The 134,951-nt window shown below is 42.8% G+C and overlaps 25 protein-coding genes and 1 long non-coding RNA gene across 38 annotated transcripts; 16 read left to right on the top strand and 10 right to left on the bottom strand.

Annotated features, from left to right (window-relative positions):
• Positions 1-23,492: 23,492 nt before the first annotated feature.
• Positions 23,493-27,491, bottom strand: krz (beta-arrestin protein kurtz). Its single transcript, XM_017244840.3, has 2 exons — positions 26,673-27,491; positions 23,493-24,989 (listed from the first exon to the last, which is right to left on the bottom strand). Exons 1-2 carry the CDS (start codon positions 27,283-27,285, stop codon positions 24,136-24,138), a joined length of 1,467 nt encoding a protein of 488 aa, XP_017100329.1. The 5' UTR covers positions 27,286-27,491; the 3' UTR covers positions 23,493-24,135.
• Positions 27,492-27,750: 259 nt separating this feature from the next.
• On the top strand, positions 27,751-29,092 carry LOC108127675 (putative transferase CAF17 homolog, mitochondrial). The gene is made up of 2 exons (XM_017244875.3): positions 27,751-27,891; positions 27,949-29,092. The coding sequence occupies exon 2, from the start codon at positions 27,950-27,952 to the stop codon at positions 29,000-29,002; it is 1,053 nt and encodes a 350-aa protein (XP_017100364.2). The 5' UTR covers positions 27,751-27,891; position 27,949; the 3' UTR covers positions 29,003-29,092.
• LOC108127684 (cysteine-rich DPF motif domain-containing protein 1) lies at positions 27,751-30,539 on the top strand. Of its 2 annotated transcripts, none has more exons than XM_017244887.3 (2): positions 27,751-27,891; positions 29,132-30,539. In XM_017244887.3, exon 2 carries the CDS (start codon positions 29,144-29,146, stop codon positions 29,600-29,602), a length of 459 nt encoding a protein of 152 aa, XP_017100376.2. In that variant the 5' UTR covers positions 27,751-27,891; positions 29,132-29,143; the 3' UTR covers positions 29,603-30,539. The 2 variants fall into 2 exon arrangements, with proteins under 2 accessions (XP_017100376.2, XP_070137416.1); XM_070281315.1 differs by lacking the exon at positions 27,751-27,891 and adding an exon at positions 28,936-29,070.
• On the bottom strand, positions 29,631-31,263 carry LOC108127666 (saccharopine dehydrogenase-like oxidoreductase). Of its 4 annotated transcripts, none has more exons than XM_017244861.3 (2): positions 31,116-31,263; positions 29,631-31,066 (listed from the first exon to the last, which is right to left on the bottom strand). In XM_017244861.3, the coding sequence occupies exon 2, from the start codon at positions 31,056-31,058 to the stop codon at positions 29,766-29,768; it is 1,293 nt and encodes a 430-aa protein (XP_017100350.2). In that variant the 5' UTR covers positions 31,059-31,066; positions 31,116-31,263; the 3' UTR covers positions 29,631-29,765. The 4 variants fall into 4 exon arrangements, with proteins under 4 accessions (XP_017100350.2, XP_070137414.1, XP_017100340.2 ...); XM_070281313.1 differs by having other exon boundaries at positions 29,631-31,060; positions 31,116-31,258; XM_017244851.3 differs by having other exon boundaries at positions 31,111-31,245.
• Positions 31,264-31,308: 45 nt separating this feature from the next.
• Positions 31,309-42,540, top strand: Map205 (Microtubule-associated protein 205). The gene is made up of 3 exons (XM_070281312.1): positions 31,309-33,586; positions 39,620-39,974; positions 40,041-42,540. The coding sequence occupies exons 1-3, from the start codon at positions 31,790-31,792 to the stop codon at positions 41,465-41,467; spliced, it is 3,579 nt and encodes a 1,192-aa protein (XP_070137413.1). The 5' UTR covers positions 31,309-31,789; the 3' UTR covers positions 41,468-42,540.
• A 1,251-nt stretch (positions 42,541-43,791) lies between these two features.
• mod (modulo) lies at positions 43,792-45,933 on the bottom strand. Its single transcript, XM_017244109.3, has 4 exons — positions 45,594-45,933; positions 45,153-45,486; positions 44,346-45,071; positions 43,792-44,281 (listed from the first exon to the last, which is right to left on the bottom strand). Exons 1-4 carry the CDS (start codon positions 45,828-45,830, stop codon positions 43,965-43,967), a joined length of 1,614 nt encoding a protein of 537 aa, XP_017099598.2. The 5' UTR covers positions 45,831-45,933; the 3' UTR covers positions 43,792-43,964.
• A 252-nt stretch (positions 45,934-46,185) lies between these two features.
• On the bottom strand, positions 46,186-47,848 carry LOC108128037 (uncharacterized). Its single transcript, XM_043212058.2, has 3 exons — positions 47,556-47,848; positions 47,116-47,499; positions 46,186-47,060 (listed from the first exon to the last, which is right to left on the bottom strand). Exons 1-3 carry the CDS (start codon positions 47,791-47,793, stop codon positions 46,588-46,590), a joined length of 1,095 nt encoding a protein of 364 aa, XP_043067993.2. The 5' UTR covers positions 47,794-47,848; the 3' UTR covers positions 46,186-46,587.
• Positions 47,849-47,929: 81 nt separating this feature from the next.
• LOC122321580 (uncharacterized) lies at positions 47,930-50,212 on the top strand. Its single transcript, XR_011443424.1, has 4 exons — positions 47,930-47,971; positions 48,037-48,106; positions 48,332-49,935; positions 49,987-50,212. It is a non-coding gene; the product is annotated as an uncharacterized lncRNA (long non-coding RNA).
• A 217-nt stretch (positions 50,213-50,429) lies between these two features.
• LOC108128060 (uncharacterized) lies at positions 50,430-52,637 on the top strand. Its single transcript, XM_017245426.3, has 2 exons — positions 50,430-50,722; positions 50,775-52,637. Exons 1-2 carry the CDS (start codon positions 50,507-50,509, stop codon positions 51,228-51,230), a joined length of 672 nt encoding a protein of 223 aa, XP_017100915.2. The 5' UTR covers positions 50,430-50,506; the 3' UTR covers positions 51,231-52,637.
• Positions 52,638-52,639: 2 nt separating this feature from the next.
• wek (weckle) lies at positions 52,640-54,054 on the top strand. The gene is made up of 4 exons (XM_017245414.3): positions 52,640-52,775; positions 52,833-53,447; positions 53,509-53,855; positions 53,915-54,054. Exons 1-4 carry the CDS (start codon positions 52,641-52,643, stop codon positions 53,946-53,948), a joined length of 1,131 nt encoding a protein of 376 aa, XP_017100903.2. The 5' UTR covers position 52,640; the 3' UTR covers positions 53,949-54,054.
• A 118-nt stretch (positions 54,055-54,172) lies between these two features.
• LOC108127220 (zinc finger protein weckle) lies at positions 54,173-56,002 on the top strand. The gene is made up of 4 exons (XM_043211959.2): positions 54,173-54,395; positions 54,459-54,570; positions 54,623-55,895; positions 55,950-56,002. The coding sequence occupies exons 1-4, from the start codon at positions 54,243-54,245 to the stop codon at positions 55,963-55,965; spliced, it is 1,554 nt and encodes a 517-aa protein (XP_043067894.1). The 5' UTR covers positions 54,173-54,242; the 3' UTR covers positions 55,966-56,002.
• Positions 56,003-57,497: 1,495 nt separating this feature from the next.
• LOC108128008 (epidermal growth factor receptor substrate 15-like 1) lies at positions 57,498-63,750 on the bottom strand. Of its 5 annotated transcripts, none has more exons than XM_070282183.1 (13): positions 63,601-63,750; positions 63,350-63,544; positions 63,038-63,274; positions 62,219-62,979; positions 61,835-62,156; positions 61,689-61,778; positions 61,417-61,479; positions 61,046-61,243; positions 60,549-60,989; positions 60,284-60,472; positions 60,165-60,224; positions 58,403-58,844; positions 57,498-58,340 (listed from the first exon to the last, which is right to left on the bottom strand). In XM_070282183.1, the coding sequence occupies exons 2-13, from the start codon at positions 63,413-63,415 to the stop codon at positions 57,694-57,696; spliced, it is 3,516 nt and encodes a 1,171-aa protein (XP_070138284.1). In that variant the 5' UTR covers positions 63,416-63,544; positions 63,601-63,750; the 3' UTR covers positions 57,498-57,693. The 5 variants fall into 5 exon arrangements, with proteins under 5 accessions (XP_070138284.1, XP_070138285.1, XP_070138288.1 ...); XM_070282184.1 differs by having other exon boundaries at positions 63,350-63,539; XM_070282185.1 differs by lacking the exon at positions 61,417-61,479 and having other exon boundaries at positions 57,499-58,340.
• A 1,650-nt stretch (positions 63,751-65,400) lies between these two features.
• LOC122321565 (major heat shock 70 kDa protein Ab) lies at positions 65,401-67,810 on the top strand. The gene has a single exon (XM_043211908.2). It carries the CDS (start codon positions 65,671-65,673, stop codon positions 67,603-67,605), a length of 1,935 nt encoding a protein of 644 aa, XP_043067843.1. The 5' UTR covers positions 65,401-65,670; the 3' UTR covers positions 67,606-67,810.
• Positions 67,811-69,505: 1,695 nt separating this feature from the next.
• On the top strand, positions 69,506-71,907 carry LOC108127858 (major heat shock 70 kDa protein Ba). The gene has a single exon (XM_043212239.2). It carries the CDS (start codon positions 69,777-69,779, stop codon positions 71,700-71,702), a length of 1,926 nt encoding a protein of 641 aa, XP_043068174.2. The 5' UTR covers positions 69,506-69,776; the 3' UTR covers positions 71,703-71,907.
• Positions 71,908-72,677: 770 nt separating this feature from the next.
• Positions 72,678-75,082, top strand: LOC108119810 (major heat shock 70 kDa protein Ba). Its single transcript, XM_017233192.3, has one exon. The coding sequence runs from the start codon at positions 72,951-72,953 to the stop codon at positions 74,874-74,876; it is 1,926 nt and encodes a 641-aa protein (XP_017088681.2). The 5' UTR covers positions 72,678-72,950; the 3' UTR covers positions 74,877-75,082.
• A 2,888-nt stretch (positions 75,083-77,970) lies between these two features.
• LOC108127896 (major heat shock 70 kDa protein Ba) lies at positions 77,971-80,158 on the top strand. The gene has a single exon (XM_017245213.3). The coding sequence runs from the start codon at positions 78,208-78,210 to the stop codon at positions 80,131-80,133; it is 1,926 nt and encodes a 641-aa protein (XP_017100702.3). The 5' UTR covers positions 77,971-78,207; the 3' UTR covers positions 80,134-80,158.
• A 267-nt stretch (positions 80,159-80,425) lies between these two features.
• Positions 80,426-82,113, bottom strand: LOC108127892 (transcription factor Ouib). The gene is made up of 4 exons (XM_017245206.3): positions 81,879-82,113; positions 80,952-81,820; positions 80,770-80,880; positions 80,426-80,710 (listed from the first exon to the last, which is right to left on the bottom strand). Exons 1-4 carry the CDS (start codon positions 81,993-81,995, stop codon positions 80,593-80,595), a joined length of 1,215 nt encoding a protein of 404 aa, XP_017100695.2. The 5' UTR covers positions 81,996-82,113; the 3' UTR covers positions 80,426-80,592.
• Positions 82,114-82,308: 195 nt separating this feature from the next.
• On the top strand, positions 82,309-83,587 carry LOC108127895 (transcription factor Ouib). The gene is made up of 4 exons (XM_017245211.3): positions 82,309-82,505; positions 82,578-83,005; positions 83,064-83,315; positions 83,368-83,587. The coding sequence occupies exons 1-4, from the start codon at positions 82,395-82,397 to the stop codon at positions 83,480-83,482; spliced, it is 906 nt and encodes a 301-aa protein (XP_017100700.2). The 5' UTR covers positions 82,309-82,394; the 3' UTR covers positions 83,483-83,587.
• Positions 83,588-83,620: 33 nt separating this feature from the next.
• Positions 83,621-85,222, bottom strand: LOC108127894 (transcription factor Ouib). Its single transcript, XM_017245210.3, has 6 exons — positions 85,000-85,222; positions 84,819-84,944; positions 84,232-84,749; positions 84,040-84,174; positions 83,871-83,981; positions 83,621-83,814 (listed from the first exon to the last, which is right to left on the bottom strand). Exons 1-6 carry the CDS (start codon positions 85,126-85,128, stop codon positions 83,685-83,687), a joined length of 1,149 nt encoding a protein of 382 aa, XP_017100699.2. The 5' UTR covers positions 85,129-85,222; the 3' UTR covers positions 83,621-83,684.
• Positions 85,223-85,454: 232 nt separating this feature from the next.
• Positions 85,455-87,057, top strand: Zaf1 (ZAD and Architectural Function 1). Its single transcript, XM_017245208.3, has 4 exons — positions 85,455-85,688; positions 85,746-86,413; positions 86,477-86,611; positions 86,670-87,057. The coding sequence occupies exons 1-4, from the start codon at positions 85,569-85,571 to the stop codon at positions 86,908-86,910; spliced, it is 1,164 nt and encodes a 387-aa protein (XP_017100697.3). The 5' UTR covers positions 85,455-85,568; the 3' UTR covers positions 86,911-87,057.
• Positions 86,915-88,543, bottom strand: LOC108127891 (transcription factor Ouib). The gene is made up of 4 exons (XM_017245205.3): positions 88,322-88,543; positions 87,498-88,264; positions 87,194-87,439; positions 86,915-87,139 (listed from the first exon to the last, which is right to left on the bottom strand). Exons 1-4 carry the CDS (start codon positions 88,448-88,450, stop codon positions 87,016-87,018), a joined length of 1,266 nt encoding a protein of 421 aa, XP_017100694.2. The 5' UTR covers positions 88,451-88,543; the 3' UTR covers positions 86,915-87,015.
• Positions 88,544-88,825: 282 nt separating this feature from the next.
• Jupiter (microtubule-associated protein Jupiter) lies at positions 88,826-115,832 on the top strand. Of its 5 annotated transcripts, XM_017245189.3 has the most exons (6): positions 101,898-102,061; positions 102,434-102,587; positions 112,527-112,663; positions 112,849-112,881; positions 113,446-113,703; positions 114,790-115,832. In XM_017245189.3, exons 2-6 carry the CDS (start codon positions 102,526-102,528, stop codon positions 114,927-114,929), a joined length of 630 nt encoding a protein of 209 aa, XP_017100678.1. In that variant the 5' UTR covers positions 101,898-102,061; positions 102,434-102,525; the 3' UTR covers positions 114,930-115,832. The 5 variants fall into 5 exon arrangements, with proteins under 5 accessions (XP_017100679.1, XP_017100678.1, XP_017100680.1 ...); XM_017245190.3 differs by lacking the exons at positions 101,898-102,061; positions 102,434-102,587 and adding an exon at positions 88,826-89,041; XM_017245191.3 differs by lacking the exons at positions 101,898-102,061; positions 112,849-112,881 and having other exon boundaries at positions 102,464-102,587.
• A 259-nt stretch (positions 115,833-116,091) lies between these two features.
• LOC108127883 (zinc finger protein 845) lies at positions 116,092-120,697 on the top strand. Its single transcript, XM_070280824.1, has 3 exons — positions 116,092-117,219; positions 117,501-117,981; positions 118,041-120,697. Exons 1-3 carry the CDS (start codon positions 116,492-116,494, stop codon positions 120,588-120,590), a joined length of 3,759 nt encoding a protein of 1,252 aa, XP_070136925.1. The 5' UTR covers positions 116,092-116,491; the 3' UTR covers positions 120,591-120,697.
• Positions 120,698-121,199: 502 nt separating this feature from the next.
• On the bottom strand, positions 121,200-124,971 carry wkd (TBC1 domain family member whacked). The gene is made up of 4 exons (XM_017245197.3): positions 124,692-124,971; positions 122,804-123,046; positions 122,387-122,751; positions 121,200-122,332 (listed from the first exon to the last, which is right to left on the bottom strand). The coding sequence occupies exons 2-4, from the start codon at positions 123,008-123,010 to the stop codon at positions 121,825-121,827; spliced, it is 1,080 nt and encodes a 359-aa protein (XP_017100686.1). The 5' UTR covers positions 123,011-123,046; positions 124,692-124,971; the 3' UTR covers positions 121,200-121,824.
• Positions 124,972-125,519: 548 nt separating this feature from the next.
• On the bottom strand, positions 125,520-128,256 carry LOC108127901 (GPI ethanolamine phosphate transferase 1). Its single transcript, XM_017245227.3, has 2 exons — positions 127,407-128,256; positions 125,520-127,347 (listed from the first exon to the last, which is right to left on the bottom strand). The coding sequence occupies exons 1-2, from the start codon at positions 128,143-128,145 to the stop codon at positions 125,576-125,578; spliced, it is 2,511 nt and encodes an 836-aa protein (XP_017100716.2). The 5' UTR covers positions 128,146-128,256; the 3' UTR covers positions 125,520-125,575.
• A 133-nt stretch (positions 128,257-128,389) lies between these two features.
• Positions 128,390-131,298, top strand: LOC108127900 (GPI ethanolamine phosphate transferase 1). Its single transcript, XM_017245226.3, has 2 exons — positions 128,390-129,185; positions 129,243-131,298. Exons 1-2 carry the CDS (start codon positions 128,393-128,395, stop codon positions 131,180-131,182), a joined length of 2,733 nt encoding a protein of 910 aa, XP_017100715.2. The 5' UTR covers positions 128,390-128,392; the 3' UTR covers positions 131,183-131,298.
• The last annotated feature ends 3,653 nt before the right edge of the window (positions 131,299-134,951 follow it).

Raw genomic sequence — 134,951 nt, 5'->3', positions numbered from 1 at the left:
TCTCAATTTAGTTTTTTAAACTCCCACAATTTTTGGAAAAATTTAAACCAGATTTAAGGGGATTCGGGGGCCCATACTCATTGCTTGTTTTGAAGTTTGCTTTTGTGAGAGTGTTAAAATAAGGCTCTACAGCACCATAACTAATTTAAACACGCATCCCATAATCAGCATAAGCATTTGCTAAAAAATTGAACGCATTAATCCAAAGCGATGTAATCAAAACCAAAACAACAACAGCACAAAGTAGCGGATTAATTAGAGCTCGGCATACCAAGATGTCAGTTGTAGGGCGGCGGGTGGTGGCGGCAACCACAATGCAAACATAATACCCCCCAATGGAGTTGAGGGCTGCTGCCGGGGGCGACCGGAGCACATTCATTACTCGGCCACATAAGTTGTCAATATCGAGGAAGCTGCGTGGATAGGACGGGTCTGCCGGATCCACGAAACTATGGAATGCATGCAGGTTTCAATAAAGGCTAAGGAAATTCAAGGCAAGACTAGGTACAGGCAATGAGTTTCTGAAACTTAATACAGGCCTCCCCATTTGCAACCTAAATCACACGGCGAGTTTATAGAACGCATCAAAATTGTGTGGATTAATTGAAACGAAGTTTAGCTTCTAAACTGAATAATAACAATTTAATAAGGAACTCGAGCGGACAACTAAATTAAAACATAATTTCTAACCTGAAGCGGAACCACCACCACCTGCTCCGACTCCCCTGATCCTTAGCCATTGCCGGCCATAAACTCCACTTGCCTGAACGAAATAAATCGGAGAAATTTTAAATAAACATACAAACCACTTTCCTTGTTGGCTGCCATGCAAATCAAGCAACATGCGTTTTAATAAAAGAAAAAATGGGGTGCAGAAAGGGGGCTTTGGGCGGGGGTGAGAACCAGGTAGTGAGGAGGACGGTCAGGGGTTGTGCGAACAGAATCAGGATCTGAAAAAACCGAGAACCAAGAACAAGAAAAGCAAACCAAAGCCAGCAGAATGCTGGTAGCTATATTTCTAATCTAATTTCCCCAAAGTTGGGGGCGGGAAAATTAAAAGAAAATACTCGCAAACAGAGCAGGAAAGCCAAATGCAAAATTAAAAATAAAAAAAAACCAGAAACAGAAAGGAAAAAGGTGGCTACACAAGCAAGAATGACGAAAACACAACAATGCAGCAGAGGCACAAGCCAAAGGCGCACCGGGAAAATGTTCAGGAAACTTTTGAAAGAGATGCGGGCCTGCCGAGGCACAGCCGAAGGAGCTGCTTGCGCGGGGGAGTCGCAATGGGGGAATGCCAATGAAAATGTCGAATGTCGCTTAATGAAATTAGAATCGCATAAAAGAATAACTCGAGCTGCCAAGGGGCTCGGCGCAGCTTCCATGAAGGCCCCTGTTAAAACAGTGGAAAAAACACATCTTTCGCTCTGGAGCAGTTGGCTAATAGTCCGGTTTCCCTGCAGAGGAGTAGCAGCCTTGGGAGGATTAATTTCTTTCAGTGCACAGACGCGCTGAGGGAGGCAGATGTTGACAAGAGGCATTTGAATGCCCTGCAGGCTTTGAATCAAATGAACAAACCTGAACACTCCAGCTCCAACCAAGGCACTGGAACAGGTGTAATAAGGAAGCTCCCGCCCGGAAAAACAAAAAAAATGCACAGAAACATAAAATAATAAACATAATTTACCTGCCTTTGTCATCGCATTTTATTATTAACAGGCAAATGCGTTGAATTTCATTAAAAGTTATGTTTGGCTCCGGCACGTTTGCCCTCTCTTGCAGGCACAATCAAAGTTTTAACGTCTTCTGGATACTGGATTGTATATTCCGAATGCTTTCAGGCGACAGCGACTGGAATTAGAAACGGAGATGGAGACTCGGGGGGAGCTGCGGCCTCCGATTCGTACGCCATTTAGTTGCACTGACATCTGCCTCAGGGCCGATGGGACCAATGTTGAAAGCAAATCAAGCCGAACCAAGCCCAGGCGGGAGGCAACAAAGCTAACTAAACTAAATGCTAATCTGGTTGTCCACTCCTCTGCTCCACCACCACCACCCTCCGGCCCACCTCTTCCAACCCTCCTCTCCGATGGTCGCCGCACCTGCTGCTGCGGCTCCACTGACGCCTTTGACGCTTCGCATGGCCACAAAGCGGAGCAACATGTTTGACAAGTGACAGGCGTGCACTGCGACAGGAGGCTGTGTGGGCGGAACAGTGGGCGTGGACTGTGTACCCCATGTTTCAACGTCATCAGGACTACAGGTCCCGGTTAAAATATCAAAACTGATGATAGAGTTTAATTTGAGAGGGGAGGAACTAACCCAAGAGCTGAGACGCAACTAGTGATTCCGATAATGAGACGTATCTTCTAACATAAAGGTATCCTCGTAAATGAAGTGTAAAAGTTCTTAAATAAGCCTTCTTCATGAATGACCATTGATGTAAGCTTAAACTCAACACTTATTATTGAGAATTCATCGACCGAGGTCTTCATAAAAATTGCCAATAGTGGATAAATCCAGACCGTCCCTGCCCTCTGGACAATTGCAAATTAAAATTTAAAATTCAATAAATCCACGGCCCTTTTAGACGCCCCCCACACATGCAGAAAAGCACCTGGCATATTTAACGGCACCCCCACATTAAAATGCAACAATTTGTTTTACTTGTTGGCAGTCACACGGGCCAGCAACTCGAATCGAATCGAAACTGAAGCACATTCAGAGTCCAGTATCCAGTGTTCAGTCCAGCCCCACCACGCACAAGATGGGGTCTGAGGGGAGCAGTGGCAAGGAGCTACAGCGGACCGATTCAGACAACATTTTACGAGCACATTTCAACTGTAACAAATGTCCCTGGGCCATCGACAGAAAGGGAAACGTAACGGAGAAAAATGCAACGGTCCGGACGGGGAGCAGAACGGAGGAGGAGCAAGGAGGCTGAAGGGTGGGGTGGGGCCGAGTTCGAGTGGGGCTGGCCAAATACAAAAGCTGACCTCGTGCACAAAACCCAAAGCCAACGACAATCGAAGGCAAAGACCACGACTGGGAATGAATTCAGTGGATTGGCAGTGCACTGCCAAAAATTTAGTTTAAATGCACTTCGAATTCGATTCTTAATTCGTATAAGACCCAACCCACCTAAAGCCACGGAAATAAGAGAAATTGAACCTTCAGAGTGTCCTTAATGAATCTCGGATGACCACCAATTGTAAAAACAGAATCTGAAGAGGATTAATGGATAAAAAAGCTTGTAGTTAGCGCGCCCGCGATATGCATAATAAAATGTTAGCCATATTATTAGGCACAGCAGTTTTGAAAAATGTCCTTCACCCGTTACCTATTAGCTTTCGATAAACGATTAATAAACCCCCTTATTATACTGTAGAGCCGTTCACCCTAATGCACACTGTACGCAAGAATTTCGCACCCGTTTATCAGTGTATTCAGCATGGCTCTGGGTGCAATTACCAATGAACGAACGTAACAGGTGATCAATTGTTATAAAACTCCCAGGGTGCTTTTGCTTTTCATTATTTTCATTTCACCGTCGCGACGGTCGCAGTGCACAACGTGTGTATGTGGGGGGCACCAATGTTGTGGGTGTGGGTGCGGCTACCTTCAAGCCTTTAGTCTCCATCAAGGTGTGGGCTCCTGGCTGTCTGTCCTGGCTCTCCTAGATGCTCTAGGTGTCCTGGGTGTCCTGTATGTCCCTGCGATTTTCGTGTTGCCGCCAAAGCCAAACTATATGCGCCCTTCGCGTACCCCGGCGTTTCCCACTGGGCTTGTCCATCCAATAGGCGATTAAGCGTGACCAATGGCTCTGCTACTTAGTTAGCCTCGATGTTTATGGTACTGGTACCTTGTGCTCCTGATGGAAAGTAGTTATCACTCCAGTGTGTTCTCTAAACAAAAAGAAGAGCTGCAAAAGTCGGGTAGCCTTTAGTTTTCAAATCCTGGCAGCTTAATAAATTTCTGCCTCAGAGAGCGGATCAGTAAATGCGTGCAAATCCTTTTCCAAAGGGGTCAACAAGTATCCGCGTCGCGGCAGTTAGTTTAACACAAGATAGATTTCTTACAGGAAAGCTGACAGGCCTCGATATTAAGTACTCCAGTTGGCAACTAGATCTTTTCCCCCCTAAAAGCGATGAAAAACGATGAGCTACAAAGATACAAAAAATAAATATGGTATCCTCCGAAGTATACCACAGGAGGCGCAGTAGTCTCGTGCTAGCCAATCCGCTAATTGAATTAAAGCCACTTCGGAGTTGCAAACAGTCAAAGGAGCGGCGACGACGAGCTATGTACTTTCAATGACTGTTCGTCCCTCAGCACAATAAGTTCGCTTTAAAATGCAAATACGCCAGCGCGAGTGTAATTACTCGAAACACGTCGCCACAGGTAAGATGCCCTCAGCACCCATGGCCGCAGCCTAATCCTCATTTCTCTGCCAGGACCCCAACTCATTAGCAGGACGGGTTTCCCAAAAACAACGCTGGCACAAAAATCTGGCAACGGCAGAGTCAAACCAGAAGCTAACTCACTAAAGTTGGCTAAAACCGAAAGTGGATCTCAGGGGAGGGCCGGGCCGAGGAGATGGAGGGTGGAGTCTGTGGGTGGCTCGGTGTGTGTAGCTGCACTAATGTGTCATGTTAAATTAACACTTTAATTTATTCCGCGTTCGCCAAGCTGCAAAGTGCATATTTAATCAGTTTGTATTTGCGTTTCCTTCGCGGCTCGCTTTGGCTGCGGCTGTCGGCGAAGGGGAAGTAGGGTGCGGCATGGGCGTGTGGCAAGGACAGCTAGGTCTGGGGGTGACTGGGGTGTCTGCCCAAAGCTTTATATTTGTATATACATATACATCAGACACCCATACGCCCCGCTGCCGTTGCTACTATGGGCTTTTTTGTAAGCCGGTTTAATTCATGCTTGCATTTTTAATTGCTGCGTTTAACACACAAACGGAATTTTAAATATCCGAAAACACATTTCCAAACAATAGAAAATAATAACCGAACAACCAGATACATGAAGTACTAATTGTGTAAATACCTGATGGTGCAAAGCCTATTTTACCCTACTTTGTGCAACTATGTTGTATTTTTAATTAGGTAACAAACACGTGAAAAGACAAAGAATCAAATCCAATAACAATAAAGAGTACTAACTAAGCTAATATTCCAGTCAAATGGTGTGGAAACAATTACATGAAGTTGTTCAGCAAGAAACACCTTCCAGTTCAAAGAAATAAAATTACTAAAAGGTGGCCTAATTTACGTACTATTAACTGAAAAACTGCGTTCTCCATTTGTAGTGTACTTGTTTTCGGGATGGACGTTAGCTAATTAAAATTTGACCATCCAAACTAGTTTCAAAAGCTCGATTGTTGTCATAATACTCTTACCATGTTGTCCTGGCATGGCTGATTTTATTTTATCAGACTTTTACAGAAAACTGCATGTATGTATAGTGCATGAGGGTCTATTCAAGCAGACAATGCTGTCGACACAAAGACTGTTCCAACTAAAAGGCAATTCACGTGTAGGGTCATAAGTGGCCAAATGTCAGCGTCATTATGATCAAGGGCCAAAGGACCCTAGTTGCGGGACGTCCGTCCTTCTCCGCCCAACCCATCTAAAGCCACGGAAAAAGTTCCCTTTCTGCCTCCCTAGGCAGCATTAAGCCAGGGCAGCATTTAGCACATGTCGACTGTCTTAACTCTTGGAAGCTTTCCTTTAATCCAGCTTTAGAACGTGAAACCAAGAAAGTAAAAGATGAAATGGCTGAGAAGCACACTCGCCCAGACTGATCGGACAGTAAAAGTTAATTGGACCTGTCCCCGGGTTGGGCTTCGTTAATTTGGGACAATGTATTACAATGGCAATGATAACTCGGAATATAATCCTAATCCAGAAAATTTTATTAGTTTTAAAGTTGTAATTGATTGTTTACTTCTAGCTAAACAACTTGATAACATTCTAAGTTAGAGGTTGGAACCTGCTTCCAGAAAAAACTATGGGGAACTCGGAACTTTTCGAAAAAATAGTAAACACCAGCGCCAGCACCAGCACTGTAAGGCCATCAGAAGGGAGTGGAAGACTTCGCAAACCTGTAAAGGATGATGAAGAGATGCGTTAAGGGTTGTGCTGGGGTCGAGCCTACGCCACCAATTTTCAATTAGGTCCTACACACATCCAAAGGGATGCAGTGGCCATCAGCTGAGGTGGGCGCAAACTAATTTACGCACTCAAATTAATTTTCTCAACGAAAAGAGATGCGGTGGAGCCAGAACCTTAACGAGAAAGCTTGCCTTTTCCCACCGTTTCATATCAATCACAAATATCACCGCGAAACCCTTCCACCAACCTTATTTAAAGTACGTAAATGGTGGCAATTAATTAAAATCCAGGAGGAAACTTTTACCTTCGCTTCTCTCTGCATTTCCGAGCTGTTAATCAAAGACAGTCCCAGCTGAGATTCTACTTGGGCCCCTTACCCAAAATTATATAGCCAGATGTTTTAAAGGTGTGAATAAAGGGCATAATTTTCACTCAATCGGCAGTCAGCAGACAATTTAACGCCTGTCAAATTATAGACACCTCATAACTCAATTTCCTGTGCAATTTCATGCACCTGCGGTGTCACGTAAGCGAACACAAAAACCACTTAAAGGCATAGTAACGTGGCCAAAGAAGTAAAGTGCCTCTGCAACTTTCCCTCCAAGCAGCTACAATTTTCTAATCATTGCACTGTCACTTGATCAATCAATACAAACCATCAATGTGTATGGTAACGTATATCCTGCAACCCGGATAGAACAATATTTAATACCATAACGTGTAAATAACACAAAAAATCTGAAAAATATTATATTTCCAATTTTGTTTTGTTTCCTAATAAGTCCTTTTTCTATTTTATTAATTATGACTTTTAAAGTTTCTTCCATGAAATAGGAGTATATCTATATGTTAGTATACAGTAAGACTCATAGCAAGCCTTCAAACTGGCCTTAACTTCAGTTTTTTTTAACCTAGTGTTTATTTCCGGGGTGCAGCTCGAAGCACATTTCATCACAATCAAATCAATTCCATAAAACGGAAATTATTAATTCTTACGCACGAATTCGCTCAGTTTAATTTTCATATGCTTCACATACTTTGCTATCGGAAGTGGCCATTTTTTCTTGTTTCCTGTACGTCAGATAATTGAAATGGACACATTCGATTGCTACCTCAGGGGGACGCTTCCCCCGAGCATGCATCTTTTGAGGTTTATCAATTTGTATGATAAAGCAGAAAATGCTATAATGGAATATTTCATATGCTTAGGAAAGAAAGAAAAGTGTAGGAGTCCTCTCGGAGTCTGAGTCCTCTCCAATTCAACGAAAAAAAATTATTTATTCTATAGTACAAGCACTCGCTAGCAATAATGAGATTATTATTTAAAAACTTTTGTGCTAATTCGCACATTATGAAGCGCCGCAAATTATTTTATTAAAACACGAGCTGCGAAAACTATTCCACAATGTGGTGTCAGTTTCCTAACCTTTTGGCTGCTCCCAAAAATGTTTGCATTCTTAATTGTGGCTGGTAAGGCTTATGATTAAATCATAATGCTTGCTCCATATTCCGCATATATAGTTTATGCGGAATAGCTTTGCTTCCCTGGTTCGGACTCTGCTTTTCCCAGCAGAATCAGAAAAAAGCCACACACGTACGGTAATTAACATAATTGGGGTAATCGAGGCTCGTACGCATCTGCAGGCAATTTATTGGCTCCCGGCCACTTACAAAATTGGTGTTAAAAATAATGCATTTAACTGGTAGCCATTAAACAAACCGTCGGGAGGTAGTGGGGTCGGGAGTGTGTGTAGCTCAAAAAATGAGCATGCGAAAAATTACGATGCTTAAATGCTAACGGGATTGCCGGGACATGGCCAACGGCCATTGGCCATTGCCATTGGCAATGACGACAATTGTGGGCACACAAATGGTGGGCAATTGCACTTGGCCATATGCCAAGCAGGACCCCGACCAAATGGACGGCATTAAAATTTAGAAAATCCCTGCCGCCGCCTCTGCTGCCCAGCCCCAAATCCCCGTCGCTCCTATATGTACGTGTGTATGTGCATATAAATGGCCGTACACGTACCATAGTCAACTGGCCACAGTGTAACAGGTTAAACACTGCGCCACGTTAATTGCGTCGCTTAATTGCACTATAGTTGCAACTGGAGCATGTATGTGTGGCAATTTTTATGCAATAACTATAAGACTGCATACCAATGATAGTAACCTTTTATTCGTTCTCTTACCCTATGCTCCACCTATTTTTTTTTTTTTGAAAAATTACTCCACACAGTCATAGCGTAGGGACTCGCACTGGTTACCGCAAACTGTGGCCATATGAACAGAACACTCGGTACGAGAATACAGTGCATTCCTTCATTCAAAAAAATCAATCGCCCAAAAAAGACACCGTTTAATAATGATTAAAAAAATAACTGTAGTAAAGAAATTTATTGCTGTTAAAAAAAATTAAATTCAATAATTTTACAAAAAATACCAATTAGAAAAATAGGCAAAAACCAATATACCCATTGCCCCATGCTGGCGCAATAACAATAGCTACTCTAATTGCCATACATTTTCGGTTTTTCAATGGCTAAGGCTAGGGACAAAACCGTCCCCATGCCCTAGCTTTGTCGTTTGTTGCCTTGTTGGTGCTCCTCATGGAGTCGCAGAGGAACAGGACAAAAATTTCAAAGCCCACTTACAGGCATTGTTCCTATTTTTCATGCGTTTACGGACCTAGCACAGTGGCGATTTTGGGCAAATGAGGTGAAAAAAGCTTTAACGAAAATTGTCCATTATTCTTAGTGGTAAAAGGAGTTTCGACTAGGGGCGGCTCTAAATATTTTATTTCTGACTAGCCGGGAGGACAATTTTTGGTTTCTTAATTTTTTCCCACATTTTAGATTTTTTATTTGTCTTAAATCTTTTTGAGAAATGTTCAACCAATTTTTGTTATTTTTGAAATCTTATACAGACTTATAACCAAGAACGGTAAAATTGTTCGGAAAATTAATACATTATGCATGTGCTTTTGAATCGATATGCTGCTATCTTTTTGTTTGGATTTTCGAGCCGGACTTTTTAATAATGTTTTCCCTTCAGCTGCTTAGTATCTAAAATGCTCACTCAAGCGAGTGGGGCCACATATGAGCCAGAAATGTGCCACCACCCTCGCGCCACCCTATTACTTGTGCTTCACTGACCCACAGGCCAAATCAGAAGCCCTTGGGTCACTTTTTTTTGCCGGCAAAAGCTTAAAAATTAATAATTCAAAGGTTTACGGTTGAGGACGACGGAGCTTGGCCCTGGGGGCGGATTGTTCTCCAAACTGGAAATCAAATTTCATTGATTTTCCTGAATATTTTGAAATGAATTTAAGAAGTTCGCTGCATTTAATTAAATACACTTTTAGGCAGTTGAATTGGCTCACCAGCTACGCGGTTGCTTCGCAAAAGTCGTTATTCATAAGCTTGGAGGGGATGTGGGATGTTGCCTGTTAACAGCACGCATTACACGGTAATTATAAGTTTTCGACAGGAACTATCTGCAAACCCAAGGTCGACCGACATAATGCAAATTTTGTCGTCATTGGAAGTTCCGCTTCTGCGTTTGGTTGGAGCTTTAATTTATTTATGCAGCCGAGTCACATCAATCTTCGGAAAGCCTGTAAGGAGTCTCATGTGTGCGCGCCCGTGAATGAGAACGCCGGGAGGCATTCGAATCTATAAACGTATTTGTGTGTATGCGATCCGTGGGATTCTGTAACATACGCAGCCATGGTTTGTTGAATCTGAGTTTAATGACGTGTAAAAATGTTTTCACGGCTTTTGATTATATTTTACCTTAAGCGCTGCCAAAGTCCGGAGTCTTTTCATACCTCCAACTCTGCCCCATATGTAGGAATCCTTTCCCTTCCGTTTGCAATAAATAAAGCGAGCGGCGCGGTGCGGCCCGTCTCTCTGTTTTGCATATGAATACCTTTTGGCATCATCGCTGATTAGCACTGGCGACTGACAATGTGCGGTGCTGCTTCAGCTGCTGTCCTGGTGGTTTTTGGGTGGCGGCGGAAACATTTTAATGACAACCCCCTCGCATCCATTACCCCTCCCAAACTGTCAGTTATCGTTTTCAAAATATTGTCATCCAGAGCGTATATTTATGTATATTGGGGGGACGTGTAGAAGGTTTTTCAGCCCGCATTATAACCGCGTTTAGCTTCGTTTAAGTTTGGAGCTGTGCTTTAAAATTAAGTTTGATTGGTACACATGTGTGTAAATGTTAACGAAACCAATATTTATCATGCTACCCCCAAGCTTAACGGGCGGAAACGTAAACTCATTATTACTTTAAATTAGCCGAAGATATGTGCAATACTTGGGTATATTGTGTTACCAATAATTTGTCCTCACAACCCCAAACTTCGTCCCGAAATAATATACTTTTTATATTGGAAAACATTTGAACTCCACAGAGCTACGTCTTAATGTCAACTTACATATATACAAACAATGTTATGCTCCTTCAGAAAAGTAGCTCTTTCGCATTGCTCAGCTGGGTGGGAAAATTATTTTTAATGCTCCTCTAGAAAGTCAAAGTTAAGCACAAAAGTTTCATGTTGTAAACAAAACAATGCGCATTGTTGACAATTGTTCCCAGGCAGCTGGGCATTCTAGCCATTCCTCTAACCTCGTCCCCGGCTCCCCTTTTGTTTCGACTTATTTAATGCTCGGGTAAGCCTTTAAAAAAACCAAGTAGTGGAAAAAACAAGCCACAATGGCACAAAGCCATAGAAAATACTTGGCAAATGGTAAATACGTAAGTTTGGAAATTGTTGCGTTACCGTGCCACTTGCCACTTGGATCGACTCCCCTCGCGCACCGTGTCTTTCCATTTTTTATTTGTTCGTTTTACTGTAACAAGTGTAAATGCAGTTTTGGTTAGTTTCTTGGCCAAAAGGCACAGGTGATAATGTAGCTAAAGTTTAACTGCTAACAGTAACCAGAACAACAGAATCATTTAGTAATGGCTTAGTTCAAAAGTTTTGGTGCTTGCTTGACTTTTTAATACAAAAGATTCTTCGATTATTTATTTTGGATAATCTATGGCCTTCTTGCTAATACAATTTTTGTCTGAGAGAAAATCCAAAAACAATTTTAGATCAAGGTTTTTATGCAGATTCATAGAAAATCAATCCACAAATCGTTTAAGGTATTCCGCTCAAGGATCAAATGAAAACTGGAAAAGATATAGCCATTGCAGTTGGCTATAAAGTCCTTTCCATACATTTCGCCATTTTCATAGGAATCTCGCTGGAAAAAAGACAGAAAATCTAAAACTATTTTTGGCTCAGGGTTTTGATGCAGATTTATCGAAAATCCGTCTACAAATGGATTAAGGTATTCCGCTCAAGGATAGAATGAAAACTGGAAAAAATATAGAGATCGCAGTGGCCAAAAAATCTAAAAAATATTTCGTCTCAGGATTTTGATGCAGAATAATGGAGAATCAATCCACAAATCGTTTAAGGTACTCCGCTTGATAATCGGATGAGAATTGGGGAAGATATAGCCATCGCTGTGGACCATATAGGGGAAAACCCCATTTTCAAGGGATCCCATCTCGAAAAATGGACAAAAAATCTTAAAAATATTTCGTCTCAGGATTTTGATGCAGAATGATGGAGAATTAATCCACAAATCGTTCAAGGTACTCCGCTTGAGAATCGGATGAGATTTGGGGAAAATATAGCCATCGCTGTGGGCCATATAGGGGAAAACCCCATTTTCAAGGGATCCCATCTCGAAAAATGGAAAAAAATCTTTAAAATATTTCGTCTCAGGATTTTGATGCAGAATGATAGAGAATCAATCCACAAATCGTTTAAGGTACTCCGCTTGAGAATCGGATGAGAATTGGGGAAGATATAGCCATCGCTGTGGACCGTATAGGGGAAAACCCCATTTTCAAGGGATCCCATCTCGAAAAATGGACAAAAAATCTTAAAAATATTTCGTCTCAGGATTTTGATGCAGAATGATGGAGAATCAATCCACAAATCGTTCAAGGTACTCCGCTTGAGAATCGGATGAGAATTGGGGAAGATATAGCCATCGCTGTGGACCGTATAGGGGAAAACCCCATTTTCAAGGGATCCCATCTCGAAAAATGGACAAAAAATTTTAAAAATAATTCGTCTCAGGATTTTGATGCAGAATGATGGAGAATTAATCCACAAATCGTTCAAGGTACTCCGCTTGAGAATCGGATGAGATTTGGGGAAAATATAGCCATCGCTGTGGGCCATATAGGGGAAAACCCCATTTTCAAGGGATCCCATCTCGAAAAATGGAAAAAAATCTTAAAAATATTTCGTCTCAGGATTTTGATGCAGAATGATAGAGAATCAATCCACAAATCGTTTAAGGTACTCCGCTTGAGAATCGGATGAGAATTGGGGAAGATATAGCCATCGCTGTGGACCGTATAGGGGAAAACCACATTTTCAAGGGATCCCATCTCGAAAAATGGAAAAAAAATCTTAAAAATATTTCGTCTCAGGATTTTGATGCAGAATGATAGAGAATCAATCCACAAATCGTTTAAGGTACTCCGCTTGAGAATCGGATGAGAATTGGGGAAGATATAGCCATCGCTGTGGACCGTATAGGGGAAAACCCCATTTTCAAGGGATCCCATCTCGAAAAATGGACAAAAAATCTTAAAAATATTTCGTCTCAGGATTTTGATGCAGAATGATGGAGAATCAATCCACAAATCGTTCAAGGTACTCCGCTTGAGAATCGGATGAGAATTGGGGAAGATATAGCCATCGCTGTGGACCGTATAGGGGAAAACTCCATTTTCAAGGGATCCCATCTCGAAAAATGGACAAAAAATCTTAAAAATATTTCGTCTCAGGATTTTGATGCTGAAATCGTTCAAGGTACTCCGCTTGAGAATCGGATGAGAATTGGGGAAGATATAGCCATCGCTGTGGACCGTATATATCACGAAAAATGGACACAAAATATAAATCAAAAATCTTTTCTAAAGTTAGCTCTCCTTGTCCGTTAAAAAAGGACAAAATTTAAACCAATTTTTGGTTCAGGGGTTTGATGCAGATTTATAGAAAATCAATCCGCAAATTGTTTAAGGTATTTCGCTCAAGGATCGAATGAAAACTGGAAAAGATATAGACATTGCAGTGGGCTATAAAGTCCTTCCCATACATAACCCCATTTTCATAGAAATTTCGCTGGAAAAAAGGACAGAAAATCTAAAAATATTTTTGGCTCAGTTCTAAAATGAATTCCACCGGAGAAATGGAAAAGGAATATACTGAGATTTTTTTTTCCAGCTACTGTAATAATCAACAAGCCATTCAACAGATAAAAGTAGCTTAAAATTTCCAATTTCCAGTCGGCATTTACAGCACGCACAGTCCTTTTTTGCAGCTCCAACTGTGACCAGTTAAAACTTATTGTGGTAACACATTGTGGCAGAAGCCATCAATGATATTATCAACAGATGAAGGGGGCACGACGGTCTGATGGTCCGGACTCCGGACGGGTCCAAGCGTACATATGCAAGCCCAATTACATCCGGTTGCAGTTTCAATTTCAATTTGCCTAGGACGTGGAACAATGCCCAATGGCCAGACTTGTCATGAGTGGGGCTAAAATGGACCAGAGGACAAAGCCGAAGGGCGACTGGTAGCCAATGCAGCAATTTGTTGCAGCATAATATTAATTTAAATTAGACAAAATTCCTGGTAAATGAGCAGGCCAGGCGACTGGGCGAACTCTGCAAGGCTCTAGAGGGAGTGCTCGGTGCGGTACTGTGCCCCGTTGCATCGAAATGCAATTTAGGGCTTTGGTTTGAGAGAACTCTAGCTAATAGCATTGTGGGTAGTCCATTACTACCTGGGGACTTATTAAATGAGCTTAGATTCGGGTCTTCTAACTCTAATAAAACTTTTGCCAAACTTTGAAAAGCTTTGACTCTTTTTACAGATTCTAAGCATAATAATTGCAATAATATGTAACCTTTTGAGTTTGAATTAAATTTTTAAATGTTCGGCAAAGAAAAATGATGCGAATAATTAGCTTGCAACCAGTGCAATCTTTGAAAATGAAGTGAGTGATTTTGATTCAGTATCATAATTCATTTCGCGGGAATATGCAAATAACATTTATCAGTGACCGCAGCTGTTCAGCATTATTTCGTCGCATTTATTATATTGGTTTTGATGTTAATTTTTTAGTTTGGCTGCTTAAATTAGCAAGGCAAATTTTGTGCCAATGTCCGTTGAGCATATTTTTTCAAAACAGTGAAGTTTCTGTGGAAATACATGCCAACGGACATACACACCACTCCATCCCGAGACCGCACGCAAACAGGCAGAAGACTAGAACAGATTTCCGTTTCCGTTTTGCATTACCCCGCTTCACGGATCGACTTTGTGTGACGCAGTCCACACCCATAAATAATTGCAAATTGTTTGGATTTAATTGCATGGCTTAGTGCATGATGTTCTTGCCCATTGTTATGCATAATTCATGTGGGCGGGAGGGACAGGACTTGGCCGTACCATGAACTCGCTCTAATTAACTGCAACTCATCACATCGTTTATCAGATAGCTAAGCTAGTGATGTAGAGTTTGAGGAATGGCTCCGCTAATGCCGGGAACGACGATGTCTCACTTCCAGAAATGACATATGTTCGACAGTGAGTAAAGACTTCTGTGTGTGTCTCACATGATATCCATGGCTTCTGACGGTTACTATCTGCCTCACGAATCTATACAATGCTTTTAGAATAGGTTACCTGCTTAACTGATCACCCCCAGATGCTGGAGCTGATCATTAAGCACTCCCCTGTGAACTCGACGATATCAAAAGAAAGCTGTTTGGAAAGCAGAAGAAAAATAAGGGTGAGGCAATTACTAAACATTACAGGACTTTTCATTGTTACTTTTATTTAGTTGCCATTTTTCACGTCTCATTCCAACTTGGGAAAAAAGGAGTTCAGTCAGCAAATCAATTGGCAGCTTTGCGCCTACTTAAGGTCCTTGCAATTTGTCTTACCAACTTTTGTATGTAGCCAGCGACCTCGATGTTTTATTTGGGACCAAACATCAGCATGTAAATTGCATTACCGCGCCCAAAATCTTTTCCCTTTCTGGGATGGTTGTCAGTGGGTTCGAATGGGTTTGCCGAGGGCATCAACTTTGCGTAATGCAATAAACAGCTCGTAAATATTTTGATACCAATTTTCCAGCGTAATTGACTCGACGGTACTTTGAATGTCAAACAATAAATTCAATTACCAATGCATAGCCCAGAGTAGAGCTCCAGCCTTTTCTCTTAACCCCTGCATGAGAATTCACGAATGGCCCCCTTAACCCTAATGTGCACGTGCTAAGGATTCGTATTGACATGGATACACCGAAACCCTGGATGGGGCAAAGGTTTAAGCGGTAAACGGAGCAGCAGTCGGGGTTCTGGTGATGCCGTAAAACCAAAGCATGCGGAAACTGAAGGCATAAGTCGATAAACATTTCTATAAACGGCCAAACCGAACGCGCCCCCCAACAAAACCCATCGAAAAAGCCAAGATACTTGTGAGTAGTTTCAAGGGCGAGAGAAGTGAAGAGGGTTGATCGCTACCATGGCGAAAACCGATTTAATACATATAAAAAATGTGAAACAATGGTGATCATGCAGACTAGTTTGGAGGTAGATATATTATTTAAATATATTTTTACATTTTGTAATTTTCGTTTTGAAAAGCGACTAGATTAAAATGCAACGATGAGGTGGCTTTGGAGTCATACATTAAATTATGTAATATTCATGAAACTTGTGTCATAGTCCCTGGTATTTTATCAAGGGATAAACGTAAAGGGAGAAGCAGGAATAAAACCACCAAGTGATGAGGGCAACAACAATGACAGTCAAACAATGCAAAATCAATTTAAATTTTCATCTCGCACACGACCCGCACACGAATGAGGTAAGAGCCGGGTGGAAGGTGGTAGGTGGAATGGGAAAGCTCGTACACGAAATGGGCTAAAAAAATCAGTAAAGCAACCGCAATCTCCAAATTGTTTCGAGGGTTGCTGACGCCTTTTCCATCCTCCTTCGGGTGTGCCACGCAACTCAATCATAAGTAAATATCTGCCCCACATACGCGCAGGGGGGCATAAATAAAAAAATAAATAGCAGGAGAGGAAAAGCGAGGCTTATTATGCCCTCGGGTGAAATATAAGCGGGGGATCCAAGGGACCGGCTAAGGCGAAAGGAGCAGAAGCAGAAGCAGGAGCTGGAGCAGCATGAGCCGCAGATACAAGTGGCGGGTTAAAAAGCGAGACACGTTCTAATAGATTTTTCCAGCCTTTCGCCTTTTGACGCTTGGCAGGGCGTACAAGTTACACATGTTGCTTTTGTTTGGCTTCCTGTAACATGCACAATCAAAACTCCATATATATTACATACATACTTATGGGATAAGAATACACTTTGCAAAATAATCACTTTAATTCCAGCTATGAATTTTCGACTTTAATCCAGCTAAGAATTAAGGCTTTAAGAACAACAGTAGCCTTTATTTTATCCTAACTCAACTATAATTAAAAACATTCTTTTCAATATTGGCTTAACTGGTCGACTGATGATATTTTTTCGGTGTAGAAAATCGGTTTCATGCGATTGAAAAAGCTAAACACTGTCAGTTGACATGGCTCTGGGTATCCCTCAATTTAGACCCGTAAATCTTTTATTCAATTTTAGTTGCCATAACCGAGTTACCCATGTATTTGCAAAAGATCCAAGAAAAAGCGGGTTGAAGGCCTAAATCGGCATTGATTAGTCGGTCGGATATGGCAGCAGCCGTACGCCCCATAAATCCGCATGGCCTGCACGACCATCAATCTATGCAAATTGCTGGAAAATGCGAAAATTATGTCGTCGGAGCTCAATGGACACAAATAACCTGTGACAGTGCCTCCAACCGGCAATTGAAATCGAAGCGACTGCACCTGACAGGAGCGGAGTCGAGCCTGTGGATGATGGCCAGCGGGTGGTGGGACGTTGCCAAACCCGGAAAAGAGCCAAAGCCGGAAACTGGCACACAACTAATTGCACATCCGTTTGCCTCGGCTATTAGCGACTTGAACAGGGGACGAGGGCGAGGTAAAGGTATCCTAAGTATTCTTTCCGGCTACTGAGACGCTGGGTTTTCGTCCTCCTTTGCAAATGTGGCGCTACGGCATTAACACCGGAGAAGTAAGGGACAGGAAACGGGGGGCAAGAGAAGCTCACTGAAGGTCCCAATGGATGCCTGTTGCAGGTCTGCTTAGCTGCCACGGGGTGGGCAATACAAAAGGACACTCCAATTGCTGGTGTCACTGGCTATATTTAATTGAAGACAGTTTCACGGCTGGAGATGGGAGACCTGTTCCCGCCACCAGCTGGGCAACCTCATTAGAATCGTTTTCTCTGCTAAAATAGCTAATTTCGGTGGAAGCTTGGTGGAGGAGTCTTCAGTCTTAAAATCGACTTAATACAGATCGTTCTCAATATAAGTTTCTTAATTTTTTTTCAAAGTTTTATATATTTCTGCTATTGACGTCAGTTTTTTCAACAAATCCAAATCCAAACAATTATAGCTGTAACTACTGTAAAAGCTAAAGTCAAATGTTTTAATCTTTTAAGTATTCCAAGTCATCCTCCTAAGCCGCTTACTCTCGTATTTGTCGGAGTCCACAACAAAGACATTGCAGAATCAATGGGCTTGCCAGGTTACCGCCTTTCAAGTCAAAAGTTTCACGTCGGCAACCACTTCAAAAGCCGTCTTTCAAGTGGCGCTGGACTTTTTGTTTGTCACCTGGCTCTAAATCATCAGCCCCAGATACTTTCGGGATTCATTAGCCCGCATTGGCCCAGTTCCCCCCTTTCGCTGAGCAGTCCTTGGAAGAATAAGTTTTGATAATTCCTAATAATCTATTCAGGCAAGTTTTCAAAAACGCTTGTTCACTTGACTGTCACCTTGAGTGGTGGGAATGGGGCTCCTGAGAGATTCTTTCGATATGGGTTCGGGCCTTTGGTCATGCGGCTTGGAGCAGAGTATGCCAATGAGGATGGGATGAAGTCTTTTTGTGCTTATTCCATTCGACTGAAAATTGAATTTTGAAATTTTCCTAGATTTGAATTGTTAGATAGCTGGCGACTTATTAGAATGGAACACCAAACACCACACACAAAAGTTTTCTGCAGCCTTGGCGGTTATGAACTGAGAAAAATAATTTTTTTTCCAATCTGCTCATTTCCAACAACTATGATGGATTGTAAGTCATGAAAAATAATATTCAAAATTATGAACTTTGTCACTCCATAACTGCTTACGGGTGAACCAACCAGAGGCCTTACAGCGTTTTCTTAGTGTAATGGCTTTGAAAAACTTTGCTGCCAACAACTATTGTTCGAAAGTTTTCAATTGAGAATATTAATTTAGCCAATACATGCGGGCAAGGGAGCAGCGTGAAAACCAAAACAAACGCTAAAAGTTTTGTGGTTGCGCAGCCCCGATGCCACGTCCGACCACGCCAGGAGCTAGAGAGTGGTGCGCCATGGGAAGTGGAGGCGAGCGAAGTGGTTCATTCAGGTACATTTTGGAGGGTGTTCATCCTCGATTTGAGAGAAAGAAGACGGCGGCATAATGTGGTTTTTGTGGCGCACTTTCTATTAGGAAACGGAAGTATAATCAAGCTCTGCCGTCTTATCTCGGCACACGCACTCCGGAGTCCGGACCAATTAGCCTTATATCCAGCCAAATTGGCTGCGGTCGTACTTTGTTGTGGGCCCTCAGCCAGTGGGGGCTAGCATTCTGCATACAGTAGGTAAATATGGTCAGTTGTCACTTTGATCTGTCCTGGACAAGAAATAGCCCTCCCCTCTGAGAGCCAAAGTGCGTCGTGCACTTAACGAAATCCTAACTCAACATATGAAATCAGAAAATTAGTTATGCATCATGGGCAAGGGCTTCGGAAAATTAAAAGGTGAGCCAATTAAAATTGGCGCACCCAAGAAAATGTTGAAAGTTCCCAGTGTATGTGTACACAAGATGTGGGAAGTACGGGTCTCGTTAGACCCCTAGGCTCACGGCATGGTCTTTGGACCATGTTCACCTGCGGGGAATTAGCATGCAAAGCCCATCCACCCGGCCTGGGTGGAAAACACTTCCACCACTGCCCCGGTGTGGGTGAGGTTGAGGTGGAAGTGGAAGTGGATGAGGAGGAGGAGGGGCAGGTTATGAACATAGCGCTCATCATCGATAGCCGCAGGCCAACCGGCTGATGGCAGACGGCAGCTGTTCCTGTGCTCAGTCTCACTCACGCCTCTGTTCCTGTGTCCGAAAAATGTTTTCCCCGGAATTTGCATGGTAAAACCGTAACGGTACGTTGATCATCGCCATAACGGAATGGTGTTCTACACTCGAAACCAACTCAACCACTCAATCACTGCGGAAAAATACAAAAATATATAAAGGTAAAACCCTTATTTACAGAACCAAAATTCACTTCTTAATTTGGGCTGAAGCCATATTGTTATCCGAGCACTGGAATATAATTTCTCTTTTTTCCCAAGTGTCCGTCCCAGTCCATCCAATCACATCCACATGCAGCGACTAGGGGGTAATTCGAAGGGAATTGGAAGCTCTCGCTCCGAGCCAGTGCCAGCTCCAGCGCCAGAACCAGAAACAAAAACTAAACCAGTCGGCGGACTCCGACCTGAACCCGCCAGTGGACGTCTTTGCCCAGCGGTAACAACTGTCCAGGGCAGAAGCTTGGTCTTGGTTCACATTGCTTTGTTCACTGCCAGGTACACATGTTTGGGAGGTCCGTGCGTGGGAGCGGAAGCTGGGGGCGTGGATCAAGGTTGTATGTAGGTAGTGAGTGGACGCAGTTTGTTTCCGGCGTCCGGAGTCCGAACCATCCCCGGCCAGAGCACGCAACATGAGTAAAGAAAGCAACTGGCGCCTGCAGTAAATTGAACTTTTGCATTTCAAGTGAAACGTCAGAACAAAGCTTCAATGGCGCACTGACAGCTCTCCCCGTGGACAAGAGATGCATTCCTCGTCGGGACCTCCTTCACCGTACGAAACAGTCGCAAAAATCCAATTCAAATAATAGATTTAATTTTTCTTTGAACGTTAATAACTCAAGGTGGAAAAGGAACTGGGCATATAAAGTTTTTCAAAGCTTTAACCCAGCGGTAAATAGAACATATGTCATATTAAAATTTTAAAAAATCTACATAAAAACCATACCCATTTTTGATAGAAATATACACAAAGTATCCTTAAAATAACAAATTAGTTTTATAAATTAAAACAAAACAAGAAAGGAAAGCTAACTTCGGGCGGAGCCGAAGTTTATATACCCTTGCAGTTAAAACCGGATATATATCGCAAACATCGGATATAGTTGGCCGATCCTTATGGGAATAGGAATATATACTCCAATTTATTACAATACAAAATCTAAAAAAAGTCCCAAGCTTCTATCTTCAAAAATACGAAAGTTGATATTTCTACCAAATACCATTTCCGATCGTTCAGTTATATGGCAGCTATAGGATATAGTCGGCCGATCCTAATGAAATTTGGTAGGTTGGATCAACTGACCAAAAATAGAGTCTGTACTAAATTCCAGCTTTCTATCTTCAAAAACACAAAATTTGGGTCATTTCCGATCGTTCAGTTATATGACAGCTATAGGATATAGTCGGCCGATCCTTATGAAATTTGGCATGTCGTATTATTTTGCCAAAATAGCTCTCACCTAAAATTTGAACTTTCTAACTCTAAAAATACCAAAGTTATACCATTTCCGATCAATCAGTTATATGGCAGCTATAGGATATAGTCGGCCGATCCGGGCCGTTCCGACTTATATACTGCGTGCAAAGGAAAGAAGGGTGTGTGCAAAGTTTCAAGACGATAGCTTTAAAACTGAGAGACTAGTTTGCGTAGAAACAGACAGACGGACAGACAGACAGACGGACAGACGGACAGACGGACATGCTCATATCAACTCAGGAGGTGATCCTGATCAAGAATATATATACTTTATAGGGTCGGAGATGTCTCCTTCACTGCGTTGCACACTTTTGGACAAAATTATAATACCCTCTGCAAGGGTATAAACACAGGTGGACCTGAAATTCATCCTTGACTCTATCGTACCGCTCCTGTGAGCAGACCTCTCTGTCGGCTTTGGAAACGCTTTTGTAATCCGCTTAAGTAACTCAACAGCAACGGAAACCGGAAATGAAAACCATACAGTGTGTACAAAGCAAGAGTCGGAGAAGGCGAGGCCGCCGTAAAAGACACAAGGCTTCCCCGGTACGCAGCTGGAGAAAAGGGGGGGTCGGGAAGGAATCACGGCTCTTAAGCTTCACCGGAAATGAAGAACTGCTGCTCGGCTCTGAGCGACAGATCCGATGTGCCCCTCAGGTTGACCAACTGGGATCCACTCAAGATATGACCGCATCGAGTCCCTTGAAAAAGTTGACGGTGCCATGCGCCAGCACACATATCCCGGTGAAACGGGGGTGAGCTAAACGAAAGGCTTTTCCGAATTGCGGTTTTCCGCTTGCCGTTGAACCCATCGTTCTGGCCAACCGTAGCGACATCCGCTCCAGCCTTCTAACCGCAGCCGAGCTCCAAAGCACAGTGGCCGTATTTAATTATTCATACTATCTGAAATAATAATAACGATTTTCCCTAACCTTCTGATGGCGTTTATTTTATAGGCTGTAAATACTGGGTGGGAGATTTCGCTGGATTGCGCTTAACTTGCACTAGTGGTTTAAACTTCAATAAAGTTCCCTATTTTTTATTTCTTTATATTTTCCCCAATAATTTAAATTAGCATCTAAACCTTGGTTTGGTGATAAATGTTGCGTACACATTTTCAGGAGCATTGCATATATTTAATATCCATCTCGACCTTAAAACATTACAAATATTCCGTATTCCATTGATTAAATATTTCCTAAATTGTGCAACAATATGGGCAATGGAACAAAAAATAAATATGTTAGTGTTTATTATTTATAGAGTTTTTCAAAGCATTATTGGTTGGTACAATTTCACAATGCGGATGAAGAACATTAATTATTTGATGGACAAATTGGAGCCAAAGCAATGCATTTGCCTCCATAACATTCCTATAAATATTACTATTTTATAACGAGGCTCAAACATAAGTGTCATGATAGGTACATTCAACATTCGCTCTCGCACATACTCGGCATATGTATCTAATTGTGTGTGGGGTGTGCGTGTGTGGTTTGCATATTCACATTTAAAAACTTATATTTCTGAAGCCTAGTCCGACAAAGATATAAGCTTGTTAGGCATACATTGAACATTTATAAACTTGAATGCTTTTTGTACTAAAAAACATACACATTTAAAAAAATAAAATTCATTTTCAGTTTTTAAGCGGGCTACCAAATGGGTTATGCTGTTTGTCTTTCCAGCCTCTGTTACATATATTTTATATAATTATGTTGTACGTTCTCTATTCATAAAAAGGTATTATAAAAACACTAAAAATATTTTACAAATTATCTTGGTATTTTTAATTCATATTTTTACATACTCACATTCATAATTTGATCGGCTTAAATGCTTTTCTCTCATCTGGAGAGTAAATATTTATTTAAATGTACGATATTCACGTTTCAATGCATATTTCAGTTCAAATTTACATATACATACATTAGGGACAATTTCTCTAATATATTTAATAGCATATCCATTTCGAAAAGCTCCAACCCACTCCAACCCAAGATCGCTGGCAAACCCCTTATTTTTCCAATTGAGTAAAAAAAATTGCAACAAACCTTTAAGTTTGGTGCAGAAGGACACGTATCCCTATGTTATAAAAATTCATATTAAAATGTTCCTTTTTTTTTGATTCTTGTTAATTTTTTCCTATTCATGTACACATATGTTAGGTGGCGGGGTGGGACATAAAACGAATTCGAGCTAAATATCTCGAAATTCCTTAAAATACCATTTTAATTATTCCTGTCATAGTCGCAACTAATTCTTTGTCTGATTAGACGCCAGTAATACAGTAAAGGAACCAATTTTGTTTAATATTTGTTCTTAGTTTTGGTTTTCGGTTTTCAAATTCCGAATTTGTGCCTCTAAAGCAGCTTCACACACTCCCGTATGAGAGTTGGTTTTCGTTGAGGAATTTCGATTTGGACAATACTAGTACATTTTCATACGACCTTGTCATAATTAATCTGCGAAACATTTCAGAACAATATTTGTTGTTTCAAAGGTTCACTTAGACAATTTAATATACATAAAACTTTTAGCAAAAAGAGGCTATAAAATAAAATTATTATTTATTTTTATTAATCGGTTAGACATTTCATTGACAATTATTATTTTGAATTGGAATTAAAAAATCACTTTTACTTGTTTTGGTTGTTACATATTGCCTACATGTTCTTCCACGTGGAAGCATAAAAAAAAAATAAAAACGGTTTAACTCTTATTATTTTTTGCATGGCAACATTTATGCCACAATAACAAAAGTACTAACCAAATCATCGACAGATTTTTTAATTCAAATCATATATGATTTTGAATCAAACCTGTCACAAACCGAAAGATTACATTTAAAGTTTTATTTTACATAATTTTCAATTTTGTGCATCGTTTTAACTGTTGCAGGCCTGACAATAAGCATGACGATAAGCTTGCCAAGTTCGCTTATGTTTACATTTCGTGTAGATTTGGTGTATTTGTTAAACAATTTCACATTTTCAAATTCGTACACTTTCAGCTTAAACCCTATTGATACTAGAACGTATGGCCTACATATATCAAATAGCTTACATAAAACTATTTACTGTGGCTATTTGCTATTGGTATAAAACTTTACATTTAGCGGCTCTGCAAATTTACGACATCTCTTTCGTATGATACCTAGCCCGAAAATGTATTTCAGTGTTTTCAGTATCTTGAAAATCTTTAGGCCTCTGTTTCGGCGCCTTTTAGACGCAGACGCGCAAAGTCCTCAAAAATAATGTCGTCATCCTGTGCCTCGTCGTCATCAAGTTGAATAAGATTGGTTGTAGTAGGCACATCCTGTGTTTGCCCCTGTCCACCAGATGATCCTCCTTTGTCGCTTCCATCGGCCAAACTCACCAATGGCTGACCACCGACCAGACTCGCTCGGGGCGACCTTTCTCCAAGCAATGGGTGATCGTCCTCCTCCGGCTTAGGGTGCATTAGGGTAAAAGGCAGCTCAGCCACGAGGTCGCCATTGAGTAGCGGCGAACTAATCAGTAGCTTCACCTTAACCTTATAGTGTACCATTATTCCGAGACTCTCACGTTGGGCAGGGTTCGTAATGAGCGTGCTGGAAGCCAGGTTTGTATCCTCATGCTTTAGCTGGCCGTCCAAAGCTAGGCCCCACTTGTCCTTATTATTTGCGAGAAGGGGGCACAACTCAAACACCTTGGATAGAGTGAATCCTGGAGCAACTTGACAGCCATCTTCCGACTCGATCTCGGCCACAACAGACTTGTACTGAGCCGTCGAAAAAAGGCAAATATCCGCAAACTGCCTCACACACACCTTTATCTTTTTCACAGTGCGATTAGAGTTATTGGCCACATGAACGTTGACCGAAATTTTCTCGCCGTGGTGGTACAGCTCCTTATCCAAACTTGCCTCCAAATGGATCTTGTTCGGCTTCATCATAAACTCCTTGCTGACCTCGATCGAAGGTTGCTCGCCAGCCTTAGAGGGGGCGTACATAACCTTGCGGATGGTGAGTCGCACAGAATTGCGCTTGTGCGGCTTGTCCTCCACATGTTCGCCTCAAATGAAATTAAAATGGTTAGTAAATGCTTCGAAGAGTTTATAAAATCATCTGACAGGATGTCCTAATGTTTCAGTGGGGGTGTGTCTTGAAAGGGCTAGTGTTCTAAAATGAGCATCGTAACGATACAACCTTGGTCATCTGACAAGGCGCATCTAAATGAAAAGGCTACAGATAGCTTATAATTCCTAATTTCATAACCTTCTAGCAACGAGATGTTTTTGGATGCCAAATTGGACAGCTCAATGCCAACCGACTTGCCTTTTGCCAATCGAATAAAATACATTCCATTGGGAAGATCATAAATCGAGCTGCGTCAAAGGGGCCAAAAGCGAATTGTTTATCCCGAAAACATGGAACGAGGCACATTAAATAAACAAATCGCCAGACGCCAAGTAGAGACGAAAAAGAAGAAATACCGAGAAAGAGTCTATCTGTGGGGAAGAGATATGTATGAGATATCCATTTTAGGAATAGGCGAATTGTTCATAGACACATATGTATATACTTCTACTTGAGGTGTTTACAAAATATTCTATACGTACTTTTTTATAATAACGAAGTGACGAAGTAAACAGAGATATTTGCCTAAAGTGCACATACCTACATACATATGAATGTTGATTCATTAAACAAATTATAATAGGCCTCGTTTGGGTAAAATGAACTGAACCTGGTAACTGAACGACACCAAAACAAAGTGTAGCAATGGCAGCGAATGATCATGATTATGAAAGAACCCACACGATCGCACAATTTTGCAATAATCTTTTTATGATAATCTTTTTATGGATGATAAGAAAGAAAATCATACAATAGGAACGCCAGATAAAAAACGAAAAGCTTACGGCCAAAAGATGCAAATATATGTATTTATGTGCGTACCTCAACGCATAGTCAAATGTATGAAGAAGTTTGTTAAAAGGATATCGAAACCCCAGACTTGTGTCTTAAAATGTATGAGCATTGTGAAATTTTCTTTATTGCTATAATGCGGGGAAATTCCACTGTTTAGCTTCCACCAACATTTAACTTTCAATAGGTTGTCCAGAAAAATTTTTAAAAGCAGTTGGAAACAGAGAACGCTAGCAGTGCCCAGTCCCAGTATCGCCTTATTGCCTCGAACAAACAAGTACGGCCGAATCGGATTCCAATTAGAAGCGTCGAGTTCTATTCAGTTGGGCGCTGCGTCACCAGCCATGACATTTTTGTGCAAGCCAACGTAGCCATTAATTAACCCTCTCTCCGTCGCGTGACACATGGGCTAAATTATACAAACAAACTGCATACACATATAGGTACAAATGTATCACTTATATAAGTAAATAGTATTGAATTTTATACAATACTATATTTCTTGAAAGTCTAAATGCAACAAGTTAAAGTTCTTACGAACAAATACTTTAGGCATCGGTTTCTTTCCGATTCAGATCATAGGAATATCTAGATTCTACGTTTTAGAGAGTTTTCCTCATGGAAATTCCGGGATTTTATAACAAAATACATAAGTATGTGAGTATACATATATACATATATGATTGTATATACATATAAAACTGTAATATTGTATATACTGTAATAAAACAGATGCAAGCATTCATCAATGATTTTGACTTTCTGTGACCGCCGGACAATGAACACACCCCCGACCCACTTAAGACGAGTCCAATCATTGACTCACCCACGAAAGCCTTTAGTTCGTAATCCACTCCGCACGACTTTCCCACATCACCGGGTGCCGGTTGCAAGGACACAGAGGCAGGGCAGTAAGGCGGTACCTCGAAGTAGAAGGGATGGGCGTTTGGACCCAGCTTTTTTATAAGCCGCTCCTGCAGACGGGTCATCGGACGCTCCAACTGCATGGGCGGGTAGATCTGCTCATGCGCCAGATATAGGTCTTTCCGGAATGTCAATCCCAAGACGTCCAGGTCCTCTCGGCCGTATCGAAATGCTGCCAAAACTTGGCCAAACACCTTGCGATCCTTGACGTACTCGGGATCGATGAAGACAACTCCATCAATGGGATCCACATGGGTAACATGATCCACGAAGTCTCGTTTACCAAGATATACAGTGATCTTGCCGTTGGACGAGCTCTTCTTGAAGACGCGTGTCGCCTGTCGTCGGGAGCTGGCATCTCCGCCTGCTTCGTCGCCCGCCGCAACTCCACTGCTGGTATTTGCAACACCTATCACATTGGATCCGTTGCCCGAAGCAGACAAGCTGCTCCCAGGTGCTCCTGCTCCACTACCTCCTCCTCCCCCGCCGTTCGTGCTGGTATTCAGCGTGTTCATTAGAGTTTTTTGTTGTTCCTGTCGGGCGTCTACCCGTTCGCTGCCCCTCCTATGTTTCTTTCCTGTGTGGTACGCTTAACTATTCCTCCTCGCGAACTCCTCTCTTTATTTTTCGGCACTTGCAGACCTTTTAAGAAATATGTGTGTGCTGCAATTTAATTTTTTATGTGTATACTTTGGCGATAAAATACTAGCTTATCGATAGGTGGCAACGCCCCGTGAAGCAGTCTGGTAACCCTAATTGAAACGTCTGGCAGCCTATCGTTAGAAAACTTTATTAAAGAAATACCACCCATTCTAATAATGCCTTCATCCGAGCTAATAAATGGTCAAGTTATGTGGAAAATTAAATTTGCTAGATTGGGTCTAATAATATGATTTTACAGATACAAAAAAATTTGTTTATAGTAAAACCCTGTCTTTGGGATTTTTTTGTATCATTGATGTCCGGTTACACTGCACTGATATATCTGTCAACAATTCCCGGCTGTTTTAAGAACATTTTTCTTACGTTGACAGAAAGCGTTCCAAACGAGAATTGGATAGTACAAATTTAAAGTTCACACTGATAAAGCCGAAATTTCGAATTAAAACATTGCAGCCAAGGTAAGTGTTCGAGTTTGCTCATTTGCACTGCGACCGAAGGGAGACCTCCAATTGCAGCATGAACCTAGGCACAAATTTCAAGTTATTACGCATGGCGCGGCTGCACATACGTAATCTTCGCGAGCTATCTACGCTGATGCGTATTCCGTCCGCCCGATCAGTCACTGGGCGGCAGAATTTCATCCTGGAGCCGTTGTCCGGTCGAGAGCTCATACGCGTCCATGGATCTGAAGTGATCCCATTCCTGCAAGGTCTGGTGACGAACGATGTATCACGATTGGAGTCGTCCAGCGGTCCTTCCTCGATGTATGGCCTTTTTCTCAACAAAAGTGGCCGCGTTCTATACGATACAATTATTTATCGAACAAACAATCCCGACACATTTTTGCTTGAATGTGATCGCGAAGCTTCAGCGGAGTTTCGGCGCCATCTGCGTACTTACCGGGTTCGGAAGAGCATCGACATCGACAGTGTGGATGACGAGTACAGCACTTGGGTAATGTTCAGTCCGAAATCGGAACCGGTGCCCCCCAGTTCTAATCCGGATTTATTTGTGTCCCCCGATGCAAGACTTTCTTCTTTGGGGACCCGCATCCTGGCACCGGCAGACCTAAACTGGAGTCAACTAATCAAAGGCTACTGGTGCAACAACGAATTCTCAGCGTCACCAGCTTCTGAAGATTGCAACTATCAATTGCTTCGGTATGAACAAGGTGTAGGGGAGGGTAGTCTAGAGCTACCTCCCGGCAAGTGCTTTCCCCTAGAGGCTAATGCCGATTATCTGCACGGCGTGAGCTTTCAGAAGGGCTGTTATGTGGGCCAGGAGCTGACCGCCCGCATACATCATTCAGGTGTGATTCGCAAGCGCTACATGCCGATCCGACTTACAGCTCCGATTGGATCCAATAAGGATGTGACTTCCGTGGCGGGAGCAAAACTAGGCCGCGTCTGCGGGGCTGCTCATAACCGTGGAGTGGCCTTACTGCGCATCGAACAGGTGCTCAATGGCCGCCAGGAGCTAATGGTCGACGGTGAGCGCTGTTACGCCGACCGACCGCAGTGGTGGCCACAAGACATGCCAGGAAAGCGTCGTATGGCTTTCGCGGAATGAGTCAAGAGCTGATTGTAACCACCAATTGTTGAATTTTATCGTTGCGTGACTGTAGAATCTTTAGTATAGTAAACCATGTTTCTTATATGACCTGTTACCTGTTTTCTATTGCTCTTTATGATTTTACAGCTATCATGAGATATGGAAGCTGAAAAGAATACCACATCGAACAATAATGCTGTGAATGTACCTCGTTTGGAGCCAACCGAAAAGGACCAAAATTCCCAGAAGCGCGATGATATAGATGCGCGTATAGCCCGAATTGACTTTCGCTGTTCTGGGTGCTATATGCATGAGCTTGTTCACTACTTTGGAAGAGAGCCCCCTTTCGCTTTAGGCATTCGGTATAAAGAGGACAATTATGTGTTGCGGGATCCCTTCCAGCCGCCTCCTCAGGCAGGCAGACCCGTTCCCGAATATTATATATCAATGGGATCGAAATGTTCCAGTTGCTTAAAAATAGTTTGCAAAAGTTCCGGGTGCAGCTTCTATTACACAGCAACCTTTTGTGTACCTTGCGGCAAATCTAAGCTAAAAGATTGGCCTGTGGATGCTCAAACACGCTTCCGAAAACAACTATCAGCAAATCAAAGTGACTAGTAAACCTACAAATAAATTGTTATAATAATATTGGAAAACTATACAATCTTCTTTATTTTCCTTATTTTCAGAATTACCTACGAGATATTGTACATATTAGGCTTTGCCTTATTAACAAGATGATAAGATATACATAAAAAGTAAATAGTTTTAAAAGTAAGCTTTACTTGTTGGCAAGAATTTCAAATTTCATGCCGTGCTCATGCTTCTCAAGTTCACTGATAAGGGTCGTTTTGGAAAAGGCGGCCGCTGGGGTCAGTACTCCACCGTTGTTGGGCATTTTTTCAGACTCACGCAATATGGTCAAAGCGGTACAAAGTAGTGCCACGCATGTAGCTCCATAGCCGGGATTCATTCCAGAGACTCGTACCATAAGCGTTTTAGTTGGAGGCTCCGTGTACTGATCGGATCCTTCTGCTAGACGATCGGTTCTAGGCCAACCAACAGCTTTAAAAGTCATTTTAAAGAAGGTACGCTCCATTGAGTCCTCGCTGGGGCCTTCCCGCGAAGCCAATCCTCCAGAAAATAGTTTGGGATATTTTAGAAGCAATGTTCGGCCAATTTTAAACTTTGATAGAAGTCCAAAGATACTGGCGAAGAAGATTACAACACTGGCAATCATCCAAGAAGAGAATCCCACATAGGCTTGCATCTGCACAGGTCTTTTCATATCCTGGTTGTAGAAAAAGCGCTGTGATCTCATTACCACGGACCGATCTGATCCAGGAAATGGTAAACACACCTTATCCACCTCCGAAGACCGAAACAGCAGAGGTCTCGGTCGAAGAACGGGGTAAAACTTCGGCAATTTTTGTGGATAAAGCTGTTGGCGAATGCCCCGCAACTCATCAGAGTGGGCCAAGCCGTAAATGGCACTCTCCCAGGTGCCGTAGTTCAATCCGGCACTGCTATCGTTGCTTCCTTCTCCTTGTTTGATTCCACTCTCCAAAAAACTTTCCACAGAGTTAACGACACCATCAAAATTTTTTTCCAAAAAGATGACACCCATGTCTGCTGGGATGGAATCAAATCCACAGGCGCTGACCACGTACACACCCTTCTGTCTGGCTAATTGGTCGTACTTTAGTTGGCACGTCTCCATGTACTGGGGCTCTCCACTGACGTCTACATGGTGGGTGCCGGCTTCTATGCAGGCCTTCACCACATTCTCGCCGTAAAAACGGTAGGGCCCAGCCGTGTTTACGACGATTCGGCATTTCTTAGCCATTTCCAAAAGAGCGGCCTCATCGTTGACGTCTGCTATTATTACGGGCACTTGAGAGAGGTCCTTTTTGGCTTTGACGCCAACTTCCTTAAGTGTTGCTCTAAGCTTTTCGGGGTTTCTACCCGCAATTCCCCATCGCAAACCTCCAAGAACAGTGACCGCTTCAAGCACAGTGTACTTTCCGGTAAATCCACTGGCTCCAAAAATAATTACGTCAAGCCGCTCTGCCATACCTAAGACTGTATTATAAAATATGATTTAGCTAAAATATTTTTATTCTTACCTCACCTGAACTTTTTGGAATTCTTTTTACATTGAACTTTTGAACGGGCAAAGTCGAGGCTAGCCGCCGGTGTGACAAGTTACTTTTATATAAAACTTGCTTTGTTACCAAAAAAAAATTCGAGTCAATAATACCAAAAACCCGAGAAAATACTAGTTCGGGGTCGCATTGTACTTTCTGCCTGGTCACACTGTGAATTTTTCTTTCAAAGCTGAACGTTCGTGTTGCGCTAAAACCGCTTGGGTCGCGAATAATTTGAAAAGCTCTGCAAACAGAAACTAATAAGTCGGCAAAGTCAACTGGTAGCTGCCTGTTTGTTTTAAAAGGCGACTTGAAAGGTTAAATACGCGTCGAGCAGTACACTCTAACATTTGAATTCTGTCAAGAAAAAGGACAAAGCAAAGCAAGACGCAGGACAAGCGAAAATTGTTGGTGACTTTACTCTCTTGTGTCTACTTGTGCCTCTTTTTCGCTTTTCGTCGCTCACTGCTGCGTTTGTGTGAGTCCGTGTGGCTGCGTCGGACTTGCTTGTGTGTGTGTTTTTTGCGAGAATCTGCAAGAGGCAACGCCGAAAAAGAAACGAAAAAAACTGAGAAATAAAACGCAGTGGTGAATCACAACTGAATCATCTTTGCAGTACTTGCTTCTGTGTAGTCAGTCAAGTTCAAAAAACACCAAGATGGAGCACCAAGAGGACAACGCTCGTTTCGAAAACTACTTGGAGAATCGGTTGGCAGAAAGCCTGCAGATATCCGGGGTTGCCGGCGAAAACCAGCACCAGGCGAATCTGGCCGCTAGTGAACTCCCGGCGTCGGCCGATATCGCATCATCAAAATCCGATCAGAGGGACGAAGATGACGAGTGGAAGTACATACACGAGGTGCAGCAAAGTGAGAAGCTCCAACAGCAGAAACATCAAACTCTGGATGCTGGCAACGGGTATAGCTCCCATCCTGAAGATATGATTGTTGGCATTGGTAATGGTGCCTCCGCCGGCTTCGTATACGAGGAGGAGGATGTAGAGGTGATCAAGAACGACGGCGACTTTTCAACAAATTCAAACACCACTACTTCCACGGGCGAAGTGGCCCCTAAAGGAGAGCATACTTTCGAGGAGACTGAGGCAGCTCCCGAGCAGCAGCACCAGAAGCCACAATCTCCGGACCTCGGCCAGGAGGAGGAGGATGAGCAGAGCTCGGTTGCCACAACATACGGTACCAGCAGCCTCAGCGAGAACAATCCAACACCTTTGGACGAAGTGGTGCCCGTGGCCCCACTGGAGGCCCAAAATCTGGACAGTTTTGATGGCAAGGAAAATGTGGAGCCTATTGTGGAACAGGAGGATAACTACTCCCAGCTAAATCCCAATGCAGTCATTTTTGTGCCAAGCTTTGGCTCTCAACCGGCGTCCCCTCTCCCTGCTGCTGATGTCCCAGTTTTCGGCCTGAATCATAGACAAATTCTAGGTGGTCCGTTGGACGATCTGGTGGCAGAGAGTCCGCGAAAGGGCTCTGCCAAGGATAATATGGACGCAATCGCTGTGCCCGATGAGCGCGAATTCGACATTGAGGCAGACAAGAGGCCCCACGAACTCGAGCAGGATTCGGATGTTTTCGGGGAGGGAAACTTGGAGGAGCAACTTCTGAATGGCGTCGGTTCTGCAAACCCACCTGAGCCGACCAATGTGATAGACCATGGTCCGGAGACCAGCGTGGACTTGGATTTGTCGCTAGACCAAGTAACCGGTGACGGTGACATCATGAAACACTCGATCTATGGCGAACAAAACACTTCCATTGAAGACATTCTGAACTCCGTTCAGCCGCTCCCAACTCAACCGGGCGATGAATTGGTTGAGAAGGAGTCCCTGAACATTGAAGTAAAGGAACTTGTCTCAAAGTCTCCCTCTACTGAAGAGCTGCAGTTCCAGGAGGAGATTAACCACGGCTTCGACCTTCAACAGCCGCTTTATCAGAAGCCACTCGGCGGATCCGCTGACGAAGATCCCATGCAGGCTTCGTTCTACCTGGAAAACACATCCTCTGAAGCCCAAAACCAAGAGATTGAGCTGCCGGTGGAGAGACGCGACCCCTTTGCCGAGGAGAGTTTCTTGCTGGACACAAGTGCCCCACAGCTGACTCCTCAAACGAACGAGCCAATGGCCAACTTCGAGCTCAACTCCCAACTAGCTGACATCGTAGATATTACACCTTCTCCCCTTTCTCTTACCGAAGAGAAGCACTTGGTCGAGGACACCAAGGAAATGGTAGGAGACGATTTGCAGACCAGACCAGAGGAACCAGAGCATTTGGAGCTGGGTTTCGTACCAGAGGACGAGTTGGAGCTGGAACAGCCAACTGAAATCGTAGCAGGCGTGGATCTGGAGCAGGGCTTTGCCAAGGAGGACGACCCAGAGCCCAAGGTATATCTGGAGTCAAATGTGGTCGAGCCTGTTTCAGCTGGAGCGCCTCCACAGGTAAGCATGGAATGAAGTGGGCGAGGAATTCGTAGGCTGGCAATATGACTCATTCGAAGGTCTCTCTAGCTCCATGCCACGAGCAAGTCATGAATTTAGTGAGTCTTTAGGGTCCAGTTTCCTAGCTGGAGAGCATTTGTTGCAACCCCCTTAACCCTCCGTAGGTATGGCTCTTGCCTCACCTGGTCCCTGGGCGTAAAACGAGAAATCATTAAATTTGTTTGTATACTCTTTTGTCCTTCCACTGGATCCTGTCAGTGCATGTGCAATGTGCTTCTCGCTCTCTCTACTCCATTTCCATCCCCTTTTCTCAGGGTTCTCCCTATCGTATGCGCCGATACCAGCGCCGCTCCTGTGGGTGGAAACGAAGTACAACTAGGATAACGATTTTTTCGCTTCAGGATTGAAGTTTTGGAGGTCCAACCATTGGCCTTAAGAGGATATTACTCATTTAGTTAGTTCTCTGGAAACTAACTGGCCTTTGTCTGGGGTGTGTCCTCGCGTACGTCGCTGACTCTGCTGCGTCCTCGTTCACGGTCTCCCTTGGCTTTTTCGCTGCATTCGGGTGGGGATCGGGTAGTGACTGGTCTGGGCGTGGTGCTGTCGCCTCGCGAGAGAAGCAATAGACATGGCTTGGACGTAAGACTCATCAAGGACCGAAGGAAGCAATCTCATGCCACCTCCTCCTCCCGCTACCTGTTCGATTTATGTACTTTCCAATTGAGATCTCTGGTCACCTGCGGTCAATGTATTTTTCTGTACCCCCATTAAAGCTTTGGAGCTCTCTCATCTTTCTCTTTTCGTCGTCTGCAATCTGCATGACCAGTAGCCACAACTATAACAGTAAATGGCGTTTTCGACTGTTGCAAGAGTTGGAAACCTTTTCGCTTGGTTGCAAATTCCAGCTCCAATGGAAACACAGACACGCTTTCATAATTACAAAAACAATAACACCACCAAGAAGAGAGAGAGACTTGCAAACATCCATACATACATATGTATGTACTGTATGTATGTATGTACATGGCTTTGACTCCGCTTAATTGGGTCATATACGGTTTTTTTCTTGCACATGTATGTACGTCCGTATGTACATATGTACACACCATTTTTTTTATTATTTGTTGCTTAATGCTTTCCTCTCTGGCAAACGCTGTTTTTTTTTTTTGTTTTTTGTTCAAACTCTACTTCCTGTGGGAGTTTTGTCCCGCGAATAGCTTACGCCCTACACCAAACTAGTTTCTAAAAAGCTGTGCCTCGCTGTTGCAAGCTTGGGATCTCTATAGTTCCCTCTTCAAAACAATATTTATAAAAGCGGTCCATTAGTTTCTCATATTTAATTTAAAAAATTAATCAAAATTACATGCGTACTTTTCACTCAAATAACATTCGTTGCACTTTGTCTTGAGCCACATCTATCACGCGAGTCAATGAATATATTAAATCCTTATCTCAGGCATCTTATCAAATTTTTCTAAAAAAAAACAAAATCATTTACATTTCGATTAGAATCAGATTTGTAGAGATATAAGCGCTCATACATACCAGACATGGAAGTCGAGGCTGAGTCATTATTGTGTTTTTTATTTGTAAGGAAAGAGACAACTGACTTTCATATGGACGTACCCAGTCCTAAAAAGCAATCATTTTCCATATATATACTCTTTTTTTTTTTTTGGTTTTTACAATTCTAATCTTAATTCTAGATTGTTCAAATGGAAAGAGAAATTTTCGAGCCACACTTTGCCCACTTTGTGCCTATGAATTTATTTTTTTCCGGTGGTGAGGCAATTGAGCAAATTTGCTGTTTAAGTTCGTTCCATTTGACGAGTACTCGTGACTAAGCAGCCAAAAATAAAAATGCGTAGATAGTAGTTAAACTTTAACATTTCTCATAAGCGCTAATTATACATGTATATGGATCTGATAACCCTGTATGTACATACATTATGCCCGGATCAGTTTTCCTTAGTATAGCAAGGCTGTGTAAGAAGGACCTTGGTCGATTGATAATATTTAGGGTCTGTCTATTATTTATTCATTTCTAGTGTATGGTCAGAATTTTTTTTCTCTGGAAAACTTGTTCGGTGTTGTGGTTTCATAGCTGGTCCAATATGGCTCCCAAAAGCAGAACAATTGCAGACTAGAGACATTGGTATCTAGGTAGAATGTACATAGTTATGTGTAGGTTGCCTTGGAACAAGAAAGAGGCTACACCGTATACCTCACAAAACAGGCGAAAAAAATATGGACTGCCTTTAATCACCATTCTTTGCTAAAATTTGTTTGATAAACATGCCAAATATATACTTTTTTACCCCTTCAGTAAAGACAAGACAAAGAAATTCAATTTAAAAAATAAGTATTTTAGAACCTCACCCAAGACGTCGCTCCGCTTTCGCAGCTGCACCATTTTGGCCCCTGGAGAGCTCAGATAGATGCGAGTCGCGGTAATGGGGGCTCAGTCATGGTTGCTGGAGAATGCTAGCTGATGGCTCCTGTCTCCTCTCCCGGCACAAAAATAGACTTTAAATATAGCTGCTGGTGCAGCTAATTAAATATAGACAGTTGCAGAAAATCTACTCAGAAAATCCTTCTTAAAACAAAAATCCAATATTGTCTTTGGCTTTACTTCAACTAACTTTCCATATAACACCCGGTGCTGCTTCATAATGAATTAAATGTCATTTATTATTATTTTATTAATATTTTTTTTGTTACATTTTTTTAGCCAAAAGAAAGACATCTCCATAAAGCCCCGTCGAGGCCTTCGTTCTGGGTCTGAGAGGCCAATGCTAACGAACCCATTAAATTGTGGAAGTAATGAGAATTGTTGGCCAAACCAACGTTCGTGAGCTGGCCAGTATACATACCTGTGTATGTACGTACTTGGCCAGGTGTTTCATTCACCATTTGTGCCATTAAAAATTTCTTTTGGTCTTCGCCAAGCTTGCTTGCTACTCACTCTTTTCTATCTCATATTTTTTTACTATTATGAATGGTTTTCTTTCTTTTAGTTTTCCTCCATTTTGCTAGCCATAGTCTACAGACTGAGATACAAAAACTTTGCAAAAGTTAAAACGCAGATAGAATGTAACTGGCCCCTTATTTAAAATATAAAAAACTCTTAAAAAGATTATCGAAATTTTGATGGTTTTAGGCGAAACCTTTTCCAAAATGAAAGGGGGTGATCAGTTCTCAGGGAAACGCGGGCAAAAATTGCTTGAATTTTTCTTCGAGATACCTTTCACCAAATCTCAGCTCTGTGGTCTCTCCAGCCAAGAGGCCAAATCCGAAAGAAAACCCAACCAAAACGGAACTTTGGCCTTATTTGAAAATTAATTTTCTTTCTGTTTTTTTTTACACACCCATAACTGAACTCCAACCATCTGGAAAATGTTCGATACCGTTAATCTAAATGGGGAAAAACGTCCAATGTTCCACTGATTTAACTGTTTTCTGTTGACTGATAAGGATTATTTAATCTAATTGGTAACTCCTGAATATTAAAGGTATATTTTAAAAGATCATATAAAGTAAACCAGAGTGAGTCACGATAATTACTCGATGCAGGGGATAAAGAAAAAGCCAAACATATGGCTTAAATACATACATATTTGAAGTATAAATTTTAGACTGTAGTGAGAGCTCTCTTACCCGGCCCCCTATGGCGTGTTTCTGGTGTTGCATGTTAGAGTAGCTTGCCGGCGTGGCGATGGCTCTTCCTTTATTCTTTTCGTCATAATTTTCGTGGCATTTTACAGATTCAGAAACAAGCAACCTCATATGCCCTTTCAGTATTTTCCCCTTCCATTTGTAAAGGATTTGTAAGAGTCTCCATAGAAGCCGTTAAGACTCTCAAGACATTCTTCCCATTTGCTTAAATTTTTCACTAGCTTATAAATAGAAATTACACAGACCCCAACCCAGAAGTACACACACGTTTGCATGCCCAATAAGACACAGGGAGGGGTGTATTCGCTTTATTTGGTATATCTTTTTAAAATTTTCGGGTTTCCATATATAATTTTATATATCTGTGACTGTGTGCAAAACTCATAGCTTTTAGACATTGACGCGAAAAATCAAGGGTAGGACCCACAAACGTCTTTGATTTTTGAAAAGAAGGCAATTAAATAGCATTGAAGCGAATAAGAAATAGAATTTTGCGATAGATTGTAAAGGTCGCTGTTGTTTTCATTGTTTGTCCACAAAGTTATCGAATGACCTAGCATTTGGGGTATTTTATGCCTCACAACTATATTCTTTCAACTTCATAGGCGCTCATTCCATTTTCGAGCCAAAGAGCTTCCTGTGCCGTCTTTCTTTTAGAATTTTAACGAGCTATAGGTTCTTTATGTAAAGGTATAAAATAAAGACTGACATCCATACTAGACTATGATATGCATTTCTTAAATGAAATAAAATAATATAAACGCAGACTTGGAATAAAAAGTGAGTTTCTTGTTAAAAGGTCCCTGGGCTACCTAAAACTTTTCACTCAAAACTGGATGGTAACCTGCTTGTGGATTCTTTTTTTTTGCAACTGTTGAAATAAAACTTTGCACGTCTGTGTTCAGTGGGTAGATAGTTGATGTCACCGGCGTATTTTTTACTGGGTTTTCGACCAGCCAATTCATTCACCGGACCACGCAATCACAACCACATAGGAGAGCCACCGATAGCGACTTGCCGCCTTGCTGGGCACATCAATGGGTGCACTGTCAAATGTCTCTTAAAAGAAATGGGGCTGTAAATACTCATTTGGCAGCGTTCCAACCAGGATGAGAAAGTTCCTACTGAATGCTTAAGATAAAAAATTAATTTTATCGGCACCTCTTGACTTTCTAATCAGTATCTAAAATTTGGCTAAAAGTGTATTAACTTATCTTCTGTTAGTTAGTGTTACTCTTTTGTCATCAAAATTACCTCAGACTTGGTACCTCGTTAATGTACGTATACATATAGAGTCAAAGATGTCACCATCAGAAGGTTGCGCCCTTTTAGACAAAACTGTAATGCCCCAGCTTGGGAAACACATGAAAGCTATATGAAAAACCTATTTTTTGGGTTGGAAAATATGCCTCTGCCCCACCACTTCTAAGACGTCGAAACCGACTTAATAAAGACTACACCGATTTTAGTCTTGGGTCTTTTTACGTGTACGCTTCTTCTCGGCTTATAAAGCTTAAACTTTAAGCCCTACTACGCTTGAGCAACAGTTCCAAAGTACACTGACAACAACAACTGATGCAGTTCAATCGGAAACAAAGATACAAATTTTAGTTGCAAATACACTTTTTATTTGGAAACGATGTTTTCTAGAGCCCATCATTATTTTGTTTTTGCCCCAACTCTTCGCAGAAACTTCGCAAAGGGCTAAAAGTGTAGAATCGGCCAACAAGAATGGGAAATAAGAAAAGGGGAGTCAGTCGACTGGGAGAACCTGAGAGAAAAAAAACTGGGAACGGCCAGCGACTAATGCCAAATGGCCCCGGCCGAAGCATTTACTGGTCACTGACATTTTGAAGGTTTAGAGAACTTTGTTCGTGTTTCCATGCAGTGATTTTCTTAGTAGAGAAAAAGTGAAGGGAAAATCTACCTCGACATTACTCTTCATCTACTCTGCTATCCCCAAAGTCATTTCGAAGCCATTCCAATCTCTAATAGGACCATACTAACTCCGCTTGAGCCGGGTCCCCATCGTTACCTATCGGTTTTCCTTCATTTTATGTGGTTATGCTGCTGAATTTTGTTTATTATCAAACCAATAACCCCATTTGGGTGAAGTAAAAGTTCGTAGTTTAGGAAAGTAAAGTTGACTTTCGTTGAAAGACTTTATGTGAATCGAAATTCGTTAGAGGTTTCCATACAGATTTGTTGGGAATTGTTGAGCCAGGTTGCAGGAACCTGGGGGAACTTAGGAATGAAAAAGCATTTGTGGGTAAAAGACTGCCAAGTTACGTGAATTCCTCAAGCTCATCTTCTAATATTCACTGTTGACTTAATGTAACTAACGCTTTAATTCTTTAGGAGGAGTCGTATGCTGCCCCTAACGCAGCTTCTGGCAATATAGCTCAACACGAAGATGCACTGTCTCCAGCAGCCCAGGGAATCAATCCATTTGCCCAGCCTTTTACGCCTGCGTACGCCCACCTCGCTCATAAGGAATTGGATGAAATCGCGCCCCAAGAGGAGTCAAATATTGTGGAAGAGAGTCAACCATTGAATGCAGAGGCACCAACATATGATGAACTTCAATTGGAGGAGGAGCTTGTGGAAGAAGAATATGCTGTTAATCCTAGTTTGGCACCAACGAACTTAGACCTTGGCGAAAAGATCGTTTCAGAGTCACTAGAAAATAAAGTGGAATTGCCAACAGCCATTGGTGAGCCATTAGCCTCTACTATATCCGTGGCGGATAACTTTTTCAACTCCTCTTCCTTTTTGCCAGCTACTACTGATGCAGAACCGCCTTTAGTTGGTCTCGACCAGGAAAAGCTATTTGATGGAGAGGACCTACAAGGGCTAGATCCAGTTAAGCCAGAGCCCATTGCTTTGGAGGAAAAACTTCCCACTGAGGCTGAAGTTGTTCTACCGCCTAGTGAACCTGGCACAGAAACGAACAAGATTGAGGAGGTAGTTAAAGCAGATATCTCGACCCCCTTAGCTGAAACCATCATCAAGGCCAAAGCCATCTCTGTGGATTCAAAGAAACCAACAACGAAGACGGTTGCCAAGCCAAAGACTTCGGCTAGTCTTCCTACAGCTAAACGAGATACCGCTGCGGTTCCCCCTTCGGGAGCAACAAAAGTAGCTACTGCTCGCCCACGGACAGCACCTGTAGCAGCCAAAACTACTATTGGAGTCACTAAACCATTGTCAGCAGGATTAACCACAGCCACAAGAAAACCACTTAGCAGCAGTGCAGGTCCCAATGCGAAGGGGTTGCCCAAGACGGCTCTGACTAGCACACGGCCCTCCACTGCTCCAATAAGCAAACCAAATGTGGCAGCTAAAACTACAGTGAATAAACAAGGTGCCAATGCATCGACAACTGGAGGATCGGTTTCGGCGCCTGGAGCCAGGGCACCGGCTCGGACTCGCCCATTGACGTCAGCTCCAAAGTCAGCTACCAACGCCACTTCCGCTGAGGATGGAACAAACAGTTTAACTCGAAAAGTGGCATCTGCCAATGCAGCTGGATCCAAACCTCGGGTGATGGTCGTCCCGCCGGCTACTGCCAAGCCAAAGGTGTCACCGCCCCGCAGCGCTACCAGCGCTCTACGTAAAGCTACCCCCTCAAATGGAACTTTATTGTCAGCTCGCAGCCCTACTAAACCGACTTCGAATGGGACGGGAAAAACTAGCACAACAACCATTACCACTAGCACCACTATCACGAAAACTTTCACAGCTCGGCCAGCTCCCAAGTCTACACACTCAACAAGTTCCACCACCACCAGCCAGGGAAGCTCCCTTCGACGACCCCTGGGCGCTGCGACAGCCTCTGCCCCAAGAAAGTTGTCGCCTTTGAAGCCAACTACTGCTACTACAAGGGCATCGCCCCTTAAATCCTCCACAACGCCCCTTAAGTCTAAAGCCAAAGAATCCATCCCGACTAAACCATCACCAGCTGATCAGAAAATTCGCAAGAGTACTTCACTAAAGGGTGCTACATCCAAAAAGGCGGAAGAAGTTCCACCTTTATCCGACGCTACTACTGTTGCCACCAACGGCGGCACAAAGGAGGAAGTCACTGTCGAACAAAATGGAAGCGGTCCCCACCAAGTGGATGGATCACACCAAATTGTCGAACAACAGGATCAGCAAGTTCTTCCAGTTGAAACAACCGTTCAAGCTTCTCTTCTTGAATTTTAAAGAACGACACTCCGACGAACTAAGATTACTTGAAACAAAATAAAACGAAACAAAACGAAACCAACAAAAATAAATTATATTTAGGTCAGAAAAACGATACCCAAACTACTTAAAAAAAAAAAAACATTAAATCTATTGGTATATACATTGGATCTTTTGTGTTACGTTTTAAGAGAAACTAAATGGATATGTAACCTTGTGCTGTTTTTTTTATATTTTTCCCTCATATAAGTTTATTTAATTTTTTTATGGTTCCTTATGCTCCGTTATTTTTGCTTTTTGCAATTGAATTAATTTTTTATTTTGTCGATGACTTCATGAACAAAGCGCGTCTTCAAATTCAGAAGAAGACAGAAAAAATAATTATCATTTCACTATTAAATAAAGTATACCGTAACAGTAAATGACAAAAAAAAATGTACTCATAAAATAAGACAACTTTACGAACAGAAATGAAAAATTGTCATGTCATGAGAACAAACTCAATCCAATTTATCTGTAGTATTAGCCAACGTTTAAAAACGTAACTAAAACCAAACAAAAAATCAAAAAAAAAAAAAATTAAAACTAATTCAATATAAGAGCAACAATTGTGCGCAGCTGAAGAAACAGTAGACTGCTATTTAGACAAGAAACAATGAATTGATTTTTGTATCCTTATTCTTGAGGGCAATTCACTTGGAAATATAATATAATTTATGTTTTTCAATCGCGTTTTCCAAGACTTTGTAATTTGCTTAATTTTAAAATGTATTCATCATAATCAAAAACATCCCAGTGCATCATTATGAATCGAAAAAATATGTTTATGTCCTCCTAACATGTTTTATAGCGCATGTTTATTTAAAGTGTCTTAAACACAAAAGAATCTGCTTGTATTATTGATTAATTTGTTAAAAAATTTCACAGGTATGAAATTCAAATCAACAACTATGGTCAAAAAACTGTTAAAGCAACTCGAAAACCTTAATTTTTTACTGTTTCTTTATAAATATTTATACTAAAAAACGATATTATGTATTAAAAATTAAACAAAAAAAAAAGATAAAAATAACTAAAACATATTTATACAATTATTGTTTGTTTTATTTTGAATTTTTTTTTCATTTTACATCCTGATATAAAGAAGATATATTTTTGTGAAGAGTATTACAAAATCTTCAACAACTCGAATTTATTGTACTGAAAACCCAATTAGGACTGCTGAAAAAGCGCGGGTATTTTAAGTGATTAAGTTTTCCAAAGTTAAAGTTTATCTAACTATATTTACGACCAGAATTTACCCGCGCATTGTAGTTGCCCTACTTAAACGTTAGTTAAAGGTTTTGCCTTCATCCCGCTCTAGTGCCCTACATTTTCTTTTGCCTTATTATAATAATTATTGGTAATTTACAAAATAGCATATTACGAAAAAATATATTAAAAATGAATATCCAAAAACGTTGAGATGTCAAATCCAACCCAAAGATTTAAACAATGTCAACCTTGGGCAGCATTACTTTGGGCTTGGGGCAGTAACACGGATTAATGAATCCTAGACAGACTGATGGATTCATAATCTATTCTCAGTACGGGATGTGGCAGAGAGTTTGTATTTAGGACTTGATTTCCGCCAGTTAAATATGTACCAGTCAATGACTTTTTTAAGTCAATGATTACTTCATTTTTATAAACATTTACTATTACTTTACATTCATATCTGTTTCTTCATTTTAATCAACAACGTAAAATGAAATCAGAAAGGCTTAAAAATATATACAGAATCATATATATATATAAACACAAATGTGCGTGTATCATGGTATATGTGTCTTTTAAGCAGATATATAGAGAATAATGGGAAAAAATCGCAAAGCATAAACCATAAAGGCATTTACTAAAAATATTACCAATAAATGTTAATTATATAAACCGAATCATCTGAAGTTTGGTCTAAATTTGTCGTGCTGTGTTTTTTTAGAGAAATTATCTAATATATATAATAAAATATTAATATATATTATATTTAAGGAAAGAAGTGCTAACTTTGGGCGAAGCGAGTTTATATACCCTTACAAATATGGGATATAGATAGGCGATCCTTATGAAATTTGCTAGGATTTGTAGGATTTCCCAACCTAAAACGGAAGCTGGCTCATTTCCGATCGTTCATTTATATAGCAGCCGATTATAATATTTCAAGAATATAAAAGGGGAAAATCATGCTTTCAAGGGGAAGAGCAGGTATTCTAGGGGAAGTATATTTACGAAACACACAATAATGTTTAAATATCACTGCGTTATGCACCACACCCCCCAAAAACAAAGCCCCGTTTTTATTTAGGGTCGCGCTTTTATTTAAATGAAAATGATAAACTTATCATTAAGTTTTTGCAACTTAATCTTGCATTGTTTGAAAGCACTTGGATATTACAGACTTATATACTAAATTGGAAGTGGGAACACTTATCCAATATGGTACGACAATTTTAAAAATAATGTAGTTTAGTAGAAATCCTTAAAACTTCTTGGGCCTCTTAGCAAACGGCTTAGCGTAATTGTTATTTTGAGGGCGCTTGTTAAAGGGCCTCTTGCCAAACTTATTAGTCTGCGGATTAGTCGAAGGGATGCGTTTTCTCAGGATTGCGTGCTTCAGCAGTGAGTTAGGTTCAATAAAAATGGGTTGTTTTTTGATCCGATGCTCGTTGAGTAGAAATGACCGACAAAAGCCATCTTCGGTAGTGAATTTTACCAATGCCTTGTTTGTAAATATTTGCACACTGTCGATCTCGCCGCTCTTTTGGAACACCTCTCGAATATCACTTTCAGTGGCATCTACATGAATGGGAATAAAATTTAATAAACCATACTTGAAAAGTCCAAAATGGCCAAAACTTACCTGAGGCTAAATTTGTAATCAAAATGCTCTTATTAGAAACCTCGAATCGTGACAATTTCAATACTAAATTATCAACAGTCGTTCCGTTTAGGGTCAAAGCCTTTGTTATAGATTCTGGCTCCTTGTACTTGATAAACGCTAGCACAGAATTGGTGCACACAACTTCGACGAACTCGATATCACCGAACTTCTGAAAGATCTTCTCAATGGTATCGGAGTTATATGACTCGTATTTGCCCGTATTGTCGAGGACCAGGGTGAGTTCTGGAGTCTTAACAGCCGTCTGCCAGTGATAGTGCGATCGCACAGTGATAAATCGGGAGAAAAGCTCAGAGTTGTGCAGCTTAAGCGCCTTGGGAATATCATCAATAGATACAAAACGTACAAAGGCTTTTGGATTGTTACGGTTTGATGTAACTACCACCTCCTCCACTTGACCAACTTTTTCGAAAAAGGTTCTTAAATCCTCCTTGGTAACCTTGGGACCAAACAAGCCAACTACCACTGTACGCTTGTTTACATCTGAGGTATCTCGGCTTAACGTAACGCTTAAAACTTTACCATTCAAAGTCAAAGCCTTGGGTTGGGCTGCCAGGGCAGCATTAGCGCCTTCAGCGGTCTCAAAACTTACAAGAGCATTGTTTCCAAGCTTGCTCTTGAGGCGTTGAATGCTTAAAAGTGGACCGAATTTGGTGAATAAAGCAACCACGTCGCTGTGCTTAAAATCTGTGAAATATTGACATTTTTTTTAAACATTATTGAATCATTATAGTCATTATTGTAATAGTAATTTAAATGAATCCTCACCTGGCGGCAAGTTAACCACGTAAAGGATCTGATTGCTTGGTGTATCTGGAGGTGGACGCCCTGAAGGTATTTTAGGAATGCCTTCCTTTTTTCCAGCTGTTTCAATTTTTTTGCCATCTTTCTTGGCAATGACCTCTTCAGTGGGTGGCTCATCATCGTCTTCGTCTGAATCGTCTTCGCCTGCCACAACAGTGCTTTTAACCTGGCCCGGTTCAATCTCGTCGTCATCGCCTTCTTCATCCTCATCCTCATCATCGTCCTCATCTTCCTCCTCGCTTTCGACTTCATCACCTTCCTCAGCTTCCTCGTCGATTAAATCAGATGCACCTTCAGGCTGAAAAACAAGGAATCCTTAGTACACCCTAACCCATCGGAAAAAATGGACCTTTTTTCCTTTCACACATTTGTACATACATATGTATGTAGCATGAACATACATACCTCCGAGTCGCTCTCATTTTCATTTTGGGCAACAACGTCTTCTTCAGCGCCAGACTCGTCCTCACTTGATTGAAGAATCTCCTTAACAGGCTTTTTCGATTTCTTGTTTGGAATCTGGGAGGCCAGGTTTTCTTCCTCCAACTTAGCCCCGCGCTTCGAAGCTATTTTTTTAACTCCGTTTGCCCCTTTCTTAGCGGCGGCTTTTGCGGTTACAAGTGAGTTCTTTTTCAATGCCATGATATCAATTTTCTTTGCAGTCACAAATTAATTATTGCAAATACAAGCAACGACACTTGAAGAAACGCGTGTTTCGGCCGGGAAAACGCACGTGGAAAGATAGAACAAGATGTTAAAATAAAGTCGATATGGCAACTCATCGAATATTTTTTTATATTTTGTCACTGGTCTCACTAAGTTTTACCAACACTGTTTTACGAGATGGGCAGCACTAATTGAACTGCATCGAACATTGCGCCAAATTTAAATAGCTGTATACCCAAAATAATCCGCTTCATTAAATTTAGTTTATTAAAATTTTTTTATTATCATTGTAAAAAACAGTCTAAACGGACGAAAATTCGAAACTTCAATGAACTGAACTGAATATAGTTTTTTATTCCCTTGCAGAGGGTTTTATGGTCAAAAGTGTGCAACCCAGTGAAGAAGACATCTCCAACCTTATAAAGTATATATATTCTTGATATATTCTTCTGTCTGTCGATTTCTACGCGAACCAGTCTCTCAGTCTTAAAGATATCGGCGAAATGTGTATTATAACCAAATTCTCCAAAGGGTTGGCAAATTATAACTAATATTTCCTATATATTTCCGATCTTAACTGCAAGGGTTTGGTTTCCTTTCTCGTATAAAGTGAGCTCAATATCTTGAAATTTTTAATAAAAGATTTTTTTTTATACATTTTGCCAAAAAGTCATATAAATTAACCATTTTGGTTTTACTTTTTTATTAAAAATAGCTATTAGCTACAATTAGTTTATGTCCTTATTTTTGGAGCAATTTTTTTTGCCAGATTATTTAGGTGATCGTTTCCCTTTTTCTTAGAATGCTTGGCTTTCGTAACTGCGCCTACTTTGACACCTCGGTAATTTGATTTTTTTTGCTGGCCTTCAATAGCCTGCTTAGTATTTTTTCCGTTCTGCTTTTTATCCAAACGCTTCTTTGCTCCCGCTGAATTTCTCCTTTTTTCCTCTGATTTCACAGAAGTGGCAGATGCAGCGTCACGTTTCTGTTTAGCACCCAGTTTTTTATTGGAATAACGCTCCACGTTTATGGGCCTATCATCTAAAAGAGTTTGATTTAGTTCCAAAGCCAGGCCAACAGAGTCCGAATTTTTGAAACAGACATATGCGACGCCTTTGCAGCCCTTGTCACCGTCGCGAAGGCAGCGAATGTAGTCAATAACTCCGCAGCTCGAAAAAATTTCTCGCAACATTTCTTCGTTGGTAGCTAGAATCAATGGAACGATTAGAAGCAGAATATAATAAGTAAAGAACTATCTTACAATATTTAAGGTTGCCAACGAAAACAGTGTTCTTGGAATCTACGTCATTAACTTCTCCGGATCCATCGCCTCCTTTAACTTTTTTTGCAGGTGTTACTCTCAGGTGGTTATCTTTAAATTCGACACCGTTTAAGGCCAATGCACTTTGAGCAATTTGGGGGTTTTGAAGGACCACATATGCGTTTAGGGAGCCCGCTTCCTTACGCTGCTTGTGCTTAAAAAGTTGCTTTCCGCCGGCAGTTCTCAGCCTTATGGATTGGACAATCCCATAGGGTTGAAAAAGTCTCACCAACTGTACTCTTTTAGTGTTAATTGGCAAATTTCCTACAAAAACTGTGGCATCATCTGTGGCAGGGTCCCGTTTGTACTCCTTTTTTATAGCATCTATTAAAATTGTATAATTTATTAGAAATTATAAGTGGTGAGGAATGATTACTTGCCTGGCTTTTCCGGAACAGCGGCTTCAACAGCAACGTTATTTTTGACCTTATTTTGCTGTTTTTTTAATTTTTGTGCTTGTTTTTTTGCTTTCTTTTTGTTTATCTTGGCCAAGTCTTTTGCCGACAAATTTTTTGGGCTCTCCGTAACCACAGATTTTGTACTGTTTTCTTTTTTTTTATCCGATGTTTTGCTAGTCTTTTTCTTTGGCGATTTATTTAAGCTGACCTTTGAATTCATCTTTAGTACGTCGTGTTCCGTTTTTTGATCAATTTTTTGTTTTACGAGTGCTTGGTAGAGGTGGAAAAAACATCGATGTAACATCGATGTTATCGATGTTGCCAAAAATATTTTTAACATCGATTGTTTTCTGGAAACATCGATTATCGTCACTTGCAAGCGAGAAACAGAAAGCGTGGTAAGCAGAGAAAAAATCTTTGCGCAATTTTTACAAAAACTAATCTATTTTACTTGAATTTATAGTGATTTTATAGTGAACTATATTGGTGGTGTTGGTGGCAAAGTGCTTGCGTTATGGACAAGTTCATTAAAAGTAAGTTAACTGAAATATACATAATTTTATGCAAAATGCGTACACATGTATGTATATGTATGTATATGTTAGTGTGCGAATAAACTTGCATGCATGCATGTGTACATGTACATGCGAGTATGTATGTATTCTCCCTTTTTCACATACGTGTACATATGTAGTACACGGATTATATGTACATACATTCTTTAATTAACTAATTAACACTTATTTCTTTTAATACAGGAACCGGAACTGTGTTGGACAACGAGAACGATGAAAACATACCGAGTCCCAAGCGGACAAAAAAGGAAATATCAAAGGTATGGGAATTTTTCAAAAAAGGGTCAAATCAAACAGCGACTTGTTTGAAATGTGGTAAAGTCTATAAGACTTCGGGAAATACTAGCAATTTAATGCAGCACTTAAATACTGCTCATCATTTAGACAGTGTGCAAAACAATCCCAGTTCGCTGTCGCCATGTATGGACAAGTTCTTAAACAAAACGAAGCAATATGAAAATGGCTCTGCACGGAAGGCTGCAATTGACAAAGCTGTTTTAAAAATGATAGCCAAAGATGTGCAACCATTTAGCGTAGTAACGGATCCAGGTTTTATATACCTGGTAAAAACCTTGGATCCGATGTATAAGCTGCCAAGCAAAACGCATATGCGTAATGTTACCCTTAAAAGCGAATACGAGGCCTTAAGGATCAAACTCCAAGACGTTTTAAACCAAGTGGAGCACGTTGGCATTACAACGGATTGCTGGACGTCAAAAGCCAATGAAGGGTATATTACAGTGACTGTTCACTTTATTTCATCCAAATTTGATCTCCAATCGGCAGTTTTATCAACGGATAAGTTGATAACTCCAACAAGCCATTCAGCCGATACAATAGCGGCTTCTTTAAAAAGCGTATTAACCGAGTGGGATTTACTTAGAAAAGTGACAACTATTGTCACTGATAATGACGCGAGCATGGTAAAGGCCTGTAGAAATTTGGAGTTAAAGCACTTGCCATGCTTCGCACATACCATTAACCTGCTGGTCCAGGAAGTGCTGAAGCTCCCAATGGTGTCTCCGTCCATATCAAAATGTAAACGTATAGTGTCTTTTTTTAAAAGCAGCACGATTGCTTATGAAAAGTTTAAGCAGGCCCAAGGTTCTAAAAAAGCATATAGCTTAGTCCAAGAGGTTCCCACCCGCTGGAACTCTGCTCTTTACATGGTGCAGCGCATATTAGCCACAAATGACCACATTTCAACAGTGCTTCTGGTCACACCAAAAGCCCCACAGCCGTTCTCAGCAGAGGACATCTTTTTTTTAGAAGACTTTGCAAACATTTTGGAGCCTTTTGAGCACGCTACAAGGTCAATTTCCCAAGAAAAGAACGCTTCAATATCAATATTAATTCCTGTCATTTGCGAATTAAATAAAAAGATGGTTGATATTAAGCCAAACATTAAAACTACAGAGGGGAAATCAATTTTCGATTTTTTAACGGCTCGTATGCCAGAGCGTTTCGCCCATTATGAAGCAAGAACAGTCCCAAGAGTGGCAACTATTCTGGACTCAAGGTTTAAAAAAGATGGGTTTCTGTCTCAATCAAATGCAGACCAAGCGGCTAAGGCTTTAGAAAACGAGTTGTTCAACACATTGTCCAAAACACAGCACGATCCTCCAACACCACCAAATCCAGAACCGGAAAAGAAAAAATTTACGTTCCTACAGCAAAAAGTAGCTGTTAAATCGAAGTCGACCAGGACAGACGCTATTATAGCTCTGAGGCAGTATTTGGAGGCCCCAAATTCCCCGGAAAACGTCGAGCCCCTAGAGTTCTACAAGGTTTGAAATTGTACAATTTATCCTTTTAAATCTAATGGTTATTTTTTATAGACATGCCCAGATTCCATGGAAGCTTTAAAAAGCATAGCGAAGCAATACTTTTGCGTTCCAGCATCCTCCACGGCGTCCGAGAGGATCTTCAGCAAAGCTGGTCAAGTCATTAGTGAGCGTAGGAGTTCTCTAAAACCAAATATAGTGAATAAGTTGTTATTTTTGAACAAAAACAGTTTCCTTTCTGATCTCAATTAAATAATATTAATTTAAACGGCAAAAAAAATATTTGTTTTTTTTTTTCGATAATCGATTATAATCGATGTTTTCATCCCAAAACATCGACAACATCGATTGTGGCCAACATCGATGTTTTTCCAGCTCTAGTGCTTGGGACTTCATTTATTATCATCTGTTGATTCACGTGTAGGGTTGTTGGGTTGTATCGGAATTTTTTTTATCGAGCGTTGTTAGTATTTTTATATCGATAACTGGTAGTTGGCGTCAGATACGCATTGTTATTGTCATCTCTATTGCGTTTATAGTGAAATTTCCTTAATTTTTTTCTATTTTTTGCAACATGAAAGTTTATAAACAAAAGCTACGAGACGTTTGGCTTCAGATGCCAGAATTTAAACCTTGGTTGCGTCGTGACCCAGATGACTCATATAGAGCGCATTGTAAGTTTTGCAAGTGCGGCGTAAACACAAAAATCTGCGATTTGCGAGCCCATGCGCTGACGAAAAAACACATAAAACGAAGCTTAGAGCTAGGAATAGAAATTAAGCATAACTTGGTATGTACCTTTGCTGCATAGCTACCGAAAGCTAATAGTATATCTTCTTTAGAACGATCCGGACGAGACATCCGAAGGTCTCTCCTATAACTCCAGCCCCCAATATAAGATTAAAACTAAGACTGCGACAATCAAACGTGAGAAGCCAAGAACCTCTGATACTGTCAGCAAATCCCAGACATCCTTGGATTACGAGCAAATTATTGAAAATCTGGCGCTCTACGAGCCCGAGCAGGTAATGTTCTCCAATTGCTCCTTAACTGGGACGGAGCAAATTATCGAAGAAGAGGGCGAGGTACCATCGGGTGCCATTGTTGATGAGGAGATGATCAACAAGGCGGTAGCAACTGCCCTTAGGAACCAAAAGGATTCACCCCAGATTTTCGGCGATTTTGTGGCGGACCGACTGCGACATATGAACAACGATGCCTCCGAGTTCGCCAAAGATAAAATTATGAAAATCTTGCTTGAGGCAGCTTCTATCGATAGGGCTCCTACTTACAATTAAACGGAACTTAGATTAAGATAAATAGCAAACCAAACTTATGATTTTTGGATGCCCGGCAATTATGTATATTCAGACAATTGTAATAATAATTTGTGCTATTAATGAACCCTTTTATTATTTTTGCAGAGGGTATCAAATTTTTGTGCAACGTAGTGAAGCCATCTTCCCAACTATACAGTTTCATTTATTTAAAGTTTAATGCTTTTACCCCCTTTTTATATATAATATTGCGAACGGGATCACCTCCCCAACTATGTAAGGTAACTGGCCTCTTACTATTTTGTTTTTAAGTAAATAAGTATATCCAATTTAAATTTGACTTGAATATTTTTCCCTATATTTAAAAAATTTATGGTTTTCTAAAATATAAGAGGCCAAAAAAAAGCAACTATTTTTAGATTTAAAATGATAAAGTTCGGCGTTTCTATTAGAAAATTTTGCATAGTCTGCTTCTGTTTTAATATAGTTCTAAGGGGTTTCGTGGGTTTGGTGGTATTGAAGCAGACATACATTTATTTTTTTATAATTCCTACAAGATTTTTATAAAATTGTACAAAAATTTTTGAAATGAAGTCAAAACAACCTGTGTTTCTTAGTCTAGCTTCGTTGTCGCTTACAAATTTAAAAGCTTTTTTCTCAAGAATATATTTTAATATTTTTTAAATTGGTTGACGGAATTTCTAATCACTTTACCTATGTTTATAAAATTTTCAAGATGTATTTGAATGGAAAGTAACATGAACGGAAAGTAAGCTTCGAGCGGAGCCAAAGTTGATATACCCTTGCAGTTAAAACCGAATATATATCGAATACATCGGATATAGTTGGTCGACCCTTATAAGAATATCATAACATAACCAATTTATTACAATGAAAAATCTAAAAAAAAGTCCCAAGCTTCTATCATAAAAAAAAGGTCTTACGATACTACTCGGAGGTATTCTGGCAAAAGGCAATAGGCCGTATTTGGCCTGTCAAACCCATGGAAAGCCCTAAATAACTCTTAAAAATACAGAAAAAAACACAATATGGATGGATGGTTTAAAAACTAAGAGACTTTTACGTTGATAGTCAAACGGACATGCTTGTATTGGCTTAAGAGGTGATCCTGATAGGGAATATATGCATATCTTTATAGGGTCGAAGATGTCTCCTTCACTGCCTTGCACACTTTTATCCAAATTATTAATATCCCCTGCAAGATTAAAATAAGATCCCGCCATAAAATTATTGTATTTTTTTAATTTTGATTTTTCAATGATAATTGTAATTTTTATAGAGTCATACTCTGTTCATTGGATTTTTTTTCCGCATAATTCTGGCCACACTTGTAAAATTCGGAAACGGCATTTAATTATTAAAATAAAATTTTATTGAAATCCAAACAATAAATAAACCAAAAATAGAGACATGCGTTTGGGACTTGGGAATGAGTGGCTGTACTGGTGTCGCCTTTGCGCCCGCGACGATCCAGAAGTCGATTTGCACGATGACTCTCAAGACGAGGACTTTGTCAGGACAGTAAGCAAATGCTTTGACGTCGAGGTTTGGACAATGTGACATGATTACGTCTTTTCGATTACGATGCTTATGCTTTTCCAGATGCTTCTTGAAGAGCCAGAACTAGGCAGTATGCTCTGCAAGACATGCCATGCGCTGGTTAGCCAATTAATCAGTTTTTCCGAAAGTGTCAATAAGGTTCAGGCCATCTTCGAGCTCTTGCGTCACACAGAGCCCCATGATTCGATAAACATAGCCGCATTGAGGCAAGAGTATGGCTTACCAGTCAGTTGTAAACTGGAAGATGACTATCTTGAAAACAATTTAAATATACCCCAGGAGGATGGGGAGAGTCAGATTCCTTTAAAATGCTCCATTGGTAGAATTAGGCCAGTGGACAAATTTGGGAATAAGCTATATTCAAAGAAAAAGATTTTAATTGGAATTGATTCTTCAAGCTCATCAGCACAGCAATCAAAAAATCCACAGGGACGACCTAAAGAAAAGACTTTTCCAAAACACTTTGTGGAGCCAGGACCAAAGGAGGAGTTCAAAGACAACATTCACGGTGGTTTGAGGCTGTTTGTATGCGACTGTTGCGGTAAGCAGTTAAAAACGTTCTCATCTTTGGTGGAGCATAAGCTAGTGCATACGGATGAAAAACCTTGCATCTGTACCATTTGTAACGCTGGCTTTAAAAATAAAGCCAGACTTAAAGTAAGAAACTATATTTCTTAACCATACCCTTAGCCCCTATATATTTTTATGTTTTGGAAAGGTACACATCCAAACACATGGAGAACCCAGCTTTGTATGCAACATCTGCGGGAAGAAACTTCAAACTCGAGCTATTCTTAACAAGCATAAATATGTACACATAGAGGAAAGACGCTTTAAGTGCGACATATGTTATACTGGCTGCAAGAATTCCACGGCCATGAAAATTCACCTATTGGGTCACATAGGACTGCGGCCGTATGTTTGTGAATACTGTGGAAAGTCTTTTGCAAGCAATACAAACTGCAGATCACACAAATGGAAGAAGCATTCGGCCGAAGCTGCCTTGGAGGATGAAAATAAATCATCACGTGTTCCAGTTCCAACACTAGAGGAACTGAGAGCAATGTAAGTTAACAGTTTCAAAGAATTTAAATAAGTTATTAAAGTATACCTCTATTTCGCAGAACCCGTGAGATTGCAAAATCGAAAAAGGCATAAAAATGCATTCTATTAATTCTTAAGCGAATTTAAGTCTGTAGCAATGTATTACAAATGCAAGAATATTTATACTTTAGAGATTTATTTATATTAATTTTAAAATATATGTATTTTTGTATTCGATGTACCTTTTAAATTGAATATAATATTTATATCCGCATATTTCGAATGTGTACGGTATTTTTTCTGTAAACAGGCGTTGCCAGACTTCCTTTTTATTCCGCGATATGGTAATTTTAACAAAAATAAATAGGAAGTTCTTGTTGGGAAGAGTCGTAAAATTATTATAAAATTATGAAGATGAACAGCCACTGGTTGAACTGGTGTAGACTGTGCGCCAAAGACGACGCTACGACCAATGTGAAATTGCAAAGAAGCGAGCAGACTTGCCCACAGACTTGGGACAATGTTCTTATTGGGGCTATTAGAAAATTCTTTGAAGTGCATGTATGTACATACATGTACATACATCATATTCTAGATTTAAAATGAACCAAATTTTACTTTTAGATGATACTGGACGATGAGTTGAGTAGCGTTTTGTGCACAGAGTGCTATACTTTAATCAGCGAATTGATCGATTTTGCAGAGCATGTAACCAAGGTGCAAGCAATCTTCGAAGGTAAATGGTTATTATTAAGGGGAATCTATCTAATCTAACCGTGTCAAAGCAGTGCTAAGGCGTAAAGGCGATATGCAACTGGATGTGACTGCCCTCCGACAACAGTATGGACTCTGCGTCGACGACTGGTCGCATATTATCAAGCCTATGCCATCACCTGAATTGCAGCACAAGAATAGATCTAAGGAGGGAAGTCCCAACAAAACAAACTATGGCAAACAGGCAGAAACGGATTTTGAGCTTGGACCTTTATCAAACGATACTCCAAACAAAAATGAATTCGGAAATGCAAGAGTCCCAAAAAAAGAAATGGAGTGTTATCCCAATAATCTGGATTTTGACATTCTCAAGAGGGAATTTATTGATCTCGGCCCAATTTTAATGGAGAACACTCTTGTTAACCATTCCAGTCATGAAGATATGGAAGATGTAATCGTGACATCAAACTATCCTATCGAATCTCGCTTAAATCTTAGTTCCTCTTCAAATTCTATTCAGGATATAAAATTTGAAGTAAGGGCAAGCTCCGGTATGGAGTCTGTAAATATTTCTGAACCAACATCTACGTTAGAAGATGACGGTGTCTTATCAGTATTCCCAGAGGCAGATGTACTAAAATTGAATAAAAAACCCAAACGCGGAAGGATGGACTGTGGAAGATGTGGAAAGGGGTATAGAAATCCGGCCTCCTATCTTAAACACACTGAACGTGAATGCCAAAAAGTCAATCAAGAGGTAAAAACGGCCAAAACAACATTTTGTGATGTTTGCAAAAAAACCCTTTCATCTGTCACAGCTCTTAAGCTCCACAAAGAGGGAATGCATCAAAACGTAAAACCATACATCTGTGATAGTTGCGGCAAGCAGCTGAAGACGATAACAGCCCTAAATGAGCATAAGCTCGTACACACTGATAATCGTCCATTTGTTTGCACAATTTGTAAGGCGGGCTTTAAAAACCGGGCCCGTCTCAAGGCGCATAATCAAATACACGAGGAACCCAGCTTCGTTTGCAACATATGCGGCAAGAAATTGCAAACGCGTCGAACGTGGAATATGCATAAGGTTGTGCATATTGAGGAAAGAAGGTTAAAATGTGATGTTTGCGGTGCGCTTTTTAAGAGATCTAAAACATTAAAGACACATTTGTTGAGTCATACCGGACTAAGACCGTATTTATGCAATTTTTGTGGTAAGTCCTTTGCGTGCAATGCCAACTGCCGATCTCACAAAGAAAAAAAACACGCCGAAGAAATGCAAAAGGATGATGGTATGCTCCAGCCTTCTCGTTTAAGTGTTCCGACACTGGAGGAACTACGCGTTATGTGAGTATTAATTTGTTTCATATTTTAACTTTTTTAAAACTTTTTCGGTTTTAGGACAAAAAAAAAATAGTGGGTTACAATACACTGAGAATACGCTACACTCGGCCCGGAAGGTATATCGAAGCTACTGAATAGTTTGAATGGACTAAGAATGGAATGGATTCCCAATGTATTACCATTTTAGCTCGAGAAAACAATCCAGAGGGAAATCGCAAATTGCGAAGAAATACCGGAGCCATCGGACCTATTTTTAAATTCTTATATAAAATAATGTACAAAAAATGATATGGTTCAAACTATTCCGCTCCAATATCTGATAAGAATTAATTTAGATATTGAGGCCGTTTGAAGACCTCCATACATATGTATATGCATTTCCTTGGTTTTACAGGGGATCCATCAGAAAATTTTTAAAAAATTAATAAAAAATATGTGTTCCATTTTCTTATTCAAAATGATGGGGAACTTAAATAAAAATCCTTTTTTTTAATCAGCTTCAAACCCGAGTAAGAATTGTATTGACTGCTTCAATACCATTTATGCAAAATCAAAGATCAAATAAAAACTGGAAAAGATATAGAAATTGCAGTGGGACATAGTCTCCTTTCCAAACATATCCCCATTTTCAAGGGAGTCTCGTCTGAAAAAGGGACAGAAAATTTGAAAATATTTTGGGTTCAGGGCTTTGATGCAGATTTATGCTAAATAAATCTACAAATCGTTTAAGGAGTTATATACAGTTGTACCGCGCAAAAATATGGATTTTTATCGATTTTTTTTTGACACCATAGAAAATATTTATGAAAAATGTTTTACCGACTTTGTTTAGTACATGTTTCTGGGTACCTAATTAAATTTTTTCATAAAAAAATATTACATAACAAAAATGTTATAGCCGAATTCCCGGATCGTCTTTTTTCGATGGTGTCTTGCGGTGGACATGATTTCTCGAAAACGGTTCATCCTAAATCCAAAATTCAAAAAAGTTTAGTTGGTATATTGTATTGTCTAGTCCGTGAACGAGGGATTTTTAAAAATTTTGATTAAAAAAAAAATGGCGACGTTTTTAACAAAAAATGTACTTTTTCAACGTATAAGATTTTCGTTTTTTGTGCTTTAAAAAAGGAGTTTTCAAAAAAATTGAAAATCCCTCGTTCACGGACTAGCTAATATCATAATAAATAAGTGGTCAAAATTTGGTGTTGATCGGATTAGTAGTTTTTTAGTTTTAGTTTTAGCTAATCGCGTTTAAAGTTTCAAGTTTTATATGCAGATAGTGCGCTATAAATAGCTACAGCTTCGGTTCTAATGCTCCGATCGTTATGAATTTTTGTGAGAGTATTCCCAATAGAATATACTTAAAGAATATGCAATAAAAAAAATCGATTTTTTCATATATCACAACTGATATATACGTATATACGTATCCCCATTTTCAAGAGAGTCTCGTCTGAAAAAGGACAGAAAATCTGAAAATATTTTGGGTTCAGGGTTTTGATACTGAAGTATAAAAAGTCAATTTATAGAGATCTAGGGATCTCAATAGCGAATTGATGGCAAAAAATGTGTTTATGTTTTTTACTCAATCATTTAATTGGTTTTGGAACTGATTAAATCATACGGTCTTAGGGTCTACTAGTATATAATTATGTAATATTAACGAAAAATTTATATAGCTGGAATACTCGTTGGAATTGTCTGTATGGATCCTATGGGGATTCTAAGCCCGCAAAAGAAAAAATGTACAACACCTTCATTTTGCATTTTATAACGCTAGCTTTAACATAAAGGTTAAGATTTAGTTTTCCAGCATACTTCTTTTCAGAGCTTTCTCGAGATCCGTATCAAAACTCTCCGGCTTAGAGTAGTCTGCGTCATATTTTTCCTTAGCTGAAACTTTAGATATGGTCTCCTTATTGGTATGTTGCTTCTCGTTCATACTGCTTCCTAACGACGTGTTGGCGAAATCACTTGAGAAATTATGCTCTACGAATGCTTCAAATTCGGCGAAATTCTGATTGCCTAACTGAATGGAGCTGGGTGTTTTTTCATCCTCAAGCTTCTTAACCGTCGCATTTGTTACAGTTGTGGAGCTTAAGTCCTCTCCAAAATTATCATTAAATGCATCAAAGAATGAGTCGTTTGGTCCTGTGTTTTTAACAGTCGTACACTTTTTAGCGCCTCCTCCATTTCCATTGCAGGCTAAAGTTTCAAAGTCATCAAAATCGGCGAATACGTGGACCGTCGATTCTGAATTCTTACGGGTAGGATTATAATCTGAACTAGAAGAATTAGTGTTCTGCAAGGGAGGCGGATTTGAGTTTAAGTTGAAAGCGTCAAATTGATTCAGCTGATCATTTATGAGTGAGGTAGCCGCCTGAAGTTTACTCCGGTTGTTATTTTGTAGGTTACTATCACTGGTCTTAGGCACGTCTCCAAAGTCATCTAGAAAAAAACGAAATTGGTAACATAAAAGTAACCTTAAATAAACACCAGTCTTTACTGACCCTCAGAACTAAAATCTTCGGAAAAGGTATTCTTGTGACCCAATTTGATATTTTTTTGGAATGCCTCTACTTCATCATCCTCGGCAAAGGGATCCTTAATGCTAAACGGGTCCTCGTAGCGATAATCTTTAAAGGGATCGTCATTAAAGTCGGTAGGTCCAGTAATATGGGTGGATGGTAATTCTTTCTGCATATTAAATGCTCCAAAGGCTACCGAAAAATCAACTTCCTTCTGAACCGGTGTATTGGAATTCGAAAAACGCTTGGAAACTTCGATGCTATTTGACGAGACTTCCCCGATGTTTGCTTCTAATGCCAAAGTTGAAGATGGTGCAAATAACGAAGTTGGTGCTGGTGATATGGCTAAAGATGACGATTCCATCGGAGGTTGAGACTGCCCAATAGATTTTTCTGGCGCCGGACTTGACGCCTGACTGTGTGTCTGGTGGGTTTGGTCATAATGCGGCGTCAGAATGGAATTAAAATTAAACGCAATCAAATCATAAATAAATTATAATCGGAATCAATAAATAATAATATAAATGAAACGACAAAAGAAGTATCCTAAATATCACATACATTTAACGAAAAAAAAACAGTTCAAAAGTGTCTTGAAAATGTAAAAATAGATCTTAAATATTAAGATTTTTTCTGAAAGTTATGAATGTGTGTAGTCTTTGTAATATATCCTTTTATTTTCTTTATTCACATAAAAAAAAAAAGTGTGTCATCAAATAATTTAAATCGATTATCTAATGCTTAACATTTCTCAAAGTTATTGTTGTTAATTTATTTAATGCTCCATTAATATTACATTAATAATTTTATTTTAAATAAAAATATTTTAGTTCCTGTAGAGCAATATCCCTCCTGTAGAGCAATTATTTTTGACTAAATCACAGAATTTGTGTAAGTCGAGGTGCACAATCTATGATCCCAACTTATAAGTGTATGTAAATAAGTGATTGTAAATCTCACCCTTATTGATATTCTTAATAAAATATCTCAATAATAACTACAAGAACTTGTGATCAATTTTAGCGTTCAATTTTCCAATTGCGAAAAAACCATCCAAATGAAAGATGCAAACGGAAAACAATTAATAGTAACGATAAATTAATTTATTGCATATATATTTTTAACCACATTAAAGTTTAATTTAGTTGGCTAGAGTTTAAAATAGTTAAGCGAATATAGGTACAAACAATTATGGATTTTCCTATGTATTAACGATATTTCATGTAGTGTGACTGAGAATTTATTTTTTTTTCTGATATTTTACTTTATATTAATGGTTTGTCCAAATTCATTTCATTATTTTTGTAGTTTTATCCTGCTAGTCGAAGTCGTTCATTTATCGAGTATGCATGTTAGTACTGGTTATATCAGATATATGAAAGTTGGTATTTTAAGACGTTTACTGGAAATAGATTAAGATCCAGAGATGGAAGAACGTGATAGTTAGTTTCTAAACAACAAGTTATAGCACCAAATGTGAAAAACAAACAATAGTATAGATTTCACTTCCGACTACTAGAAAGCAAACCAAAAATAAATATATAAATCTTACAATTTATACATTAAAATAAAATTAAATAATTAGGCATTGTGATTTATTTTTGGAAAAACATAAAAGAACGTTAGTAATACCTAAAAATTAAACAAAATATTGGTTAATTCTACACAACGAGCAAACGGGTGCGGGGTTCATGCATTACCACCGGTCCCACCGTACAGTGAAATCGTGTTGATGGGTACCAACCTTATTGTCGAACTCTTCAAAGTCGGCGAAACCTCCGCTGCCTCCAAAAGCGGTCGCAGGCTGTTACATGTTATATTTAATTAGATTTTGTTTCAGTCTTGTCCCTTGAAGTTAAATACCTGTGCTGCTCGTGGGGGGGCTGGTCTTGGAGGAGGCAGCTTTGACTTCTTTGGCGGCAATGCTGGACTGGGAGACTCCGGGCGGGGCGGCGGGCCCGATTTTCCTGGATTGGGACTGAGGACCTGACCCTGCCCTGTGGGTGCATGTAGAGCGGCAAACGGATCGCTGCCAAAATCGTCTTTTCCAGCCTAAAAGAAAAAAAGTTTATATAAAATTAAAAACAAAAAGCTCTTCTACAATAAAAAAACAAAAAAATTAACAGACTTCTGGTGTTACAGCGCTCTTAGCGGAAAATGCATCCGAGCCAAAGGGATCTCGCTTCTGTGATTGCTCCAGCCCAGTTGCTGGTGCACTCTGACCGAAGGCATCGAATGTGGTCTCGAATCCTGAGCTCGCGCTAAAGCTGTCATTAAAGCCAGTAGAGATAACTGGTTTTCCAGCAAGCTGGCTGGAAAAGGGATCACTGAAAAAGCCGTCATTTGCCTCCTTTGCTACTCCACTATTGTTCTCATTAAAAGGGTCATCTTTAGGCATTTCCAATTCCTTTGCCAATAACTTGCGAGCATCTTCAAAGTCTGGTTCGATTTTCAATTGGTACTCGGAAACGAGTTCAGCGTTTTGGTTGTCCATTGCGGCTCGGCATATAAGCAATGCATCAGTCATCTGGCGCTGAGTCTCCATCAAGAGAGTGACCATCGAACGGACCTAAAAATGTAAAGGATTAAGAATCCAACTAACATATCTGAGTGCCTAAAACCTACCGAGCTAATCTGCAATTGGGTATTTTGCAGGTGCTTTGTCAACTTTGATAGCTCACGGTTGTTCAAATCATACTCCTTTTGCAGAGATGTTTCTTCATCCTTTAGCTTCTGAAGTTCAGATCGTTTAGTATTAAGTTCGCCTTCCTGTTCGGTAATGGTATCCTCCTGCTTTTGACATTGATCGCGAATTTTATTCACCTGCAGAATAATATTTTTTTAAGGTTAATATTGGTAACTTTTTTGTAATTTTTAAACATTCAGACATACACGTAACGAAGCACACAAGAACGAAAAATTTCAGACATATACGTATTTTTTAACCTTGTCAACAAAGCGCACAAAAACGGAAAATTTGGAAAACTGAAACGAACCTGTTCATTAATGCACGATATCTCAAGACATACGCTAGCCAACACGGCCGTATTGCGCGTAACCTAAAGGATTTTTATTTTTTTTTTATTGTAAGTGTATGTGCATTCACCAGTTTTGTATATATTTTAAGCCAATCGTTATCACAGTTTGTTGAACATATGTTAAAAGAAAAGGAAAACCAAATTCGAAGTTCAAAATTAAAATTTGCAGTTTCAGCAAACGAAAAAAATAACGAAAGCACCAAAATGATTCTTATATAACAAATAATTACTTGAGCTTGTAGGTCGTCCAGTCGCTTCTGAGCTTCCCCGCGCTGATTCTCCAGCTGTTTCAGTGTGGCCGCCAAGGTATCCAATTCGCTCTGGCATATAAAATAGTTTTCAAATTGTGTACAATATTTAAAATATTGCAACATACCTGCAGACTGCGTACTTCTCCGTTTTTAATACGCACATCTGCTTCCTTTTGGGCGATTTCTGTCTCAAGGACGCGCCGTTCGCGGGCCAGCTCTTCAATCTCGTTGGATATCATCTCCAGCTCTGGATTAGAATAAGTCGGTTTCACCTCCTGAGGTTGCAAATCCACGCCAGACACAATCGATCGCATTGATGGCGGCACCATATTGGCAGTGAGAACATGGGGCGGATCTACGCCGCGCTGCTTGCGTTCAACAAACCACATTGCCAGAGCAAACTGCTCTACAGTCAGCTTTCCAGATTGATTGGTATCGCATAGGGCCCTGAATTAAAAAGAGAAACAATTTTAGCTATCGAGCGTTTATAAGTTCAATATTTATCTTACCAAATATCAGCCAGGCTGCGTTGAGGAATACCCGACTTTATAAATATATCCCTGACTTCCAGTCCGGAAACTAAACCATCCTTGTCAAGGTCTGATTGTTGAAAGATTTCCTCGAACTTTTTGAGCTCTGCGGGAGTTACCACCCAGTCAGCGTTGGCCCTTACCGAGGGCGGAGCCCCAATGGGAACCAGAGGATCCGTCTGGATCAGAGGCATAGAGCTTACGGCTCCCACCGGTGGAATTCGTGTCACAGGTGGCACAGCCACTGGCATAGGAGGAATTGCCGCCGGCGGAGCAATGTCTTTAGGAAAGTTGGCCACAAAGCCGTTGTCTCCAAATCCCTCACCACTGGCAGCACGTGGAATGACAGCAGCAGAATGAGGAGTCTTACTCGGTTGACTTGCAACAGCTCCTGGCTTTCGGAGCTCTGGTGGCAGAACATTGGGAACGGTACGCTTCTGCAGTGTTTGGTAGACAAGGTGCATGGCCACGATAAACTCGTGTTTGTCTAGGTTACCGTCTTTGTCCTGATCGGCCAAGTCCCAGATGGTACCAAGAATATTCATCGGCAGTTTTGAATCCATTAAAACACCCTTAACTTTATTTCCGGGCAGCATGCCATTGATTGGACTGAGGGACTCGAATAGCTGTTCGTATTTTAAACGATCGATAACCCCAATTGACCAGTCTCTGTCAGTCATACCCCCGCTAGGCACAGGAACCGTTTGAATGCGCGACGGCATTGTTTTTGGAATTTCACCCTAAACGAGAGAACTAAGTTTAATTCTTTTATGGTAATATAAATATTGGTAAACTCACAAGTTTAGGTGGGTTGACTGTGTCTATATAGATGTTGTTCATGTTGGCCACTTGACCCGCCTGCGAAAGCGACACTAACTTAAGAGCCACAAAAAATCCTGGCTTATCCAGAAAACCCTTGCCGTTTGGATCGGAAAGATCCCATATACGGCTTAGTACCACATCGCTGAGACCAGATTTTTTTAAAAACTTGGCAGCTGTCATAGCTTCAATTGCCCCTGTAGCTTTTGGGTCAATCTAAAAAAATAAAAATAAATAATTGGATCGACTCTTAGGTGGTTAAATTTTGTATGCCAATCTTTATTTTAATACCTGTTTGTAGTAGGCCTCATATACAGAGATGTGCTTGCTGCACACTTTTCCAAAGTCCAAATTCATTATTGCACTTTTTTACTAGGACCCTCCTTAATTTTAATTTGCAAACCAACAGCTAGGCAAGCTCTTTTATAAAAATTGATTTTTCCTTAAATGCGTGAAGTTTTCTCAGCCCTGAAACATTGTCCTATGCTGGCAAAAAAATAATAATCTTAAGAACTGCATCGGCACAGAATATATTGACATACTTTAATACATTGGCACTAGTAAAACAACGCGAGAAAATATGTAGCGAGAAGCTTGGATTAATTTTTATGTTTGATTTGACTTAAAATTCTGCGTTGCTAATTTTTTTGACGTCTTATCAACAAAGCAAATGTGACCAGAAGTAATACAAAAAAAACACATTTTTAGTATTTCTTATGCACAAAAACACTATCCTTTACAATTCAGCTTGGCAGTTCTCTGGTAACATTAATATAAAAAGTACCAAAAAAAAATGACATACTAACTAACATACTAACTCTGTGCTTCAAAAATTGAAAAAAATTGGGTGGGTGGCACTTTCTCCCACTACGAAGGCTATATCTTCCCCAATACCCATCCGATTCTTGAGCGGGATGTCTGAAACGGTTTCTAGATCGATTTGCTATCAATTTTCATCAAAATCTAACAACATATTTTTTTTTAGATTTTTTCTCAAATTTTCTGGGGTGTCCCCTTCAAAAATTGGAAAAAATGGGTGGGTGGCACTTTCTCCCACTGCGAAGGCTATATCTTGGCCAATACCCATCCGATTCTTGAGCGGGATGTCTGAAACGGTTTCTAGATCGATTTGCTATCAATTTTCATCAAAATCTAACAACATATTTTTTTTTAGATTTTTTCTCAAATTTTCTGGGGTGTCCCCTTCAAAAATTGGAAAAAATGGGTTGATGGCACTTTCTCCCACTGCGAAGGCTATATCTTCGCCAATACCCATCCGATTCTTGAGCGGGATGTCTTAAACGGTTTCTAGATCGATTTTCTATTAATTTGCATCAAAATCTAACAACATATTTTTTTTTAGATTTTTTCTCAAATTTTCTGTGGTGTCCCCTTCAAAAATTGGAAAAAATGGGTTGATGGCACTTTCTCCCACTGCGAAGGCTATATCTTCGCCAATACCCATCCGATTCTTGAGCGGGATGTCTTAAACGGTTTCTAGATCGATTTTCTATCAATTTGCATCAAAATCTAACAACATATTTTTTTTTAGATTTTTTCTCAAATTTTCTGGGGTGTCCCCTTCAAAAATTGAAAAAAATGGGTTGATGGCACTTTCTCCCACTGCGAAGGCTATATCTTTGCCAATACCCATCCGATTCTTGAGCGGGATGTCTTAAACGGTTTCTAGATCGATTTGCCATCAATTTGCATCAAAATCTAACAACATATTTTTTTTTAGATTTTTTCTCAAATTTTCTGGGGTGTCCCCTTCAAAAATTGGAAAAAATGGGTTGATGGCACTTTCTCCCACTGCGAAGGCTATATCTTCGCCAATACCCATCCGATTCTTGAGCGGGATGTCTTAAACGGTTTCTAGATCGATTTTCTATCAATTTGCATCAAAATCTAACAACATATTTTTTTTTAGATTTTATCTCAATTTTTCTGGGGTGTCCCCTTCAAAAATTGGAAAAATGGATGGATGGCACTTTCTGGCACTGCGAAGGGTTCAGGTACATGCCCAAGTGCTGTTTTGAATTATGATGCACATTGACAGAGAATCGATCTAGAAAACGCTGAAAACAAAAGGAAAATTTGATTTTCCGATTTCTAGAAATATCTTTTGTTGTCGTAGGTTTAAATGTTTGGCGGGGAAAAATCGAGAAACTTCTATAGCTGCATTAACCCACCACCCTCTCTTAAAATGCTACCATAATCGTCGGGTATAGCTACCCAGACCTCTCGAAGCGCCGAGAGAGCAGTTCTCGAACCTTCGGGAAGAGAGTAAGAAAGTTCGCGAAGAGACAGCTGGGGTATAAATAGCCGTCCGTTTCTCTTCGCATTCAATTCAATTCAAACAAGCAAACTGAACACATCGCGAAAGCGAAGCAACCAAACCAAGCAAAGCAACTGAGCTGAACAAGCCAACTGAAAAGAAGTGAAAAGTATCTTGAAAACTGATTCAACCAAGTATCTCAAGAGTATCTAGAAAGCAAGAAGTTGAAAAAGAAGTTTGAAATTGCAACACAGGAGGAATCTCCATAACCAGTACACCGTTAGTACTTTTACATTCTCCAAAGAAGCAAGTAAGCCACAGAAACAGCAACAAAATGCCTGCCATTGGAATCGATCTGGGCACCACGTACTCCTGCGTGGGAGTCTACCAGCACGGCAAGGTGGAGATCATCGCCAACGACCAGGGCAACCGGACCACGCCAAGCTACGTCGCCTTTACAGATTCCGAGCGCCTTATCGGAGACGCCGCCAAGAACCAGGTGGCGATGAACCCCCGGAACACAGTCTTCGACGCCAAGCGCCTGATCGGGCGCAAGTACGACGACCCCAAGATCGTGGAGGACATCAAGCACTGGCCCTTCAAGGTGGTCAGCGATGGGGGAAAGCCAAAGATCGGGGTGGAGTTCAAGGGTGAGTCAAAGCGGTTTGCCCCCGAAGAGATCAGCTCCATGGTGCTGGTCAAGATGAAGGAGACTGCCGAGGCGTACCTCGGCGAGACCATCAGCGACGCGGTGATCACGGTTCCCGCCTACTTCAACGATTCCCAGCGCCAGGCCACCAAGGACGCCGGCCGCATCGCCGGGCTTAATGTGCTCCGCATCATCAACGAGCCCACTGCCGCCGCCTTGGCCTACGGACTGGATAAGAACCTGAAGGGAGAGCGCAACGTGCTTATCTTCGACTTGGGAGGCGGTACCTTCGATGTCTCCATCCTGACTATCGACGAGGGATCCCTGTTCGAGGTGCGGGCCACTGCCGGAGACACCCACCTGGGCGGCGAGGACTTTGACAACAGGCTGGTCACCCACCTGGCGGAGGAGTTCAAGAGGAAGTTCAAGAAGGATCTGCGTTCCAATCCCCGCGCCTTGAGACGCCTCCGCACGGCAGCCGAGCGGGCCAAGCGCACACTTTCCTCCAGCACAGAGGCCACCATCGAGATCGACGCGCTGTTCGAGGGCCACGACTTCTACACCAAGGTGAGCCGTGCCCGCTTTGAGGAGCTTTGTGCGGACCTCTTCCGCAACACCCTGCAGCCCGTGGAGAAGGCCCTGACCGACGCCAAGATGGACAAGGGCCAGATTCACGACATTGTCCTCGTGGGAGGCTCCACCCGCATTCCCAAGGTGCAGAGCCTGCTTCAGCAGTTCTTCCACGGCAAGAGACTGAACCTCTCCATAAACCCTGACGAGGCTGTGGCCTACGGAGCAGCTGTCCAGGCTGCGATTCTCAGTGGCGACCAGACCGGCAAGATCCAGGACGTGCTGCTGGTGGACGTGGCACCACTCTCGCTAGGAATCGAGACCGCCGGCGGCGTCATGACAAAGCTCATTGAGCGCAACTGCCGCATCCCGTGCAAGCAGACCAAGACCTTCTCGACCTACGCCGACAACCAGCCTGGAGTCTCTATCCAGGTGTACGAGGGCGAGCGCGCCATGACCAAGGACAACAATGCTCTGGGCACCTTCGACCTATCCGGCATTCCGCCTGCTCCCAGAGGAGTGCCCCAGATCGAGGTCACCTTCGATATGGACGCCAACGGCATTCTGAACGTCACCGCCAAGGAGATGAGCACGGGCAAGGCCAAGAACATCACCATCAAGAACGACAAGGGACGCCTTTCGCAGGCCGAGATCGACCGCATGGTGAACGAGGCGGAGAGGTACGCCGACGAGGACGAGAAGCAGCGCCAGCGCATCTCCTCCCGCAACAGCCTGGAGAGCTATGTCTTCAACGTGAAGCAGGCTGTGGAGCAGGCCGGCTCCGACAAGCTCAGCGAGGCCGACAAGTCCTCGGTGCTTGATAAGTGCAACGAGGCCATTCGCTGGTTGGACACCAACACCACCGCCGAGAAGGAGGAGTTCGACCACAAGCTCGAGGAGCTCACCCGCCACTGCTCTTCCATCATGACCAAGATGCACCAGCAATCCGCAGGAGCGGCAGGTGCTTCCGGAGGTCCTGGAGCCGGATGCGGACAGCAGGCTGGAGGATTTGGGGGATACTCGGGACCCACAGTCGAGGAGGTCGACTAAGCAGCCATATCTTACCAAAAACGAACATTCTCATTAATTTTAAGTTGCCCAGACTGATGTGAATTTTGGTTTCCACCAACACACAAATTCCTAGTATTGACTAGTATATTATCCTAGTTTAGATAATTTTAAGTTAGCAACAAATTGTTATACTATGAACTAGAAAAATTAAAAATAAATTATTTATTTGATGTTAAAAACTAAACCTTAAATCTTTTTTTCTTAATTTTATAAGTTTTCTTTTGGGTATTATGGGCCTCTGCGAATTGTATATCTTCCCCAATACCCATCCGATTCTTGACCGGATGTCTTAAACAGTTTCTAGATCGATTTGCCATCAATTTGCATCAAAATCTAACAACATATTTTTTTTTAGATTTTTTCTCAAATTTTCTGGGGTGTCCCCTTCAAAATTTGGAAAAAATGGGTTGATGGCACTCCGAAGGCTATATCTTCGCCAATACCCATCCGATTCTTGAGCGGGATGTCTTAAACGGTTTCTAGATCGATTTGCCATCAATTTGCATCAAAATCTAACAACTTTTTTTTTTTAGATTTTTTCTCAAATTTTCTGGGGTGTCCCCTTCAAAATTTGGAAAAAATGGGTTGATGGCACTTTCTCGCACTGCGAAGGCTATATCTTCGCCAATACCCATCCGATTCTTGAGCGGGATGTCTTAAACTGTTTCTGGATCGATTTGTTATCAATTTGCATCAAAATCTAACAACATATTTTTTTTTAGATTTTTTCTCAAATTTTCTGGGGTGTCCCCTTCAAAATTTGGAAAAAATGGGTTGATGGCACTTTCTCGCACTGCGAAGGCTATATCTTCGCCAATACCCATCCGATTCTTGAGCGGGATGTCTTAAACGGTTTCTAGATCGATTTGCCATCAATTTGCATCAAAATCTAACAACATATTTTTTTTTAGATTTTTTCTCAAATTTTCTGGGGTGTCCCCTTCAAAATTTGGAAAAAATGGGTTGATGGCACTGCGAAGGCTATATCTTCGCCAATACCCATCCGATTCTTGAGCGGGATGTCTTAAACGGTTTCTAGATCGATTTGCCATCAATTTGCATCAAAATCTAACAACTTTTTTTTTTTAGATTTTTTCTCAAATTTTCTGGGGTGTCCCCTTCAAAATTTGGAAAAAATGGGTTGATGGCACTTTCTCGCACTGCGAAGGCTATATCTTCGCCAATACCCATCCGATTCTTGAGCGGGATGTCTTAAACGGTTTCTGGATCGATTTGTTATCAATTTGCATCAAAATCTAACAACATATTTTTTTTTTAGATTTTTTCTCAAATTTTCTGGGGTGTCCTCTTCAAAAATTGGAAAAAATAGGTGGATGGCACTTTCTCGCACTGCGAAGGCTATATCTTCGCCAATACCCATCCGATTCTTGAGCGGGATGTCTTAAACGGTTTCTGGATCGATTTGTTATCAATTTGCATCAAAATCTAACAACATATTTTTTTTTAGATTTTTTCTCAAATTTTCTGGGGTGTCCCCTTCAAAAATTGGAAAAATGGATGGATGGCACTTTCTGGCACTGCGAAGGGTTCAGGTACATGCCCAAGTGCTGTTTTGAATTATGATGCACATTGACAGAGAATCGATCTAGAAAACGCTGAAAACAAAAGGAAAATTTGATTTTCCGATTTCTAGAAATATCTTTTGTTGTCGTAGGTTTAAATGTTTGGCGGGGAAAAATCGAGAAACTTCTATAGCTGCATTAACCCACCACCCTCTCTTAAAATGCTACCATAATCGTCGGGTATAGCTACCCAGACCTCTCGAAGCGCCGAGAGAGCAGTTCTCGAACCTTCGGGAAGAGAGTAAGAAAGTTCGCGAAGAGACAGCTGGGGTATAAATAGCCGTCCGTTTCTCTTCGCATTCAATTCAATTCAAACAAGCAAACTGAACACATCGCGAAAGCGAAGCAACCAAACCAAGCAAAGCAACTGAGCTGAACAAGCCAACTGAAAAGAAGTGAAAAGTATCTTGAAAACTGATTCAACCAAGTATCTCAAGAGTATCTAGAAAGCAAGAAGTTGAAAAAGAAGTTTGAAATTGCAACACAGGAGGAATCTCCATAACCAGTACACCGTTAGTACTTTTACATTCTCCAAAGAAGCAAGTAAGCCACAGAAACAGCAACAAAATGCCTGCCATTGGAATCGATCTGGGCACCACGTACTCCTGCGTGGGAGTCTACCAGCACGGCAAGGTGGAGATCATCGCCAACGACCAGGGCAACCGGACCACGCCAAGCTACGTCGCCTTTACAGATTCCGAGCGCCTTATCGGAGACGCCGCCAAGAACCAGGTGGCGATGAACCCCCGGAACACAGTCTTCGACGCCAAGCGCCTGATCGGGCGCAAGTACGACGACCCCAAGATCGTGGAGGACATCAAGCACTGGCCCTTCAAGGTGGTCAGCGATGGGGGAAAGCCAAAGATCGGGGTGGAGTTCAAGGGTGAGTCAAAGCGGTTTGCCCCCGAAGAGATCAGCTCCATGGTGCTGGTCAAGATGAAGGAGACTGCCGAGGCGTACCTCGGCGAGACCATCAGCGACGCGGTGATCACGGTTCCCGCCTACTTCAACGATTCCCAGCGCCAGGCCACCAAGGACGCCGGCCGCATCGCCGGGCTTAATGTGCTCCGCATCATCAACGAGCCCACTGCCGCCGCCTTGGCCTACGGACTGGATAAGAACCTGAAGGGAGAGCGCAACGTGCTTATCTTCGACTTGGGAGGCGGTACCTTCGATGTCTCCATCCTGACTATCGACGAGGGATCCCTGTTCGAGGTGCGGGCCACTGCCGGAGACACCCACCTGGGCGGCGAGGACTTTGACAACAGGCTGGTCACCCACCTGGCGGAGGAGTTCAAGAGGAAGTTCAAGAAGGATCTGCGTTCCAATCCCCGCGCCTTGAGACGCCTCCGCACGGCAGCCGAGCGGGCCAAGCGCACACTTTCCTCCAGCACAGAGGCCACCATCGAGATCGACGCGCTGTTCGAGGGCCACGACTTCTACACCAAGGTGAGCCGTGCCCGCTTTGAGGAGCTTTGTGCGGACCTCTTCCGCAACACCCTGCAGCCCGTGGAGAAGGCCCTGACCGACGCCAAGATGGACAAGGGCCAGATTCACGACATTGTCCTCGTGGGAGGCTCCACCCGCATTCCCAAGGTGCAGAGCCTGCTTCAGCAGTTCTTCCACGGCAAGAGCCTGAACCTCTCCATAAACCCTGACGAGGCTGTGGCCTACGGAGCAGCTGTCCAGGCTGCGATTCTCAGTGGCGACCAGACCGGCAAGATCCAGGACGTGCTGCTGGTGGACGTGGCACCACTCTCGCTAGGAATCGAGACCGCCGGCGGCGTCATGACAAAGCTCATTGAGCGCAACTGCCGCATCCCGTGCAAGCAGACCAAGACCTTCTCGACCTACGCCGACAACCAGCCTGGAGTCTCTATCCAGGTGTACGAGGGCGAGCGCGCCATGACCAAGGACAACAATGCTCTGGGCACCTTCGACCTATCCGGCATTCCGCCTGCTCCCAGAGGAGTGCCCCAGATCGAGGTCACCTTCGATATGGACGCCAACGGCATTCTGAACGTCACCGCCAAGGAGATGAGCACGGGCAAGGCCAAGAACATCACCATCAAGAACGACAAGGGACGCCTTTCGCAGGCCGAGATCGACCGCATGGTGAACGAGGCGGAGAGGTACGCCGACGAGGACGAGAAGCAGCGCCAGCGCATCTCCTCCCGCAACAGCCTGGAGAGCTATGTCTTCAACGTGAAGCAGGCTGTGGAGCAGGCCGGCTCCGACAAGCTCAGCGAGGCCGACAAGTCCTCGGTGCTTGATAAGTGCAACGAGGCCATTCGCTGGTTGGACACCAACACCACCGCCGAGAAGGAGGAGTTCGACCACAAGCTCGAGGAGCTCACCCGCCACTGCTCTCCCATCATGACCAAGATGCACCAGCCATCCGCAGGAGCGGCCGGTGCTCCTGGAGCCGGTTGTGGACAGCAGGCTGGAGGATTTGGGGGATACTCGGGACCCACAGTCGAGGAGGTCGACTAAGCAGCCATATCTTACCAAAAACGAACATTCTCATTAATTTTAAGTTGCCCAGACTGATGTGAATTTTGGTTTCCACCAACACACAAATTCCTAGTATTGACTAGTATATTATCCTAGTTTAGATAATTTTAAGTTAGCAACAAATTGTTATACTATGAACTAGAAAAATGAAAAATAAATTATTTATTTGATGTTAAAAACTAAACCTTAAATCTTTTTTTCTTAATTTTATAAGTTTTCTTTTGGGTATTATGGGCCTCTGCGAATTGTATATCTTCCCCAATACCCATCCGATTCTTGACCGGATGTCTTAAACAGTTTCTAGATCGATTTGCCATCAATTTGCATCCAAATCTAACAACATATTTTTTTTTTAGATTTTTTCTCAAATTTTCTGGGGTGTCCCCTTCAAAATTTGGAAAAAATGGGTTGATGGCACTTTCTCGCACTGCGAAGGCTATATCTTCGCCAATACCCATCCGATTCTTGAGCGGGATGTCTTAAACTGTTTCTGGATCGATTTGTTATCAATTTGCATCAAAATCTAACAACATATTTTTTTTTAGATTTTTTATCAAATTTTCTGGGGTGTCCCCTTCAAAAATTGGAAAAATGGATGGATGGCACTTTCTGGCACTGCGAAGGGTTCAGGTACATGCCCAAGTGCTGTTTTGAATTATGATGCACATTGACAGAGAATCGATCTAGAAAACGCTGAAAACAAAAGGAAAATTTGATTTTCCGATTTCTAGAAATATCTTTTGTTGTCGTAGGTTTAAATGTTTGGCGGGGAAAAATCGAGAAACTTCTATAGCTGCATTAACCCACCACCCTCTCTTAAAATGCTACCATAATCGTCGGGTATAGCTACCCAGACCTCTCGAAGCGCCGAGAGAGCAGTTCTCGAACCTTCGGGAAGAGAGTAAGAAAGTTCGCGAAGAGACAGCTGGGGTATAAATAGCCGTCCGTTTCTCTTCGCATTCAATTCAATTCAAACAAGCAAACTGAACACATCGCGAAAGCGAAGCAACCAAACCAAGCAAAGCAACTGAGCTGAACAAGCCAACTGAAAAGAAGTGAAAAGTATCTTGAAAACTGATTCAACCAAGTATCTCAAGAGTATCTAGAAAGCAAGAAGTTGAAAAAGAAGTTTGAAATTGCAACACAGGAGGAATCTCCATAACCAGTACACCGTTAGTACTTTTACATTCTCCAAAGAAGCAAGTAAGCCACAGAAACAGCAACAAAATGCCTGCCATTGGAATCGATCTGGGCACCACGTACTCCTGCGTGGGAGTCTACCAGCACGGCAAGGTGGAGATCATCGCCAACGACCAGGGCAACCGGACCACGCCAAGCTACGTCGCCTTTACAGATTCCGAGCGCCTTATCGGAGACGCCGCCAAGAACCAGGTGGCGATGAACCCCCGGAACACAGTCTTCGACGCCAAGCGCCTGATCGGGCGCAAGTACGACGACCCCAAGATCGTGGAGGACATCAAGCACTGGCCCTTCAAGGTGGTCAGCGATGGGGGAAAGCCAAAGATCGGGGTGGAGTTCAAGGGTGAGTCAAAGCGGTTTGCCCCCGAAGAGATCAGCTCCATGGTGCTGGTCAAGATGAAGGAGACTGCCGAGGCGTACCTCGGCGAGACCATCAGCGACGCGGTGATCACGGTTCCCGCCTACTTCAACGATTCCCAGCGCCAGGCCACCAAGGACGCCGGCCGCATCGCCGGGCTTAATGTGCTCCGCATCATCAACGAGCCCACTGCCGCCGCCTTGGCCTACGGACTGGATAAGAACCTGAAGGGAGAGCGCAACGTGCTTATCTTCGACTTGGGAGGCGGTACCTTCGATGTCTCCATCCTGACTATCGACGAGGGATCCCTGTTCGAGGTGCGGGCCACTGCCGGAGACACCCACCTGGGCGGCGAGGACTTTGACAACAGGCTGGTCACCCACCTGGCGGAGGAGTTCAAGAGGAAGTTCAAGAAGGATCTGCGTTCCAATCCCCGCGCCTTGAGACGCCTCCGCACGGCAGCCGAGCGGGCCAAGCGCACACTTTCCTCCAGCACAGAGGCCACCATCGAGATCGACGCGCTGTTCGAGGGCCACGACTTCTACACCAAGGTGAGCCGTGCCCGCTTTGAGGAGCTTTGTGCGGACCTCTTCCGCAACACCCTGCAGCCCGTGGAGAAGGCCCTGACCGACGCCAAGATGGACAAGGGCCAGATTCACGACATTGTCCTCGTGGGAGGCTCCACCCGCATTCCCAAGGTGCAGAGCCTGCTTCAGCAGTTCTTCCACGGCAAGAGCCTGAACCTCTCCATAAACCCTGACGAGGCTGTGGCCTACGGAGCAGCTGTCCAGGCTGCGATTCTCAGTGGCGACCAGACCGGCAAGATCCAGGACGTGCTGCTGGTGGACGTGGCACCACTCTCGCTAGGAATCGAGACCGCCGGCGGCGTCATGACAAAGCTCATTGAGCGCAACTGCCGCATCCCGTGCAAGCAGACCAAGACCTTCTCGACCTACGCCGACAACCAGCCTGGAGTCTCTATCCAGGTGTACGAGGGAGAGCGCGCCATGACCAAGGACAACAATGCTCTGGGCACCTTCGACCTATCCGGCATTCCGCCTGCTCCCAGAGGAGTGCCCCAGATCGAGGTCACCTTCGATATGGACGCCAACGGCATTCTGAACGTCACCGCCAAGGAGATGAGCACGGGCAAGGCCAAGAACATCACCATCAAGAACGACAAGGGACGCCTTTCGCAGGCCGAGATCGACCGCATGGTGAACGAGGCGGAGAGGTACGCCGACGAGGACGAGAAGCAGCGCCAGCGCATCTCCTCCCGCAACAGCCTGGAGAGCTATGTCTTCAACGTGAAGCAGGCTGTGGAGCAGGCCGGCTCCGACAAGCTCAGCGAGGCCGACAAGTCCTCGGTGCTTGATAAGTGCAACGAGGCCATTCGCTGGTTGGACACCAACACCACCGCCGAGAAGGAGGAGTTCGACCACAAGCTCGAGGAGCTCACCCGCCACTGCTCTCCCATCATGACCAAGATGCACCAGCCATCCGCAGGAGCGGCCGGTGCTCCTGGAGCCGGTTGTGGACAGCAGGCTGGAGGATTTGGGGGATACTCGGGACCCACAGTCGAGGAGGTCGACTAAGCAGCCATATCTTACCAAAAACGAACATTCTCATTAATTTTAAGTTGCCCAGACTGATGTGAATATTTGGTTTCCACCAACACACAAATTCCTAGTATTGACTAGTATATTATCCTAGTTTAGATAATTTTAAGTTAGCAACAAATTGTTATACTATGAACTAGAAAAATGAAAAATAAATTATTTATTTGATGTTAAAAAATAAACCTTAAATCTTTTTTTCTTAATTTTATAAGTTTTCTTTTGGGTATTATGGGCCTCTGCGAATTGTATATCTTCCCCAATACCCATCCGATTCTTGACCGGATGTCTTAAACAGTTTCTAGATCGATTTGCCATCAATTTGCATCCAAATCTAACAACATATTTTTTTTTAGATTTTTTCTCAAATTTTCTGGGGTGTCCCCTTCAAAATTTGGAAAAAATGGGTGGATGGCACTTTCTGCCACTGCGAAGGCTATATCTTCGCCAATACCCATCCGATTCTTGAGCGGGATGTCTTAAACGGTTTCTAGATCGATTTGCCATCAATTTGCATCAAAATCTAACAACATATTTTTTTTTAGATTTTTTCTCAAATTTTCTGGGGTGTCCCCTTCAAAATTTGGAAAAAATGGGTTGATGGCACTTTCTCGCACTGCGAAGGCTATATCTTCGCCAATACCCATCCGATTCTTGAGCGGGATGTCTTAAACGGTTTCTAGATCAATTTGCCATCGATTTGCATCAAAATCTAACAACATATTTTTTTTTAGATTTTTTCTCAAATTTTCTGGTGTGTCCCCTTCAAAAATTGGAAACAATGGGTGGATGGCACTTTCTGCCACTGCGAAGGCTATATCTTCGCCAATACCCATCCGATTCTTGAGCGGGATGTCTTAAACGGTTTCTAGATCGATTTGCCATCAATTTGCATCAAAATCTAACAACATATTTTTTTTTAGATTTTTTCTCAAATTTTCTGGGGTGTCCCCTTCAAAATTTGGAAAAAATGGGTGGATGGCACTTTCTCGCACTGCGAAGGCTATATCTTCGCCAATACCCATCCGATTCTTGAGCGGGATGTCTTAAACGGTTTCTAGATCAATTTGCCATCGATTTGCATCAAAATCTAACAACATATTTTTTTTTAGATTTTTTCTCAAATTTTCTGGTGTGTCCCCTTCAAAAATTGGAAACAATGGGTGGATGGCACTTTCTGCCACTGCGAAGGATATATCTTCGCCAATACCCATCCGATTCTTGAGCGGGATGTCTTAAACGGTTTCTAGATCGATTTGCTATCAATTTGCATCAAAATCTAACAACATATTTTTTTTTAGATTTTTTCTCAAATTTTCTGGGGTGTCCCCTTCAAAAATTGGAAAAAATGGGTGGATGGCACTTTCTCGCACTGCGAAGGCTATATCTTCGCCAATACCCATCCGATTCTTGAGCGGGATGTCTTAAACGGTTTCTAGATCGATTTGCCATCAATTTGCATCAAAATCTAACAACATATTTTTTTTTAGATTTTTTCTCAAATTTTCTGGGGTGTCCCCTTCAAAATTTGGAAAAAATGGGTGGATGGCACTTTCTGCCACTGCGAAGGCTATATCTTCGCATATCTTATCAATACCCATCCGATTCTTGAGCGGGATGTCTTAAACGGTTTCTGGATCGATTTGTTATCAATTTGCATCAAAATCTAACAACATATTTTTTTTTAGATTTTTTCTCAAATTTTCTGGGGTGTCCCCTTCAAAATTTGGAAAAAATGGGTTGATGGCACTTTCTCGCACTGCGAAGGCTATATCTTCGCCAATACCCATCCGATTCTTGAGCGGGATGTCTTAAACGGTTTCTAGATCGATTTGCCATCAATTTGCATCAAAATCTAACAACATATTTTTTTTTAGATTTTTTCTCAAATTTTCTGGGGTGTCCCCTTCAAAATTTGGAAAAAATGGGTTGATGGCACTGCGAAGGCTATATCTTCGCCAATACCCATCCGATTCTTGAGCGGGATGTCTTAAACGGTTTCTGGATCGATTTGTTATCAATTTGCATCAAAATCTAACAACATATTTTTTTTTAGATTTTTTCTCAAATTTTCTGGGGTGTCCCCTTCAAAATTTGGAAAAAATGGGTTGATGGCACTTTCTCGCACTGCGAAGGCTATATCTTCGCCAATACCCATCCGATTCTTGAGCGGGATGTCTTAAACTGTTTCTGGATCGATTTGTTATCAATTTGCATCAAAATCTAACAACATATTTTTTTTTAGATTTTTTCTCAAATTTTCTGGGGTGTCCCCTTCAAAATTTGGAAAAAATGGGTTGATGGCACTTTCTCGCACTGCGAAGGCTATATCTTCGCCAATACCCATCCGATTCTTGAGCGGGATGTCTTAAACGTTTTCTGGATCGATTTGTTATCAATTTGCATCAAAATCTAACAACATATTTTTTTTTAGATTTTTTCTCAAATTTTCTGGGGTGTCCCCTTCAAAATTTGGAAAAAATGGGTTGATGGCACTTTCTCGCACTGCGAAGGCTATATCTTCGCCAATACCCATCCGATTCTTGAGCGGGATGTCTTAAACTGTTTCTGGATCGATTTGTTATCAATTTGCATCAAAATCTAACAACATATTTTTTTTTAGATTTTTTATCAAATTTTCTGGGGTGTCCCCTTCAAAAATTGGAAAAATGGATGGATGGCACTTTCTGGCACTGCGAAGGGTTCAGGTACATGCCCAAGTGCTGTTTTGAATTATGATGCACATTGACAGAGAATCGATCTAGAAAACGCTGAAAACAAAAGGAAAATTTGATTTTCCGATTTCTAGAAATATCTTTTGTTGTCGTAGGTTTAAATGTTTGGCGGGGAAAAATCGAGAAACTTCTATAGCTGCATTAACCCACCACCCTCTCTTAAAATGCTACCATAATCGTCGGGTATAGCTACCCAGACCTCTCGAAGCGCCGAGAGAGCAGTTCTCGAACCTTCGGGAAGAGAGTAAGAAAGTTCGCGAAGAGACAGCTGGGGTATAAATAGCCGTCCGTTTCTCTTCGCATTCAATTCAATTCAAACAAGCAAACTGAACACATCGCGAAAGCGAAGCAACCAAACCAAACCAAGCAAAGCAACTGAGCTGAACAAGCCAACTGAAAAGAAGTGAAAAGTATCTTGAAAACTGATTCAACCAAGTATCTCAAGAGTATCTAGAAAGCAAGAAGTTGAAAAAGAAGTTTGAAATTGCAACACAGGAGGAATCTCCATAACCAGTACACCGTTAGTACTTTTACATTCTCCAAAGAAGCAAGTAAGCCACAGAAACAGCAACAAAATGCCTGCCATTGGAATCGATCTGGGCACCACGTACTCCTGCGTGGGAGTCTACCAGCACGGCAAGGTGGAGATCATCGCCAACGACCAGGGCAACCGGACCACGCCAAGCTACGTCGCCTTTACAGATTCCGAGCGCCTTATCGGAGACGCCGCCAAGAACCAGGTGGCGATGAACCCCCGGAACACAGTCTTCGACGCCAAGCGCCTGATCGGGCGCAAGTACGACGACCCCAAGATCGTGGAGGACATCAAGCACTGGCCCTTCAAGGTGGTCAGCGATGGGGGAAAGCCAAAGATCGGGGTGGAGTTCAAGGGTGAGTCAAAGCGGTTCGCCCCCGAAGAGATCAGCTCCATGGTGCTGGTCAAGATGAAGGAGACTGCCGAGGCGTACCTCGGCGAGACCATCAGCGACGCGGTGATCACGGTTCCCGCCTACTTCAACGATTCCCAGCGCCAGGCCACCAAGGACGCCGGCCGCATCGCCGGGCTTAATGTGCTCCGCATCATCAACGAGCCCACTGCCGCCGCCTTGGCCTACGGACTGGATAAGAACCTGAAGGGAGAGCGCAACGTGCTTATCTTCGACTTGGGAGGCGGTACCTTCGATGTCTCCATCCTGACTATCGACGAGGGATCCCTGTTCGAGGTGCGGGCCACTGCCGGAGACACCCACCTGGGCGGCGAGGACTTTGACAACAGGCTGGTCACCCACCTGGCGGAGGAGTTCAAGAGGAAGTTCAAGAAGGATCTGCGTTCCAATCCCCGCGCCTTGAGACGCCTCCGCACGGCAGCCGAGCGGGCCAAGCGCACACTTTCCTCCAGCACAGAGGCCACCATCGAGATCGACGCGCTGTTCGAGGGCCACGACTTCTACACCAAGGTGAGCCGTGCCCGCTTTGAGGAGCTTTGTGCGGACCTCTTCCGCAACACCCTGCAGCCCGTGGAGAAGGCCCTGACCGACGCCAAGATGGACAAGGGCCAGATTCACGACATTGTCCTCGTGGGAGGCTCCACCCGCATTCCCAAGGTGCAGAGCCTGCTTCAGCAGTTCTTCCACGGCAAGAGCCTGAACCTCTCCATAAACCCTGACGAGGCTGTGGCCTACGGAGCAGCTGTCCAGGCTGCGATTCTCAGTGGCGACCAGACCGGCAAGATCCAGGACGTGCTGCTGGTGGACGTGGCACCACTCTCGCTAGGAATCGAGACCGCCGGCGGCGTCATGACAAAGCTCATTGAGCGCAACTGCCGCATCCCGTGCAAGCAGACCAAGACCTTCTCGACCTACGCCGACAACCAGCCTGGAGTCTCTATCCAGGTGTACGAGGGCGAGCGCGCCATGACCAAGGACAACAATGCTCTGGGCACCTTCGACCTATCCGGCATTCCGCCTGCTCCCAGAGGAGTGCCCCAGATCGAGGTCACCTTCGATATGGACGCCAACGGCATTCTGAACGTCACCGCCAAGGAGATGAGCACGGGCAAGGCCAAGAACATCACCATCAAGAACGACAAGGGACGCCTTTCGCAGGCCGAGATCGACCGGATGGTGAACGAGGCGGAGAGGTACGCCGACGAGGACGAGAAGCAGCGACAGCGCATCTCCTCCCGCAACAGCCTGGAGAGCTATGTCTTCAACGTGAAGCAGGCTGTGGAGCAGGCCGGCTCCGACAAGCTCAGCGAGGCCGACAAGTCCTCGGTGCTTGATAAGTGCAACGAGGCCATTCGCTGGTTGGACACCAACACCACCGCCGAGAAGGAGGAGTTCGACCACAAGCTCGAGGAGCTCACCCGCCACTGCTCTCCCATCATGACCAAGATGCACCAGCCATCCGCAGGAGCGGCCGGTGCTCCTGGAGCCGGTTGTGGACAGCAGGCTGGAGGATTTGGGGGATACTCGGGACCCACAGTCGAGGAGGTCGACTAAGCAGCCATATCTTACCAAAAACGAACATTCTCATTAATTTTAAGTTGCCCAGACTGATGTGAATATTTGGTTTCCACCAACACACAAATTCCTAGTATTGACTAGTATATTATCCTAGTTTAAATACTTTTAAGTTAGCAACTATTAGTTATTTTTTTATACTATAATATATGATTGAATTCTTTCATTTGATACAACCATACTGATTACCAAACTTATTTAACAGAATTTGTAGAACAGGATTTGTAAAAGTTTTTAAGTTTGTAAAAGACAAGTTAAAAAAAAATACTATTGTTGAGGGGTTATCTAGCTAAAAGTGTATTTATAAAATACAAAAAACTTTCTTCTGTGGGAATAGTTAAGTACTCTGCAGTATTTCACAATACGATTCCACAAAAATACTCCTTTACATTTGCTCAACAGAAACTAATAATAAATAAATCTTATAGATTAACCTATTTATTCGAGCTCTAAGGGCAAATCGTTAGAAGATTCCATTCTTAATAAGTGCATTTTGGATCGCAAGTGGGCTTTTAGATGAGTTTTGCGCTGGAACGTGTGGTCACAGATTTCGCAGCTAAAATGATAGTTAATTAATTTATAAGATAGTAACAAAAGATAGATAATAATACTCACGAAAAAGCTCTCACACCAGTGTGTATAAGTTCGTGCCGTTTTCGTCCAGATGCCGAGCTGAAGGATTTCTCGCAATGTTTACACTGATAGGGTCGGGCGTTTGTATGAATTCTAAAAAGTTAAATTTTTGGATAAAGTTATGTTTGAAATAAAAGTCTTTCCCCAAAAGTCTAAAATCTTACCTTTCGTGGATAACGCGGGTGGTGCTGTTGTGAAAGGATTTAGGACAGTACCGGCAGGAGTAGGGCTTTTCACCCTGGTGCACGATCCGTTGATGCAGGGACAGCAAATGATCAGTGTAGAACGTCTTTCCGCACTCTTTACATGCAAAATTCTTGATGCCCGTGTGACGGAGCATGTGCAACTTGAAGTTGCTCTGATCCGTAAACTTCCGACCGCACTGCTCGCAGACACAATCGCGACGTCGCTGCTGCCTCTTTCGCTCAACAATCTCCTCCTCCGTCAAATTTTTCCAGGTCACATACTGCTTCTTATGCTTGGGCTCCTCGTCGTTGCTGGATTTCGGTTTCGCGGTGCCGCGCTTTGGACGCCCACGAGGTCTACGTTCCACAACGGGAGGTACATTTTTCGATAAGGAGTTATCTGTATAATCTGTATCGTTGCCATCTTCAATGTCGTAGATTTCATCCGTATCGCTAGTGAACCCCTTAAAGTCATCGCTTCCTTCGCATATACTTCCCATTTCCCTTTGGACACTTGAGATCAGAGTATCTGCATCTTCCGATGCTACATCGTCGTCTGGAATTTCTGAACTAGGGAGCATTTCGAAAAATTCATCCTCCTCCTCATCAAAGGAATCGTCTAGTACTTCGGCTTTTATAATTGGTGCTTGGTCATCCTCGTTTAACTCATCCATTACTTCTAAGGCATATTCGTCATCCTCCTCTGAGTTCTCACCCGAGGATGCGATTTTTTGCTGCTGAAAGCCTTTCTGCGTTTGAATACAACGTTCCCTGAAGGCCACCGCCTGGTTTAATTCTAAAATGCAGCAGGCGCATATGCAACTCGGCAAGTCGGGATCATTTTCGAGCTTAAAAGAGACAATCATTAGTCTTACCCTGGAGAAAACCATTTAAGAGCCAACTCACCGGAATGCCCGAAACAAGTTCGATGTTCAGCAACAGATTGGCGTTCTCAACGTTGAATAGATTCTTGGCCTTTGTATTGTAAATAACAGTGCCGCAGGTTCGACACTGAAGCGTCATCTTCGAGCTCTAATTTGATTTAAATATTTAATAATCTAAGTTTTATTTAAGTTAAACTTTATTGTTTGGCACCATCTATACAAATCAGAATCAGCTGAGTTGTGTTATCGGCTATCGATAAATAAACATGCTCTTAAACAGGTGTGCTAGTTTTTCGAAAATCTTTATTTATTTGAATCTATTAATTCGTTTTAATGAACTGTCTATTAAAAAAGTGGATTAAAATTAATTTATTAGGAAAAATATATTTTAAAGTTTTAAAATCCCTTTTGCGATTTTACGACTACATCCCTGTACAGTAGTGTGACCAACTCAACAAAACAATAAGAGGCAGTGCGCCAATATACGTGGAGCTTAAACAATACATTTGTTTTAAAACAAAAATATATTAGCCCTAAGATGCCGAATATGATGTGCCGTATTTGTTCCAAACAGGGGGCCACAACAAACATTTTCCTACCAAAAAACCGGCATCTTCACAGACAAATTCATTCCATTACTGGAGTCCAGGTAAATGCCCTTTGATTTCCAGATTTGCATATAAACTATATATACATTTTAAATATATAATTATACGTTTAGTTGAGCGATAGAAACGAGCTGCCCAGCCACATGTGCCAGGTGTGCGTGGGTGATTTGGAGGGCGCCATCAAGTTCCGCCAACGCTGCATTATTTCCGAGAAGCAACACTTGAGCCGACTAAACTCCTCGGAATCTGACAATGATGACCCCCCGCTAAAAGAGTCAAACGAATTCCGAAAAAACCTGTATTTCTCGGAATCAGATGAGCCCCAAAATGAATGTGATACAGTTTTAAGCTCGGATATCGACACGGAGTCTTGCAATTCCGAGGAAGCCCAGGCGGACGCTTCCTTTAAAGTTCCAATACCAGTTTCCAGGGCTGGTCCTTATACATGTGATCAATGCGGAAAATCGATTAATCACTGGACCAACTTTCAGGAGCATAGGCTCAGGCATACGGGCATCAAGGACTTCAAGTGCCAGTTTAGGTAATTTCCGTGCCTTTATTACAAGTTTGGTTTAACCACAACCATTTGATCTTCTTAGCGGCTGCGGTAAGTCCTTTGCAACCCGAAAGGAGCTTACCCGCCATATCCGTCGTCACACTGGTGAGCAGCCTTATCCCTGCAATTACTGCCCCCGTCGCTTCTCTGATGTGGGCGCCCGAGAACAGCATCATCGACGACATCGAAACGAGCGTTACTACCAGTGCGATGTTTGCGAAAAAAGCTTCGTTAGCTCGGGCTGTCTTAACAAGCATAGAATGACACATTCTTCTAACCAGATCAGGCAACACTAGTGAGTATTATTTTTATTATAAGCCTCCAAACCCCTAACAGGATGTTTTCAGTTGTGAAATTTGTGACAAAAGTTTTTTGCGAGCGGGTCTTCTGAAGCAACATTTGAACACAGGCGTTCATTTAGATAGGCTTCTCCTGGCAGATACGGATTCCATATGTGATTAAACGAACCACCGTGATGTAAAATCAGTATTCTAGTGAATATTTAGAAAAAGTTCTAAATGTTAAATTTAAACTAATTTAAAATTAAAATAAAGCATTTGTTATATATTTTTAATATTTTTTTTACAAATCCAGTAAAGAACGTTTGTACTCTTTTATTTACATTAGCTATTTATAATAATGTTATACATAGATTGCAAGGGGACTAGTAAATATCTGGGTGCTGCATGGGTTCAGATTTCTGGTGGGATCTCACTGTTTGTTGGTGTGTCATCGTACCGATGTGTTGTTCTAGTTGGTGTTTACGTGAGAATGTTTTATTGCACGGACGGCATCTGAAATTAATCCAAATATTGAAAATAAAATACCATATTTTATAAGAAAAACTTACAGAAAAGGCTTCTCGCCGGTGTGTGTCAGCATGTGGTTCTTCAAAACATTAGAGTAAGAAAAGGACTTGCCGCAGGTGGAACAGGTAAATGGTCGCTCGTTCGTGTGAGTCCTGTAGGATATACATATATGTTTTAAATTGATTCAATTATGTAGTTTTCTTTTCAAACCTTTCATGACGTATGTTAGAGCTACGGTCCGCAAAACTGCGGGAACAATATTTGCAGGTGAAGGGCTTTTCCCCCGTGTGCACGCGGATATGACGATTCAACTCGGAGGGACCCGCGAAGGTTTTGCTGCATATTCTGGTGGGAGATATTCGTTTTTTAAAATGAAACATTATTTAATCTTTGGATACTCACTCGCATTCAAATGGCTTTTCTGCCATGTGTCGGCGCATATGAATATTTAAGGCAGCTCTTTTGGAGTAAATGTTTCCACATATCTCACACATGATGTTTGTGGGGGACTCTTCGGACTTGAAGTTTAGTTGAACTGACACCATATCTGTGCTTTGGGGGCGATGGGAAGTTCGGGGTCTACCACGTCCCCTCTTGCTTAATCTTGATTTGCGCAGCTTGGGCTTTCGTTCACTAGGATCGTAGTCGCTGTCGCTGCCAGCGGGGCCAATCAGGTCCTTTACGTCCATCTCATCAACGACGTTATCTAGGTCGTATGGATGTTCAGCTTCCGCAATGCCTTCTTCAAGACGTTCTTCCAGCATAGCCCCCATCTCTATGTCCTCTTCTTCTTCTTCCTCTTCCTCCTCGTCCTCCTCTTCTTCATGGTCAATGTATTCGTTACTGGCCTCGTAGATGTACTCAATATGGTCAGTCACAATATGCGCGGCGTCGTCTGTGGGTTCAGATTTCATCTCGGCCTGTATGAATATTTAAAGGATATTTGTACTTATATTTCAAGGACATATTATTTTAGCAAGGTGCGTTACCTTGACCACATTGGTGGAGAACGTCCGCTCGCTCTCGCGGCACAGTTCCCGGAACTTGTGGGCGTTGGTCAGCCTGTCAACACAGCTGTAGCACAACATGCTGGGTATGTCCTGCAGCGGCACCAGCTAGAAAAGAAGTAATGGATTATATCAAAATAACTTACAGGTGTCCTCCACTTACCTTGATGCTGCCTACTTCCTCGATCTTCCGCACCAGCTCCCGGCACTGGTCGTCCTCTTCGAAAAGTGGAGTCATGGCATCCGAGTTGTCCTCTGCCAGACAGATTCTGCACAGCATGTACTCGGGCATGGTATCGCTCGTCCTCGTAAATTAGTAAAATAAACAAGCGTCTTTAGCACAACTTTTCCTAGGGTTGTCAGATGATAAGGCGTTGCACAACTATCGACTGCACTATCGATTGATCCCACTCCCACGCATCTATCGATGACATGATGATTATCTCAGTAATTATCAGAACGGATTTAATTATCCATTAAACATTAATTAAGTTAATGCCATTCCAAAAACCATTTCAGCACCCTTTTTTCATCATTATTTTGGAAAAGATGGCCCAATTAATATTTAATATTTCAACATGAGTTAATTGCTTAGTGGTGGACTATCGACATCTTTGTTTACCATTGATGTCCCAGCTCTAACATGTTTATAAAGCCATTGCTAGGTATTTGAATCTGAAATTAACTAAAAACTAAAGAAAAACTAAGAGTTGGAGCCTTGAAACATCCAAAATGGAAATAAGTATCAAGTGGAGCATGTGTCGAACATGCACATCTGACAAGGGCTCTACTTTAGTGTCCATATTTGAGTCTGATGCCGCGAAGCATTTAAACGAGTATGTGGGAATATCTGTATGTATTTTCAAAAAAAAACTTGTATATTGTTAAAAATTGTATTTTCTCGTCCAGATAGAAGAAAATGATGGTTTGCCGGACCAGATATGCACTGCCTGCTTAGAGAAATTGGAGGGAATGCAGCAGTTTATCAGTGAATGTAAAAGTTCAGAAGATCACCTCAGAAATCTTGTACACAAGACCATGTTATCCGCTGCCACTTTTCAGCCCAAAGAGCCGGTTACTAGTCAGAGAAAACGTGCTAGGAAGCAAACCATGGAAGAGAGATTCATCGGAAAACTGCCTTTAAAAACTAAACCCATCGAACCTACCGAAAAATGCGTGAAAAGTACGCTTATAGATACATCTCATATAGAATTAGAAGAGGACGTTTCGGAGAAGTACCTATTTTCCATTAACGATAACTTGGAAGACCAAAAACCCAATATGGAGGAAGAGTTCGCCGTCAGTAACTTGGTAGAGGAGGGAAATGACTTGGAGACTTCTTCGCAGACAAGCACCATGGTCATAACCATAGACAGTGGAACCGATGCACAGGAAGCCAGTGATGGAGATATCGGCACGCCAAAGTCTGATTCAGCCATTGAATATAATATAGACCTAGGGATCGCCTGTGCGCCGCAAAGGCACATATGTCGCATCTGCAGCAACTCGTATCCCAATGCATCTCAACTCAATTCCCACCTTCGGTCGCATCGAGGCGAAAAGTCTTTTGAGTGCGAGTAGGTATTAAAAAATAGAAGAAAGTTGACCCGTTGATTTCATTGAGAACATCGTTATTTTAGATTTTGTGGCAAGAAATTTAATGCCGCCTGCAATCTTACTACCCATGTACGAACGCACACTGGCGAGAAGCCCTTCGAATGTGATTTCTGTAAGCGACGATTCGCTGATCGCAGCACACATCGCAAACACGAGAGGTAGGTTGTTCCCGTAAGAGCTAATTCCAGATTTAGAATACCTGATATATCTTTTTAGAATGCACACCAATGAACGTCCATACCTATGCGGTATTTGCGGAAAGGCTTTCTCTCTCTCCACCTCGCTGAAGGCTCACTATTTCTCACACTCTTCTGAAAAGCCGCATAAATGCGCCATCTGTAGCAAAGGATTCCGCCTGCGACACCAGCTTAAGGCACACGAGAAGACACATGTGAACCGAGGGGAAGTGGCCATATCAATACCCCAAGAGGAATATGATATATTAGCAACAAGCTAACAAATACAATAGTATAAATTTTATTAATAATTACATTAATTGTCTTTTTCTCTGTTTTATCTAGCTTAAAGTACACAAGCCTAGCTTAGGAAGTATTTTAAATAATTAGCTTTGTATTACATCTGAGGCGTTGGCCAGAGTCTCTTCCTCTTTGCTTTTGTGAGTGAGTGTCTGCAGATGGGCCTTCAATTGATGCATCAGGGTGAATGATTTCGAACAAATGGCACAGCTTAAAAAAACAGAATATTAGATTGTGAAATAGAGTGTTTCTATATTGTATTACTTATAGTTTTTCTCGCCCGAGTGGACCAGGATGTGGTTCTTAAGAATGGCCGTGTGCGTAAAGCTTTTGCCACACTCCTGACAAGCGTAGGGTCGTGTGTTGGTATGCACACGCTCGTGGCGAACCCTTTCGCTTCGGTCATAGAAGTAACGTTCGCAGTACATGCACTTGTAGGGACGCTCGCCAGTATGCCGACGTATGTGGGCCCGCAACTCACCCATCTGTCGAAAGGATTTGAGGCAGATTCTGAAAGGAAATAAAAAAATTTAACCTTTAAAAATTAAATAATTATATTATCACATACTCGCACTGGTGGGGCTTGTAGTTCGTGTGGGCCGTCATATGGGCCGTGAAAGATGACTTCTTTGAATAGATATTGCCGCATAGATTACACATAAACTTTGAAGGCTGGTCATCGCTTTGGCTCTGAGAACTCGCTTTGAGCTTCGACTTTGGGTCCTTTCGTTTGTGTTTCAGTTCAGTGTCTGGTTTGCGGGGCCTGCCAGCCTTTCGTTTTACACTTGAGCTGCTCTTTGGATCCGGCGACGGTGTGGATGATAGGAAGTCATCATCATCTTTTAGTTCCTCTTCCTCGAAGTCCACCTCGAAGTAGGCATCCGTTATAAGGGAAGAATCATCGGCGGTCTGGCTTTCAAACTCTACATCCTCGCACACCTCTGCATCATTTTCATAAGCATCCAGAGGAGCATCAAGGATTTCGGCAGGTGATGCATTCTCATTTGTATCCGCGTCCACTATTAGATCGTTGACATCAATCTCATCCGGTGGCGGCGAAGATTCCTCCAAGATAACGTCCACCCCCTCGTTCAGAAGGTTCTCTACCTTAAAGTCGTTCTCCGCCGCCACAATGAGTTTGAGATTATCGTACAGGTACTCCATGTATTCAGCATCGCTGACTTGCTGCATTTCCTCGGGCCGCTCCTCCACCGGACAACTCGTCTCCCAGAAAACCTGCGAGTTGAGGCACATCTGGCGAAAGTTCTGCCACATACGGACGAACTCGCAGCAGCTGAAACAGACCTTGGCAGGAAGATTGTCAGACTGGCGAATCTGCAAGATCCAAAAACAGTTAATTGTCTGGAGTTTCTGCGCTGTTCCAAGGCCTACCTTGATGCCACAACAGTTCTCCACCTGCTCGATGAGTGGATCTTCTTCCTCAAACAAAGATCTCATCACATTATCCTCACACTCCCCCAGGCAGACCCGGCACTGTACCAGCACCATGGGTGCATTCATCCTGGCGAAAATAGCCTTCAATTCTGTATTTAAGGATCCTCCTCCGAATGTAAACAAATAGAATATTGTTATCAAGTGTGACCAGTGGCAACGTTCCCATAATCCGCAAATAAAGAGTTTAATAATTTAGCTTGAAGTTAAATGAAGTCTTTAAAAATATATGCGTGGTAATTTTTTATATTTTTTTAAAAATATTTTTTCAAATAGGATTATTTTTTAGAAAATTAATTATAAAATGAGTTTTGGAAAAGATTCGATATATTTACCCGGCAACTATCGTAAAAACGGTGCTGCCAACCTATCGATATTTCTTGAGAACTTGTTAGCATGGTCACACCAAACCATATATATATATATTTATATTTGTAATACGAATTCAAATCTACTCCAACAGCCGCGCCACCTGGATCTCTCCGTTTTGTCTCCGTTTGTGCGTGCATTTTTACCTGCATTTTTGAGTGTTTCACGTTACGCGTGTGTACCGATTTCACTAATTATCGCAATTGTCGATTCAAGGCTAAACCGCCACCAAAACTAAAGAAGCAAGATGATCTCCAACTTGGATTTTACTGACAACAAGGCCAGCAGCAAGTAAGTGCCCCCGAAGGAGGAGGAGTCCCTTGCCGGCATTTTTAAATGTGTTGTGTGCATGTGTGCGTGCGATCGTTGTGTGCTCTGTGTGTGTGTGTGTGTGGGTTTATCGAAATTGCAGATTTGCAAAAAAAAAATAAAATAAAAGAGAAAAAAAAAACATTAAGCACTTCTTTTTTTTTGTTCTGCCAGTTCCGTTGCTTTTGGGTGTTGGAGCTTCTTCTGCTCCGCTCTTGGGGGCTGGCATTTCCGTCTCGCCGTCTCGCTTTCGCATGGAATTTCTTCCAAAAGCGTGTATTGATCTTCAATAGTCGGGGTGGTACATACACTTCTTATATATATGATGAGTAATATGGACGAGGAGCATGGACCTCGTGCTATAATGACTCACAAAATCACACATTTACCCCCCAAAGAATTCAATTCCCCAATTCCTTCATAAGTCGATTGGAAAACTCTATAGCTTCCTTTGTTATGGACGCACCGGAAAACGCCCTTAACAACCTTAACAACCGATATAGTTGATATTTGATACCCTCCTGCTGTCAATATGTATGTCCCAGCTGCAGTTCGCAATTCAATTCAATTGAAATGACCATTTTTTTTTTTCAACTCAAACAGTGGTGGTTCTAGCCAAGTGCACACTGCAGTGTCAGCAAGTGGGCCAGTTACCCAGCTGCCCCTAAGCCACCGCTAGCCACCCCTCTTACTCCCAATCGTGGTAATAACTATAGCTCGTTGGACATCTCGTTGAGCACCCGCCCCCTAGGACGGGTGAAGGTTTTATGATTGTAATCGAGGTGGCGCTTGTTTTTGTTCCAAGGTATTGTATGTGCCAGTTTTTAAATTGGTCATCGGCTAATGGTGGTTATAACAGCAGCTGCTAATAGTTTCCATCAATAAAAACATTGTAGAGAGTGATTACTACCTAAAAATGTCATTAAAGTACTTATAGCTCCTGTGGAAACCTATTAAAATACAATCTATAGACTTCTAAAACTATATACTATGTATATAGACTCTGATTAGAATGAAAACTTCTTCTAGCACCACTTGTTTGGCACATGTTTCTCCGTTCTTGACCTTTTAAAAGATTCCCACTTCTAGGAAGATCTAGCCCCACCACCCTGCTCCAAATAGCCCTCTTGAGTCACTCGGAAATCTGCCTGCAGCTGTTGTGGTTCGCACTTATCATCATAATACGCGTAATTGCTGCGATAGATGAGTAATTGCAATGGAAATCGATTGGACGCCCAGCCACAGTGATGGCCAGTGATTAGGGGCATACCAACTCGTCTACCGGGCCTACTCCTCCATATCCTTATATCCTTTCGCAAATGGGGGATACTTTTGGGCGTAATGTCGTCACGTGCCATGCTGGGGAATTACTATTTTCATAGAAGGTACATAGTGTACATACATATTTAAGTATAGTCACGCGATCTAACCTACTACTGGCTAGTACTAGTACTAAGGCACGTATCTGGCTGCAACCGAGTTTGAGGCTGAGTGGCAAGTGCATTGAACTTTGGACACATTGCATGTTCGTTCGGTTCGGAGTCGCCATAAAACTAAATGTCGATTTTGATTGCCTGGCTGCGACGACTAGTTTTGGCCTGGTCTGGGTCTGTGACTGGGACTGGGACTGTGTCTGGGCGCAGCCCTAGAATGAGTCAATGGGACTAATTCCCTGCGGAAGCCTGCAGAGAAAGCCAGATAGTCAGAATGCCGCGCCCAAAAATGCAGACAGACGGGCCCACACTAATCCGACATAGGAATAGTGCTAGATTCTACACTGAACAAAACTAGACTTCCCAGACTAGTTAGATATTTCTGTTTAGGATCAACTTCTTTCAGTGTAATTGCTGTAGGAAGGAGTTTAGTGTTTTAGAGTCTGCCACTGAGGCATGCAACCCACGATAAGCAACCCCGACAGAGGCCATAGTAGGACATATCTGTCATGTCCATCCCCTCCTCCTCCCTAAAATGCATTTCCCTCCATAGTCCGGGGTGGACCTGGCCTGGCAGATAAATGGTTTTTTGTGTAAATTAGGGAAGCCCTAGCGAGTCACGTTTCCTGTCCAGGCACGGGGGGATCTTCATCTTTTCCACCCGTGACTCATGTCCCATAAAACCAGAACCTTTCAACCGCCCTAAATAGCTAAAAACTAAATTATGTTTTTCTCTCCTTGCCGGTAAGTTCATTTTGACGTCATCATGGTGTCCTTATTAGGAGGTGGTTCCATTGGATCGGCTGCCGTACAAGCGGATCTCAAGGCTGTCTCTGGACGCTTCACTGAACAGCCGCCAGTCGGAGGTATCTTCTAGCTGCCAGAAGCTAGAAGCCCAACTCGGAGGAAGTCGAGAGCCACTTTGAGTGACAATTTCGGCAACATTTCCACTATAATTGGGCAGACAGACACTCGAGTTCACTTTCGGTAATTGTTGTTAGGTAATAAAGCCTCCAAGCCTTGGACCATTAGCCGCCTTATATGGTCGGCTTGTTCGATTACCCGTTTTGCATAGCTATCTGCATCGGGTCGGCATCTAGCCATTTGCAGAACGATCATCTGGCTCTGGTTGTGTACATGGGCGATTACCATTATGGGTTTGCTGAACGCCCTCTGTTTTTTATGGACAGCAGAGGTTAAGAAAATAGTACATTTTTAGGGACTAGAGTCTATAAACTAGATGGATATTAGAAGCTATAACTTAAATATAATAAATAGTTTTAGACAGATTCTAGTTTAATCCAACCCCAGTTAGATTCTAGACCTCTAGTCCTCTAATCTTGTCCATAACTGTACGTATCTACTCCCCCTACTCCTTCTGGTTATGAATTTATGGCTGTCTTGGTTCCAGACTTGCTTGGATTCCTGACTCAGCAGCTCCGCTGATGGAAAAGCTTTCCGCCCAGCCGCCCTCCATCCTCCATCCTCGCCTTTGTTCGGAGTCGCCTCAAGTTCAGCCAGCTGGTCGAGGCAACTCAACTCCAGTCCCGGGTTAAATGAGCTGCTGCTCCCACACATAGCCACACAGAGCTATAGAGCCAGGGATCCGATGTATTTATTTATAAGTTGCATATTTGCATTGTAGGCTGTGTATCCACAATCATCTGCAGGCTTCACACGTTCCACGACGCGGATTTCTTTGTGGGACTGGAACAGGGTGTGTTGCTTTGTTGGACGACTCCTTTGTTAGAGCTCCAGACGATGGTTGGATGGCTCTGAATCACTGATGAGTGTGTCGCCTGCTCCTGGGCTGCTCAATTATGCGATTAACCCGCAACCACCTGCATGCCGATGCCTCTAGAGGAGTAGGAACTGCCCTTGCCGGCCTGACTTTTGGACCTTGAAATCATCCAGCCAGCCAGACGACACAACACCCCCATTTCGAGGTAATCCCTCGGGAATTCATGAAGGGAGGCAATTGTCTGGCCTGTCTGGAGTGCAAGGGTTGCTGTTGCAGTTGGAAGTGCACTGGCTGAAGGCGGATGGCCTCTGGCGGATATGGAGCAGGAGCTGAATGAGATTTGTGAAAGTGAATTTTGCTACTCCACTTTTGGTTTTTTGGCAAGAAGGGCTGCAATCCAATCCTGCAACCACCACCGGCCGTAAGCCCTCTTAGAGGGTTGGTTTCTGCCGGGATTTCTGCAAAAATTAAATCAATTTGGGTTTTAACATGTTTTCTTTTTGCATATTCAGAAGAGGGGTTTCAGAATCACCCAGATTGGTGGTCTGGATATATATCTGGATTTTGAGACTCTTTCTCTTGTTTTCTGGAAGTTTCTTCATAAGAAGAGTCACGCCCAGTTGATCATTCTTTTTGATTTCGCGAGTGAATTAATTTACTCTTAATTGGTCAAGCCATAATTCCCATAACTCAGGCCCAGACCGAGGCCCAGGCCCAGTTGCATAGCTGAGAGATCGGTTCCGAGATCTTTTCAAGAAGAAACTGGAAATACGAAATGCGATCTCCCCCAGAGTCAATGGCCACAATCTGGGTTATTCAATGCAAATTGTTTTTTTTTTTTCTTATATTTTGTTTTGTTTTGCCAACGCCCCTTCGCAGAATGATAAGTTAAGTTAACCAGTTCATAAATATAACTATAGGAGACAGTATTAACTAAGTAAGATGACCTGAGACTCAGTTTAGGGAAACTAAGTAGGGTAGATGGAGTATAGATCTCTATATAGGTCTCTCAGTGATTTATTTTCGCAGACAATTAATTAAAGACTGTCTGCCCCAGCACTCAATTAATTCTCATTTAGCGATCCCCCACTGTATCCACAGAGTGCATAAATGTTTGTTCCGGAGGAGATGGCGTGCTCCTCCGTTTCTGGGTCTTGTTTTTTTTTGTGCCAGATCATTGGCACAACACAGCTGCTGTTTCTGCCACTGCAGTGGAGTCGGGGAGCATTTAAGCCCCGTCTAGAGTCCATTGACTGTAGAATGGCGTTGGATGATGATGATGACAAGAGAAGTTTGCGCCTTGCCTGCCCCCCGAAAGTTCGTTCACATTTGACTCTCCACGCAGAGATTCATATTTGCGTGCAAACAGTGGGACTGGAGCTGGAGATGCCCTCTGACAGCTCATCCTCTCCAGCTTGAATGCAAACACTGCTAACCATATCTGCCCACTTTGTGGCGCGTCACATGATTTAGTGATGGAGTACCATCGAAGGATGGTGGATACGGATGCGACTGGGTCGCAGTGTCTGATCAGATTCCAGAAACAGGTTCCCCTCCCCCCTCCGCAGATCAGCAGATCCTCGCTTTCTTCCGTTCCGCTAACTTCTTTTGTCTTCTGGGTCTTCGGAGACGAAAGAATTCCGCAAGAACCGGCTGCGGCAGGTGCCCCACTTCTCTCCCCCCGCCTCGTATCGGAAATTCATTCCAGGAATTATTTTCTTTTCAAGCGTTGATTGAAAATCTTTAAAGAAGAAAATAAAGTCGAAGTTAGGAATACCCTTCTAAAAATTGGATTTAAAGGGTACATTTTTTAAAAATTATTATTCAAAAATATAGCTTTGAATCTATTATATAGTATTCTGATTTTAATAAATAATATTAGCCCCCCACCATCCTCTAATTTTCAAAAGAAAGTCATATACCTTCCCAATTAGAGGAATTAATCCCCAAATGCGGGCCTTTATGGACCAACCCTTCGATCTGATGTATTCATCAAAGTCCTAAATCTCTGTTCTTTGTTTGTAAACCCCTATCGAAGCTATAGTTTTCTTGATTTTTATTATCGGCCGGCGTCCATAAACAAAAGCGGATGTAAATAAACTGAGCACTGAGCCGAGCCGCGTCGTCGCGATAAGAGATGCTGCCTAAATACACACAAGTGGCGTTCATTGACGACCGCATGCTGGCAGCCGATGGATAAAGGGTCGACTTAGGGTCATTAAAGTGCAGATAAGAAATGGTAAACAATTGCCTGTGGATTGGGAAATTGGTAATAGTTTAAAAGAGATTTCCATTTTTCAGTTTTAAATAGAAATCTTTGTAGAGCCACCTATGCGGGATATTGTTGAACTAGCCAGCTTGCATAGATGGCGCGCTGTTGCTACGATCTGGCAGCTCTGTGTGGGGATTCAGTTTTACTACGCTAGATGGCGTCTTAGGAGAAGTGTAATGTAAAAGCCAGTGTAAAGTAGAATTGTGGGTTTAAAAATTAAAAATTATTTAGAAATTGGTTTAACATTTTAAAAAGTTTTGTTTTAAAATACCAAACTATACAAATAAAAAAAATATATATTTTTAAAGTTTTTTTTAATAAATTATTTAAATTAAAACAATTTGTCATAATTTAAATTTAAGGTCAATGATTAACCCACTTTTTTATGATTTTTTTAAAGCTATTTTTATTTTTTAAAATTGTCTAAAATGACATTTAAAATTTATGTGCAATTGGGGAATATCGATGTCGGTGCTTAGCGGCTGGGTGCGAGCTTGATTGATTGATTGATTGATGAGCTGGAATGATGGACTGGCCGGCGCAGTGAATTTGCATTTTTTCACAATTCGTTAGACTTTTAAAGAATGTGTCCCCAAATGGAAGAAAAAGAAGTCCTCAGGGGCTTGGCACTGAGAAAAATTACGACTTAATAAAAGCTACTATAATAGTAAGACTATCTAACTGGAAAGTGATACTAAAAATCAATTCGTTGCTGAAATTAAGAAAATTGCATTACGGCTTTAAAAAATTTGTTTTATGAACCCGGCATCTTAGCCTCCAATACCATCGTTTAGCTTTTATGAAAAAAAATTTATTGCAATTCCGAAATAGAGTGTCGAATTATAACGTGCCGCATTAGCCGCAATTGTGGCAATACTTTCCTATGATCTCCTTCTCTGGCGGGTTTTCCCCGCCAAACTAAAGTCATTTGTCTATTTGGAAGGGGCAGGAGGAGGCACTGCATCTCTTGGTTCGTGCTTTATGATGGTAGAGGCTGTGTGGCATTATATCTGCACACAGAAATCGGCGTAAATAATTACCATCGTTCAGAGCGCAGTCTTCAGTGCCAGCAGAACGAAAGATGAAGTGGAAAATAAAGGAGTATACTATACTATACTATATACATAGTAGTAGTAGTTGGGAAAGAACGAACGGGAACGGCGATTCCTAATTTAATAGTAATCATAATGAATGGAATGCATTTGAGGCTACACCACAGCCAGAAGATTCTGGGCCATCTCTGGGAGAAAGAAATGGAAAATGGAAAATGGAGCGACTTAGCATCCCCTTTACTCCCCATGGGGTTTCATCGTTGGATTCTCCTTAACAATATATATCATCTCGGCGTTAATGTGCCGTTGGCATGCCAAAGATGAAGCGTTAGATGCGGATCAAGATTGGGGCCTCTGATCCAGACTTCAGCTGCATGCTGCATGCTGCCTGGTGGATGCCACACATCATCAACTGATCCAATGCGTAGTGAGAACCAGTTGCGTGAAGCGTTTTATTTAACATTTGATTTGGTTTCCAAGAATTTCAATTAGCTGGGTGGTGGAGTGGTGGAGAGAGAGAGGGGCTTGCGGATTATCTAAGATCTGCTCTAAGCTGGAAAAGAATTTACAGATCAGCTAAGCTTGGGTTAGTCTTCGGAGACAGCTGCATTTTCCTCTTGGTTGCACGTACCATGAATGTGAAAAGTGCTGACATACAACACATCCACAACCACCACATCCACGCTTCATTCAACTCTTCCCCCAACTCTTTTTCTTACCAACTTTATTTTTTGTTACTTTTTTTAGTGTTTTTTAAACTGTGTTAACGCTCTGGTTGGAAGTATTAGTCAGTCAGTGGCCGGCAAACGTGAGTTTCCCAGAATAAGCCATAAATTCGTTGACATTGCTGGGGTCTGCCATCTAGAATCAGGTTCTAGAAAAAAGAAGAGGTTAATGTGAGTTCAAAGGTTGTTAAATAGGGAAGAGAATTTTATAGAAAATATTTTGCATTTGTATCTCTCAGATACAGGGTATCTTTTAGTCTCTACTCATCAGTCGAGTCGAATTCTTGGTGATTTTAATTAAGCAGACAGTGGAACAAATTCAAGCCGAGTCTCAAGTCTGCTGCCTTTCACTCGCTCAATAAACAAATAATATTTTTCAGCTGCCACCGCTCCTCATATATCTCCTCCTCCCAGCTGCGTTTCGCTGGCTGACTTTATGTGCAAACTTTTCACTCGTTTCGGAAAGAAACTCCAAGTCTCTGGAACCAAAGCCGATCAAAGGCCCAAATTGATCTCCAATTTCGGCTTTGTAGCTCTGCGGCTCTTAATGGCTTAGCAAACACCCAAATCCAAGTTGGAGCATGGAGTTTGGAGTATATGAGTGCCCCGAATCACGCACTGCACTTGACCATTATCCGTGGTATCCCACCTCGAATGCACCCAAGACATGCGATCGTCAGTACATACATAGTTTCAAAATAGCTGCCAGTCCATTGCCATTGTTGCATTTGAATAAAATTGTAGTTTGGATGTATAATTACCTCCAGTGGCTCTTTTGGCCTAAAGGGGGATTTGAATAATTGCCAAAGTAGAGTCGTAGAGTCGCTAATCTTCGGATAACTACAAGACTTGTCTCTAAAGACTCTACGGGAAAACCCGCATTGGAAAATTTATAAAAGTTCAGACTCAGTTCGTTTAATTAAATTGTTTTTGGGAACAACTATGACCTGACCATGTGGTTCGGGGTTCTCCAGCCCACGCCGGAATTAGTTCTCTCATTGAAAAGCTTCCCAGCCAGGCAATTGTTTTAATTTCACTTTAATTTATCGCCTCGGATGCCCAATTTAAAGTTTATTCCCCAACTAATTGAAGAATTTAGTTTTTTGGGAGCCACCTCCTACTATTCCCTAGCTTGGAATTGCCGCGAAAAGTTTCCAGCCATAGTTTCTTGGCGACGGAAAATGTCAAGGCAAAAATGCACTGCACTGCAGGTGATGGGCGTAGCACTCTACCCCCCCTTGGAAAAACTTGGTCTAAACGATTACGATAATTTTAAGAAAAAGTTTTCTGCTAGCAATCGATAAACAAAGCACTTCCTGGCAAGTTTTGAAAGTTGCAAGTCGTCCAGACTGGGGTCTGGGGGCCTTCTGGTCATGACAAGTGGTCTGTGCCCATCTAGAAGCCATTAAAGATGCAGCTATTTAGCTTCCTCATGGCTCGGGTCAGATCAAGTGCCAGACAGACCACCAGGCCCAGGCCCAGCAAGATCCAATAAAAATATAGACATATGGGTGTGTATATAAAGAGCCAGACAGCCGCCTCATCTGGAAATGTTGCATACTGGTGCTGTCCAACGAATTTAGCGAAAAATTTACAAACAAATCTTCAAGATTGGACCTCACGCATCTTCGAGATACACTGCCAGAAACTACCAGATACAGAGTTTCTATGTGCTAAGAGAAATGGCTGAAAAGCTAAAAGCCAAAAGAAATTAAAGCATTAATTTAACGCCAGCTTTGGTGGGCCTTTGTGCTGCTCTGGTAATTGTTACCTTTGGGCCTTTAATGGGTGATTTCGTGTGTGCGTATGAGTACAGATACTACGAGTATGTGTATTTGGATACTCAGATACAATGCACTCGAGGAAGTTGCTCCATTGTTGGCCATCATTAAAAGACAATTTGGACTTGAAATCGTGGCTAAATGCGGGTTTCAGCTTTGGGCCTGGGCCTATCAGAGCCATTAAGAGGGAAAAGCGAAAGTGTTTACAAGATACATGTCTATCTATCTATCTATCTAGTGGATTGCATCTCCATCTTCATTGCATTCGTTCTACGGCATTGATTAAAAGACTCCACTTGGCCCCAAGGGGACTGGTAATATGATAAACTGGCCCAGCTGGAAAGAGTTTAAGCCTCAAAGAAAGTAAGTTGTTAGTTCAACTAAACGTGGCATGTGGCATGTAACTGCCGAATACTGAATGTTGAATGGCCATGGCCAAGTTTCCAGGGCAGAGAGCCCTGTTACGCTCACCTTTCTGACCAAAAGTCAAGTTTTGATAGCTCCAGTACCAGCTCCAACTCCAGCTCCAGCTCACCGTGTGTTTGTCTTCCTCTACTGTTTCTCCTTTTAAGTTTTTTATTTTTTTTTTTTTAGCTTTTTTTTTAAGTTTAAAGTTTGCAGTGCACGTTTTCCTAATTGCTTCACTTAATCTCCGCTTTTAAGACTTTTCGGTGGTCAGTCAATGGCCCTGGCAGTGAAAACTATCCATTCATATGCGTACTCCATGATTTAGGAGCGAAAGATGAAAGGCAACCTTAGGATCGTATCCTATCTAACCAAAAGGTTGTCCCACCCTCCTGTAATGTTATGGGTATTTTATTTTCCTTATGGTTTAAACAATTCCCGCCATCATAAAAGTATCTTAACTACTCGAGAGACAGTAGCACTGCCTGAAAAAAACCCCCAAAGAAGTGTGAGCCATAAAGGTGAGTGTAAAGTTTTTTTAATTAACGAAAGTTGGCCATAAATATGGCATTTGAAAATGCATTTCCGAGTGTCACAAATAGCCTCCCCATGGGTGATAATCACCGAATTTCCATACGAATAACACGTACCTCCATTAATCCAGCTTGGTAATTATGCTGAGCCTCAGCCAGGGCCCTGACAGCCCGGAAATTTCACTTTGCGCAGTGAAATTATTAATTGGCATAAATATTCGCGGTATGTTGCACCGAAGAAGTGCCAATGCCGATGCCGATGCCTGGCTTATAAAAATCATTAAGGCTTGCCGCGTCACTGCCGCATTGCCCACGTATCACAGATACTCGGATACTTAAGCTTTCAATCGGCCCTCCATCCAACCCTTTGCACGTACATGTGACAAGGCAACCGACATGGCTGTATGGGAGTGGGTGGCGTAGGTGTGGGCCAGACTACGACTTCTTGATGAGATTAGACACACACACGCCACAACACAGTGGACTAGAAACGGAAAAAATAATAAAGCTTCAAAGTAAATATTATTTAAGTGCCTTTTGGGTCTCTAGAACCCCCTAGAACCCTCTTATAAATGAATATTTATGTAAAATACAAACTAGATGTTATAGTCCCACTGTCCTCAAAGACAAAAATGAAAAGAAGTGTGTATCTGGTCGGGTACTCGACTGAGTTCCATTGCACTTCTCCTCTCAAGGAAATATCAGGCGACACTCAACTATTAAGCAAGAGCTGGGCGAGATGACAGGAGAGATGGAGACGGAGATGGAGATGGAGGAGCTCTTCTATTTTTATCCATATAGAGTGGGCATGTGCCCCATTTGAGGCTGCCTTCCCCTGGCACCTTGCCTCCTAGAAGAGCCTTCCATTCTATTCCAGTTGGTTCTGGCAGTTTTTAAATAAATTAAAAAAGTTAAAAATTTGTATATATATTCTACATTACATTATAATAATATAGTCTCCTAAAAACCCTCTAAAAAGATATCCTCTTTGAGGGAAAAATGGCTAAACTGTCAACACTGGATAGCAAGTGCACTGGGCGGCTAGGCTTTTACTGACAGACCTGAGAAGCGAAGGGGCGGGGAGTGTGGTGCATAAAGGGGGCAAGTAGCATGCTGGTGTCAGGTTGCCGCATGCAACACCCCTATGCCCCCAGAGCACCCCCCTCCAGCACCAGCCCTGAGGCACCACTCAGTCGGCTTTCGGCTGTCCCACGACCCACAAGCAAGACGGCCAGTCAACTTTTGGCTCGGTTAACAAAAGTGTCTTCGCCAAGCTAAAAATAACCAGTGTGTTTTGACCCCTTCCCTCCCCACCGCCACCCCCCTGGCCCCCTGACACACCGCTGACTATGCTCCATGGCCCGATCCTCTTAGTCGGCTGGCTGGCTGGCTAGCTGGCTTGCGCTTCCTGTTCTGGTGTACAAATCTGTGCCAAATGTTTTCCAAGAAAACTACAAACTATGCAAATATATTTTGCATTTAAATTCTTGCTGCAGCACCAGCCACCAGTAGTAGGAGCAGTGGCAGCAGCCGCCAAAAGGGGGCGGCCTCATTAGTGGCAAGACACTTGAAATTAGAGTTGCTGCCTCCCTGGCCGGCTCGGATCGGTTCGTTCGGTTCGCTCGGTGATGATGAAAGTGATTTATGTCCAGCATAGGTAATGTGGCAGCACTGGCTCTTCCTCAGAGACGGGATGTCTGGTTTGGCAAGAAGCTCTTGTGGGTTTGTTGGGGAGCATCTTCTTCAGAATAGTCGAGGTTCGAACCAATATACCCTGTAAAGATTTGAATTAAATTGGAAATATTACAACCATAAAGTCTTAAGTCATTATTATAGCTTAATATTTGTATCTTTTTTTTATTAGAATTTTTCCAAAATGTTAGATATTATGATCATCCCTATAGGGTACCTTTGTAGAAAGAAATATTTTCCAGCTTTTAGAGAGAAACTTAAAAGCAAAAATCTCAAGAAAAATACAATTGCATAGGAACCCTGAAGTGCACTAGACCTGAACTATTTTATCTTTTTTTTGTTGCAAACTTTTTCTGCTTCTATTTCAGTTTTTTTTTTCTAAATTTTTTTTTTTATTTTTTTGCAATGGCAGGCATAACTGAAGCATATCTGCGCACACTTCTCGCTGACGAACATAAAATAAATGCAAAATGTTAATCTCGAGCTTAAACACTTTTTAAGAGCAGCTTAAGTATATATTTTATTTCTCTGTTCGCTTGAGTTCTTTTGGGGCATTTCTTTTGGGTTTTTGTGACCTACAAGCACCTGCCAACTCACCACGAGTTGGGTTCTGCGGAAGAGAAAAGCAAAAAGCCGTGCTTGGAAGAAGATTTAAATACTCTTTAAAATAAAGATATACATATATGAATTATATATATAAGATAAAATATTCCAATTAATGATTAATTATTTTGATGATTAAATAAAGATTAGTCAATCTCAAACCAAAATTAATCATTAGAATTTCAGAACATTATTAAATATCATAGAACAAGTCAGAGATACTAGAATTAGTTTTTAAAAACAATACTTTATGATTTTTCTAAAAGGAAGTACATCCTTCCCCTATTATTACTCAAATTATGACTCTCCCCTCCCAAGAGTATGACAATAAGAGAGCCATTGGGAGCGGGAGCTCCAACTTTAATCAGCTGTAGTTTGTTTTTGTTTTGATACGGACGACACATGCTGTATTGCACTCTCTTGGGCTCCCACTCAGCCTCCTCTCTCTGGGCCGCTCTTCGGGTGAGTTGGTGGATTTCGGTTTGGCGCCCGCTCGCTCTCTCTCTCTTTAGCTCTTCCTCAGCTGGGTCGTTGTTTTTGGATCGATAAAACTTCTCGGTGCTGGCGCGGCGGTATAAAATGCTTTTCACTTTTCCCACTGCACTTTAGTCGCGAGACTTTTATCGAAACGTACACATCACCAGCGACCAGTAGTTGTTGTTGTTGCGCGCAGACCCAGAATCAGAGCACAGAGTTCCGTCATATATAACCTAACCATATATCCTTCGAACCGTCTAACTTCGCGTGTGTCTTGTAGCTTTCTTTGTGAGTGAAGTTTCCCCCATAAAAAGGGGGGTGCAGTGAACGTTGGAAAATGTTGCATGGTGTTTGAAAGCACTTCCGATATCCTGGCTGGAATATTGTCTGATTTTTTGGTCCTGCCTCAAGCTCTCTCCCTCTCTATATATCTCTTGTTCTGTCTGATTTTGCTCTTTTGGGCTCTCTCTCGTATCCTTGCACATGCCAAAAAGTTGCCAGTTTATTGATTTTACGCACATGCAGCATCCCAGCAGCAGCGTCCAGCATTCCAGCAAGCTATGAGTCATCATCCATCCTGCTGCTGCACTGCAACATTTTCCATCGCCGCACATTCCTCTAATCTTCTATCTCTTTTCTCTTCCGGTCGCGTACGCTCAGATTTTTCCAGAAAGTGAAAAATAAAGTAATTGCATCCATCCAACAGGGAGAGATTATCCTTTATCCTTAAAAACACAAGAAAATAAACAGAAATGGCCGCCTACGCTGCTTTTAAACACGTTGAGCTTTACAATGTCGGCAAAGCCAAAAAGAGGTAAGAAATAAAGGACTAAAAGGACTTTAATTAGTCTGGATTAGTGGGTCTTTTTTTATATAGAAATTGAGAATAATTAGAAAACAGGAAATGGTTTATCTGAAACCCCAAAAAGACCCACTTCCTTTGTGATAATATGAGTCTTTATAATAGGCACTATAGCTATCTTTTGTTTGTGATTACTAATTATGACAAGCTTATAAAAATTCTTTGTTTATGACAAGTGAGTGAAGCACCCTAATTTGTCATCAAAATCAAACAATGGATGGCCGTACTTCGAGGGGTATCTGACTACAAACCCCCCCACAAGTATTACATCAAACTCCACATCATGATGGAGTCTTCTCAAGTTTATCAAATGTTACGTGCCATTCCATATTTAATTATTGTTTGCCACCGTCGCTCGAGTGAACTTTGATTGGCAAACATTTCCGAAGGCAGTCACAGTCTCAGCCTCCATCTCAGCCTCATACTCAGCCACAACATCTTCATCTCCAGCCCATTGTTTGAGATGCCAAACCGCACACACCCCCCAGACCCCCCTTCATACACTTGCATATTCATTTGGTTATGCGAGGAGATTAATTTAGCGTGCATTCACCTCTCGCCGCCTGACTGACTGACTAACTAATACACTAATACCCACTCGCGTGTGTACACGGGGCGTATGTGTAATCTGCAGAGCACCACTTTTGCAAGCGCCTACTTCCCACCACCCAAGCTGGTCGGGCTGGGCAAGCCACTAGCCACTAAGGGAACCACCCAAGCAGGCAGGCGGTTGTATGTCTATGGATGTCTCATTGATTTTCCTTTTCATGCCGCACTCTTGCCACCTGCAAGCTCTCTCGGCCAACACCGAACCCTCTTGGGTGCCTACTAAGGTGGAGTCAAAGGAACCGACGTTCTTGGGGAATACCTCTTGGAATATGGACAAAGGGTATATAGTTTTAGAGGACAATAAACCTCATTAGAACTTAATAATAGAGACTATCCTAAAAGGTCTTTATAATACCATTAATTTCCTTTCTTTAAAATCTTAAATCTTATTATACATTTCACGCCTTCATCTAGGGTATTTTCCCCATCGAACCTCTTAGTTTGTGGCCTTTCTTTTTCTGCTTTTTGCTCAGTAAGTTTTGGACTTTGTTTTTGCATGCAATTCTTTGGCCAAAACCAAGCCAAGCCAAGCCCCTTCCCGGCACCACCCATTCAGAGTCCAGTGGCTTTTGCCAAGTGGGGAAGTAAAAATCGTTACCAAAATGTTTCTTTGTTGCCGTTCCGTTTACTCCAAAAACACCAGCACTACGTACCTGTCCGGGAGACTGAGACTGGAGTCCGCTTCCCTGTCCGCTCCCACTGTCCGGTTGTCCGGTGGTCCGTGGCGGACATTGAACTCACCTTAACACCATCCATTCCATTCATTTGTGGATTTGTGTTCCGTTGGCCGTTTAGAAATTAGTTTTGGTCGCAGACTGATTTTTCCGTATGTGTGCCATGTGCATTATAAACAATTTGCTGGATTTTATGGTCCATCGATGGGTGAACCAAGCCGGCTGCTGGGGGCCAAGTGTGGAAAATGTGTTAATCATTGTCATTGATTGCGGTTGTGTAACAAATACAGAAAAATACGTTTGGACTTTCCCGCTGGAGGCTGGGCGGTTGGAGGTTGCAGGAAAATGATTAATATACTTTTTCTTTGCATTAAGCGAGGTGGTGTGGAATGGGGAATGGGGAGTGTGTGTGTGTGCGCCCCTTTCTTTGGCAAAGCCGTGACTTATTATTGTAAACAATCAAATTAAATCTCAAAGGTGCGACGCGCCAAGATATCGGATTGAATTGTCGCTCTTTGTTGGGCTGTCTTGTGTTGTGTTGTATAAGCGGCGGAAATAATGACAATTCATTTCGTTTTATGTTTATGGCATTGTCTATGGCATCCATCTGACGATCATTATACGCTTGAATTCCTTTGCACAATGCTATGGATTCCAACCTGAAGTTAACCCCATTCTGCCAGGAGACGGCGGAGACTCAAGGCAACCAAATCAAAGTAATGCCATATATTTATAGCCCAACCTGTACTATATATGTAGGTACTATATATATATGTATTTAAGATAGGAATGTTTTTTTTGGTCAACAGTTGCCAAGTCAACATTTATGTAAATGATTGCAGAACATGCAGAACAAGCCACCACTGTCGTTATGGGGAATAATCAACAGAAATGTGCACCACCATCGGGCTTCCACATTTGTGGCAACATCATGACCTATTGACGGCGTACCGAAAAGGAAATCAAACACATTTTAGCTCCGCCTGCGTCAATGTAATTCCTGTTGACACGGAAAATGCGGAAAATGAGGGGGAAATACTCGGAAAACTTTCGGCCCTCAGTAGTTCCCGTGGCAACCCCCAAAAACGGATATTATATATACTTAAAGTTTTGATGGATATTGTACCTTGGAGTGCCTGTCACGGGTCTTGAAGCTCAGAAGCTGTTTACCATTCGATTGCCATTGATTTTGGGGAGTGGAGGAGGAGTATCCTCTCGACAGTGCTCTATCTGAATATATTAGAAAGTCCTTTCGCTTTTCCACAGAGCCGCAAATTAATCAATACAAATTTATTAATTACATATTTAAAAGTGGCGGCAAACTTGCTACAACTTTCGCTCTTCCACTCCAGTGTCTGCCTCTGCCTCAGTGTGTCAGCAATTCTGGCACTATGACTATGACTCTGTGACTCTGAAATGCACAATTTGGAGAGCCAATCCCAGCTTACGTACGCATATGCATAATAATAATAAAAATGCCAGCATCACTATCGGCATCTACAAGCATCTAACATGCACCCCAGCTCAGCTCAGAGCTCAGGTTAGCTCAGCTCGGCAACTTTTCCTCTCGAGCACTTTCCTTTGCAACTGCAACTGCAACCACATCCGAGCAGTGGCAGCAGCAGCCCCAGCAGCAGCTAATCAATAATTATTCATCAGGCTCTGGCCAACACTATCGATAATTGACAATCTGCGACTGCAGCCGACTCTCTGGCTTTGTCCAATTATGAGTTTTCATCATCCAATCCAATCCAATCCCGGCCAGAGTAGGAGCCTCTCTCGGGAGGGTACTCCATTAATCACACCTCCAGGCCACCACCCGCTGCGGTTTTCTGATTTTTGATGTCTTATGTCTTCCTCCTGCCTGGCAGCCAGCCTTAATCGAGCTGGAAACCATCGAGACCCGCTGACATCCGACACTTTTCACGACCGTGACTGACCAGGAAAACATTTCAATTTAAATGGTATATGGCTTTGATTGAGGGGGATGGGGGGCGGTGATGCGAGTGAAAAGTGCGTGGATTTTGGGATTTAAATTGAAGCCAAAATCATGGGCAGAGGAAGCTGCTTTTAATTGAAGAGCACAGCGGGCTATGAATTGCAGAGAAATGGGTTTTGATGGGGTTTTCTTATTTATTATATGAGGAAATATGAGATCTGTATAGATATCTTTTTTTTGAAGACTATAAAAGTGGCTAAATTAAGCTGAAACTTGGGTATTATAGGGGTATTACTTAACTAATACATCATACAGACTTAATTCAAATGATATAGTACTTAATACCAATTATTTAACCCAAAGATAGTTGAAGAATAAGGTTCCTTAATTAATCATACTTTATTTTCTTTGATATAAGGAAGATTACCAAGCTTTTCTTGTCCAACCTGGTCTTGAGACTCAACTGATGGGGTTTTCTTATCCTACTATTTAAGAAAATACTACATTTCTATAGCTATCTTTTATTTCAAGACTATAAAGATTTAAAACTTGCTTAATTAAGCTGAAACCTGGCCATTATAAGGGTATTACTTAACTAATACATCATAAAGTCTCAACACTAACCAAATAATACAAAATACTAATTATTTAAGCTCTCAAGAGAACCAAGAGAACCAAGAACCATCAATCATATTTTATTTTCCATCAAGCCTGGAATGTTTCAATTCTTCTTCGGATCTCCATTGGAATCCCGAGACACAGCTGATTGGGTTTTTAGTGGAAAAAGCAACGGTAAACAAGCCGCGCTTGGCTGAACCGCCGCCCCAAAACCCTGCCCCACCCCACCCCACTACCACAGATGCTGCAACAGCTCCTCCTCCTCCTCCTCCTCCTGGTGGTGGCTGGTCAGGGGGAAAGTAGATTCTTCGGCTTACATACCTCCACTGTTTCAGTTTCATTGTGTGTTTTTGTTTGGATTGGCTTTGTTGGAAGCGGCAATTATAATGGAATCGACTAATCAACGTTTTTAGGCAGGAGGGGGTGGAGTGGGGTGGGGTGGACGCAACAATCATAACAAAAGTAGTGGCAGCAAGCAACAATAGAAGAAAACCGCACACAATTTTCGTGCTTCAGTTGGGATGGATTTTCATTAACTATTTTTTATAAAAACAAAAAAAACTATAGTTTTGACTGACTGGCAGTGTTGCGGTTGCACGAAGTGGACGGGACACGTTTTAAATAAAAAAACAAAAGGAAGCGGCACTCCAATGGATGCACTCGAGCAGCATAATGAGCCGAGCAGCTCGATAATAAATGGACAGTAAAAAAATAGATGACAAAAAACAAAAAAAATAGAGAGCTATGCTAGGCCACTCGTCCGATAAACAATTACCCGGACATTCAAATCGGACGGACCAAATCAAGTGGAACCTACCGCTGGTAGTTGCAACTCCATGATGATGTACAGGTGCAGTGCAGCATATCGGCCCGGCCAGCGGATGGTCCAGCGAATGCTTTATGGACTAAACCATAAAGTTGAGGCCTCCGACTGACTGGCCTCCCCGTGGCAGACTGGCAGTAAATTGTGCATTTTTATTGCATGATTGCTGTCAGTCAGCAAACAAACGGGGGGGTTGGAGTGGGGGGACGAAAGCCAATCTGCAGCTGACAGGGAGACTGGGAGAGTCTAGAAGACATTCCTCGAAGATGGAGTGAAAATCACGGTCGCCGCTGTGACCCTTTCCCGGGAAAGCCATTTAACCCAAGTCCGCTCCTCCTCCCAGTCATGCCACCATGCCACTCCCCCCGTGGTGCATACACAGAGCGAATTAAGTGGCGAGTGTTCGTCAAAGTTTAAACAAAGTCATTAAAATCAATTGCAATTAATCAAGCTGCTTGTACCTCTCTCTTATCCCCCTTGAGGAAATTGCAGCAGCTTTATTATAAAGCGACATGAGGCATCCGCCCCAGTCGAGTCCCTCCTCAGCTTAAGCCAAAAAAAAAAAAAAAGACAAAAAACTGGCAAGAAAAACAAATTAACTTTGGCTTTTGGCAAGCCTGAAGTCTTGGCCAGCAGTCTTGCCAACGACATGGCTTGTTTCACACCCCAACTACCAACTACCATGACTTTTGGGTGGCATTAGTCATAGGAATGCATTTTTGGAAAGATGTGACAAATAAGCTTCTTATGATTATGCTCCAAATGCCTGGGGATATTGAGTTCACTCGGCAACTGGCTTTCCCACACGCTGTCAATAGAAGAAATTGAAATTTTCCAACAGCTTTTCCAGAGAGCCCGATCTCCGATTTCAACTTTTACTTGCGTTCGTTCGTCTCCGGTCTCCGGTCTCCGGCAAGTAACAACCCATTTTGACAGTTGCTTAATTACAAAACTGTCGTAATGTATTTGTAATCTTGGGGCTTTAATACCAAAAAACCTTATTAAAACCCCATTCTTTTAGGTCACTCTTAGGCCATAGAAAGTTGCATTTCGTAATATTAAGTGTTAGCATCGATGGGCCGGGCAATTGGTGTTGTAATTAATTGGAGGCTGGCCCGGCGAGTAAAAGGGAAATCTGGGAAAGCCCCTTTCGATATCCAAACATAAAAACAATTATCACAGCAGTTACTTACGATATATTGGAGAAAGATATTGAGAAAATGGGGGGAAAAATACCCTCAAGACTTGGGCCATGGATATGAAGAAAGGCCATGGATACTGAACTACCAAACTAAATCAGAGCGACAACTATCACTTTGAGCCAAGTATTTTCTATATGCACAACCCGAACAACTTTTACCCGAAAAGGTTGTTTTCAAAAATTTTGTAGCTGTTGCACCATGCCATGCCACATTACCTTTCGCTGGCAGTGGCCTCTTCCACTCCACCATCCTCCATCCGCTCACTGTCGATATGCATTAATTTTTGTCATCACCCAGGCTCTGGAACAGACTAGACCGGGGCTGGACAGGACAGGAGGGGCAATCCAACCACCTGCGCACTCCCGGCTATCTCCACCTGGCGCCTCTGGTGGTGTGTGAAAGGTTTTCCACCAATCGCCAACATATGGGTTAAATATATATTAACCCACAAGAGAGTAGAAGTTATAGATTCAGGGGAAGCCCAACCAAGGCACTGGGCTATCGGCCCTTGGTGAGTGTGGAAAGTAAATGGCAAAAATGAAAAGCAGCTCAAACGGAAGCCATGCTCCAGACACTTTCCGGGCGGACAATGGCTATTATAGGCTATAGAAATATGTACTATAGCCACTACTATAACCTGTGGCCATTAAAAGAGCAAAGCCTCCAAATTCGGCAGAGTCGTCGGGATGGTAATTAGTCTAAGCCCGGCTAACTAGCAGCCATTAAGATGGTCGGCATTGGTCGGATAGTGAATGATATTGTTGTGTTATATGTATGCCGCATGTGGCATAGGCATGCGGCATGTAGCATATAGCCATGGGTTAAAGTCAAACGCAACTTTCGCTTTCCATTTGATCGGGCCGCATTCGGTAGGTTGGTAGCCCGGCATAGATACAAAGATACATACATCGGTAAGGTTCACATGCATGGCATGCATGAATGAGAGTCAAGCCGAGCTTTGGCTTAACTGTTTAAATAATTATTACTTGTTCGTCACTTGCGCAAAAATTGCCCATTTACCGTTGCTTTGTTAGTTTTTCCTCTCAACCCTGCCGCTCCAAAAACCAAAAAAAAAAGTTAAAAGAAAAATAATGAAAAGCAGGCAGGAGAAACAAGTCTGTGTCGAAAAAAAAAAGAAAGACTTGGTAAGACTTTTACGCTCTGCTGGCTGTGCTAACAAGCCTGAAGACATTTTAATAAGAACACTTTGCACAGGCAGGCCCTAGGCTAGGCCCGGCCCGGCCCCTCCTCAGCCGGTATCGTGGCAGTCGGTGTGTGCGACAGTTATGATCGCAATTACCCCAAACACCAACCCAACCCGAACTGCCTGCCTGCCACCGCGAGTGCGAATGTCTATCTCACAGATACTTTTTCCCCCTACCCCCTTACCAAAACTAAGGTGGAAAGAGTTGGCTTGACTTTGACAATAGTTGGAGATTGAATTACGAAGCTTAAGACTTTAGAGATGTTTCTTTTCCTCTTTCTCAAGAGATCTTACTTGCTGACACGATAATTTATGATAGGTCCTATAAGTAGGTTTTGTAGGAAAGTAGAGATTTACTTTAGTAAATAGTACTTTAATAAAGATACTTTTAAATAAAAATACTATAAAGAGGATTTTTATACACAATAATCATAAAATATAATTAATATTTAACAATAAGAAGAGAATTGGTTATTTGTTTTGGAACTGTAATGTTTGTTTTACCTTTACTATTATAAAAGCACGAAATCTTTCAGTAACCTTTCCAAAATCTTTCAAAGTTTCAGAAAAATTTTAGAAATAAATAAATTTCCGCCATTTATTGAAAAATAGTGTTAATAGAAAAGAAAATAGAAACCGAAATATAACAGAAACTTTTCAGAAAATGAATAAATTTCCGCCTTTTTTTTATAGAGTATTTTTTTTTTAAACAATATATTCATCCACATTAAAGAAATATTCATTCATTTACTCATTTGTGATGTAAGCAAATAAATAATATAGTTTAATAAAAATTGCTTTTAAAAATAGGTGTTAAAAAAAAGAGTTCCGAAAAATGTAATTTTATAATTTTTTTTTTCACGTAATAATCATAAAATTTTGTTAAGGCTTAGAAAAATTAAGGTACAAAACCATAAACTAACTATAACTAAGGTTAATAAAAAAAATAATTAGTTTGGTTTTGAAAACCTCTATAATTAGTACCATTATTCTTCTTATTTGAACCTATTCTTATAATGTGTTTTATTATAGCTTTTTATACCTTCTTTTTATATGGCACTCTTTCGTCACCTAAAATGGATATCAGATATATTTGGCGTGGCATGCGCACTCGTCCCCAATATTTTATCGAGTATAATTATAATATACTAAAGACCTCCAATTAATTTGAAACTTCGAAGCCATTTTTATTAAAATGTTATGTGCCTTAATTCCAATCACTTTTAAATAATAAATAATAATTTCTCTCAGTGTATGTTGCTTGCATCAAACAGTTCACACACTTGCCGCAGCCGTTTAACGGTTGTTTTGTCTTTGCGGCCTGCGCTTTTGACGCTTTCTGATGTTTTTTTTTCTGTTTTTTTCGGTGGGCCAAGTTAAGACCCAACTTCCAAAACACAAAAATAGGCAATATAGTGTATAATTAATTAGCCGCAGCCGAAGCCGCATCTAAGCTCTTCCTCTTCCGCCGTGGCACGCAATTTGGGTTGCACTTTCTAGCAGGAAGACGCACCTTTTGCCTCCCACTTTTGCCTTTTCCGCTGCACCCGGCACCCAGTTCTACTCGGTAGAAAGTTGAACCCAACTGGTGGCCCGAATTGGGGCATTGAATTTTCGGAATACCCACTATTGTTTAGGCCTGGCTAAGTGTGTGGCTTAAACACCGGCGGTAATCGACGGTAATTGCATTGTAATTTCGCTAATTAGAGCAAAGTGTAACTAAAGTAGCTGACAATGCTTGGTGGAGACTCTCACTTTTTATGAGAGGTGTAGGCTGAGGACAGTGCGTGTCGGGGCAGATGGGGCATAAAAAAACGCCATCGCTTAGCCCACTGAAAGCTCTAAAATCGGATTTGATTGACGCCCCGAAGGAAGGCGTCTCGCAGTAGTAAACTATCAAATGGCTCAAATGGCCAAAAGCAAATGTTGACAAGTGAATGGTCTTTGGCTTTCAGAGCCCGGGGCCAGAAAATGAAGAAGGAGCTGAAGCTGGAGCTTATGCTGGTGGAGAAGTTGGTAGCATCCACAGTTCAGCTAACTGTTGCAGAGTTTTAATTGACGTCTCATGCTGGCGGCAGTAAAATGCATCCACAGAAACCTACCTCCAGATGCACAGATACACATGGATAGGAGCCGACAGTGCGGCTCACAATTGTCAGGCAGACAGCTGCGAGATCTGGTCTCGGTCTCTAAATTAAATGCTCACAAATGCTTACATTTCCTGGGCCTTCAGCGGCCACGACACCAAGTCGGGGATAATATATAAAAAAATATAAATAATCGTAAAAAGCAATGAAGGCATTATTTTAGAGCCTGGGCTATACTTTCTAATAGTTTGGATGGTATATTTTATTGGCTTTACAATCCTTACCATTACGATCTGGACTGTATCTGGTGGTTTTGGGCAACGTTGCGTGGACAGCCACTGACTGACTGACTGACTAACTTGACTGAGTGGCTGGTGAATGCCACAAAGCATAACATTTTTTGGCCAGCCTTTTGTCTGGCAATGGCTGGCTGGCAATTCTTTATGCCAGGGTTTCCACTTAATTGCAATACTGGCTAGGATGGAAGATGCATCTTGGCGTGACTTCTAATGCCCATTGAGTGCTCACCCAGCCAGCTCTGTCTTAAACTGCATCTCATACCTCCTAGCTGGTCTTGCTCCAAGACGTTGATGATTAGACACAGACATTAAATGCTTTTCCTCGGCGAGCGTGTGGAAATTTTGCGAATTATGCACTCTGCCATATCAATTACGAAGCGTAGAAGTATGAGCTTGTAATTAATGAGACTCTCTCCATTTTCTTTTCCTTTTCCAGGGTGCTGAGGGCTCCGGGCGGTGGATCGAGCGACATCTTCGGATCGGAGATGCCGCAGACTCCCAGGGGCTCTGTGAAGAATCGCATGGCCTCCAACATATTCGCTGCCGAGAAGGATAATGGAGTGAAAAACAACGGTAAGTTTGAGGGTTAAGGTTAAGTTTAGGTCTAGCTGATGATGTCTATAGTTTATGGTTATAGATCAGAGAAGGGCTCTCAGGTTAATTAAATGCTTATGTGTGTCTCGTTTTTCTTCTCGTTCTTTTTCTTTTCTTTTCCTCCCTCCCGCTCTATATCTTTTCTTTTCTACGTATCTTTGCAGTACGACAAGGAGCTCACAGATTCTATTTCATTGGTACTTGAATTATGTCTCCTTCCTAAGCACAGAATACCCCCCAATCCTCACCAAGTCTCTTAATCCTAGTCTGTTTCGTTGTTGTTGTTTTGTGCTAATTTCGTTTCGAATGCAAAAGTACTCACCCACTTCCCACAGACCACCACATCACCCACAAACCCACAAGAAGTTGCAATACCAACCGGTTTAGCCTCCTTTTCCATTCCACCTGCCACCTGCCTACCCGCCACCTGATGGCATTTCGAGTTCACTTAGATAAAAGCCAAAAGAACTCAAGGCTCTTCTTGTTTTGTCTTTAGTTTATTTAACCTTTTGCCATTTTTGCCACACAGAGAACAAAGTTTTGAAATATTTTCCACCTTATCAGACTCACCTTAATCCACCTACTGACCCACTATCTGTACCATACATACCTCTCAGTAGAACACGTTGTATAAACTAATTTAAAAATTAAAACTCCTTTGAAAGTCCACTAATTTATGGTATTTAATTTTCTTTTGTTTCCCCACTTGGTTCTGTTTTCTTTTTTTTTTTGTTGGTTCCCCCTGGGACTCGATACAACAGGTGATGCCCCACGCCGCGGCCAGAAGACCGTGGACTCGCACTCTCGGCTGTTTGGGGAGCCCACCCGCCCGATCACGCCCGCCAAGAACCACATGAAGAGCAGCATTCCCTTTGGCCAGAACACAGAGGCAGCTGCCGCCCAGAAGCTGCTGACCACCAACGGCCACTACAACGGCAAGAGCGGATCCGTGTCCTCGGCCTCGTCCTCGGTCTCGTCCTCGACCGAGAACCTCAAGATGAACAGCGGCTCGAGAGGAGGTAAGAATCGAATATTGGGGGGAAAAGGGTTTATATAGTAGTCGTTGGATTTAAATTCGATCGAAGCTAACGGCCAACGGCTGGGCTCACATTCAGTACGAACCCAGAAACCGTAGTGGCTACACTGCCTTCGACTATTATAGAATTTCAAAAAAATAAAAATCGTAATCGTCGTAAATTGTGTTTTCCGCTTTATATATATTTTGTATCGCACATGCACTAAAAACCAAAAAAATATAAATCGAAATCTCATCGTCGTGACTAACAACTTCGTGTCTCGTATCCGGGTCAGTCTTCCGCAATATGAGCAGTGAGTACATTTCGTTATCCGTGTCCCAGTAGGATTTATCCTGATCCTAATCCGCCTATCCCTGGGCCCTGATCCTCCCCATCCCACAATCAATCCTTAACAACCAGCAGCAGCTCCAGGATCAGCCGATCTAGACTGTGCCCTGACCCCCGAGGCCAGTGCCCCGGCGATTCCACCACCAGACGTGCTGCCCATTGATATTCCGTGCAAGGAGACCATAGTTGGTGACGTGCCGGCTGATAACCAAACCTACACCGAGTCTGATAAGCGCGACCAGGGCACCCAGTCCTCTTGCGACAAGGACACCAATACAGAGATTCCCGTTTCACTGGACCACATGGAGGGTGTATCAGATCGCCAAAAGCCCATTAACCCTTGCCCAGAGGCTCTCAAGGAGGCGGCCCAGCCGTGCACCAAGATGGACTCGCGCAACCCCATCACGGGCTTGGGCCTCAACGGCGATGGTGTTGGCGGTCTAAAACCAAAGAAGCTAAAGAATCGAGGTGGGCCTTGGCTGCTGGAGGTGGTCCTACCCATCCCAAGTCCTTGTCCGTCCCCAAGTCACCTCCTAAAGAGAAATTCCAAGATTTCCTGTCAAAGTTTCTTTTAATTTTCTTCCAAAATCTTAAAATTTGAAACGCGAATGACATTTAAATCGGAATTCAAGTAGTGATCACAGTATATATTCTTTTTATATTTATTTTAAAGTTTGTAGAACCTCTAGTTTAAGATCATATCATCTTCAAGTCTTCTAATCCCTGAATCATCTTCCACAGAGGGAAACCCCGTCACAGGTGAGGGCTACAAGCCAGGCGCAAACGACTTCCACCAGCGTGCCGACTCGGCCCAGGGAGGTACTCCGGTGATCAACAAGAACCGTGTCCCACCAGGCGGCTACTCGTCGGGACTCTGGTAATGACACTACACGATGCTCAGATCCCAGAAGCACAAGCAATTTCGAGGGGGAAGCAACTGGAGGGCGGAAAGACCATAAGAGAAAAAAACCTACAAAATCAAACAAAAAAAATATTAAGATCGTACTACCCATATAATATACTACGCATTACCCTATCCTGTACTCAAAGATGAATGGAGGAGAAACCGGGTCTGCCAACGAATATATAAACACGAGGACAACTCAATTGCTCAACGATGTTAGGATGCATGGAACATCATCGATGCAGTGCCCGAGAAACGAGAATTAATCAACCAACCACATTTAAGAAGCCGTCGCACCACCCACACTACTACCATTAGCACCACCACCACCACCAACACGGCCACCAACCACCAGCACGACCACCCAACCACCACCCCAACCACAGCCACTCCATTGAAAATCTGTAATTTAAATTCTTTAGTTTGAGTAATTCCATAAAATGCCTGTTATGCCCAACGTCTGCATGTTGGGAATGCGTTGGGGATAGAGATCTTGGTTATATAGATCGACCATCCACAGAGACCATCCTAGGCGTGAGTGGGCCTCGTCGTCGTCGTCGTACGTGGGAATAAGGAGTACGTGCGTAGGCATCGGCTAAGGATGATGGGGATTATCGTTCGATTCTTCGATCAAGCATACACTTTCGATACGTTAATTATAGTTGCATATACTACACGCCACATTTTATATTTATATTTAAACGAACCGCATTCACACGAACACACACATATATACATACATAATATACATTGTATTACATTACATTAAATATGTAATTTAAACAGTACGCCTGTACGTACTAATGTGCACGTACTAATTAAGTGTAAAAATACAAAATTCAAGCGCGAATCTTTGTTCAATAAAATTTTTCGTACATAACATGCTCTAAAGAGCTGGATTTTTATTTCAAGAGGAATAGGAACCTGGGGGTTTTAGGTTTTCAAGAAGATTTTATATTATTGGAGAAAATGGCCACCACTTTGGGGTTTGTCCGTTGTAGGATTGATCTACGATGTACTTCTGTGCCATATAAGCTTCTTTAAAATAAGATAAACTGCATAATTACCCTTTTACCCCCCAAGAATAATTAATTTTAAATTTCCCGCCCGGAAGTATAGTTTACATCTGTTTCCAACACTACTATCTGGCAACTCTTTTAAGTGTTGCCAACTAAAACTTAAACTACCTTTAGCAACACTGCTTTGGAGGTCGCATCGTGTAACCTGCAACACTACACTGTTCACAAACAAAATGGCTCTGATTTTTGCAAACTAAAGAAATCGCAATTTTTCCGGCGTCGCAGTGGGCCAAATTATTTATAATAAATCACACAATGTGCCAAGTTCGCCTGTGAGCCAACGGAAAAAATGCATCTGGACGCAGCGATCCCGGTAACCGCAGCATAGCCCCATGAAAAGTGAACAGCAGCCAGCCGACTCGGCCAATTTGTGGCTTTTGTAGGATACGAAAACTAGTTCTCACAGACGCACACATCCACAGACACTCGCCGCAGCCTGTCGAAAGTGCCTTCCCCAAAAATGGAAGGAATGGATCTGTGGACCTCGATGTTCTCCTCTGATTTCGATGAGGCGGAGGATGGAGTGGAGGGAGATGTTGGTCTGGAGGGGGAGGATGGCGAGCAGTACGGCAATGGAAATGGAAATTCGGATCTTTTGGATGCCGACATGGGCGATGACGACATCCTGGATGGTGAGGAAGAGGACAGGGAGGAGGAGGAGGACGAGGACGATGGTGAGGGGGAAAATAGAGGAAAAGGCTCCGATCCGGACGATGATGCCATCTTCGACTTTGAACTGCAGCCCATGATTAGCTTGTCGGAGCAGCCGGAGCAATCCTCCTCTTTGGACGACGCTGAGGCCACAATGCGAGGGCAGTCGGTGCCCGGCTCCCAGGGACGTAACCCGAATGTAGGCTATCCCCAACGGCCAACTACCTCGCAGATCAATGCCACGGATGAGCACGGAGTGCCCATCAACTATGAGCTGGGCGTTGTCTACATCTGCCCTGCCTGCGGCGCGGAGTTCCGGCAGCAGGACCACTGGAAGCGACACATGAACCAGATGCATCGGTACAACACCTTGCGCGGCCTCAACTTTTTGCCGGTGGACAAGTTGTATCATCGCTGCCAGGAGTGCCACAAGCGGATTGCGATGCACAGTCGAGAGAATCTGCTGAAGCACAAGTTCACCCACTTGCCGTACAGGTGTACCAAGTGTTACATATGCAAGCGGGAATACAAATACAGGTGGGTCTGATCTGGAAGGTAGTTTCAATGATGGATTAGATACTCAATGATGAACTATACTATAGTAACTATTATTTATAATTATTTCTGGACAAGAATGGGTGTAACCATGTCGTTCTTTAATTATTGACTAAACAACCAACCCAATAAACAAGCTGCCATAGAAACGATTGTATCCCCAGGCAGATCCTTTAGTTTCCTTAAGAGACCATAGTGGAAGTTCCCAAAGTTCCCTTAAAACTAGCATTTTTTAATATAACTTTTATTTTTTATACATCCAGGCAAGATCTTATGGTGCACTTGAGGTTAGTGCACTGCGAGGAAGTCGTGGCCATGATGCGGGGCGGCTACAATGCAGCTGGCCGAAAGACCCGGGTCCGGGAGTCCCGCACCGAACAATTGCAGAGGGAGGAGGCCTTGCGCGAGGACGGAGAGTTGGATCGCATTGAGGTGCGCAACGAGGTGCTCGAACCGGACGCCGATGAGTCGAGTGTTTTGGAGCATTCAAAGCAGTCACTAGTCGCAGAGGAGGTACCTCCTGCCAGCAGGAAGAAGAGACCCGAGGAGGAGGGCGATGAACTAATACTCGCTGCAGAGCTGTGCGAGGACTACATTCATTTCATGTGTCCGGATTGCGGTTACGAGTGCGACAACCTCAGGCAGTGGCGCCAGCACATCGAGTTTGTTCACGACTTTGTCAGCAGGCGGGGACTTAACTTCCGGAGCAGTGACATGCAGATGCAGTGCCTCGAATGTAAAAAGGTGAGATAGGTCAGATGTTCATCTAAAGATGAAACTAAGATCTCCATTACTTCTTGCAGATTGTCTCCCCCAACACCATTAAAGTATTGCGAGCGCACAAGTTCAGTCATTTATCGCATCCGGAGTGGATGCACTGCAAGCTCTGCTATAAGGGCTTCTCGGACCACGACGCGATGGTGAAACATCTGCTGAAGGAGCACCACCTGGACACTCTAATGCCAGAGCGAACCGGCCAAGCAGAGGACGGAGAATTCGATGGCGGTGGCAGAAAAGGAGAAGGAAACGGGGATGCATTGGACGACGAGTCGCCCTACTTCGCGGATGCGCCTAGACGCGGTGGACGCATCAGTAGCGACGACATGTACGAGCCCTTTATAGACTATCTGTGCCCGCAGTGCGGCAAGGAGTTCCGCGAAAAGAAACACTGGCGCACCCATGTGGTCATGATGCACGGAATGAACGACCTGTCGAAGCTGAACTTCAATGTGATAGACGAAAGAAAGCTGAAGTGCCTCGAGTGCGACAAAATCATTACCAATGCCTATGGCATCCAGAATGCGCAGCAGCACAGGATCACCCACTTGCCGTTCAAGGCCTACGCCAGGTGCACCAAGTGCCACAAGTCATACACGGACAGAAAAGGTCTGGTCAAGCATCTGGCCACCTACCATCGCATCAACGACATGCCACGCAGATCGACAGGCGGTAGTTTGGGAGGGGATGCTGGTGGCGGGGGAGACTCGCTTCCGATGCCCCAGGCTCCGAAGCAGCCTCGCAAGCAGATCGTCACGGTGGCCAATGAGACTTACGAGATCATCTACCTGGACGACCATGAGCCAGTCATCGAAGAGGACAACGACTTTGGGGAGCAGATGCAGGCGGAGGAAGAGGAATTCCTCCCAGCCACGATTGCCCCGCCGTCGCCTCCAATGCTGCATCCAGCACCCGGACAAAACGATGGGCATCGCTACAAGTGCATCCACTGCGGCGAGGCCTTCGCTTCGCAGGCAGCCGTTAAGCAGCACAGAATCGATAAGCATTTCAAGATCCGCAAGAGGTTGCGCAGCCACCAGCCCACGCAGAACACGGACACGATCGCTCCCTTCCCGACGGTGGAGCAGAACTACATCTTCCTGTGCCCCTCCTGCGGCATGGAGTACAAGACCCAGTTCGAGTGGCGGCGCCACATCAACGACGTCCACAACTTCGACAAGCGCGAGTATCTGAACATGCAGCAGCTGGACAAGTACCGCTATCAGTGCACCCAGTGCCGGGACGTCGTGAGCAACTCGAAGCTCAAGGGCCTGCAGGACCACCACTTCCGCCACTTGCCATACCGCTTGTACTTGAAGTGCCTCATTTGCGGTACCTGCTACAACCACAAGCCGAACATAGCGGCGCATCTGCGAGCGCGTCACAACATCTTCGAGAGGGGGGCGCCCGTTATGGTGACCAAACCCAGCAAGCAAATGAACCGATATCGGGAGATGGACAGAGAGAAGACTTTACCTCCGTCTCCGATACCGGTTCCCGACTCTCCACCCAGCTGTTCGCCCTCCTTCTCTGGGGCTGCCATGAGTCGCACACTGAAGCCCCAGCCGGGGGCGTTGCCCGTTCGACCCGCTGGTCTAAACACCCTGGAGGATAGCATCTCGTATCACAATGCCGTGGACTTGGACTTCATCACGTACTTCTGCCCGAAGTGCAACCAGAACTTTGACTCGCACGCCTTTTGGCGAAAACACATCGTGGAGAAGCACAACTTCAACAGTCGCGAGGGCCTGAACTTCCGGCAGCTGGATAACCACCACTACCTTTGCTTGGAGTGCTACAAACGGGTGACAGTCACCCACACAAAGGGTGCTATCGGGCAGTTGCAGTCGCACAAGTTCCGCCACCTGCCCCATCGCTCCTTCAAGTGCTTGACCTGTGGCGGGGAGTTCGTGCGCAAGCAGATGTTCTTCAAGCATCTGAACCGGGACACCAATCGCTGCGACAATCATCAGCAGCGGGAGCTGGACGACGACGAGCAGGAACACGACCAGGAGCAGGAAGGAGTGGTCTCTGTCAGGTCCATGTACCAGCTAGCGTGTCCCCAGTGCGGCGATGGCTTTACCACGGTGAAGAGAACAGCATGGAAGGAGCACATCAATGTCTACCACAGTCTCACTAAGCTAGACTTGCTGCACATGATCAAGGTGGATGTGGATCGGTACCGCTGCAACGACTGCAACGAGGAGATTGGGACAAACCGACTGCGAGAGCTTCAGCACCACCGGTACCAGCATCTTCCCCACCCTGCCTATGTGCGCTGCAAGTTGTGCGACAAAAATGAAGTCGGCTCGGAATCAGGAGGCGGCAGGCTGCACAGCCTGCAAGACCTAAAACAGCACATCCTGAACAGCCACCCGGCAGCAAAGGAAAAGGAATCTATTCTAGCCAAGATCCGCGAGCATATGCAGCAGGAGGAGCAGGAAGACGTAGTGCCAACTGTAGAGGACGAGGACAACCAGACTGGTCACGATTCAGGACCATATATGCCATTGCCTCCGCACCTGCTGGATGACGGGGATGATATGGACTTTGAGGATCAGTATCTGCTGGGATAGGATGGGGGAATCTATTGGAATCTTTTAGTGTGTTAGTCCATTTTGTGTTAAAAAGTAACTGATTTCTTATATAATTGTAATATTACCATTTTATTTGGTACAACTGATTGATTTTAGAATTGTTTTTAACCAGTCTCTTGTTTTTAAACCGATTTTATTTCCCCTCCGAGCTATTATTTATAGTTGATATTGTAAGTCAAGCCCAGTTCCACTTCCATAAACGCGAACTTCCAGTGGTCGAACAGAATCGAATGCCTCCATACCCCATTGGAGGGAGGCACACACTTTCATGAGATTAAGAATAGTATTCATAGAATTTACTATATACACCTCCTAACTCATAATTTCGATTAATATCTCATCGTGTATCTCAAGGCGGCCCATTTTCATTAATAGTTTATAAGACTAGCTATTTATTTTGCAGCAAAGTAAAAATGATATTATTCGAATGAAAATTATGAAATTATAACAAAATATTGAATTCTTTCAGACAGAGCTGCTCTCTGGAAAAGCATTCGGCTCGCTGTTTTAGAAATGTTAATAAATAAGATAATTATCTTGATAAAAAAATTAGTAATTTTCCTGGGAAAGGGTTAAAGATTTAATATATATTTTTTTAGGTATATTTTTCTTTATTAGTAATACAGTTTTATGTTAATTTCGGTCAAAAAATCCTTGCCGGCCCTTGTCGAGCTCTCTTCTCAACACAGATGTCCTTCGTAACACATCGTAGGTAAATATCAACATTTCTTATCGGGATGGATGCGGATTAAACTAATAAAGAAGACGTTGGAGCCATTCTGATGGTGATGATGATAGTAATACGATATGTTCGGGTCCTCAAATCAAGTCTAACTCTAATCCTTCTAATCTGTTATCCAGTAATAATAAATATATGTATGTAATAAATACTTTTGAAAAGCATAAAAAAATTGCACGCTCGTAATAGTTGCCGCTAAATGAATAATACGATTCCGAATACAGATACAATTCCAGCCCCGATGTGTGCTCAACAAAAGAATTGGCTTAAAATTAGACAAAACTGATTGCATGGAATGATGTCTCTGTAATTGAATGACCCACCGGGCGGTGTCCCACAGCTCCCAGCTACCACCCGCTTTGTGCCTCCTATTCGACTTTAAACGTAGAAACTTATGCAACTAGGCATGTATGTTGTTGTGTTTGTGTGTGTGTTTAGTAACAAATTGTTGTAGTTATTGTAGCGCCCATTCCCTCACAGGGTCGGCATATTGCGCCGATGTCCACTGGACTCCGCCTCTTGCTGGGCCTTTTGCTTGGCCCGTCGCGCCTTCTGGCGCGTGTGCTCGATCTGGAAGTCCTCGACGCGCAGGTTCAGCCGCATCATGTTGTTGATGAGGAACTCCTCCTCGACGATGTGTTCTTCGGGGGATCGCAGCACCGCCAGCGTCTCACACAGGCCAGTGCACGTCTTGCGCACCTTATGCCGGCTGAGCGATGCTCCTATGATGACCAGAGCCACCTTGAAGATCACCCGAATGCCCTCGGCCAGGAAACAGTCCCAGACACGCAGCAGGGTCTCCCAGGGCAATGTGCGGGTCATGGCGCACAGGAACCAATCGGTCATGTAGAGCAGCGGCTCCACTTTGTGCTTCTGTAGGTGGCGGTAGACGGGTGGGCAGGTTTTCTTCAGCAAGCCCTCCAGAATGCCAGCATCGTTCTGAATCACCTCCAGGCCGGGTATAAAATAATCCTGCAGGTATCTGCAAAGTAAAATAATTAATATCCAGCAGGATACAAGTACAGGATACACATACACATCACAAACGCTGACAAACACCCAAAAGGCGTCCTCCGCGGGCAGGTGCATCAATAGAAAGGCTGCTATCGGTGCCTGCGCCTGGCAGAAGCCCACCTTCGGATTGTATATGGAATAGGCCTTCAGCACGTTGAAGAGCTCGATCTGGCCCACCTTCTGTTCGTCGAGAAACATTTCGTGAAAGGGAAACTGCCTGTGCTTGTCCTTTTTGATTTCCTCAATGGTCGCCGGGTTTCCAGGCTTCTTCAACAGATCCTGATATACATTTGGGTTCTTATTTTTCAGCAAATACGCCCCCGACAGATAGAACCAGGCTTTGGGTCGCACAGACTTGGGTATTCCCTTGCGGCATCGATCGCGGATCTGTAAAAAGGGAAAGTTCTATAAATGAATCATAGAATAACTATTATCTCACCTTTTTATAGTTTTTCGACATGTATATGGACCAGTTTTCAATCATGTACAGCCATTTCTTCTCCCTCGCAATAATCTGTGCCTTCGAGAGCGGCTCCTTGGGCTTGTCGGTGCGCTGGAAGCCGCCGTAGAAGCCATTACGATCCGGGCAGCTGGAGACTGTGGAGCAAAGGGAGATGGTGTCCAGGGAACGCGGTGCCGTGGCCATCGCCGACGCCAGCTCTCCGGCCGCAGCGACTGTGAACTGAAAGCACAAACACAAAGCACACACGATCAACATACGCCCACTAGCAGGGCCCACTAATTGTGTATGCAAATTCACCGAGATAGACCTAAACGGGCCGACCATCTCGTCTGGGGTAATAAAAAGTGCGCAATTAGGTGCAGTACACACTATTTGTCGCTAACTAGGCGGAGAATTACTCATACTAGTGTCCCTCATCTTTTTTTTCGGCAATCTCTTTAGTCGACTCGACTCTTATCGTTATCAGTCTCAAGGTGGGAGCAATTATATTTGGGCCGATTTGGGGAGATAACTAAACAACGACCGTGAAAGCGACTAGGCGCTCTAAATCACACCTCATCTTCTTGGAGAAGGTCCAACTGACTGCAGCTGCAGCTAAGAAAGAGCATAGTGCACTGCCTCAATAAAACTAAATATCAATGGGAGTATACTATGGCCAATATAGTCTACGAACACCTTTTGATTGGTGACTTTATTGTGGGCTCAAGTGTTTGTTCTAGTAAGATATGCCAGAACTCGAGGAAACAGTGAAAGCCCCTCGCTGTTTCCCTGTGGGGCACGAGCTGCAGCCACTAGTCGCCGGATGCTCGAGTTTGCTTAATGAGCAAGCCCACTTCACCTAGCCACCATCCGCAAAAACAACAACTAATTGAGGCAACTGTGTCTTTGTCCCAAACAAGTGGCAGAATAGTTGCTAGCCAAAGAATACAAAAAAACCATAAAGAAGACATTACCATGGCATGACTTTTGAGGTTGACATGGGAAATACCCTTTGAAATTGAAAGTAAAGGGTATGATCTAAATAATACTACAAAATGAATGAATAGTATAAACTTAATACAACTCTTTTTGTTTCTAACAATAACATTCATTCATAACCGATACTTGAATCATATAAGACAACTATGTACATAGGATCGAGTTTTATAATTAACTATCAATGACTAATATAGTGTGTGCGATAAAAATAAATAGATGATTGCACTGCAAGTTCTATTTTTATGCTAAAGACAGAAAAAAATAGTATTATTTTATAGTTTAATTCATAATTATTCGGTTCAGGGCCACTAAAAAGCGACAATCTTAAAAACCAAAACAAACAAAAACATCATATAACCAGATAAGTACAGGGCTTTACAATATCCATCATACCTTCTGAAAGGGTAAAAAACAGCGAAAGGGGAAAATCAGAGTACAAAAGCCACAGCAATAATGAAAAACTAAGTGCAATCTGGCAAAGACAGGCGACAATATCCGACCTTCGGGGGCCCAGCGATCGAGAAACGGAATTAGAACGTTATCGCGGCAAGGGGTATGATCGCATATTTGCTTACTTAGTGATTGGGCGACAGGTGAAGTAGTGAGTGGGTGGAAGGGGTGGCGTTCACCCCCACCCACAAAAAACAAAATGAAATCAAAACCTGACTTGAGTTTCTTCAATGGCAGGGGGGTCTAGCCATTTTTGCCTACGCGAGCCAAAATAACTGAGCCCGTATTTACATATAAAATTTTTATTTTTCGGTGTATCGGTATGGTGTGTGTGTGTGAGTGTGCGGGCACAATACACGGCAATTGTTGTTATTAACCGTAACTGCTCGCCATATACCGCCCGCCCCCACATTCACATGTAAACTTTTTGCCTCACCTTTTGCTATGCTGTTCTCGTATCACAGTTGACTCTGTTGTTGTTGTTGCTTTCTCGTTTAGTGAGTGCTTTCGTGGAATGCGCAATTTCTAGTTCCGCTTTTGGTTTCCTGCAGGCTCTTTAGTTTCCTCGATCCCTGACGATTGGGGTTTTCCAGCACACACACTTGCGCCCGCACAAATGTGTTGGGAATTATTGTGAAAACATAATTTCCGCAGAGCTTTTTGTTTATTTTCTATGCAAAATAAGGGAGAGCAGTTACAAAAATGTGGCAGCACTGTTTGCGACACCGATAGCTTAAAGTTGCCACTTTTAGCTGTATATCGATATAATATATCGATTAATATAGAAAAACGTGGCTACGCTGGATTTGAATTTAATTCTAAGTCCGCCAAATGTTTCGCTATCAAATTGCAAAAATAACTACATATTATTTTGACTTATATTCAACAATTTTAAAATTAAAATGTTGATTTTATCAAATATGACTTGTTTTTTATCAATAGCAATGATAGTGTGAAAACTAATTGCTGATTGCAATGAATGATAATTTGTATCAGTACACAATGAATAACAGTTCAGATGATATCTTACGGACTTTATTTGAGAGCTTTACGTTGTCATTCAATTGAAAATCCGTGTCGTTGATAAGTGTCAATTAAATGATTTAAGAAAAGAGGCGCACAAAGGCGATGTTTGTACACCCTAACCCTTTTTAATCACTCTTGGAATATTAGCGAATGGTTTTCATTTGTTTCGAATTTTTAACTATATTTTTATTTTTATATAAGTTAGCAACCAAGTTTAAGATAAAAAGTAACTCCAATATTAAAGGATCTTTGACTTTATTAATGATGTAAAACAGTTTAAATAACATAGAACAGTTAATGAAATGGTGCTCTCTCCGGCAACTGGGAAATCCATTTGGAACCCACATTCAATTGAGCCAATTTCCAGAGTCCTAGCCAGATAATAGGGAATACTTGAACCACTGCAAACTCTGCAAATCGGCTAAGGATCTCCCGCCAAGGACCGTAATCTCGCATTCGCCACAATAGAACCATGGACGTAATGTTGCTCATAAACAAAAGCCATACAAAGATTTGGCGTTCGTGTGCCCAGATATCTTTGTAGTTACCAGCCAGGATGCAGAGCAGGAGCAACCAGGGCAGAGTCAGCTTAATACAAACTACCAGAGCATGAGTCACGTTTAAATGGCCGAGACAGGACTCATGCAGGATGTCCAAGAAATCGTCGAATGCCGGGAAGCTGCCGATTGCAAGCAGAGAATACCAGCTATACAGGAATATGTATATGGCGGCGGTTTTCGGTCCAATATTCTCATTCCTCTCCAGCTTCATCCGCAGAGCCACCTGCAGCTCCAGGGCTAGCATTTGGATAACTACCACTTCGTAGGATGTGCAGGATAACGTGTACAAGGTACTGAGGTTGAAGAACATCAGTTCGCTGGGCTGGAGATTACGTCTTTGCCAGAACGCCACGAAGACCAGGTATGTCCAGGATACTATGTATGTTGCGCCTGGATACCAGCCTATAAGAACATGCTCGAGGGCCACGAGCATCACAAAGAGGTTGCTCAACCAGGTGACTAGATTGTGGTAAATGCCACAGGCCAGAGGTCGCAGTAGGGTGAGAAGGATACTTAAAACTAGAGCTCCTGGTTGAGAGCAGCCCAAGGACTCTGGTTGAAATGGCAGACACGCAAGTCCCAGTAGCAGCAGCAACCAGAGGTAGAAGAAAAATCCTCGGACTCGGAAGGCATCTCTGTTGGAAAAGCAGGCAAAGGATAAATAGCCCAGGGTAATAAACCAACGCCTAACGAATCCTCCCAAGCAAATTAAAGCTATAGTCACAGGCAGGAGTAAACTACAGAACCCGGCCATCCTGGGACGTTTGCCGATCATCTTCAGGCTAAGCATCCAGTACAATGAGGGCAGCAGAAGAACGCTCATCACCGAGAAGGGGAATCCATCGAGAAGCATGTAAATCACCAAGATCCCAGTCAGTGTTCGGGAGGCAGCCCGCCACCATATCAGGCGATGTAATGGCCTCACTGCCAGGTCCGCAGAGTTTACTTTTGAGACAGCTTCACTTTCCAAGTGACAGCGCACACAGTACACCCAGCCAATCTCCGCCAGACTCACCGCAACCAACAAGGCGATTTTATAGAAGTTCTGATAGTAGTCGATTGCCTTGATCAGCACCGGCATGAAGTTGGCTGCATAATCCCGCATAGCCTTAAAGCGACGTTGAGTCTTCAAGCCCATGGAGTTCTTCAAAAAACTATCCATTGTTTTGGCGTCCAACCAGAAGGCCGGTAATCTGCTGGGATGCTGCTCCCAGAGGTGTCGGGCTTGGGCCAGAAGCTGTCTGGCATTGGTCAACATGGCATTGGCCTCGTACCTTATACTGGCGTTCAGAAATCCGTTAGGGAGGATGCCCCTACTGTTCACTGGCGGGGGCAGTCCCAGCAAGGCGCTCATGAGTGCTGTGATCTGTGGTGGGTGCAGGACATGCAGTGGCAGCCTGAACCCAGTGCTGTTGGCTACAAAGGTTCGTCCTGGCATGGACTTAATGTGAGCCACACCGGATCCCCAGAGGAAGAAGGGCGATTCAACCGCCAGCTTGCATTCGGCTGGAAATAGAATCTGATTAGTGGAAGCTCTAGGAAGAGAAGAGTGTCTTTTATCTCACTTTTAGGTTGCGGATTTCCCAGATTGGAGGTCAGGAGATATGCCGTTCTGTTATCGGGGAAGTTTTTTTCAAACTGTTTATAAATGTCATGGATATTCGATTCGATTAGGGAGAGTGTCTTTAGGGATGGTTCCACTCCTGTCAGGTGGATAAAGAAGACTAGTCCCGTGATATTCTGCAACCGGCTGGAATCCCTGCAGAGAAATTGTTCCACGGCGTTGTTGGTAGCTTGCTCCGGTTTGGATTTGGATGAGGTTCCGGCGGATCGACTCTTGTAGTTTATCACCTTGACTTGGCCCATGTCGGGAAGGCGTCTGAGGACTTGCGAGGTGGTCCAGGCATAGCTTCGGTTACACCGTTTGAAAATTGTGTCGAGGGTCGGATAATGCACCCATCCACGTGCCACCATCGCTGCATTCTCATTGTAGCCGGTAAACAGGGACACGTATGGTGACAAGGACGAATAGGTGGTTGTCTCAGGACGACTAACTCCCATGAGACCTTCCCGCATAAAGATGCCCTGGAGTAGGGGTATGGAACCACATCTATTGGACAAGAATGTTTGGGCAGAGAGGCCATCCCTCAGCAAAATGACAAGACGATCGGCCGGGGGACGCTCCTTTAGCGGTTCCACATTTTGCGGTTCCAAGTCTCCCAGAGAAGGAGCCCTCAAATATATAATCCCCACGGAGACGACCAAAATCAACTGCAGCAGGATAAGACAATGGTAGCTCAGCATTTTTCCACAAATTTCCACGGCTTCCGTTTTCTTTCTAGACCAGAAGAAGAGGACTTTTCCCCCAGGACAGTTACTCTGCCATCTCTGTCAAATTTTTCAAAGGTTACTTGGATTGTGGGTCAGAAAGCCAAACCTATTTGGATTCTCTAACACTCATCGATGTTTTAGTTTCCCTTCCATCTTAGTAAGCTAAAATACCTCTGATTTGAATTCATGGATCATCGTAGCATTTGCTAGAAATTCAGAAATGAACCTGTCTTTACTCCAAACTGGACTCTGCTGTGTGAGCTCAGTTGCCATCAAGGTTTTGTTCCTTGTGTATCGTCGACTTTTGTCTCGAATAATTGCAAACGTAAAATACAAGCTAAAAATGTGGAAACTTCAGGCGCTACTGGTGCAGATGCTCCTGCTCGTCTGCTTGCTGCGATTATTCTTCCAGCCCGGTGCACTGGAGCACCCGGAGCCACAGAAGACACTGCCGGAGTTGGGCCTTCCGCAGCCCGCTGAGCGTCTAGTCTTGTTCCTCGTCGAGGGGCTACGGGCAGAGACCTTTTTTGGTTCCGACTTCCAGCATGTGACCCATCTCCGGGAGCTGCTCAGCAAGCACGGTCTCGTGGGCGTGTCTCGCACCACTGTTCCCACACTCACCCGATCCGGCGAAGTGGCTCTGCTCGCCGGCTTCTATGATGCGCCTTCGTTGTTGGTGGACGAGGGCTTCGATACCATCTACAATCGCACCTCGTCCGGGCCCAATACGGTGGTTCTCAAGTTTTCGGGTTCCCCTCGGAAGGTGTTTAAGAAAGTCGAAGCATCCTTGAAGGATGTCGATACTTACAACAGATTGAGGATAGCCACACGGTCGGTAATCGGCCTCCAGATGGAGGGCCTGACCGCGGAGAGCCCGCTGGACGAGAGGTATCAGGCGAAGTTTAGAAATGCCCAATGGACTGTACGGGAGACCTATCATATGTTTGAAAGGGTGTTTGCCGACCAAGCTACAGTTTATCTAATGACCTCCGCCCATGGACTTACTGATTTGGGTGAGTTACTTCCGTGGGGGTTTATCCATAACTAGACTTAGCCCTTTTTCTGTCTAGGGTCGCATGGTGGAGCGACACTTCGGGAAACAAGAACTCCCTTCTATCTTTGGGGAGCTGGGGTCAATCGCTTGGCCAACAACTTTAGCAGCCTGGAGCTCCACAATGGCACTCATATGCCGCTGCACAATTTGGACCAGATTCAGTTGGCGCCTTTGGTTTCGGCCCTGATCGGCTTGCCGCCTCCGATCAACAATTTGGGTGTCCTTCCTCAGGGATACATGATGGTGACACCGGAGTACATGAGGAAAGCCATGGACCTGAATGCCCTGCAGCTGCTGGCCCTCGCCAAGGAAAAGATCCGGAAGCATGAGCGTGGCATCTTCAGCAAATGGCTTCCGAGCTCCATGGATTTGGATTTGTCCCGGATTGCCTACTACCAGAACCAGATGGACCGCCTCTTGGAAATGGGAACGAGCGGCAAGGCCATGGAGACGAGCCAACTGGCGGCCGAACTGTCTCTTAAGACCTTGAAGTACTACAGTACTTACTTACACATACCAGTTGAAGTTACTACAGTACTGGCCCTATTGGGCTGGATGTACCTTTTAATGATCAAGATATCGAAGTATGCAATGGAGTCCGATGAGAAATGCCGCGGATTTGTTTCATGCTCCACAGTGACTCTTTTTTCATTGGGACTCTTAGTCGGAGAACTGGTGTTCCTGCAATGTTCCTCCTTGATGACGGTCCTCTGTGTGCTGCTGCCCTTCGGAGGTTGGTGCGTGACTCTGGCGGAGATGCCGGCTGAAGGGCGGTCAGTGCTTGCTCCGTTCAAACACTTGGTCTGGATTCTGGCTATGGGTGGAGGAATCCTATACGCGCTCCACTGCCGCCGCTGCTTCTTCAGCATAATCTTTGTCTGCTCGGTGCTGATCTACAACAGACTTGGCTGGAGGTACTTTTCCGCCAAGTTCCTAGCCTGGCTGGCTCTCGTTTTTCTGCTGAGTGGATTCTTATGGTCGCAGCCAGCAATGCAGATTCTGATGACCCCCGAATACCGCATCTTCCTACAGGCTGCCGGCATGTTGATGGCGGTTGTGCGACCCTGGGTCCTCAAGCATCAGTTCCCGGCACATGTGTGGCTCTTGAATGTGTCCGCTTTGGTGTCGGGAGGCGTGGGTCTCTACTTCCATGAGATGGGCAAGCCGGTGCCGATTTATATCATAGCAGGATCCTGGATACATCTCATCCACGCCACTTTGTCATTGGCTTTTTGCGCCAAAACCGGGCCACGCAATCGCTGGGAACTGATTTGTTTCAATCTTCTGACCATTCATGCCTTACTGAGTGATTCCTACTCGTCACTCTTTGTCCAGGCATTGGTCACGGAATATCAAATGGGATTAGAGGTACACGAGGAGAGTAAGGAGCTGGACGAAGAGGAGCAGGCGGATGAGGAGATGCAGAAGGAAGAGCTAATGACACCATTACAATACTTACATTTGTCCTACCGATTCGCAGCTTCCATCCTGCTCTACTTCTTCGCATCGCTCTTGGGATCAGGTCACTGGATTGGCAGCTTCACCTACTTGGGCAACACGGCTCGTCTATTCCTTCCGGAGCCGTACGCAGTGCCGATGGCTGTGCTCGTGTTGCTCCATCTGCTGATACCAGTCTTCGTGATCCTCTCCAGCCTTCGGGCAAAGAGCACTTTTGCCCGCTTGGAGGCCAGACCCATCCTCACCTGTCTAATGCTCATCTGCAATGGTGTTGTTTTGTTTTACGTTGCGTTTGTTGATCACCGTGCGGACTGGCCCTTGGTTCATCCTTTGGTGATCAGTGTGATCCTTGTCATTTTGGCCACAATTCTTATTTTTTCATGCGAAAGCCTGGTCGATGTTTTGTTTCGGGAATTCAGTCTTAAAGTACCTGGCATGAAACGAGTGGCCCATGAGAGCCAACTTCCGAATCTCTCGCAGTCACAAAACGAGGACTGATCGACGAAAAAGGTTATCGAAAAAAAAATTAACTAAAATGTAACTAAATTATTTGTACTTAAGCATGTTATTACCTTTATAAAGATTTTCACCGATTTATTGCTTTGACAATGAAATGATTGTGCTTTTATTTTAACTTATTTATAAAAATTTAATGAGGCTGGCAAAGTTAAAATCATGGGTAAGCCAAAATACCAACTTTGAAGAAACTTTAAATATAATATATAGGAGTCATTAAAGACCCACGGTGATGGCTATATCTTCCCCAATTCTCAACCGATTCTCAAGCGGAGTACCTTGAACGATTTCTAGATCGATTCGCCACCGTTCTGCATCAAAATCCGGGGACAAAATATTTTTTAGATTTTTTGTCCATTTTTGGTGATGGGATATCTTGAAAATGGGATTTCCCCTATAGGGTCCACGGTGATGGCTATATCTTCCCCAATTCTCAACCGATTCTCAAGCGGAGTACCTTGAACGATTTCTAGATCGATTCGCCACCGTTCTGCATCAAAATCCGGAGACAAAATATTTTTTAGATTTTTTGTCCATTTTTTGTGATGGAAAATCCCTTGAAAATGGGATTTCCCCTTTAGGCTCAACGGTGATGGCTATATCTTCCCCAATTCTCATCCGATTCTCAAGCGGAGTACCTTGAACGATTTCTAGATCGATTCGCCACCGTTCTACATCAAAACCCGGAGACAAAATATTTTTTAGATTTTTTGTCCATTTTTTGTGATGGAAAATCCCTTGAAAATGGGATTTCCCCTTTAGGCTCAACGGTGATGGCTATATCTTCCCCAATTCTCATCCGATTCTCAAGCGGAGTACCTTGAACGATTTCTAGATCGATTCGCCACCGTTCTACATCAAAACCCGGAGACAAAATATTTTTTAGATTTTTTGTCCATTTTTCGTGATGGGGATCCCTTGAAAATGGGATTTCTCCTATAGGGTCCACGGTGATGGCTATATCTTCCCCAATTCTCATCCGATTCTCAAACGGAGTACCTTGAACGATTTCTAGATCGATTCGCCACCGTTCTGCATCAAAATCCGGAGACAAAATATTTTTTAGATTTTTTGTCCATTTTTCGTGATGGGATCCCTTGAAAATGGGATTTCCCCTTTAGGCTCAACGGTGATGGCTATATCTTCCCCAATTCTCATCCGATTCTCAAGCGGAGTACCTTGAACGATTTCTAGATCGATTCGCCACCGTTCTGCATCAAAATCCGGGGACAAAATATTTTTTAGATTTTTTGTCCATTTTTGGTGATGGGGATCCCTTGAAAATGGGATTTCTCCTATAGGGTCCACGGTGATGGCTATATCTTCCCCAATTCTCATCCGATTCTCAAGCGGAGTATCTTAAATGATTTCTAGATCGATTCGCCACCGTTCTGCATCAAAACCCGGAGACAAAATATTTTTTAGATTTTTTGTCCATTTTTTGTGATGGGATCCCTTGAAAATGGGATTTCCCCTATAGGGTCCACGGTGATGGCTATATCTTCCCCAATTCTCATCCGATTCTCAAGCGGAGTACCTTAAACGATTTCTAGATCGATTCGCCACCGTTCTGCATCAAAACCCGGAGACAAAATATTTTTTAGATTTTTTGTCCATTTTTTGTGATGGGATCCCTTGAAAATGGGATTTCCCCTATAGGGTCCACGGTGATGGCTATATCTTCCCCAATTCTCATCCGATTCTCAAGCGGAGTACCTTAAACGATTTCTAGATCGATTCGCCACCGTTCTGCATCAAAATCCGGAGACAAAATATTTTTTAGATTTTTTGTCCATTTTTCGTGATGGGATCCCTTGAAAATGGGATTTCCCCTTTAGGCTCAACGGTGATGGCTATATCTTCCCCAATTCTCATCCGATTCTCAAGCGGAGTACCTTAAACGATTTCTAGATCGATTCGCCACCGTTCTGCATCAAAATCCGGAGACAAAATATTTTTTAGATTTTTTGTCCATTTTTCGTGATGGGATCCCTTGAAAATGGGATTTCCCCTTTAGGCTCAGCGGTGATGGCTATATCTTCCCCAATTCTCATCCGATTCTCAAGCGGAGTACCTTAAACGATTTCTAGATCGATTCGCCACCGTTCTGCATCAAAACCCGGAGACAAAATATTTTTTAGATTTTTTGTCCATTTTTTGTGATGGGATCCCTTGAAAATGGGATTTCCCCTATAGGGTCCACGGTGATGGCTATATCTTCCCCAATTCTCATCCGATTCTCAAGCGGAGTACCTTAAACGATTTCTAGATCGATTCGCCACCGTTCTGCATCAAAATCCGGAGACAAAATATTTTTTAGATTTTTTGTCCATTTTTCGTGATGGGATCCCTTGAAAATGGGATTTCCCCTTTAGGCTCAACGGTGATGGCTATATCTTCCCCAATTCTCATCCGATTCTCAAGCGGAGTACCTTAAACGATTTCTAGATCGATTCGCCACCGTTCTGCATCAAAATCCGGAGACAAAATATTTTTTAGATTTTTTGTCCATTTTTCGTGATGGGATCCCTTGAAAATGGGATTTCCCCTTTAGGCTCAACGGTGATGGCTATATCTTCCCCAATTCTCATCCGATTCTCAAGCGGAGTACCTTAAACGATTTCTAGATCGATTCGCCACCGTTCTGCATCAAAATCCGGAGACAAAATATTTTTTAGATTTTTTGTCCATTTTTCGTGATGGGGATCCCTTGAAAATGGAATTTCCCCTTTAGGCTCAACGGTGATGGCTATATCTTCCCCAATTCTCATCCGATTCTCTAGCGGAGTACCTTAAACGATTTCTAGATCGATTCGCCACCGTTCTGCATCAAAATCCGGAGACAAAATATTTTTTAGATTTTTTGTCCATTTTTCGTGATGGGATCCCTTGAAAATGGGATTTCCCCTATAGGGTACACGGTGATGGCTATATCTTCCCCAATTCTCAACCGATTCTCAAGCGGAGTACCTTAAACGATTTCTAGATCGATTCGCCACCGTTCTGCATCAAAATCCGGAGACAAAATATTTTTTAGATTTTTTGTCCATTTTTCGTGATGGGGATCCCTTGAAAATGGGATTTCTCCTATAGGGTCCACGGTGATGGCTATATCTTCCCCAATTCTCATCCGATTCTCAAGCGGAGTACCTTAAACGATTTCTAGATCGATTCGCCACCGTTCTGCATCAAAATCCGGAGACAAAATATTTTTTAGATTTTTTGTCCATTTTTCGTGATGGGATCCCTTGAAAATGGGATTTCCCCTATAGGGTACACGGTGATGGCTATATCTTCCCCAATTCTCAACCGATTCTCAAGCGGAGTACCTTAAACGATTTCTAGATCGATTCGCCACCGTTCTACATCAAAACCCGGAGACAAAATATTTTTTAGATTTTTTGTCCATTTTTCGTGATGGGGATCCCTTGAAAATGGGATTTCTCCTATAGGGTCCACGGTGATGGCTATATCTTCCCCAATTCTCATCCGATTCTCAAGCGGAGTACCTTAAACGATTTCTAGATCGATTCGCCACCGTTCTGCATCAAAATCCGGAGACAAAATATTTTTTAGATTTTTTGTCCATTTTTCGTGATGGGATCCCTTGAAAATGGGATTTCCCCTATAGGGTACACGGTGATGGCTATATCTTCCCCAATTCTCATCCGATTCTCAAGCGGAGTACCTTAAACGATTTCTAGATCGATTCGCCACCGTTCTGCATCAAAATCCGGAGACAAAATATTTT

This window comes from Drosophila bipectinata, chromosome 3R (assembly GCF_030179905.1).
Source record: "Drosophila bipectinata strain 14024-0381.07 chromosome 3R, DbipHiC1v2, whole genome shotgun sequence".
NCBI classification, from domain to species: Eukaryota; Metazoa; Arthropoda; class Insecta; order Diptera; family Drosophilidae; genus Drosophila; species Drosophila bipectinata.
This window is presented reverse-complemented; position numbering and strand designations above follow the sequence as displayed.

Coding starts and splice junctions, on each gene's coding strand:
- LOC108127901 (XM_017245227.3), bottom strand. CDS start 128,145: ATGCTGAGCTACCATTGTCTTATCCTGCTGCAGTTGATTTTGGTCGTC. Junction 127,348..127,406: donor GGGAAATCCGCAACCTAAAA/GTGAGATAAAAG, acceptor TTCTATTTCCAG/CCGAATGCAAGCTGGCGGTT.
- wek (XM_017245414.3), top strand. CDS start 52,641: ATGCGTTTGGGACTTGGGAATGAGTGGCTGTACTGGTGTCGCCTTTGC. Junction 53,448..53,508: donor AAAATAAAGCCAGACTTAAA/GTAAGAAACTAT, acceptor TGTTTTGGAAAG/GTACACATCCAAACACATGG. Junction 53,856..53,914: donor CTAGAGGAACTGAGAGCAAT/GTAAGTTAACAG, acceptor TCTATTTCGCAG/AACCCGTGAGATTGCAAAAT.
- LOC108127892 (XM_017245206.3), bottom strand. CDS start 81,995: ATGACGCTTCAGTGTCGAACCTGCGGCACTGTTATTTACAATACAAAG. Junction 80,881..80,951: donor ACCCGCGTTATCCACGAAAG/GTAAGATTTTAG, acceptor TTAACTTTTTAG/AATTCATACAAACGCCCGAC. Junction 80,711..80,769: donor ACTGGTGTGAGAGCTTTTTC/GTGAGTATTATT, acceptor CTATCATTTTAG/CTGCGAAATCTGTGACCACA.
- LOC108127220 (XM_043211959.2), top strand. CDS start 54,243: ATGAAGATGAACAGCCACTGGTTGAACTGGTGTAGACTGTGCGCCAAA. Junction 54,396..54,458: donor GAAAATTCTTTGAAGTGCAT/GTATGTACATAC, acceptor TTTTACTTTTAG/ATGATACTGGACGATGAGTT. Junction 54,571..54,622: donor GGTGCAAGCAATCTTCGAAG/GTAAATGGTTAT, acceptor GTGTCAAAGCAG/TGCTAAGGCGTAAAGGCGAT.
- mod (XM_017244109.3), bottom strand. CDS start 45,830: ATGGCATTGAAAAAGAACTCACTTGTAACCGCAAAAGCCGCCGCTAAG. Junction 45,487..45,593: donor AAAATGAGAGCGACTCGGAG/GTATGTATGTTC, acceptor CTTGTTTTTCAG/CCTGAAGGTGCATCTGATTT. Junction 44,282..44,345: donor GATTACAAATTTAGCCTCAG/GTAAGTTTTGGC, acceptor CCATTCATGTAG/ATGCCACTGAAAGTGATATT.
- wkd (XM_017245197.3), bottom strand. CDS start 123,010: ATGGCCACGGCACCGCGTTCCCTGGACACCATCTCCCTTTGCTCCACA. Junction 122,752..122,803: donor TGTCGAAAAACTATAAAAAG/GTGAGATAATAG, acceptor CCCTTTTTACAG/ATCCGCGATCGATGCCGCAA. Junction 122,333..122,386: donor TTTGTCAGCGTTTGTGATGT/GTATGTGTATCC, acceptor TTTACTTTGCAG/ATACCTGCAGGATTATTTTA.
- LOC108127891 (XM_017245205.3), bottom strand. CDS start 88,450: ATGAATGCACCCATGGTGCTGGTACAGTGCCGGGTCTGCCTGGGGGAG. Junction 88,265..88,321: donor AGAACTGTTGTGGCATCAAG/GTAGGCCTTGGA, acceptor TGGATCTTGCAG/ATTCGCCAGTCTGACAATCT. Junction 87,140..87,193: donor TCGGGCGAGAAAAACTATAA/GTAATACAATAT, acceptor TGTTTTTTTAAG/CTGTGCCATTTGTTCGAAAT.
- LOC108128060 (XM_017245426.3), top strand. CDS start 50,507: ATGAAAGTTTATAAACAAAAGCTACGAGACGTTTGGCTTCAGATGCCA. Junction 50,723..50,774: donor TAGAAATTAAGCATAACTTG/GTATGTACCTTT, acceptor TATCTTCTTTAG/AACGATCCGGACGAGACATC.
- krz (XM_017244840.3), bottom strand. CDS start 27,285: ATGAACACGCTGAATACCAGCACGAACGGCGGGGGAGGAGGAGGTAGT. Junction 24,990..26,672: donor CGAACTAAAGGCTTTCGTGG/GTGAGTCAATGA, acceptor ATTTCATTTGAG/GCGAACATGTGGAGGACAAG.
- Map205 (XM_070281312.1), top strand. CDS start 31,790: ATGGAGCACCAAGAGGACAACGCTCGTTTCGAAAACTACTTGGAGAAT. Junction 33,587..39,619: donor CAGCTGGAGCGCCTCCACAG/GTAAGCATGGAA, acceptor TTAATTCTTTAG/GAGGAGTCGTATGCTGCCCC. Junction 39,975..40,040: donor GGAATTGCCAACAGCCATTG/GTGAGCCATTAG, acceptor CCTTTTTGCCAG/CTACTACTGATGCAGAACCG.
- LOC108127883 (XM_070280824.1), top strand. CDS start 116,492: ATGGAAGGAATGGATCTGTGGACCTCGATGTTCTCCTCTGATTTCGAT. Junction 117,220..117,500: donor AAGCGGGAATACAAATACAG/GTGGGTCTGATC, acceptor TTATACATCCAG/GCAAGATCTTATGGTGCACT. Junction 117,982..118,040: donor AGTGCCTCGAATGTAAAAAG/GTGAGATAGGTC, acceptor TACTTCTTGCAG/ATTGTCTCCCCCAACACCAT.
- LOC108127675 (XM_017244875.3), top strand. CDS start 27,950: ATGAACCTAGGCACAAATTTCAAGTTATTACGCATGGCGCGGCTGCAC.
- LOC108127684 (XM_017244887.3), top strand. CDS start 29,144: ATGGAAGCTGAAAAGAATACCACATCGAACAATAATGCTGTGAATGTA.
- Zaf1 (XM_017245208.3), top strand. CDS start 85,569: ATGGAAATAAGTATCAAGTGGAGCATGTGTCGAACATGCACATCTGAC. Junction 86,414..86,476: donor GAAAAGTCTTTTGAGTGCGA/GTAGGTATTAAA, acceptor TCGTTATTTTAG/ATTTTGTGGCAAGAAATTTA. Junction 86,612..86,669: donor ACACATCGCAAACACGAGAG/GTAGGTTGTTCC, acceptor ATATCTTTTTAG/AATGCACACCAATGAACGTC.
- Jupiter (XM_017245189.3), top strand. CDS start 102,526: ATGGCCGCCTACGCTGCTTTTAAACACGTTGAGCTTTACAATGTCGGC. Junction 112,664..112,848: donor TAATGGAGTGAAAAACAACG/GTAAGTTTGAGG, acceptor GTATCTTTGCAG/TACGACAAGGAGCTCACAGA. Junction 112,882..113,445: donor TCACAGATTCTATTTCATTG/GTACTTGAATTA, acceptor TCGATACAACAG/GTGATGCCCCACGCCGCGGC.
- LOC108127666 (XM_017244861.3), bottom strand. CDS start 31,058: ATGGCAGAGCGGCTTGACGTAATTATTTTTGGAGCCAGTGGATTTACC.
- LOC108127894 (XM_017245210.3), bottom strand. CDS start 85,128: ATGCCCGAGTACATGCTGTGCAGAATCTGTCTGGCAGAGGACAACTCG. Junction 84,175..84,231: donor GAAAAGCCATTTGAATGCGA/GTGAGTATCCAA, acceptor ATCTCCCACCAG/AATATGCAGCAAAACCTTCG. Junction 83,982..84,039: donor TCTAACATACGTCATGAAAG/GTTTGAAAAGAA, acceptor TATATCCTACAG/GACTCACACGAACGAGCGAC.
- LOC108119810 (XM_017233192.3), top strand. CDS start 72,951: ATGCCTGCCATTGGAATCGATCTGGGCACCACGTACTCCTGCGTGGGA.
- LOC108127900 (XM_017245226.3), top strand. CDS start 128,393: ATGAACCTGTCTTTACTCCAAACTGGACTCTGCTGTGTGAGCTCAGTT. Junction 129,186..129,242: donor CCATGGACTTACTGATTTGG/GTGAGTTACTTC, acceptor TTTTCTGTCTAG/GGTCGCATGGTGGAGCGACA.
- LOC108128037 (XM_043212058.2), bottom strand. CDS start 47,793: ATGAATTCAAAGGTCAGCTTAAATAAATCGCCAAAGAAAAAGACTAGC. Junction 47,500..47,555: donor CGCTGTTCCGGAAAAGCCAG/GCAAGTAATCAT, acceptor CAATTTTAATAG/ATGCTATAAAAAAGGAGTAC. Junction 47,061..47,115: donor CGTTGGCAACCTTAAATATT/GTAAGATAGTTC, acceptor CATTGATTCTAG/CTACCAACGAAGAAATGTTG.
- LOC108127858 (XM_043212239.2), top strand. CDS start 69,777: ATGCCTGCCATTGGAATCGATCTGGGCACCACGTACTCCTGCGTGGGA.
- LOC108127895 (XM_017245211.3), top strand. CDS start 82,395: ATGCCGAATATGATGTGCCGTATTTGTTCCAAACAGGGGGCCACAACA. Junction 83,006..83,063: donor GACTTCAAGTGCCAGTTTAG/GTAATTTCCGTG, acceptor TGATCTTCTTAG/CGGCTGCGGTAAGTCCTTTG. Junction 83,316..83,367: donor AACCAGATCAGGCAACACTA/GTGAGTATTATT, acceptor GGATGTTTTCAG/TTGTGAAATTTGTGACAAAA.
- LOC108127896 (XM_017245213.3), top strand. CDS start 78,208: ATGCCTGCCATTGGAATCGATCTGGGCACCACGTACTCCTGCGTGGGA.
- LOC108128008 (XM_070282183.1), bottom strand. CDS start 63,415: ATGAATTTGGACTTTGGAAAAGTGTGCAGCAAGCACATCTCTGTATAT. Junction 60,990..61,045: donor CCCAATTGCAGATTAGCTCG/GTAGGTTTTAGG, acceptor TTACATTTTTAG/GTCCGTTCGATGGTCACTCT. Junction 60,473..60,548: donor AGAGCGCTGTAACACCAGAA/GTCTGTTAATTT, acceptor TTTTTCTTTTAG/GCTGGAAAAGACGATTTTGG.
- LOC122321565 (XM_043211908.2), top strand. CDS start 65,671: ATGCCTGCCATTGGAATCGATCTGGGCACCACGTACTCCTGCGTGGGA.